The sequence below is a fragment of the Sinohyriopsis cumingii genome, chromosome 19 (genome assembly GCF_028554795.1).
Source record: "Sinohyriopsis cumingii isolate HCF-2022 chromosome 19, ASM2855479v2, whole genome shotgun sequence".
Lineage (NCBI taxonomy): Eukaryota > Metazoa > Mollusca > Bivalvia > Unionida > Unionidae > Sinohyriopsis > Sinohyriopsis cumingii.
In genome coordinates, this window is record NC_142979.1 from 70792127 (window position 1) to 70936305 (window position 144179).

Below are 144179 nucleotides of genomic sequence, written 5' to 3' on the forward strand. Positions count from 1 at the left end.
GTACAAGTTAAACAATGGGGTGGAGAGGTGTGGGTGGCAAGAAGTATGAACAAGAAGCAATTCCGCTTAGAGTTCAAACCAAACCAACGTACAAAGTTGGAGGTGAGTTTTAATAGTACTTAAAAAATACAGTCGTGTCTACCACAGATACCCATTTCACAACTAAATTTGGATAATAGCAGGCATTTCTGCTGAATTGCAAAAGTCGATGATGTTATGGATGTACTGGAGAAATGCACTACTGATGCAACATCAGGATAAACCTTTTTTGTTAAGTCTTTTTGGTTTCGTTTTTTTTTTTTATATAAACACATACTAACTAGCCACACCCATTTACCTTCGTTTATTATTACCTTTAATTTGTACTAGTCCAAAATTTGCTCATGTGACTCGTCGAAGCATCGTTTTAGTTACCAAAGATTCAGTGCAATTTGGGTGATTATCGACATCATTTCAGTAATTTGATATTGTTCCTAATTAATAAACCCTGTATAAAAATACACTTGGATCCATGTTCCTTGGCAGCAATATATTTTACTTGTATTTACGTCAACCGCTTAAAAACGGTAATTCGATTAAAATGTACCAAATTTGCAACTAAACTGATAAACAGTATTCGCTCGACATTCGGGTACAGTTTGCAGTATTTGTCATGTCAAGTGCATTGAAATAATGTACTGCACCAAATAAAATCTGCATTAACTAGAAAATAAAACACAGAAGACCATCTGATGACGACAATATGTAAGTGAATACACTGTTTTCGTCACTTCCCTCCGTCCATTTGGTAATATTTAATGTAAACTCGTCAGATCAGGAAATCAGCATTCCTTAGTATATATGTTAAGCTGCTGGTTATGGAATTGGGCATCACGTGGTTTGTAGAGCCTGCATAACATTTTGCCACGATTAGGGACCATGGTTTTAATGTAACGAGATGTAATGGTCCTCATTTAAATATATGCACGAGAGAGAGAGAGAGAGAGAGAGAGAGAGAGAGAGAGAGAGAGAATATACTGGAATAAATATGTTTCAATAAATTTTTGAGTTAATACATGTGTGTGTGTGTGTGTGTGTGTGTGTGTGTGTGTGTGTGATAGAGAGAGAGAGAAATTATAATTTATGATCGCTGTCACCCTTAACTTACGTAGACAACCTTGAAGCATATATTGATAATTAAAGTGTGTAGAGTCTGTATTTTTCAAAGTGTGACATTTATCTTCAACTTTAAATTATTTATTTGTCAAAATGTGGAAATACGATTGATTCCGCTCTTTATTCGAAATCACTCAGTCTGCAGTAAGTAGTTCGTATTGTATTTAGCAAGAATGTATATATTAAATTGCGCTATTAACCTGCTAATAGTGTGCTTTTGTTAATTTCTTATTATCTATTGTCGAGTTTGGTTATAAGGTCATATACGAAATATAATAGACGGAAAGTCGAATGAGTGTGTATTACTGCAATAACATTCGCAACGACCTTATAATTAAAAGGAATGGTAAACCAGACGTACTAGGGATTTACGACATTAAGTACGGAGTAAAGAAAGTTCTACAAGGGACACCCGTTTAAGGCCGTGAAAAAAAGTCACGTTATTAACAATCAGTGCAATTAGATATAGCCTCTTTCGGTAACCTGATTATCTGCCCTTTCTTTTCGAGCTCTTTAGTTATGGATGTTCCGCGAGAAGCATTTCTGGTATGTATTGCCGATGCTTGACATTCACTCATTCCAAAACAGAACGAAGTGAATGAAATTATATTTCGCGTCAAGGGCAAACTTTCCCATTAAACGCCATGACTAAATGCGTGATAAAGTAATTAATGAATACTTGTTAGGCAAAATGGATAAAATCTTATATTAATAGTTATGTGGATGACCTATGAAGATACTTGCAACTGAAAGTTTTTAAAAAATGCAGAAGATAATTTAGGAATAATACAATAATGTACACATATTTCCTTGGCAAATTAACAACAGTAACAACATAAACATATAAAAACAAAAAACTAATTAAAGTCAAACTGAATGCTGACAGTAGCATACCATTTAAGTAAGTCAAGTATGGACCTTCAATAATGACGATGTTCTATTTTATGCAAAACGCTTAGAATTGGCGCCTGGTGATGAAATCACTCTGTTAACCTCCCTTAATCAAACAAAACATTAAAAAATAAAATGAATAATTTCCACTGCGTACTTTATTTCCAATTATTGTAGCCGAAACTTCGGCAATGAGCATTATTACATGTGACAGTTTCCATTTGCTTACGACGTCTTCGCTAAAACGAGGCTGAGCCATTATTGGCAATATACAATTCACCATTGATAGAAATGATTTGTTCAGCGTTCAAGTTAAACAAGGGAAGAAGAAGGTGTGCATAAGAAGAAATTCCGCTTAGATAAAGCTTTTCAAAAAGACGTACACAACTGGAGGGTATTTCATGTACAGCACATTCAATGGTATATACCGTGGATACCCATTCCAAACTAAATCTGCATAATAGTAGACATCTTAGCTGAACTGCAAAAAAAATGATATGATGTACATGTATGCACTGGGGAAACTTACAGCTACTGCAGTAACTGACTTGTCGACTGAAAGAATGTTATGTACCAAATTTTCATCTGCATTAACTTTAAATAATACATACAATTTTATCTCCTACTGAAAATATTTATGTGACCACACTTTTCATCACTTTCACTCGTAGTAAAAGGAATACGAAGTTATTGAGAACGACTCGTATACCGTTTATCTAAGTATTAGAATATATTGACCAAGATACAAACAGAAGAACTTGATCAAAATCCATTCGAAAGAAATCATAACACTTGTTTTAAGGGACACCGCAGGTTTATTCTCTTCGACGTTAAAACATTACCCTCGGCGCAATTAATGAAGTCAATCTGTCCAATCATATTTTCGTGTGTCGAATCTCTGGCAAAAATCAAGATTTTATGCATTTAACTCAGTGAGTCAAACTTGAGTAGCTGGTGTGTGATCACACTCTCCGAGATAAACTTAATTTGTTTTAAGGTATAGTGAAGGACTACAAAATGTCACAAATTTAGTTCCTACTGGTGATGGAGTGGGGCTGGTATTCGTTGTAAACGACGTGATTGTCTGATTATGTTTGTTTTTGTTTACCTGCCAGTTGTTCCTAATTCATCGTGATGCCAACACTAAGCAATCTGACACTATAAAGCGCTAATTAATGTGCAGCTGCCACGCTCAGTGGAATAGGAATGCTAACAAAATTGTCGCTCTCTATTGTTGTGTGTATTTGATTTAATTTTATTGCTTGTGTGTTAGTTTTAATTATTTAATTTTTATTTTTTTTAAAATTCCATTACATGTTATTGTAATGTAACTTTATTTACTGGAATAAAGTTCAGTTCTGACTGATTTTTTCATTTTCCAAAGTAAACAACTAATAATAAAATTTTTTTATCTAATGCTGACCTAGTTTCAGACTTTGATTCAGAACCAGTAAGAGTTGTAGTGGACAACTTTTATTTGTTTAATTGGTTCTCAGAGTAAGATTCATAAAGTGAAATCAAGGCCATAATTGGAGTACGTGACAAATAACCTGTGTTTATTGTTACAAACTCTGTTTTTCTTCCAGAGGATCGTCCCACATCCCGGCATATGTTTTGGGTTGTAGTTAGATTTATTATTAATGTTTTGAGAAGGAGTAGTCATTCTTACCTTAACACTTGCAAAGTTAGTGTTTTATGTTGTAACCAGTTTGGGGCTAATTATTTTATTGCTTCAAAATATTTGGATTTCAAGATCGTTTTCACTGGAAATGATCGTGCTCTAAATTAATTCTTGGGCAAAGACATTTATAAAAATGTATACAGAATTAAAAAACTGGAATATTATTATCTGTGATTCATCAAAGATATGTTGACACATCATTACGACGCTGACCACAACATACGTAGTCGCCTTCCATTTTGGATTTCATCGGGATTAGAACTTAGTTTCATTTAGAACATTTTATTACTAAGTCTCTTATTTTGTAATTCTTGGATTAATTTTGGATTTGATTGGTAAAATCGTAAGTTCTTTTGCTCACTTTTACCTTGTTTTTCTAGGGAAATAAATGATTTGTTAAATTTTACAAAGCTTGTTTTCTACACTATTATATTGTTACTTTTGTAAGAGCCTAAACACGTAACACTATACAAACGATGACATCGTCGATCACAGAAGAGCGGTTCTTTCGTTGATACTGACGGGTGGTAAGTCTACATTCTTATGGCTGACGATGACCAACGATATTGCTCAAAGGACCATAGTTGGGTTGCTCACATGACAAGTCGCAGCCTAGCAAGGAGTTTCAGCTCAAAGACATAAAACTGTATCGTTTGAAGATACAAGACGGTTAAACTCACAGATAAGAAACCTAATAGCATTTGAAACGTGTCTGAGGAATCTCTGCGACTAAACGGACATATACAACCATCCGAATAAGTCTTACTGGATTTTATTCAAAAACATGTTGCAAGTATTTATCTTCGTCTAATGTCATTCATGAGACGAGATCGAAGCGACACTAGATTACAAATATCTCAGTAAGATTAAACCACGTTGTATCCGATTTACTACTTTTCAGTGGATCATCACGGTTTATTCAGACAATCCTTGGTTGATATGCATTTTCGGGCTCGTTTGGTAGCACTTCCAGATGGTCTCGCTGCGTACAGATGTATCGCTATACTAATTTTAGACAAAACTCAGTTTTGGTAATGTATTGTTGGACGAATGATAATCATTGAAGTGCCGGTGAAAATATAGACTGCGACAATGCTGATTGCTACAATTGATTACACGTTATACAATAAAACAATTTATATCAACACATCATGGTCATCTAGACACAGGGTAAGATTAAAAGACAACAATCAGCAGCTGAAACGAAAAACATAGTAGTCAAGATTGCATTGTCGGCGTCGATGATCGCGGATGTTGCTAATAACGGTGCAGTATTTCTCGTTTTGGTTGCAATACCCGCATTAATTGTCTCTGCGATTGGAACATTAGCTGAAACGGCACTAACAAAGCGACCGGAGGCCGTTTGGAATCACCAAGGTAAAAAATGTTGCGGTCTCAGACTAACACCAAAACGCACGGAAAAGGAATCCGGCTCCAGATTGGTACGGCTTTGAAATAGTGTATCCTTATCATGTCCAACTTTGATATTATAACACAAGCACTAATAATAATAATAATAATAAATTTAGAGGGATTTTCATGCGGCATTAGCTATCTGATAGACCAAACGGCGTCGAGTCGAACAAGGAATAATAAATCTTGGTGCACAAGCCGAGTTGAATTTTTTTAAAAATTCGTATTAGCTACTATGCCAAAAGAATTTAGCAGATACATCCGTGAGTTGTATTCAGTTTTGGTGTTCATTGTTGCCCAATCAAACGCGCAACTATCTACCAATAAGGGAGAGGGAAACTCTTCCGATGCTAGACACGAATTCCCCATCACGGTTACCACTACACATAACTGTGTACATGTACACTTTAAAACGCACAGGTAATCAGTAAAATGTAGATATTTATGGAAGATGAATGCAACGGAAACCCGGATCCGATAGCGTATCTGACAATGATTTGTCTCGGTATGCAACAAAAGACGACCTCGCCGAATTCATGAATCGCAACTGGGTTGATCCTAGTGAAATTGTATTTCAAATGCGATTTGGATAGTTAAAACAAGCAACGTCAGCTTGACCGAAAATATCACACAAATATTGAGATTAACCGTGGGTGATCTTTGCGTGATCCATCAATATGGTAAGCTTAGGGACTCAATGGTGTCTCTGAAAACAACCTGTCACGAAATCATATTCGCGAAGTAAAATAGCAAACCCACTACCGGTGGCACAATGACCAGTGAACTTAGAATGAACAAAAAGAACTTGTAGTTGTTCTATCACCAGTCGGCGACGATGAAATGGCTACAAAGCTACACGTGGACATTATGGTATCATTCACCGACAATAAAAAAAAACTACAATTGGAGCTGAATACGACATAAATGTGCACACTTTCGCTCGAATGCTTCATAAGTTTTGGGAAATCGACAAGGCCGCAGAGGAACTTCTTTTTGAAAACGAGCCGTTGTCAAAATTACCCTCGCTGGTATTCATACGCAACTTGTTGATCTCGCTGGCGTTAGCGCGTCAGTTACAACGTTTATATCTGATACAGACGTAATTAAGTTGGATGTCATCTTATATCCGGACTGTTCTCGGAGGTTACCGCGGAGTTATAATGATACTTTTACTTCGACATAAACAACGCTCGTCGACATTGCCCGAGGAATCACGGACATTTCCAAGATAATTCAAGACATTGGAAAGATTATCGCGTGCAAACTTGTCGCCAATGCCGTGTTCAGTCAGTTCTAGATGGGCAACGTAGACACAACCAAATAAAGCCATCAGTCATATTGCAGTGATTATCAGAGTGTACAGGCTGTCATTATACAGAAGTGCAAAATTTAATATTTTTACAAGATATTGTTTGAGGCATTCGTCCTACAAATGCTCAGGAATTGTGTCTATGGTACTAAACACAGGCATCGAGCAAATATTAATAGAGGAGCCGTGAGATAACAAGTTTGACGCGACCGTGTATTGGTACTGCATTGAACTAGAATATAAAACTCAATTGACATCGTAGCGATACAATATAAACTTGTATGAGTGCGTGGATAAAGTCTCGCATATGAGTATTCAAATGCACTCAGGCAACTAATGATCGATCATTCAGCGAAGCAAATGAAAGTATCACAAACTCACATTCATCGTCAAGCGTACTTAAATTGCTGCCTACGCGTAAGTGATAATCCTGATGATCCCGATCCCAGTAACTATCGCGGTTGCAGTAACCAACGTGCTCAACATAGTTGCACGACAACTCGCTAATTGTGTTACTAAAATGCTACAAGAAAATAATGCTGCTTTTACCATGGCTGCCAACGCGAACGCAGTTACCACTAAAATGGATTTGGCCGTGCTCAGTGACGGTCATTTGTGCCGACTCTGAAAGTTTTGTGATAAGTGACATTTTCCATTGCGCGTGGTGTATGTATAACAGTTAAAAGTTTAGAAGTACCAATAAACTAGAATCATTTATAGTTAACGCATGAGACTGCTTACAGTCCAACCATAGTTAATATTAATGAATTACTATAATGACTGCAGAAATCATTTAGCGAGTTATTGTAAACACGATCTTGCCACCTTTTCGATATGTCCGCGATTAAAACTCTGTCAGAATTCGACGTTTCATTTCAGACCCCTATTACGGCACCGAACGTGCGCGATTTAGAATTCGTGTTGGCGCATCTACGAGTGTATGGCAGTTAGCCAAATATTCATTTAAAATCATTCGGAAGTTTAACGTCAATAATTTGCTCATGCTTGCGTGGATAACAAACCTGATGATACATAAGAATGGAACGTCGTTGATGTTCCAACTGGTGCGCATGCAATCTCGCTGACCAACGATGAATTTGAACGCGGCATTAAAACTATGACCGGAAAAGAATATAAGATCGCGATTACTGTCCACGAACCAACGTTTATCACCGCTATAGTGATTTCAAAGCCTGACAACTCTGAATGCATCGTCGTGTCGTCGATCATATCTGTGTGTAGTTGGACACAACCTGCTGATAATCGTATGGAAGAGCCCTGACATGAAACACGGATTGGCTCTGGATCGTGAAATATCACACGCCATAAGGGGATAAATGGACATCATTGATCTGAAGCAGAGCACCTTCAGACTTAGAAATATTTGAAGCAGCTCTAAGTAACTGAATTTAATAAAGATTTAAAATACACAATTGATGCACATACGCCTACCATTGGTGAACGTGAACTACTTTATCAGCAGTTGATCTGTGAATATACAAACTTAAATATCAAACGTTCTAATGCAACGAGAAATGGTAATTCACTCTTGCTGAACAAGTTTGCTGGTATAAGGACTACCAGGATTGTCAGGCGATGTTCTACTCTTGACCCGAATGATGCTGAAAAGTTAAGCTATATTCAAGTTTGTCCCCACTATGCACCATTCAAACATCCATACACAAATATGCGCAAATGTTGTGGTGTTTTCATAGACACCATTAAAATACCTACAATTCAGCACGTTGAAAAATCTTGAAGAAACTTCAGACTTACAATATAAAATTTAACACTTCTGAGAGCGCGCTGTATTTCGCATCTAGATGGATCATTTGTTTTTCGTCATATCAAGCCCTGAATCTTCAACAGCACTTCGACGACCATGGTTAATTTAGGGTTTGATGCCGTCTATTGCAGCTACCAGTCGTCGGAAGTAAAAGAAGCACAACAAAGGATATATCTTAAACATGTCATCGGATATGATATGCACCTCACCGGTGTACACGATTTCACAACCTAATTTTGTCACGTATCAGGTTGACCGACCAACATGCAAATCTTGATCTGCGTGCGGGAAATCTGACCGTGCTTCCAAACTCAGTTCACGCGCTGATCATTGGCACTGCTGCATCAGGAAAAACGCAACTGTTGCTGGATATCAAACAACCAACACAGAATTTAAAGAATGGATGCGTCATGTAGGTATACGGGAAATTTACTTGGTTTAAATAATCGACATGTAGACTGTTTGAATCTTATAATGACATACTTGCTGCGGCTAAAAAAGGAGAAATTACTCAAGTAAATGATCCGATGAAATGTTTCGTAGAAATCTTAAACGAAGCAAAAGATCATTTATCTAACCCTGACGTTGAGAAGGCAGAGGCAGCCAAATATGCAGAGGAATCTAACTAATAAAAACTCTGATGTCACTAGTTTAGGCTCGAATAAACAGTAACTCAAAAAAGAGTGAAAACAACAAGCTTTGAAAAATATACAATAATTTATTTCCCTGGAAAAATTCTGTAAATGTGAAAAAATATGAACTTACGGTTTTATAAAATCAAATCCAAAAATACTCCAAGAATATTACAAAAATAAAATTTTAGTAGTCCTAATAACAAAATGTTCTATTGATTTTACTTTCGAATCCCGACGAGGAATCCAAGATGGAAGACGACGACCTATGCCGCAATCCGTAGTGTTGAAGTCTACGGTTCCTTGTAGAAACAAGAATTATCACTCAGGTTTCTGATAGCTGAATATTGTTTTAAAAAAAAAACTGCCCTTGTTCCACAATATTACATGAGCACACGTATTTTCCAGAAAAATAACAGAATTAATCCTTTTGAATCCAAGTAATTTGAAATAACTCCAAACCAAGTAATATGAAATAACTCCAAACAGCATAACACACAACTAACAGTTTAACGGCCCATCTTCTACTGAGATTAATTCTCCAAAACATGGGTTATATGGTCTTTCTAAAACGTAAACAAGGAGTCACGTGATCAACTCCCGGAACGATATAGAAGCAAGTACTTGTTAAAGATCAAGCTTACCCAGGGAAACCCTGAAGAAGACCAATCATTGTACTCTAAAAAATATTTAACAAAGTGTTTACATCCTAAAGACAAAGTCCCATCATGACCCTGGAAACAACCAATCATTTTAAAATAAAACATAACTTGTTTACGAAGGTTGCTACAAATTCTGAAACAAGGTCAGGATTTATAAACTAACAGCCAAAGTCAAACTATTTTCTGAGAAAGGTATCATCTCTAGTGAATAAATTTACATTACAATATCATGTAAAGAATATTTTTTAAAAAATTGAAAAATAACAAACAATTGAATTGAAATATATATATATATATATATATATATATATATATATATATATATATATATATATATATATAATCAGATATAACTAATCAAAATATACATAACAAAAGCAATTAAATATCCGCACCCTCTCCTATACCTACACAGCAAAAAATAAAAGAAACACGTGCAACTATACACCGAATTAAGCGGATGTCACCCGAGAAAACTCCGGAAGCAAAGCAACGTTAATAGGAGAAACAACAACAGAAATAAAAATTTCTTAATTGTTACACACGTTTACCCCAACAATTTTTAAAAAACATCCAAAGCGTGTAGCTCTTTTTCGAATACCGTAAGATCACGAAAGAATGGGCAGTTGGATAAAGTGTTTTGTATATTTAATTTAATTGTTTGTATGATGTTTTAATTTTTTATTTCATTACATGTTCTTGAAATGTAATATGGTTTACTGGACTTGATTTGTTTTAGATTTAAGTTCAGTTCTGTTTCACCTGACTTTTTTATTTCATCGATAAACACCTAATAATAGAAACACTGTATCTAGTTTCTGGCCTTGATTCAGAGCTAGTGACAGTTTTGGTAAACAACTCTAAGACTGTTGCATATTTTTAATTCTTTCTCAGAGTAAGAATTATTAAATTAAGTCAAAGCCATACCTGTACGACGTGACAATTGTCACATAACAAACTTCTATTCCTTCTGGAAGGATGAACTCTTGACCCCCATCGACCTGTTTTGTGTTTTAGCTAGTCATTTAGTCAGACGTGTCTTAACACTTAAAAAAGTCAAGTAGTTTTATGTTTGATATTGTGTCAAGCTAGGGCTACGTTTTAATTTTCTTCCAATTAACTGAATTTGAAGAGATTCTTTTCCCCGGAAATACTTAAGTGCTCCAACACAATTTTTGACAAAGGCATTCACTGAAATTTATAAGGAATTCAAAGCTGAAATAATATTTTCTGTGAGTCTGCAACAAACTGTTGACATAACAACACTTCGCAGGTTACAACAGACGTCACAGACTTCCATTTTGGATTTAATTGGGATTCGAACTCAGTTTCATTCAGGACTTTGTATTACTAGGACTTTTTTTTAATTCTCGGATTATTTTCGGATTTGATTCGTAAAACCGTAAGTTCTTTTTTCTCATTTTTCACTTGAAATTCTAAGGAAATAAATTATTTGTTAAATTTTAAAAAGTTTGTTGTCTTCACTCGTTTCTATTTTTTTGTAAGAGCCTAGACTCGTAAGAATAGCAACAAAGAGCTCCCCAATTTCGCACACAAAAAGAATATGATAAATAAACAAATAAGAAGGCAGTACCAGTAACAGCCTAAACATATCGAAGGCATTGCTTGATTGTGTAACAATAACTAGATAGTTGATCGATTAGAAATATCCCTGCGATCAGTTCATGTGATAACATGGCCGTTGAAGTTAATAATGAGAGCACATCGATTTGTAGCAGTTGCTGACCAATGACTGATAGAACAAACATATCGTGCTTTGATGAATGAACTTGTTGAAAACATCAATTACGATAACGATGATGAGTTTTGAGGCGATCGGAACGCAGCGTGTTTTGAGAGAAATATATGCTGCAATGCAACCGATTGTTGTAAATACAGATCATAACTTTACCTTGATGATCACAATGTCGTAATAAAACTAGAACTTGAAGTTATTTTGTTCTGCACCAGTTACCTCTGTTTTGTGGTCTGCGTCTTCCATGAGACTGTAATTCTCTCACTTTTACCTGTCTTCCCCCTTGTGGATCAAGACGACCCAGAGAAAATATTGAAGATACAACTGTACATTATTCGCACCCTTTTACAGTTTGTAATCAACAAAAAGTAAAATTATAAGTGCAGGATTCATATAGATTTTTCTTCCATGTTAGGCTTTTCTAGACAATGAAGGGACACATGTACACGCCTTCAAAGGCAATGATACGATGCTGATGCCCAAGTGAGATTTGTCAACAACGGACTCAATGCATTGTTGAACAATGTACATTATTCCATCGATAGATAGGACATCGAATCAATTCTTGACACCGTCACTTTGTATAGTGAGAAAAATGTCAACGATACAATTAGGCGTGTTGCTGGTGTCCCTAATGATAAACTTGAGTTGTCAGCATACACTTTGCGGATGCCTCTTCAAACACCTTCACTGTCTTCAAAATCGTGTTTGTTATCGTTCATGCAATGTTGCGTGGGAAATAAGTACCCAACAGGGTCTTTCCGAACCTAGGCATGTTCGTGGGGTTTCCAAATATGGAACGGGAAATTAAACAATATACTTGTGCTATAATTAGTTAAACCATTGAATTAAATGAAGTTCCTATGCGGCTGAACTTTAATCAGTAACCTTGTGAAGAAATTTTACTTAATTATTCAGACAATCCAACTGCACCTGCATATTAAAATATGTGGTCTTACACAGACCAACTTCAAAATATTGATACTGGCTTGCACATTTCCCAAAACGACCTTCGTATCTTATACTCGATTTACTATTTTCTATTTGAAAACCTGGAGTTGTTCAGATAATCAGTTGCCGATCTTTAATTTCGAGCAAGTGAGGGTAGGCCTGCTGACCATCCAGACGTCCCTATACTAATTCTAGATGGTTATATATGTATTTCTCTAATTCCTTATGATATGACTGTAGTTGCATAGTGCGAGTGACCGAATGAGGGTCCTTGATGCGTGTCTGGAATATTCAAAGATTTATAATTTACTCAGATTCATAGTTGAACATGCCACTTCTTTAAAAAAACAATGTCCTACCAAGAAGTGAAAGTCGGCCTTAGCAACAAAAAGCTCGGAAAAATTTAAAACGCAATAGCAAACAATTGTGTCGTTGCATTGTTGTTTTCGTTAGCAAAATTGACCTGATTTGTCCCAGTGTTGCATCCATACAGAATAACACCTCAGTTGTAACAAAATTATCCACAAAAGAAAGACGTTATACAATTGCAAAAGACCGGTAGAATATTTTCATTCCTTGCAGCGATTCCAGAATTGATAACAGCGGCTCCAGAGGCTTAAAAAGTTGCCGCGTTAGGGGCTATCGGAACTGCATCTATGAAGCCGCGAATACCATCAGGAAGGTGTCATTGATAACCCGGTACAACAGGCAGAAGGCTACGCCTTTAACAAATCTTGATTTATTCTTAAAGGCAAAATCAGTCCAGCATTTTCGTGGTATCTTTATGCAAAATTAATTTATTGATTTTGTATTAAAGTACGCTTAATATTGTACAACATGTATTATGTCATTCATTACTAAGAAGCGGATGCGGATTTTAGCTGGTATGCCCTCAAAGCGGATTTGACTGAGTTTATATACAAAGTTCTTCTAGTGTTGAACCTGGTGATCAAGTTTTCTAGATCAAGCTGGAAACTTACAGGACACACGGTACTAATTCAACTCCAATAGTAAACATATGGAAACACCATCATATTCAAAATTCAATAACTTAAAGTTGCTGGGTGCTGATGATGAGACCTATAATTCTCCATTCACATCTAACCTTGGTGCAAGCTTATGTGTGGAGAACACCATATGAGCCGCGGCATTTTGTTTACATACATGTGCATGAAACACATGTTATTGATTCTGCACCAAATTAATCAGGTGCTACTTTCATTATTGAGTACTCCTGAGTCAAGCCTGTAAGAATGCTAAAATTGCATCAGTAGAAATTTGTCTATATTTTTATTAAAATTACATATAGGATAAACTCTCAAAATATATTTTTACTAAAATTTTAATTTTCATTATTAACCAATTATGGACCACCAAACTCGTAAATACTCTATTATTTCTTCACCCATTTCTAGACTGGTTCACAGTTCTTCCGTATAATTAGTACCGTGTGTCCTACAAATGTCTAACGTAGACATTCAAAATGTATATGTCCGGAAGTGAGGTCATTTCGCAAAGAACCTGGCTGAGATCGTTGAAAGTGGGGAATCAGAGGCTCGGGTGTGTCAGTTGCATTAATCAATTAGTATGCTGATATTTTCTATGATGGGATGAAACAATACGTTAATGAAAAGTGTAACAGTATGAATTTTACAGATACTTGTAGTTTTCAGGTGTCATTGTGACACAGCAATATTAAACTAATGTATGTGATTTGGCACGGAATTAATTTCATGACATGCGTAACGATACGGTACAGTAATGCGTCTATTTGTACATGATAGATTCTTAATTAACTGTGTAATCAAACTGGCAAAGAGTATGTGAATTAGTCATGCGTAGAAAAAAATGCCCAGGATCGAATTGTTGTAGAAGCAGCATTTGTACATGCCAAAATATGCGTCGTAAGTTAAAACGTTGCAGATATATATTTGAAAGGAAAGTAGAAAGAAATTGAATTTTTACATAATACAAAATGGGCGTGTGTTGATTGCAGCATTCGAATAAACCTAAAATCCGACTGGATAAGTAACGGCTTGGATTGAGTTTCCATGAAAAGTTTCGGGTTTAGTAAATATCCTACACCACAAAATTAGTCAAAATTTCTGCGGAAGGCTTTACGTCTTGACACAGATAAAAGTAGAGAGCATTTAAACTTTGAAGCAAAAGGTAAAGAGACGATTATGCCAAGTGTTAGGCGAGGGAATCTCGAAAGCATAGGTATGGAGTCTAAGTCTCATGCTGTTTTTCTTTGATATGAGTCTGAAGATAATTTTTTTGAATTTATTTGTCCTGATTTAATGATTTTTTTTCTTTGACAAGAGTCTTTAATATAATTATTTGATTAATCTGTCCTGAATTGTATATGACTCTTGTATCGTATGCATGTCATATCTAATTTTCTTGATTGGAGTCTTGAGATTATTGTTTGAATTTCTTTGTATATAGGTCATATGAATCAATATGCTAGGAATTGATTGATATTAGTTATCTACGATATTTTTGCTGATGAATTATGTGTTAAGACAAGAAGTAAAGTTGTTTAATTCGTTTGGATAACTAAGATGTCCATTCTCTTAACGTCTCAATCGGTTGAATTTGCATTGGAGCAACAATGGATTCTATTTATTGTCAATCGTGTGTGTGTGTGTGTGTGTGTGTGTGTGTGTGTGTGTGTGTGTGTTAAACATTACTCAAGAATCGGATTAATAGTTCACACTGCATAGACAATAAACAAGTCTAGACTATGCGTTCTATCAATTAGCAATGGTATCTGGATATGTTAAGGATATACATGCAATTCCTTTACGATGTAATGAAAAACTCGTATTTAAACAAATCGTTGTATAGCATGCACAAATTATTTGTTGAAACTATGTTAGCAGTTAGCGTCTGTTTGTAATACGATATGTCTAAACTCTGAAGGGAACGCAAGATGGAATGATAGCTCATTCCACGGAGTTATGAAGAACAGGAATCTAGTTTGAGTTACCTTGTTCGAAGAGTGAAAACCAGAAGAAACAGTATTGTTGACATAAACCGACAATCCACGTGATTTATGTGGGTAACCAGCAATCAGACAATGCTGTTCAGACATACTGGCAATTAAATTAGAACGTTCATCTAATTTTGATGCAATCTGTCAAAAATACTATAGATTGCATTTTTATAACTTCTGATAAGTATTTTCTAATAGAACTGGATCCTTCAAGTGTCATGTGCAATTTTATTTTGTTCGTCTAATTAATTATTTTGTTATATTCTGTATACGTTTGCTGGTGTTGTTCATTATATAGCTCTGCTTAGATCTCTATTTGTTAAGTCCACTTAATTTCATATTTTTATTATATTATTTTGGCTGGGCAATGATACAGAGGTTGATCATCATGTATACATCGACAGCCACCAACCACCAACCCATAACAAACATATCACAAATGTGCCATCACCACTTTAAAAAATTACACCATACGTTGGAAATTTGACCAGCGAAGAAAAGAGGAATCAAGTGGGGACGAAACGAGAGGTCGACTTATTGTCCCTAATCTGAGTGTGCTTGATGAACCTAAATCTAACATTTTAAAGGCGCAAAGTATGGATCGTATTTATTTATGTATCTTGCTATTATGGCAGATAGTCAATTAACGGTATTGATAAATAATCAACGTGGTCGCGACTAATAATGCATAACAAACCTGACAACGGTGTTCCTAAACTTATATATATATATATATATATATATATATATATATATATATATATATATATATATATATATATATATATATGTATTGAAAACTTGATTTATCATTACTTATGAGTAATGGATTTTGACGCGGTAATGAAATAGATGTTATAGCATTAGCACGTGAAACACTTAAACGTGGAATTCATCACCAGGTATGAAAACACTCAGGGATCGTGTCTACAAAAACGAAGTGGAATTCACCCCTGCATCCACCCTGGTTATGCTTTCCAATGAATATAGTACAACAACATAGTCTGTGTTGTGACAGAAAAGATCTCCACTGTTATTCAGCCAGTACACACTATTTTGAGTAATAGTTACTGGTCAATGATCATTCAATGGTGTAATCGATATATTGTTCAATGAAAAGAGTGCAAGAAAGCCAGAAATCACCCAGAAATTAGAATCGACTGAAACTGAAATGTTATTTTCTGTGATTGTATGACAGTTGTACCAGTAAAAAGGGTAATGGGTTAGAAGGGCATGTACGTTTTGTACAACTGAAATGTTATTTTCTGTGATTGTATGACAGTTGTACCAGTAAAAAGGGTAATGGGTTAGAAGGGCATGTACGTTTTGTACCTGATCGACGTCGGCCTGTCAATCAATTGTTCTAAACAATTCACAATTACATGATTTATAGAACTATGATGGACCCTCAATGTCACCGACGCGAATAGTCGAAGAGGAAATGAAACTGCAAGATAAAATGACCGAAAGGATCAAGCTACTCGTAAAATACAAATGTTCATTATTATGGGTATGGCTGGAATCACCGCAACTTCAACCGTCATAGGTGCAAGAATCGGAATTGTTGTTGGGGCTATGTTGATAATAACATGTTTTGCGGGTGATTCTGGTAAAACAATCTCGATACGGTTACATTCGCGACTACGCCTCTATTCAGAATTGCTTGCAGTGACACAAAGTAGTCTCTTCACGATTACAAATTGTATGCGGTGGCTACCGAGGATAAAATAGCTGACATCGCCAAGGTCGAGAGCATTGGAGGAAATGGAAAATCACCGACAACTCCGAGCGCATATAAAGAACTGCGTAGTTGAATTACAGACAATCATAGTCGAGTAAAAGATCTCTCTTTCTAAGACACTTACGGCTGTTTACTGCCACTTCATTTTCGTAGATTATTTGGTCCGTTGATTTTTGGATTATATGTGTGTTTTATGATAAAAAGAGGAACCGTCATGTCGCATTGTAAGCAAAGAGTGTAGCAGGATCAAAAATACAAAAGCCCCATTATCACTACCCCCTTTACCCCTTCTCTTGTGATAGTGTGTGTTTGTATATAAGGGTATACCACCTTCCTTGTGTGATGATATATTTGTAGACAATTTATTCTATACTGAGAGCACATTTTCACAAATGTTTTAAGTTCTTGTTACCGTTGCATACAACCGAAGTATTTTCAAATATATGCATCTTGACGTTTTGATTACACAAAAAATAAAATTCATATTAGCTGTAACATTCAGTAGAATAAAAAACTTATTTCGTAAAGACTATAAACTTAATTTATAGCTTTACCTCCAATTTATGTTTTGTGAGGAATGTTTTCCAACAATCTTGTTATCCACGCCTTTCTCTCTTACCGGTGTTCGCGTCTTTTAGAAGAGGTTGAGCTGGGATCTAACCACATATTTTGCGTCTTCCCTTCTTTGTCTAAACCAAACATGATATGAATTAAGACTCCAGCATGACTCCACATCAAATGAAGGAACGTACCTGGTTTTCAGATAGACGAGTTCTCACATTCTTGCAACCAATTATTCGCTTGATTCTGATCGCAATTGTTTTTCTTTAAATTTTACCCAACACCTACTCCTGGTAACAACACGTTTTATTTACTGGCGTTATACTAGGGGTAGAACAAATCAAATTACTGGTGAGGGTACAAAGAATTCGCGAAGTTGTATAGACTGACTATGCGTCTGAACCAAATCAAATCAAATGACCGTATCTATAAGTAATACACACATGTCAACATGAGTGAAAGAATGTTGCCGACAATTTATGCAGGTTTATTTTTTCATTATCACAGTGACCTTCGCTCTCGTGGAATATGATCAGCCTTGCGTGAACAAATCTTCAGATCTACCCCTGATAAAGAATAACACATGTGTAATATTACCCAGGTTTGTGTTAATTACGTGACAACATACGTGACGCCTGATATTACAGATTTGTTTACTGAAACACAGAACACGATACCGTTGTACTTAGTCTGGTGCGATATATATATATATATATATATATATATATATATATATATATATATATATATATATATATATATATATATCCAGAAACGTAAATGCAGTGCTAGATTATGTACATACATATAGTTATACTGTGTACATGTATGCGTATCTCGTTTGAGGTATAAAACGAGTCGCATATATGGCTTTATTGAATTTCCGAGGTGGATGGGTGGATGTTGGTTTCCAGAAGTAATTTTTTCCATCTCATAGATGCACAATTAATAGTATGATAATAGTATGCTTTGACTTCATGCCTTTGCATATTTTGTCTTCAGCGAATAAGGGTCACAAACCAGTCGGCATGTATACCTTTGGTGTTTGTCAGACCATGAAGTTGAAATTAGCAATCAAACTTCCATTAAATTCTATGAATGGGATATTTATGTACAGCTTCAGAGGTGCCGATATTCTCCTCCTGTTTCAAGGTATTCGAGAGTAGCCAAATAATAAATGTAGGAGACGAAATTTAACATTCTGCACAACTTCTTACATAAACTCTCTTAGCGAAATCTGTACACTTTTGAATAACACTCTCTGACCGTATACACTCATCAGTTAATTGGTATAATCTGTTTTTAATATTGTTGCCCTTGTTAACATCGACTTATCATATGAATAACCACAATAGTTGATTATTTTGGGTCGGTGATGTGTTGGCGTTCATTTACATTTCTCTTTGTGGGTGCAGTTTTGATCACTTGAGTCATTAATTAAACTGTTTACTTATACGTTGCATATCGTATGGAGATTCAAAAGATATAAGTTCTGCTCTACAACTAATTGAATAATCTTCGTAAAGAGGTTAATAATAATAATAATAATAATAATAATAATAATAATAATAATAATAATTAATAATAATTTTTTAAAAATATAAAAAATAATAAAATAATAAAATAAATAAATTACTACTACTAATAATAATAATAATATTATTATTATCATCATTACTATTATTATTATTATTATTATTATTATTATTAAATGTTATTCACTGTTTGAATTCCAATGTCCCCTGAAATTAAGAATTATTTTTCCCCCGGATGGTTATAGGAAATTATGGTAATTGAATATTCCAAAAGCTTCCCTCGAAATAAACATTCACATAGGAAATAGCTGTGATATTACGGCAAAAATGATTTAGGGTACTCGCAGTTCTCGTGTTTATTGAAAGCAAACGATCACTGAAGTAAACATTTTTTTAATAAAGGTATTCGACCCCAAAGACCACTGAGGTAAACACTGATTTCATTAAACGTATTCAACTCAAAAGACAACTGATGTAAACATTTATTTTTATTAAAAGCATTTACCCCCAAAAGAACACTGCGGTAAACGTGTACTTTTATTAGAAAAACAATTTGTAGAACTGCTTGCTTGATTAAGGAATCTATATGCGCAAATAAAATTTACAAGATATATTGATTGTGTTGCAAGCAGTTCTACAAAGTAAGTTAAACATGGAGATGTTACCAAATGCAAACTTTATATTTCCGTATCATACATTTTTCATTAATTTCGAATCTTTGTTGCTTGTATTGTAATGACAGTAGAAATTAAATGATTATGTTAGCCATTGATAATTGGAACCATTTTGGTTTTGGGATGTTTTGATGCAAACTGTGATGAACCGAAGAGTATTTGTGTACCGCAAAGTCAGACAGGGCCTGAAGCAGGGGTCTCAAACTCAAACCACCCTGAGGGCCGCATGAGGGCATTTCCGATGGCCCAAGAGCCGCACCACCTTTTTGTATCTCTCGTGACACCTTGTTACTGGATACGGGTTGGCAGCAGGCATGTGGCCCGCAGGCCGAGTGATTGAGACCCATGGCCTAAATAATCTGATTGTGACAAGATGACTTAGCAGAAAACAACAATAATCTGATACTGATGTTTGGTGTATACAGTGACATTCAAACATCTAGAGGTAAACTATAAACTAGTATCTCCTTGACAACATAAGCAGTTACTAAACTGCTTATAATAACTCGGATTTGAATGTTCCTGTCTGCTCCACACAACAGGAAATAATATATTCATTAGTCCTAATAGGTTTTCAGACAAAGAGCAAGTGTTAAGAAATTTAGACAATACAGTATGGCAAACTAATATATTAAAAAGCTAGTAACCAATACCATTAAACTTTATAAAGACTAATGTGTTTCTAAGTGACTACTTTCATCTATATAATGATTAAGACACAAATTTGACCAACGCTCTCTCTCTCTCTCTCTCTCTCTCTCTCTCTCAGTAACTATGTTATAGATAATACATACCAAAGGTTGGAAACTTGCTTCGTATAAAGAAACGAAAATAATAGGTTATATAGATAATAAATACCATTAGCTGCAAACTAACTTTGGATGAAAAAACGAAAATAAGTGATGACCTATGAAACAAGCAATACCACAGACGTAAACATCTACGTGTGTTATGTTGATAACTAATCTTATTATAACGTTACAGATACGTGTACTGTTATGGACTGGTACTTATTTAACAGTAATCGCTCTTTAACTTCAGTTAAGGACTGGTACTCATTTAACAGTACATGTCTCTTTAACTTCTGTTAAGGACTGGTACTCATTTAATAGTACACGTCTCTTTAACTTTTGTTAAGGACTGGTACTCATCTATTTGGCTTCCAAGTTGTATTTTGTTTATATTGCAAGGGTTCTGTCAAATTTTTGGGGATCAATAAACATCTGATACTAGTGTCAGCAGAGGTTTTACCGGAAAAGGTTTACTTCTTGTCATTTTTAAATATTTCAGATCTCAGCTAACGGTGATCATTTGTAATATAGGACAGTATATAAAGCAGTAAAGGTTCAGAAACGAATATGATACATTTTAGCCTCATGGTGAATCAACTGTTATCTCTTAATATAACGCAGCAAGTGCTTCTGTAAGGCTGTAGGAGCTAAAAAGACGAGATGCGAACGAAAAAGATAATTTTGTACATACGAATGTAGACCTGGATCCATGCATATTTCTGTACATGAAGCAATACGTTCGCCGTTAATGCCGTACACATTCTTCTAGATGACAATGATCTGATCCATGTCAGGCATGTCAGTAAATCTATATACTGATTGCATCGATAGTAAGGTAATCTATTTTACACTCACGTGACTATATTACTTGATATAAAGGTAAGTTAATTATTGTAACACATGATCAGTTGCCTGGCTTTTCTAAGCATTTATTCCAAGAAAAGTGCTACGAAAGGTATCATCCTATAGAACTGTCATAATAGAATTATTTACCACATTCATTCAAACTTTACCAATAATGTGTACAACAGGTTTGGTCATCGCAAGCGCAACCTGAAAAGAAAATCGAGGGATACGGTCCTATTTTTTCCTGGGGCTAATCTATCTAGAAAATGTCTGGAAGTAGAGATACATTGGATTAATTGAAGGTTATTTATTGCTAATCAATGAAGACGTAAAACTCATGTGACACATATTTAAAGACACACTTATCTATTAAAACTAAGCGAATAGTTTTGATCTTTTAACAGATTATTTGCAAGAAACTAATTTATACAAATAAAAAAGCATTTGAAAAATACATTCATATTATCCAAGTGGTCTTCGTAGTTATGTTTAGATTATACTGGTACCGTTGATCAGGTTTTATGAAGTGTAAATATTACTGAAATACATTCGCTGCAATATGAAAGTTCGATATGCTGGTATGGATATAGTTTTCTTCCGATCAATTCAGCAGTTTCTTATTATAAGAAGTTGACCGTTAAATGCATTCGTACCTGCATGGTTCATTCCAGAAGGATTTGTTTAAAATATGGTTTACACGTATTTTGGTATATGCTGTACGCAATAGAATACAACGATATATGCACATCTTCAATTATGTAGTTCCCCTCTCTCCCAATTCCAGTTTTCAAATTATGAGAAGATCCTCGGAGTTCTGTCAAGACCGCACTTCGTATTAATGATTACAAAAATGTTGAAATCTCTGAGGCCGTTGGTTCAAATATTACAAAGAACTTGGCGCAATTTACGTAATCCGGAACTATACCAACGACACCAAATCCAAATCATCGCAAGTCTACACTGGAAGAGTAAAACCAGTCAATGCTGTCAATTGATCCATTTTCAATAAATAACATTGTATATTCATTATACATTTTGTTTGCAAAGAAATGATGATTCGACATGCCAAAACTGGCAATCGATAATAACAACTCATATAAATATGTATATCAAGGCATTTATACAACCGAATTAGAACCGGAATAATACCTCTCATGTGGATTATTATGTTTTCTGAGGAAGTTACTTGCTATATTTAGATCACTGGTTCCCAAACTTTTTAGAGCCAACGCCCCTTTGGCTCAAGAAACGGGGACCCCCAACGCCCCCATCTACATCTATTCCTATATTATATGATGTAACGTTTCATTTTAATTTAATCACATAGGCCTATTAGTATAGTCACATAGTGGTTATGAGGACAAGTAAGGAATGACATAACTAATATACCGGGAAAATGAATGATTAACTGTTTTTAAACTCTGAGGAGTAACACAATTATTCCAAATCAAATTTTAAAAACATATTGTTTTAATAATCATGAATTCTAATTGAAAGTCGGAAAGTAATGTAAGAAGCTACAAGAGATTATATATTATACTTGATTCCTGGAACCCAAGTACTTAATCAATTCTTCATCTTAAGTTCCTAACAGTTCAGTAGTTGTTTAATGTGACGGATGGGCTTGATGACGTGAGATTATTGCCCCAATGTCCGGTTTAAAGTCACTTAACCCGCGTCGCAAATCACCAGAGTTAACAATTTGGAGTCGATTTCTTTGCTTGGATAGAAGGTGGGCGACCACACTAAAGCCACGTTCTGCCAGATACGATGATGGAAATGCAACAAGAAGCTTCTTAACCACAGACCATAACGCTGGAAAGCGGGTGGAAATGTCCTTCTGTAACCAAAACTCTTGGTACGATTTCTTACACTTAAAGTTTGATTTCAGCTCAATGTCATTTTGTAGCTCAATTACTTCTTCCTCCATTACTCCAACTTGCTCAATATCTGAGAATGGATTTATCACCCAATCTGGAATTTCCAATGATAGAAGATCCTGATATCGCTCAGACATATCTTTATTCAGCATATCCAAATGATCGCAATACACACGCAGATCATAATCTTGTATTTCTCCTTTATCTTTCAGCTCAGACAGGGTTGGAAATTGATATAGGTCCCGACGGCCCATATTGCGCTGGAATAGAAGTAACTTTGACATAAACGTAGAGATAACAGACTTGGCTTTAATAAGAGTCACCTCATTTCCTTGCAACTGCAGATTAATCTCATTGAATTTTGAAAATATTTCTGTTAAATAAGCAACATCGTGCTTAATTTTTTGAGTTCCACACTGAGACAGGGTTCCCGGTCTTGAAAAAACTCCACAACAGTCTCAAAAAGGTCGTAAAAGCGCCTCAGGCAGTTGCCTTTGGAGAGCCAACGAACTTCAGTATGAAATAACAAACATTTAAAATCTTCATCATTTTCAACACAGAGTTGTGGAATAGTCGATCTTTGAGAGCGTGACCTTTAATCTTATTCACTGCAGTAATCACAGTTTGTAATTACTTGTGCAGGCGATCACTAAGGTTTTTTGCAACCAGATGCTGGCGATGAATGACACAATGAATAGAAAATAAATTTGGCACCTTTGTTTTCAGGAAAGCAAGAAACCTACGGTGGCGTCCAGTCATCGATGGTGCTCCGTCAGTTGCACAACCAAGTATATTTGTCAGTGGAATTCCCTTTTCTGTGAAGAATTTATCAACAACTTGATATATTGACTCCCCTTTAGTGTCTGCTTCCAGCTCCCTTGCAAATAACAATTTATGAGCCAAACTTTCATCTTTAATAAAGCGCACATAAGCTAGAAGCAGAGATTCATTCCCTGACATACACTGAAAAGAGAGACAGGTAGGCATAACAGGATTGCGAAAAATAATAAGTATTGTGAAGTATGCCGGAAAAATAATGTTTAATGGTGGAAGAAAGGTTGCGTTTTCACAGTGTTTGTCCAGCTCTTGATATTTAAAGAAAGAAAAACGTTAATTAAGTTTATGATCTCTATCCATCTGAAAATATATATTTTTTGTACCCCTCACGAGTCATAGTAATTTAGGAATTATACGAATCATTCTTCCTATATCAATGCAGCTTTGCGTTGTAGACAATCTTTGATACCTCAGACGAATGGTAAATATTATACTTAGGGGTATTGAGAACTTTAAATTCTTTTGCACCTATTATAGGACGTTATGTATGTATGTATGTATGTATACTCATGATGAACACCATACATTATTACTCACATTATATTTACTTGTACTGTATTTTGTAATATGGGCCGGTGTGATTATTATTATTCAGTACTAAGAAAAATATGTATCTGATTATTATTTAAAAATCAATACATACCTGCCTAAATTGTACCGCTCCGATGGCCTAGTGTTTAGAGCGTCCGCCTCGGATGCGTGAGGTCGCGGATTCGATACCTGGCCGAGTCATAACAAAGACTTACAAAAACGGCTGCCTCGCTTGGCGCTCAGCGTTAAGAGGTTAGTGTTATAAATGGTCGGCCTGGTGTCGGGATAATGTGACTGGGTGGGACATCATGCTACATGTCTGCGGCGTGATGCCCCAGTGCTAGACATTACTATAAACTGTCACACTGCAGACATCGTAGAGATATGACTGAAACATTGTTAAAGCTACGATAAAAATCCAAATCACACACCCCCCCCCCTAAATTACCTTTGAGGATACAAGTCAAGATTTCTTCCGAGTTCACAGTATACACGGTCTTCATAAGTGGATAGTTATACATGTAGCTGATGGAAACACCATGGTTTGCTGCACAATTCAAATTTGAAACACACACACAACGCAAAACTGGGTTGTGTACGTTAGAAATTAAGTCCTTGATCATGCATTGTTCAGTTCACCGTTAATGCCTGGTGTCGGGATAATGTACACATTCTTCTGAATAACGATCTGATCTATGTCAGGTATGTCAATAAATCTATATACCGATTTTAACTAGGAGCAAGGTAATCTATATCGTCAATGTAATCAACGGTAAACGCTCGTGATGAAGTAAAATCGAAGCAAATGTGACATTTGTACGGAGAGTATACATTCTAAAATTCAGGTTTGCATCAAAATTCCAATTCCCAAGTTTGAAGGATTAATTAATTCATTATAAAAGTTTGATGAATGGATAAATCATCAGATCGACGTAAACGCCAATTATATTTTGAACACATACGGTGTGTGTCATTTGCAGTTGGTATCAAGCCTGATCAAACGTTTGTTAACACGATTCTTTTAATGAGGCACGTGTGTGCATATGCATATGTTTACTGAATGGTAAACGAAATAATGCGTACATACATGACTGTATTACCGAGAACTTATTTGTACCTTTTCTATAATACCAACAGCGGTTTCCATTTAAACGTAAATAAGAGATTAGGTTTATCAAATACCTAAATTATCTCAACCAGTAAATTGTTTGCAAGCACGCATACACGAAGTCTCTCTCTCTCTCTCGCGCGCGCATCCATGTTCAACTCAACAACCTAATCTCTGGGCAAATGTTACAGATCTACGTGTTTTCATGCCATTTGAAAAAAAATAAAACAAACAATATGATGATCGTTATAGATGACACTATTATATTCAAGTTCCTATTTGTAAGTAAAGTGTGGTTTGTATGAAAACTGACCGAAACGTACACAAGGGCACTATGACGAAAGAACATCTGTAAATAAACATCTGTAAAAGGTTAGACTTGATCACATGATGTAAACACTCGTATTGCTGAATTACATGTGCAACCAAAGGCATTCATTGTTGGTTCTATATCAATGCCGCACAGTACAAGAATAAGCGTGAGGTTCCGAAGTTGTTCTAGATCCCTATGGCACTGGAAGGACCCTCTCATTGTGGTACTTTTACCTCTGCTTCTCCTTCCATTACCACTGGTTGATGACTCAAAGGTTAGTGTTTCGTATATTTATATACAAAGAAAAAGTGTTAAGGCCGTGCTTAGATGTCTGTCTATTTGTGTGGCATGTTTCTAGCAAGGGACCGACCTTGTAGTTTTTGTGACGGGGGGGGGGGGGGGAAGGTGTGTGTAATGCTTTTTGTATTAAAAAAAATCAAACGAATATGGCACCCTAAACAGCTAGAAAAAGAAATGTTGCTCCGCCCTGTAGAAAAATGAAGTATTTAGATCCATTACATTAGTGGGGAAATAATTGTCTTACGTTGAAAAAAAAAGAAATATCCCTAGTTCGAAAGCAAATTAAACGTCGTACCCTTCGTAGAGTTGGCAAAATGCCAGATACAGCCTATGAACAGCTGCAGTGACTGACTTCCTGTTGTGCTGTAAGACGCCAAAAAATTCACTTAATATTTATCATCAATTTGCGAAACATTTATGCTAAATAAGTATTGAAGTCTGTCGCATATTTACAAGATTTCATTTTGTGTGTAAATGATATACCGTTGACTTCTTAAAATATTGGCACAATCATTACACTCAAATTATTTTGGACAACCAAAGATAGAGGTCAATAATTGTTTTATGGTAACAACAAAATGTAACCAAATTTTTATATAAAAAAAATCTTACTTTGATGGCCTTTTCAAAATTCATACAAATGATATTGATCTGTCAACAAATATGGCTGCCATTACCAAAATAGACATTTTAACAACTTCGTCTAAAAATTAAACATTCACCTTTCAATTATTGGACAAATAATGATAATAACTTGGATGAAGGTACAGATATAGAAAACCTTGAACTATTTATAAAATATAGAACCAACAGCATTCAGAGATTTCTTCAGAAAGCATCTTACTAATCCAGATCTTGCCTTTGTTAGATGTCATCCAGATGAGTGATCTCTGGCCCACTTGGGCCTCTAGTCAGTATACTGGTATTATGCCACTTCACCATTTTTTTAAAAGTACTGAAGGTGATTACTTACACTCAAATTATTTTGGAAAAAATAAAGTTAAGATGACAATGTTCCGCGTATTTGTTGTGGACATTTGTTCCAGTGATCTGACTGGCGTATATAACGTGAAGAAAAGAGTCTACGGACTTGATACTGTGATTACATGGGCAGACCTCACCAGTTTTCAGATTTTAACTACAATTGATTTGAACTTGGCCAGCATGATGGTCTATATTAGTCTTTACAATAAAGAGAACTACGCATTTAATATCTGGCACAAATTTAGGCAGATACTAATTACAATTTGTATTCACCGGATTTAGATGATATGTTTTTAGTTTGACAATTGTTGAGGAGTACGGAGAGAGAGAGAGAGAGAGAGAGAGAGATCAAACTGAAACTGAAGTCTGATATAGATTTTCGTACACAAGATTGTAATTAGTTAATTAAATTTCAGGCTCTGAAAACAAAATAATATCTACTTATTGGAATATCAACTTTGTTAAGATTAAAGGTTTTTGTTTTGAACGTTTGCCTGTGTTTTTTGTGACAACACTTGACTCACTACCTCTTATTTCGTTATGTTTGTTTTGTTTTGTTTATGCGCAATATAGCTAAGTCTAGCAAAGATAAATTTGTACATATTGTACGGGCAGAAATGTCCATGCGTCAGTCACCTACTGTTGAATTATTATTTTGCATTCTTATTAACAATTGGCTTCACATCGATTGTTAGCGAACTGACATTAAGGACTACTAAATGTTAGGATACAGCTGTAACATTCCATATGGAAAGCAAATCAAATGCTACACATAAACAATACAGACAACAATGTACAAGGTTTGATCATCTGGAAATAATAACCTATTATCGTAGTATAACTGTACACAATCAATGCATTCCAAGCGGCCGAGTGGTCCAAAGCGCTCGCCGGTACCGATTCCTGCCAACCCACCTCTGTGTACGTGGATTCGAGTCTCGGCTCGGCCAGTGTGGGCATGTAAGAAAGCTGCAACTAGCTTCCCGTGGGTCGGTGCTTTTTAACGGGATTTTCCCAGTTACTTTCTCCACCAGCTATACTGTCCGCTATATATAGCCTATCTTGCGCTGAGAAACACCAAAACAACATTGGTAAACCGAATGCACTGTAAGGCACAGTGTACATCCAATACATTCCTACACGTTGTCTAAATGTGCAATTACATTAATTAATGAATACAAGTGTAACACAGTGAGGTACAGGTATGGATTTATGTTTGATAAAACAAACCTCCTGCAACAGCTCAACACGCTGAATTTCTGTAAGATTCTGGCCTGAACATATACTTGAAATCTTCTCTATAAATACGATAATTTGTCTTTATTTAGACCATATCGGATATGTTTGAACACACGACATTATTGTAACATACATATACATCATATCTAACACTAATTTCATACTCCGGCATACGAAAATCACTTGCAACATATGAACGATTGATTGGTTCTAACAACTTCAAACATTTCCCTTCGTAAACCATCGATTTGGTAACTCGGCAGCCTATTGATTCAGGACCGATCCTAGGGCAAGGCTAACGAGGCAATCGCCTTTCGCTCAGCGCTTGCTGCCTTGGACCCCGCAAATCCTAGGGCAAGGCTAACGAGGCAGTCGCCTTTCGCTCAGCGCTTGCTGTCTTGGACCCCGCAAATCCTAGGCCAGTGCATGTATCGACTGACTATCTCTTTTCTCCTACGCCACCCGATTATGGTTTCATTCTGGTGCCCCAACATATTCCCACCATGATACACATTTTCTGTCGATTTTTGACACCTGTGCCAATTCTTGCAGAAATAATATTTCATTATTTGTTGTTTTGTTTTTCACGGTGAGGGTATGTGGAGGGGAGGGGAGTTTTTTCATATATGATCTTTTCTCCTTCAGAATATTATATATGTATATCCAAAAACACTGCTGATATTATTCGATGAATCTTTCCAGTTGTCTACGACTTGATTTATATTAATTAATATAAATATATTATTTTCTCTGAATGAACGTGTTGTTTGGTGTGTGTGTGTGTGTGTGTGTGTGTGTGTGTGTGTGTGTTTAACGTAGCTTTTAAAAAAAAAGTCAGTCATATCGCTACGATGTCTACATTGTGGTAGTTTATAGTGATGTCTAGCACTGGGGCATCATGCCGCAGACATGTAGCATCATATCCTACCTATTTATTATGGAAGGGGATTTATACGATGTATTTCCTATTCTTCATTGATGCATTATTGTAAATGGCTGCTTGCAAGTGCTACATTCATAATTCTAGTCATGAATGTTCTATTCTTCATTGTTGCAAGTTGTAAATGGCTGATTGAAAGTGCCTAGATCTATTTTCCTTCTGCATCCTTGTATCTTGTAATTTGCCAACTAGCAGCAGAGAGGGTGAACAGACCATAGAATTCCGACAAAATAAATAAAAACAAACAAATAAATCATCTCGTAGAAAGGTCCAGATTTTACAAATGAACTTTCCTTGAGATGTTTATTTTTGCAATGACCGATTGTGCTAATAAAACCTCAGTTTGAAATAGTAGCTGAAAAAAATAAAGTACTCTACGTGTTTATTTATTTCTTGTTTATTTTTTTGACGACCAACGTTGGTAGGTACCCTCTCTGCTGCTCCCCCTGTTACCCAAATATTTTATCAATACCCACACGATATCTTGTTCTTGGATCATGTAAATTTATTGTTATAAATCCATGCGGGGTAGCTTGCGCTCGTGAGAAGAAATTTTTGAATTTAATTATATCCATGTCACCACCACACCAGGTTTGATGAATATTTCGCAACGTGTGTGTGTCTACGCCATTAAACACAACTAAAATGTTGCAGTTGTCTCTGATCACTTTTGGTATTTGTGTATATCGTTGAGTAACATAGATCACGTCTGTATTTTTGTGTCTACCTCGGGAAAATATTCTGGCTGGATTTGATTGTTTATCTAGCATCACATCGTCGTATACAACTAAATTATTAATAAATCCGTCTATGGAATCTACGGATGGTGCTTCATCAATATCGGTTATAAACTCTATAACATCATTATCCTCATCCAGTAATCGCGCGTTTTCATTGAAATCTTTAAGTACATCATAACATCGTTGATCATCAACGGATGGTGCTACTAAATATAATTTATCCCATTTCAACCATCTCATTATCAGATTAAGTAATAATTGCGTCTTACCCGATCCAGATGGTCCTATGATAATCATTCTGATGGAGTTCGTTAGCGCAGGATGATGTTTAACAGGTTCTCGTTTTCTTGTCGCTGAGAAATCAATTATATCCATATATATTATAACATGAATTTATATTGTTTACGCTGTAAAGTTAAAACTCCAACTATTGATTTAGCTACAGTTACAACAAAAAATAAAAAAATAGCGTACGGTGGAAAATGTTCTATATGCGGTAGAAAGAAATTTTCGTTTTTACCTAATAAGCGCGGTGGTGATATTGCTAATTTGATGTCAAAGTTTCCAGGTGCTCCATGGGCTAAATACAGCGGGGAAAAACATCTACCAGGATATAATTATTGCGGTCCTGGTACCAGACTTGATATCAGGCTCGATGATCAAGATCAACCAAAACCAGGCGAGGAACCAATAAACGCTATAGATCGAGCTTGTCATGCTCATGATGTAGCTTATAAAAGTCAAAATCTACAAGATAGGCATATTGCAGATGTAAAATTAATTCATTCATTAAATTCTATAAAAAATAAAAATATTAGAGAATCATTAGCTAATTGGTTAGTAAGATCCTCGATGAAAGGTAAATTAGCGATTGGGGCTGGTAATTAATAATGGAATCAATTTATTATTCACCGAGAGGATACTGGAGAGGCAAAGCAGCAATTGGTAAACTTGCTGATGCAGCATCGGTTAAACATTCTACTGCTAAAACGTGGTTATCTAAACAAGCAATATGGCAAATTTATCTACCACGTCCTAAACACATTCAGTACTCGTATTTCGATGTCAGTGTTCCTAATGAAGTTCATCAAGCTGATATTCTGTTTTTACCGCATGATACTGTACGTGGAAAAACGTACAAATACGCGCTAACCGTAGTTGATGTTGCAAGTAGATATAAAGAAGCAGAGCCGCTATCGGCGAAAACATCATCTGAAGTAGCTGATGCGTTTGAACGAATTTATCAACGAGGTGGTCTACGATGGCCGCAGCTACTACAGGTTGATCCTGGTAAGGAATTTCTTGGTCCAGTATCATCGTTGATGAAACAACATAATACCAAAATACGACGAGGTCATACTGCAATTCACCGTGATCAAGCAATTGTTGAGCGATTTAATCGAACACTTGCTGAACGGTTATTTGGATATCAATACGCGAGGGAATTTATTCAGGATAAGAGATCTCGTGAATGGGTTGCAAGATTACCAATCGTGATAGCTGCATTAAATAATGAAATCACACGAACAACCAACATGAAACCCATTAGCGCGGTCACAAAAAAAATATACCAACACAACGGAAAGATGCTGGAAAACAAAAAATATTAGGTGATGTCACAGTCAGATATTTATATGAGCCTGGTGAACTTGAAGGTGGTAGCGCGAGAGCAACTGATCCTATTTGGAGTGTTACCACACACAAAATATCTACCGTGACAAGATCCACTGGAAGAAATGTAGGCGTTTCCAGACCTGCAATCTACAGATTAGATTCTGCTGCTCCTCAACGTGGATTTACACGTGAACAACTACAAATAATTCCCGCGGATACACAACTACCGCCGCGATCACTCCGGTGATTTCGATCACTTAACTAGCACCCAAGGCGCTTGCACCCCGACGTCGATTACACTCAAGACAGGTTAACATGGTATTTTCTCGTGTATGACCGCGACTATTATCTTTTCTATCTACGGTAAATTGTCTTGAATCATTACTCGAATATCGCCATAACATTATACAATTACAACTTGCGCAATGATTGTTCTGCTGCTGTTTTAACTCAATAATAAATTCAACATCAAGATCAAAGTCACGTTTATTTTTTTTGTCAGATTGTTTGTATCCGATTAATTTTTTTCTTATTATATCATCATCGATGATGTTAAATTTATCAACGATTTCAGGAATTATAATTCTACGTAATTGAGATATATTTCTGACCCTCGATACCGCTAAATAAACTAAATTTGACCACTCGATGCGATCGTCTATAATCCAGATTCGTGTATCAGAAATAGTTAATCCCTGAGACGAGTGGATTGTCATAGCGTATCCCAACACCCATGGAGATTTGTCAGCGCGTAATGCATCTTCGACCACACTGATATCAACGGCGACAATATCATTTAATACGAGAATCTGTTTCCTTGACTCTGTCAAGGGTCCTGGAATATCAACATTAATATTCTGTTTTCGTGTATCTGATGGTCTATAACACAACGGTACGGGTAGTTCTGAATATTGTTCTTTATGTAGCTGAAATAACTGTTGTTGTAAAGCGTCTCTGATTATTTTTCTACTTGCTACGATCAAATCGGTGGGTCTCCATGAGTTCAAAAAATCACTCATTGATGTCTCTGAGATCACTCCACGTAATATTTCGCACTGAATTTTGTTTGATTGTAATCTGATTAATTTTTTAAACTCTTTCAAATTTGCATCAAGAGCTCTATGATCATCATCTATTTCTTCGTAATAATCAACGAAATTTTTTAACCAGTCATGTGGAGATGGTCCAACAAAAGGCGGAGGTTGACCATGATCGCCACACATTATTATGGCGGTATTTTTCGTCAACAACCAATCAAGAAACGTTTTTAATGTATCTAATGACACCGTGCATATCTCATCCCAAATAATTATTTTAGGTATATATTTTTCCCCCATCCGTTGAGGAGTCCATGTATCCCCGCGCCATCGGAAGAAACTATGATACGTGCACGATTGTACCTGCCGCTGTTTCATCTCACGTGCAAGTCTATGTGTGGGTGTCAGCACGATTATATCTGAATTTCTAAAAACATTAATCGTTCGAGTTGTTTTGCCGCATCCACCAGGTCCATTGAGATATACTGTCTTATATCTGGTTATTGGATCACTCAACGATGGTGCCTTCGACATTTCTGATATTTTATTACCCTCACGATAAACATCTCTCACTGGAACATCTGCTGATTCTGCATAATTGTGTAATAGTTCCTTTTTTATTCTCCACGAACCCCATCGTTCATCATTACTTGTAAATTTCATAACAGATTCTAAATATTTACTTGAAATATAAAACGAATCTGTTGCGACTCTGACTGCGGTCTCAGGAAATCTATTAATCATCGATAATAAATTTATAGAAACATAAGCCAACATGGAAGATCTTAGATGAGTATATTGCGGGGATACGTCATTTATGTAACTAACGATCGTACCTAATTTTGTTCCGTCGGATAAATAAACACTCTCTCGATTTACAAATGTATTTTTCGCCGTTGTATCAGCGATTATAAAATCGTACTCGGCGTCATCTAGAATTAATCGTGCGTGATGTCTTTTATAATCATATGCACCACCTTGAGTAAATTTACCTATAATTTTTCTACCGAGATCTTTTGCGGTTTTGAGTTTAATCTCGAGAATTTTAGGAATATCATCTTCGGAAACATCCTTAAACTCGCTGATAACTTCAGAATCTGACATGGGCAACCAAACTTTGGTCTGTGCATGATATGATATAATTGCCTCACTGACCACCAACGATGTCAGTATCGCACAATCTAGCATATATCGCAACAAAACTATAGGTGCCCAACGTTTTTCACAAAAATGTCTGCCAAACCAAACATAACAAATCTTGTGAAGATTTTCGTTAAACTCGAACGACTCAATACAGGCGAATCCAGTCAGATCAAAATCAGGTAATGGTCCATTAATTGCCACTCGCGTCATCTCGTTTGTAGGGTGACCAAATCTTTCAAAGTACGTAGAACAATCTCCGTATCCCAGAAAACTTCCTGGATAACATGCAACCATATCAATCGAAATAACATCATTGTAATTGTATTTGGTATTCCATAATCCGCCATGTCCATATTCGACGCAACTTGCGCGTACGTCCTCGAGTAAATCAAATCGTGTTGGTTTCCATGAATTTCGTTCTCTGGCGAAATGAGCCGCAACAGATGGAACGGTAAAACAATTAGTTAGTAATTTGTCAGTATTTTCCGCGTGTTTGCACTGTAAAAACGTCGCAAGATTTTTCATCTCGTCATGGAGGGATTCTGTGCGATATATTTCACCGTTCGGTTTGACAAACTGATCAAATTCACCCTCCTCATTACTTTTGAATAACCATACCGATACAGGATCGGTTTTACTTATTTCGTTAATAAAATCAAACATATCTGTGGGGTAAAATCTAACAGTTCGATCACGTGGAAATATTGTTACTGCGTTAGTCCATGCGTGCGCGTTATGATCGATAATATTTATTGGAGCTCCCTTCGATTTATATTTCGACTGGTACAGTACTTCTCCCGTTATTGTTGCTACGGTTATTGGAAATTTTAATATTTTTCCTAACTCAGCAACATCTTTTATTGTAGCACCAGTATCCCTAACTGAATCAGCCCACGAGTTTATTTTTTCACGCCTTAAATCGGTTAATCCATTTCCACGCATCGCGTTTGTAAAGTGTTCTATTACTCGTTCAGCCACACAATTTAGCCTTGACAAGGTCAAGGATGATAATTTCATCGGCGCTAGTTTATCAACGTTGGGTTTTTTATTTATCTCATAAATTCCATAAATAACTGCTGTTACAGGATACGCTCGCTCATAATACGGTTTATCAATACCAGTCAATAGACCCGGTCTGGAATTTTTACTTAATATGATAGTTTTATTATTACCAAGGACAGGATCATATTTGTCACGGATAATCCAACTACCTGTTTCTGTTAGTACAATAAATTTTACTCTGAAGAAATATTTTTGATTGCCCTCGTATTCAGCGATGTAGTTAATGATAGTTGCCGCTCGCTTGTCGTTCATTGTGGCGTCCGTGACAAAGTCAGTGTCCTTGACTCCGTTAAGGCGTATAATCTTGAACGTTGACCATGTATGAGATGCACCATCCGTGTAAAATTCTTTCTTAGCGTCATGAATTTTCGAGATCAAACTTTTATTTTTCGGATCAACCAGATCTCGTACTGGCAAGTCAGAAGATAATCTGTCAAGGTTGAATTTATACTTAACAGGCCTAGTTTGGGATAATCTCTCAAACTCGTTCATATAATTAAAACAAATATTTAAATAAAGAAAATTATATATATATATATATACAATGTCCCAATGTAGATGGTTGATGATCGGCTCAGTAAATCGATGCAACAAATCCTGTAGAAAGGAATTTTGTTGGATGCACTCACAAAACATACGACGAGGAAGTCTAGGACCAATACCATGTCTACGGTGTGGTATTGGAGTACGTGGAAAGACAGAATTATGTGGAAAGTGTGGCGGGAAACGGTTCAGAGAGCTCAAAAGATATTATGACAAAAAAAATAATAGCGGTGAAAAGCTATAAAATCCGTGAAGGATTATATATCAAGATTTCAGACAAACAATGATTTAAACATATAATATTATTATAATGGAGCAAAATATATTTGTCCCACATCCTGTCATAACAAACTATGAATCAAATATTAATGGTATCATCAGACACCGCAAGTTAAAAAAACAAGTTGGTAATGTTTCTAATACTGGCTATCTTAGATTTGTAGTTGGAAAGAAAAATTATCATTGTCATCGTTTCACATACGAGTGTCACAAGGGTTTGATCAATGACGGTCTTGTTATTGATCATATTGATGGAAATCCTCAAAACAATAATTTATCCAACCTTCGTGTTGTCACTCGAAGCGTGAACTCTGCATGTGGTAATACAGGAAGATGTAAGACAATCGGAAAGAGGGCGGTAATTTCTACAAACATAGAAACCGGTGAAGAAATTATGTTTCAGTCTATGAACGCTGCTGCGACATATTTTGATATTGACTCGCGTGTGGTAAAATACGTCGCAGATAATATAACCAGATCTACTTTCTCGAAAAAATATAAACAGAAAATTACATTTCAGTATCAATAACTATCATCACCACATTATTAACTATCATCACCACATTATTAACTATCATCACCACATTATTAACTATCATCACCACATTGAATTAATTTTTTTAATTTATGTCACAGTAGGTCCTCCATACACTACTGAATTTTTGATTTAAGGGGAGATTACTTTGTAATATATAGTTTTCTTCGTAGATGGTTGGTTTTTTATGATCGTAATTAGTCAGTTTAACTAATTACATCGTATAGTGCCGACGAACCTAACTCATTAGACTCATAAGTATTATTTATGGTTTTTAAATATTTTCCCATCATACAAAAGATAATATTATTGATCCGTAGGAAGCTGTGTGTAAACAGAAACCGTTACTCATTGTAATTGACCTGCAGTTGTGTGTTCACTGAACTTACAATTCTGGAAAGTTCTTTGACTGGTGCATTAATGCTACTGTTATTATTGATTTTCGGTCTGCTACAAATACAGAAACTATTATTCAGAAACTGTTATAAATACAGAAACTGTTATAAATACAGAAACTGTTAAATACAGAAACTGTTATTATTCAGAAACTATTATAAATACAGAAACCGCTACAAATACAGAAACTGTTAAATACAGAAACCGTTATTATTCAGAAACTGTTATAAATACAGAAACTGTTAAATACAGAAACCGTTATTATTCAGAAACCGCTGTTTACTGTAAATATTGGTTCCTTAGCTATATAGCTAGCTATATATTAACTTCCGAAACATATGTTCGTAACAATGTTTGATAGCTCGATCAGTATGGTATTGGACTGTGGCGCTCGCGGTCCAGGATCGAATCCCCATGGCTGACAATTTGTCGGTGGTGCGCATAATTGCGATTTTTATAATAGTGGGGGGAACCGCAATAACCCCTCCGCTCAGCAAATTCACAAACCACAATATTGACTTGTGGTTGATACATATTTTCGTATCACCCACTGGATTAATTATTGTGGGTGTGATTTTGCTGAGCGTATATGTTTGTACTGTCCTTAGTTAAGTTATATGTTTGTACTTCATTCATAATCTGAGCTCGCTAATACACTCGATAGGGGCTCTTCATTCATTGTATATAACCATTTCATTGTATGTATATCCTCTAAACTTTGTAGATTGCGGTGGCAAGCTACGAGTTTAATGAGGACTGTGCTGTCCTTAGTTAGTGCCGTATTCATAATCTGAGCTCGCTAATACACTCGATAGGGGCTCTTCATTCATTGTATGTATATCCTCTAAGCTTGGTAGATTGCGGTGGCAAGCTACGAGTTTAATGAGGACTGTGCTGTCCTTAGTTAGTTATATGTTATGTGTATACCTCTAAACTTTGTAGATTGCGGTGGCAAGCTACGAGTTTATGAGGGTTGTGCCGTCCTCCCTCTTGGGCCTCTAGACCGTTGTTTGGCGGGCTAGGGGCTCTCGTAGAGGGAATAATTTGCCTAATGAACTTGGTAGATTGCGGTGGCAAGCTACAGGTTCTTGGCTGTGCTGTCCCTGAAACATCCCGACGAACTCGCTAATACACTCGATAGGTGTTCTAGGGATATTTTTTTTATTTTAAAGATTTATATATTATATAATGAACCATGAAAATATCAATGATGTAATTGTCGCTATTAAAAAATTAAAAAAAGATGGAATTAATATATCTGATGAACTTAATCCTGAAAAAATAGTTTCTGACTTTGAGATTTTACAAGAACGTAAAACCATGGGGACACACACACTATCATCTGAATACAGTCTCATGAAACGGATTCAATCGGCAATGTTTCAGTCGCTAGCTACCGTAGAAGATGATCATGTGAAGGAGTTCGTTCCTCTTTCTACCGCCGTAGAAAGAATTAAGTCGTTATTATCCCACGAGTATGAGGCAAAGAAAACGATTAGTACTCGCATAAGACTATTAAGAAAAATAATGTTAGATCGTGAAACGATCCAGAGTAACTTCGTTACTGGTGAAACGATCCAGAGTAACTTCGTTACTGATGAAACGATCCAGCGTAGTAATTTTGAAGATGACTGAGATCTTATTATTTCTGAATTTGATGGGTTAGTAATTTGTTTTTTTTTTTACTGAAATTTAACAAATTTGTACAATTTCTTAATTTTACAAATTATTTATTTCTAAATTAATTTATTTATTTACTGAATTAATTTATTTTTTTTTACTAAAATCAAGAAAATGCACAAATTACTTGATTTTGACGGGGTAGTTGGTAGTCAAAATCAAAGAAAAATGCACGAATTACTTGATTTCTGACGGGGTAGTTGGTAGTCAAAATCAGGAAAATTGAGCAATTTCGTTGTATTTTAGTAAAAAAATATAAAAATCTCAGTAAATAAATAAATAAAATTAATTTATAATAAATAAAATTTGTTAGGAACAATTTGACAAGGTTAGAACTTTCTTGATTTTGACGGGGTAGTTGGTAGTCAAAATCAAGTAGTTCGTGCATTTTTATGTTTCTGAGGGGGTAGTTGGTAGTCAAAATCAAGTAGTTCGTGCATTTTTATGTTTCTGAGGGGGTAGTTGGTAGTCAAAATCAAGTAATTTGTACAATTTCAGTAAAATTAATAAATATTATTTTTTTTTAAGTTGATCGAATTTGATTCTGATCTCTGTTACTAACTGTTAAGAAATCCTCGTGTGTAAAAACCTTCCTCCACATGAAGATCTACGATAAAGTCTTACGACGGAAGTCCTTACGACAAAAGTCCTAGGACTTTACATACAGATTTATTACAAGCTCTTCTTCACGTATGTCAATCAAGCGATTAAGGTGGTCTGTGAGCTTAAAATTGATTCGTGTTAACATATTATTGTGACACCGCAAATACACGGGATTAGTTGGTTCTTGCACGATTAAATTTCCAGGGGGAACTTGTGGTGTGAACGTGTATAGGATGTATCCTTGTTGAGCCTGATTTGATCTTCCGAGATCTATTTGATAGCTGCCATCGATTACGTCACAAACCAGATTGACCGCGACCGTCGATGTTATATTAACGATCCGCGGGGATACGTGTCTTCCGCCGCCATGTGGATCATTATCATGTCTGAGAACAGTTGGATATGGTGCTAGTTTTTTCCACGCATCGAGTATTTTAGGAAAAAACTCATCAATGACATCATTGACAGATTTTCTTAATTTATCCGGATTATAATCAGGAAACTTAAACGTTACAATGTCAGCTTCGGGTATTTTGTACTTGGCTGCGAAGGATTTTTTATAATCGCTTGATGACTTAAGAACCATATCTCTAATTCTGTTATAGATAACTTCAGAAGAATTAACTATATAATTTAAAACTTCTATGTACCTAATAATATTATCGCGCGCGGATGTTGAATCAAATAAATACTCTTGAAAACTATCACGTAAATTATTTACCTGTATTTCATGGTCTAAGTTTATTGAAGCAAATATAGAATCAATATTCAAAGCAATAACACGTTCATTAAGATTATACAAAAGAGCTCTAGGATCATATACAGGTGTTCCCCCCCTCCATCCTGGTTTTACTTCTATGTAATCTAGCCATTCTGAATTCATTTTAATATCATGACGAAGACTGGTCTTTGACGTAAAATCATCCCGAGTTGGTTCTGGTGGTCCTTTATGCACCGGGGGAATTTCAGGCCATCCTAGCACTGATCTGATTGAAGATTGATAAATATCAACGGCATAATCAGGCGAGTTTATTTCAACCGTCGAGGACAACGTCGGCTCATGAACGTTTATTGATATTTTTGATTCCTTTCCCGTTATTGATTTTATTCTGCGCGCAAATTCCTCACTGATCTCTTCAATCTGGTAACTGCCAGTTGGTATTCCAACAACAACCCAGTCAGGTGTTCCATCGGGTTTGTTCTTGTTAGCAAATACGAGCGAATTATTTGCTGGTGTACCATGAAACGATTTTGATCTGATATTTGGCCAGCTGTAATATACTCGTAATTGAGCTAACGCTATTTCTTTTACTGGAATTGCAGTAGGAAAATTAACACTAAATTCAGGATTAGTTGAACTTACCGAGATCATCGTTATCTTTGGCGGAGTTGTGTTGGTCACGATCTGCTGGAGTAATTCTGTCATTATTGATACTTGTATCTTTAATACCTTCGTCGTATATTTTGGTCATCATTGAAAATTCGAAATCAGATATAATTCCATCACTGAGACTCGCTGATAACAACGAGGATAATTTCGAGTATGCTACCGTCGCTGTATGTAATTTTATTTTGTAATCGGATAATTTTTCGTTCGTGCAAGTACATATTTTTTTTGTGATGATACCAAGCACACCTGCAATAGTTGTTGCTGCTGAAATACAAATAGTTACAGCTACTGGTGCCATCGTTGTCAACGCTGATAATATTACACCGGTTCCAGCAACAACAGCGGATACTGAATAAACAATCACATCAACGATAACCAATCGTCGTCGATATTTTTTTACTTTTACTGTATATTGATCGACTTGATCTTTTAGCGTCGCCTGCCATTCACGCGCTTGATTGTATCTGTATTGCGCACCGTCCATATATATTTTTATACAAACAATTGAGGTGTTTCAGCTACAAATTCCAAACACCACCAGTAAGATGTTGCGGTTAATTTCTTATCATCTGCTTCCAGAATAAATATTTCTTCGGTTCCGCTATTTAATACAACAGATACAACCCCGGAAAACCTGTCGGTGGAATAACGCCATGGAAACGTTGTAAATATTTCAAATTTTGCAGCACTAAACACATATAGCCTGTACACGCCAGTGACTGTTGCGGTATATTTGATATTTTTATTCTGCGTTGACCATGTTGCAAATCCCGATGATACCGTGCATACGATGTTTGTGATATGCCCGGGAGTTATTTCAGCTGGAATTTTAATCAGATTGGTTTTACTGATAATCTCAGGAATTCCCGCTACGATGTCTAGTTGTGTTCGTTTGATCGTGTCTAGGTTACTTTTGATATCAACGAGTTTTATGTTGACGACAGGCGGAGCGCCGAAGAATTCTTCTGTGGTTTTTTGATGGTTTCTGCGAAATCTTGCAAAAGCGCCCGCGTGAACGTCATACTCAGCCCGTAACGTGGATAATTTACCATCCACGTTGTCAACGTATTTTTTTGTTGCTGCGTCTTCGTCAGATGTTGGATCTCTTAAAACTACTATTTTATTTCCGTTCATGTTAAGTTCACCCGTCATTGTGTCACCGGTGTTTCTCACGCGATTAGCAACACTTTTTGTAATTTCATTTCTAATTGTTGCAAACGATATACTTGAATCTCTGATTTTGCCGCTATCAGTAAACACGGGAATATTATCCGTAACTGCACCAAGTACTCGTCGAACTATATCATTCCATTTGATATTGCTGGTTTTTAGTTTACCATATCGATCTTGAAAAATAACAACTTCATCTGGGTCAACTCCAGCAAGGTTCATAATATCAGCGAGGTCATCCTTAGTCGCATACTTTGACAGATCAACGTCGGATTTTATTTTCTTACCAGTAGAAGATCTTCCGTAAATATCAACCATTATATAAGATCCGTTGTTTAAAATGCTTTACGCGCAACATATCGGTTGCTTGTATAATCGTGCACGACTTTATGTGGCGGCTTGGATGATTTTGATATAGCGTCGAGTACATTAATTACTTCACGGCCGCATATTGGCGGATCTGTCATTGTTTGTGTGGGTAGCGTTGAATACCAAACTTTATAACCGCTAGTTGTTGCGTGGAGTGGTGCGACATACTTGATAAATTCAACAGGTGGAGCTAACCCGTACGAGTCAAAATAAACAATTCCACGCGGATCAATCGCGTATGATACCCAATGAGTACCAGGTCCGGAACGTTTGTCAAGATTAATAATACCTGTTTCTAGTTTGTTTGGTTGTTTCGGTAATTGATCTCGCATAAAAACACCTCTAAAGGCAGATATTTTTAATTTTTTAGCAGCATCAAGTAAATCAAAATTTGATGATGGAACGTTTAACGAAATGACCCTGGAAGCCTTAGGCCTCTCCCCCAACGAGATCCCGGTAATCTTAGACCGCGTCCCTTTTTTTTGTTATATCGTCCACCAGTAGCTTTTTCGAAAATTTTTTTACCCGCCGCTCCAGCAGCACCTAACGCAACTGCTTTTGCTACGGCTGGAGCAGCCGCAGCTAGTAATGCCGGAATGGCCGCAAGAAATGGGAATATACCACCCGTTTTAACCATGTCTTTGATGGCGCTCGGGGAGAGATGGAATTGAACTCCAGTTTTTGATTCTAGGGCTTTATTGAAATGTTTAATCTGATTATTTGTCAACGATAATTTGTTTGGACCACCACCAATCTGATCTCGTTTTAGTGATATTTTAGTTCCGCATTTGTTGGCGGTTTTTGATTGAAGCTTTTTTACCTGACCCGGGGTCAGAGTAACATTAACATGACCATACGACATTTTTATATAAAATATATTTTTCTAAATAACACGATTAAAGATTTTCCACCGGTGCATCAACGACCCTCATTCGACCACTGCCACCTTCAAGTAACATGGCTTTGTCGCTAAGTATGACCGCGATCGCTCTGTAGAAGCCGGGAACAACTGGTGGACCGGGTATATCAGGAGGAGGGTTAGTAACATGGGCTCGAAAGTGTATATCAACAACAGATTGTTTGGATAAATCAAGATGTTCTAGTGAAAAATAATAAATCGGATATAGACCTGTAAAATCTAGTTGTGATATTTGCAACCCGGTATCTATATTTTGATCACGTCCCATGAATGACATTAAACGATGATATGCGCGCGCTACATGATTTTGAACAAAATTTTGTTGTATATCCTCGGCTGGTTCTTGATGTCCATTTATCCGTAAGGAAACTTCATTAACTCCAAGGTTGTCAAATATCATATGTGAACGTTCTTGATTATTCGTCCGAGCATTATCTTGTAATGCAATAAAAATATGTCGTGGTGCAGAAACACCCTGTTGTGATGCTATATGCCATGTAAATAAACCATTAATATTGCTTTGAGCAGCATCTGTGGTTACTGTTAACCATGATAGCAATGATTTACCGCCTTGATCCATAAAAGATAGTAATTTTTGTTCCTCAGTAATAGATGGAGTCATTACTGGCATCCACAATGAAAGTTTTGATATATTTACTTTACCCTCGGCAACACCAGCACCTCGCCAGATTGCATCATTATCATCACCTTTTCTTACGAGCACAATTGTGTGTTTAGCTCCAAAGATGACTTTTCTAACATTTCTGCAAAATCCAAAGATGTGAGATAATGGAATTGCACACGAAAAATTTCTATCATTTCCCGACAGCGCCGCCCGGCGTGTTGCAAATCCCAGGTTGTAAGTCGCATTAACGCTTTTTATAATATCATAATTAGCACCTGGTCTGTCTGCGTGCTCAAAATCAGCCGTTTGTGGATCAACTGCAGTAGCTCGTGTTACTAGTACTTTGGTATACTGAACATGATCAGCGTTGTTGGTAATATCCTTAGCAAACATCATTGTTGGACCAGCTGATCTTGTAAAGTCGTCAGAATATCTCGCCAGACCAATTATTGTTGTAGCAACATCAACATCCTTCTGAACTGATTCAATATTTTTTCCATCAATCATGTATGTGGCGCTATCAAACAACGCCATGATCCCGTTGTTGACAAAACCAACACGTAAATTAGCAGCATATGCCGTATTAGCTACAACATTCGTTACAAGTCTACCTTCTACTTCAATAAACGCCTCAGCGGGCAAGAAATATCTACTTGTATCATGAACCTGTAATTCGATTCTCCCTCGCTGATTTGGTAGTCTTGCGTCATAGGAATAAAATTGATAATCACGTACTGACTCGCACTTAAGGACAGGTGCCTCCATATCAAATGCTGGGTCTGATTCGCGCCTGAACATTTTTATTATAGTTACCATTTTTCCAAATGATAATCATCGTCGACGAAGACCGCTTCCTGCTATTAAATTTGCTGTTATATTTTTTTCTGCTTCTTCAGATATCGCCGCTAGTTTTTGATTTGCAGCCTGATTTATTATTTTACTAACATCTGCAGGCATCACCTCAGTACTTGCCAGTTTCACCGGTGATTGTTGTTTTCGTCGCAATAATCGTGATAATCTTTCTTTGATCGCCGAGAACGCCTTACCAGCAACATTGACAATTGCACCAGGAGCTTTATCACGAACAATATCAATAGCCTTCATCGATAATTGTTTTGCAACAGGTGCTACTTTGGGAGCTATCCTCGTGAATAATCCCCGAATGACATCACCAAGTCCATTTCCGTAAATTGCTTCATAGATTGGTAATCGTGAGTTTACCGCTCTAACCTGTGTGGGTTTACGATGATTATCATGCACAATCATCTTATTTTATTTACCATTTATCTAACAACTAGTCATCAACGAGCTCATCAATAAGTTCTCGGTAAACGCCAATATCCATGATACCACCTTGAAATAGTCGCCGACAAATATCAGCTGCTTCATTGGTTATTTCTGGTGAATTATTTCCAGCTCGTTTTCCTCCTATGAGAACTTCTAACCGTGACACATCATTGAGGATATTATCAGGACAAATAAAATTATTTCCCAGACCACTGCCAGTAGCTCCTTCTTCTTCTGATTTCTTAAATAGTCTTAAGGGTGATCTTTTCTTAAATAGTCTTGAGGGTGATACTTCTTCTTCTTCCTCACTTATTGTTCTGAGAGATTTTGGTTCTTTTTGTGCAAGATACATGTCTATTTTTCTGCGATAATCATTATATACCTCATCACTAGAGTAAACTCTATCTTTATTGTAATATATACGATATATCCATTTATACCAGATTTCAGGATCACTAATACGAGCGGAACTATGTTCAGGTCTTAAAAGTTCTTCTTTTTTATTAAAACTTTCTACTGCAAGTTTTGATAACGTATTAATATCCTCAATTTCTTTTATGAACTTGATACCCGCACTAGTAAATTTATTGCTCAGCATAATCATTCTTCCTTCTTCTGATTTTGTTGATTCACGATCTTTCATATCACCTATCTCAGCACGAAGTTGTCCAATTTCTTCAAGTATTTCCTCACCAACAGGTGGAGGCTGAGCCGCAGCTATTTTCCCGGCTATGCCAGTTGGAAGATCTCGTAAAATCTTCTTTGCCTGTTTAGTTCTTCTTGCTATTTTTTCAGCCTGAGCCGCAGTTTGTTTTGATACCGGAAGAAGATCTTCTTTGATGACAGTTGTAACTTGTTCAGTAGCTGCAGTGACGGGCTTAAACAGTTTTTTAGTGTCCTCTTCATACTCAACTTTTGCTTCTTGCTGCGCTTGTAGATTTTTTCTAAATGAGTCTCTGACAGGAAGAAATTTTTTAATTGTTTCTAATCGTTCTCGTGCTGTTCTTGCAGTATGAGATTCTGGATGTATCATTTTATTATAACATAATAATTTAATTAATATCAGCAGAAGAGGAGCAGCAGAGAGGGTACCTACCAACGTTGGTCGTCAAAAAAATAAACAAGAAATAAATAAATACGTAGAGTACTTTATTTTTTTCAGCTACTATTTCAAACTGAGGTTTTATTAGCACAATCGGTCATTGCAAAAATAAACATCTCAAGGAAAGTTCATTTGTAAAATCTGGACCTTTCTACGAGATGATTTATTTGTTTGTTTTTATTTATTTTGTCGGAATTCTATGGTCTGTTCACCCTCTCTGCTGCTCAACTACTGAATTGGTTCTTTAGTTTGTCGTATGGCAAATGCTGCGTCAGTTATTACAAGTTTTGTATATACTGTTTATAAACTTTACAATTACATCATTCCAGCTGCTGTTTTCATACAGATTTGTCCTTGCAACAATGTAAATACTAAGTTTTATCAGTATCGTCTTTGCTGTCCAACTCGTGTCGCCATCTGTTGTCATAATGGTATACTAGAGATTAGCACGGAGCTCTAAATTTCTAAAGTGTTTCCTTTACCAGAAATAATGACTGCTCCCTTACGGAGCTTTACGACATTCATTTTGTATCGATAACTCGTTCACTCCCTTTTTTAAGGTGTACGTTAGCAACACAGTTTTAATCATCTCTAAAACCATATGCTTTCTCGAAGATCTAGGTGATTAGCACCTTACGAAAACAGAAACGCATATACTACAGCAGGGTGGTCCATCTTTTTCAACCCTAGCTTTTACGCACTGACTTCACCGTTTAAGGAATCTACTTCTTAGTGATATCTCTCATTACTTTGGAAACATTGGTTATTTTAGTAAGGATCAGAAATGACAATATATTCCCTCGTACGCTTCTTAACGAGCTTTCATCAGACGAACCCTGGTTGTAAGGATTGTATTGTACGTACCCAGTTTGACGCACCTCACAGACGTCTATCTTTTCCTGTGATACTCTTGTACATAAGCTCCCGCGGAAAATGTTATTTTTTAGAGCAACATCAATAGCCCATTTAAAAAAGTTTATAGATAAAATGACATTAAAAAATATTAAGCATTCCTTAAAGGTGTTCTTATTCTTATCACGACTATCAATTTGGAGCATATTTTGCCGCTAAAACCGAAATAATCAAACTGTAAAATCATGATCGTATCATGATAGAAATATTTACTTGCGATTATAAAGATTAGATTTAGTGTACAATTGTTTTCCAATACTTAATTTGCATTGTTAATGTACAGAACCTCAACTTTTGAATGTATTTTTAAAAAAATAAAAAAATACCAGCTTTAAAACTTGTCTGTACAAGTGGAAATAATCAGAGACAAAAGATGTTACATGAGATTTTACTTTTATTAATTGTAATTCTTACCATTATCAGACCAACAATAATTTGGTTCAAGAATTTTTTAAAATATAAATATAGCACCCTTGGGTTCTAATTATTCAGCTCTTTGTCACATTAAAGATTTAAACAAACGCTTTAATGAATTTTTGAAATATGAATGTAGTGACGCATGATTCTGACTTGTTAATTGTGCTGCTCCTTGCAATATGAGAGTTGTTTAGTGAATTATCTATGATCCAAGAAAGAGAGAGAAAGAAAGAGAGAGAGAGAATTAACCAAAAACTGCATGTTTCATTAAGTCATTGTAATTGTATACATGTATCCTGGGTTGATGAGTGTGTTTTGGGACAGTCTTCAGCAAGTATCGACAAAAGAACAAACTCTACTGATCTTACTCGATAATTATACAGGGTAGAATTTTACAGATCACTGTCTTTTTATTTGGTTTTCTATATAATTGCCTACGTGTATCCTTGGTAGTTGCGGGTGTTTTGGGACAGTCTTTTGCTGTTTGAGGGTAGTCATGGGGTCTTTCATTTGGTGATAAATACCAGTATGGGGGGCGGGGGTCTCTCCTGATCTTACTCGGTATTTATACGATGCAGGATTTTACTGATCACTGTCCTTTTTAAGGTTTGATTCAATATAATGGTACACATGTATAATGGTAAGAGTGTTTTCGGACAGTCTTGAGCTAGCCCCATTACTTTCAGGGTGACAGATAGAACAGTTAAACTGTTGGATGTATAATTCATGCATAAGTTGTTGGAAATAATCAAACATAAAATTTGCTGAACAGATTTGGGGAGGCAAGTAAGTGTTAAAAACATTGCCTAAACTTTAAGAATAGTTTTTGCTTTAATATTCTTCAAAGGAGTAGACTATGGAAATCTTGAGGACGCATATATTATGGTCAACAAGTATTGGTTGCTTGACTTGGTATTAGGTAAAGAACCGACAGTCTACCATTTTTCTGTTAAATGGCTTGTCAAATGGTCAAATGCAGGAATAGGTTGCAGATGTGCCTTAGATATCTTGTGATTGCGATTTCCTACCATTTGGCAAGTGTGAGAAGATCTATAGTATCTATAAACATCACTTTTCATTTTCGGCAAAAACAAATGTTTCAGGATCTTGTGGTGAGTCTTATTGACACCAAAAATGACCAGCTCAAAGAGTTTTATGGGCTAGACTATGCATTTCCTGTATATATGACTTAGGAACAACAATTTGATTGCTCACTGACCACTCATCACAGCAGGTACATCAGGTGTCTCCATTTTCTCTTAATGACCCCATGTTTCACAAAATAACAAACTGGTACTTGTGTGGCTTTAATTTATAAAACCCAGTCTTGTGTCTTCTCTGAGGAATAGTACTTGGGGGCCTATAACTCAAATTAAAATGATTTGCATGTTCTTAAAGCAGCTGTTACTTTCTTCCCCGATATTTTACAACATACGTATGAATCTCACTCTCTTTTTCTCTCTCTCTCTCTCTGCTAAGTGATTAAGACATTTAAGTTATGGAATGTACCTTATCCATTGTTCCAAGGCACATACATTAGGGATAAGAGGCCAAATTTACAATTTCATCTCAGGTTCATAAATATAATAGTTTTGTGAAGGTCATAGTATCAGAAATAACAAATTAGCAAATAAATATAATCCTTTTCATGGTGTTTTGATTTTAGCAAGTGCAAACAACTTGTTTTTATTGCCCACAAAATAAATTCTCCAAAAAAGTGAGCATTTTTGTACCGTGTATATATTGAATACAGATCCAGTAATGGAATGTTTTTGGGGATTAATTCTTGAAACAGACACTAGGGAATATAACCTGACTGTTCTCGAGTCCTAATTTACAAATGTATGTGGTACATAAAAGGTAATGTGTCTTGGCCAATCCAGAACTTAGTTTTAATTCCTCAGAATTTGCAATGATGAGTGTATGCCCAATCCAAAAGCCAGATTGTGTGAAAGGCTTGTCTTCATTCATGTTTTATTCATGTAAAAGTGAAAAACAAAAGGGATTGGCAAGTAAATCTATAAGAACAATGGAACAAGACAATCCAGGTATTTGTTCCTTATAATTGTCTACATATATGATAATTTTTGTTTCAGACTAATTCATCTAACAATATTGTGTTTATGAATGCCGGTTTGAATTAAACTTTTTTTCTCTTATATTTTCATATGAAAAATTAAAGATAGGACTGTATATTGTTTTTATTTATTTGTTTTGCTTTATTGCATAGTTGTATTGTGGTGACATTTTTGTGTCATGACAGTATTAACTGATATTGTAAACAGGATAAAATAATGATAAAATCACAGGCAGATGAAGATGTTTATATGGGGTGGTGGATGCACCAACAGCCCGAGCTGTGACTAGCCTTAAAAACTCTACAAGATTTTTAGAAACTTATGTGTGGGGGGGGGGTATCTTATTTTTCTAACAGAAAACAATCACATCTGTAGAAGATACATGTAAAACTTTGTATTAATCTTTATAACTACTACATTAATTTCATATCCAAATGTATTAATCAATTAAGTACTGTACTGTAACAGTAATAATACAAACAAATTGAGCTGGTTACTGGTAGCGGTAGCAATGTTATTTATATTCAATATATTATATTTTTATAATTGCTACCCAAGGAGTCTGTTGTTTTATCAGTGAGATACCATACACTCAGTCATCTTATCTGTACTATAAATATCGCTTCATATATGGATGAATATTTTTTTAAATAAAAAATTGTAGTTTCCAGTTTGATATCTGTCGAAGTAAAACATCTCATAATTGTATGGAAGTGTTCTTTATGTTTATATATAGAAAATATATTTCATACTCTTCGAATGTCTTTTCTTATTTAATGAAATAAGTTCATATTTTTGAAGCATATATGCTTTGTATGTGACGCCCTTTGTTTCAAGTCATTTGCCTCTTGCTGTTGCATTGGAATTGGAGATTTAAAATGAAATTGGAGATATGACATACTTGTCACAGACAGTGACAATACTTGCTGGCTATTGCATAATCATCCATGTCATACATATATAAGAATTCTGTATAATTTGACTATTTCCCCCCTCCATAATTTATATTATCCTGAGACCAGACCGACCAGTCCAAACACTAACCTCTTAATGCTGAGCGCCAAGCGAGGCAGCTAGTAGTACTATTTTTATAGGTCTTATTTATGACTCGGACGGGGTTCGATCGGTTTAATTTATTGTTGTTGTTGTTGTTGATGGTGATGATGATTATGATGATGATGATGATGAAGATATAGTTGTCGTTATTGATATTGTTGTTTATAAAATCGCGACTAATAATTCGTAATTAAACACAAGTAAGAATAAACCATTGATCTTTTACCGAAAAGTTAGCAATCTAAGTTATGCATAAATGAGATTATATTGTGTTCATTTGCTTTCGAGACCACATAACATCTGAAACATGTTCCAGAACTGACCTCTCTCTGTACGTACCAATAGGTGTCTTTATACCTTTATTCCTGTCTTAATGGTCGATCAAGTGATGGATGTTTTAAAATCCATACAGCACGCACTTTCTCATATATATATATATATATATATATATATATATATATATATATATATATATATATATATGTGTGTGTGTGTGTGTGTGTGTGTGTGTGTGTGTGTGTGAATAACAGGAGGAAGTCTGCTTACAAGAGATTGAATGTAGAAGTAAGAAAATAAGAAACAAAGGTAATTTTTTTGTATAATAAAAATTCTTTAAACTGGTAAAATTCGTGACTATTTTGTGCCACCGTCAGCCAAACAATGGTACGTAAGAAAAAAATCAAAGGAGTTATTCAAAAAAATATTTTGACCTATATTCAGGTTAGGGACAAGAGACGGGAATCATGCGTGGCGAAATGAGTAGCACTTGTAAGCAGCCATTGACAATAATGCATAAAGGAACATTAGAAAATACATGCATAGTTGAGTACGCCATTAAGGTCATATCTTCAAGGTCAAAGACTGTTTTTATTCTGGTTGTTTATTTTGGCTTCGGGTTTCTTGTGTTACTTTTTACGGCTTTCTTCGCTTTTCATTTAATGACCTTTCGATGTTTGTGTCATGGAGCTTGATTACATTCATGTCTGCCCCAGTAACTTTACAGCCCTGTATTAAAAGCCATATTGTAACTGAAATTTTCTGATCTCAACATAGTATGCGGACGACAAAGAGTCACTGAATTTTTTCTTCTTCTGATTTCGAAATAGCACTTTCACAATATTTTTTGTTTACTGGATTTATATACTTTTTCTCTTGACAGCTACACATCATGCGAATATAATTGAAGGATAAGTATATTTAAAGTAATTAATGAAACCCCAGTCAATATTACCACACAAGCACATCTTATGTTCCCATATCGCAAGAGTAAATGAATTCCTATGCCAAAACGACAATGTACATTCTCTCTCTCTCTCTCTCTCTCTCTCTCTCACACACACACACACACACACACACACACACACCTGGATACAACAGTGTGCCAAACCCAATAAGCAAACCAAAATCCACGTATATGTAAAGTAACTCCAACTCATGGAAATAGCCCTCACATGGTATTAACATCTCGAAGACAATTTACCACAAACTTTCTCTCCCTCGTATACCTTCAGCATGTGGTCTAAGTGATTCGAGCGTCCGCCTCGGATGCGGTAGGTCGCGGGTTCGAACCCCGGCCGAGTCATACCTAAAACTTGTTAAAAATATAGTACTAGCGTCTGGCAAAATATGTGCAGTATCAGTACTCTTGAGTCGCGGTAGCTAACGTGGTAGAGCTTCAGACTCGAAATTGAAGTGTCGCAGGTTCGATACCCGCCAAATCCGAGCTCACATGTTCTGGGTATATCACAGCCAACAATCTGATGCAGTTAAAACCAACAAACAAAACGTTTTTTCTTTCGCAGCCGCTAGATGGAATTGTGTTGTTTTTGTTAGTTACATGGGACTGGAATACTTCATGCTCAGATGTCGATTATTAGTTAGGGCATCCTCGGATGTGGTAGGTTGCGGGTTCGAACACCGGCCGAGTCCTACCTAAATCTTATAAAATAGTTCTAGGACTCACGGTACTAATTCATTTCCCATAGTAAACCTATGCAAACCCCATGCTATTAAAATTTCAATAACTTAAACTTTTTCAGTGCTCATGATCAAACCTATATTTATCAGTATAGATGAAACCTGGATGTCAGCTTCTCTGTAGAGGAAAGGATATGAGCCGCGGCATTTTCTGGACCTGCATGTGTTTGAAACATGTGCTTTCAATTCCGCACCAAAGAGTCATGTGCTAATTTTAGTAACGATTGTTCTAAACTGAAGACTGTAAAAGGACTGAAATTCCATCAGTAAAACAATGTCTCTGAAAAAAATCACTTACAACTAGGATAATCTCTCAAACGGTTCTTTTTCCTACAACATATCTTACATTATTAGCCAATCCTGGTCAGCCAAACCAATATATACTCTATGTTAGGTTCACCCATTTCCAGGCTGGTTCCCATTTTTCCATACCATTAGTACCGTGTGTCCACTAACAGCTGCCTCACCTGGCGCTCAGCATTAAGAGTTTAGTGATAGGACTGGTCGACATGGCGTCAGGATAATGTGACTGGGTGGGACGTGGTGCTTCATGTCTGCGGCATGATACCCCGGTGCTAAATATCACTATAAACTGCCACACTGCAGCCATCGTAGTGATATGACTGGAAAGGTGTTAAAGCTACGTTAAAAATCCAAATCACACACACACACACACACACACACACACATACTCTCTATTATACTGTTGCTGCAGACAAATACAATTAATGATCTCGTTAACTATACTTCTTTAATGATCTATTGTCTGATGATTGACTTGCTGCGATTGATTTGTCTAAAACAACAGTTTGTATGTGAGTGCGTACAAAAAGTCGTTGTTTGGGTCTAGTGCCATATTTCAGCGCATAATGGTCCATACATATGACGGTCAGTATAACCGGTGGACACAAAGAATCCGGGGAAACGCTAGTATCAAATAATGACGTTTGTTTATCATCAGACATGAAAACTGCCGGCACTAGATCATTAAAAAGAGAATCGAGAAATATATCTTTAGACCACATTAGAGAAGTTGACGAACTAAAGGAAGCGATTGCTGCTTGAAAAATAGGACTTTGTCATTCACATCAGGTTTGACAACAACTGTTATCAACAACATCCCCTACATCGCGTAGAAGAAACAGTACCCATCTGTATATGATCATATTATCCAGAGTTAAGAATATCGTACACCAGGTGTTGACAGTGAGCCCAACCCAGTAAAGCCATTGCAATATCCACGTACATCTATGTAACTCGACCTTTTGGAAATAGTCCTTACGTAGTATTGACGCATCCTTAGTACAGTAGAAAACATACACCCGAAAACAATTTACGTCAGACTTTATCTTATTTTTACCTTTAACATAATAGTCAGAGTCTGGCAGTCTATGTGCAGTACTAGCAGTAGTAATTCTCTCGTTCATTGTGTCGCGGTAGGGCGTCGGACTCTTTACACAAGTGTCGTGGCTTCAGTACCCGCCCAGGCCAAACAGAGTTAATATTTTACAGGCATGTTACAACAATAAATTAAAGATAACGTCATAACCAATAAACAAAATATTGTCTCCATCGCAGGCGCTAGACGGAACATTGCTGTTTGGTTGTTACTTACTTATTAAATATTATTATTAGTGGCAGAAACAATGATCCTGATATTGAGCTTTACGCCTCTAATGATCTAACACAGGACGCATAGCAGTAATGTGTCTAAAACACACACACACACACACACGCACACACAAATATACATACACACATACGCACACACACACACACATACGTACACACATACACACACACACACACACACACACACACACACACACACACACACATATATATATATATATATATATATATATATATATATATATATATATATATATATATATATATATATATATATATATATATATCCTGAACAATAAAAATTGCAGTCACTGGAAGGTCGTTATACTTTCATTTTTTCTTAAATTCATTGATAAATACATGGGTACTAATCTGGAAAGCCTGTATTGAAAGTAAGTTTAATCATTTTTATTCACGCTGCTTACATTAAACTCAATAGTAGATGCTTTCGCTGTCATGTAATCAATATGACACAATAATTAGTTTATTTGCGGAGGCTTGATAATATTCGGATTTTCAAGGTAGTCGACGCTACTATGTTTACTTATATTCTAAACTGCATTAAAAGAGCAGTCTGTGTCGTTTCTGATTTGATTCATTGCTGTAAAATTATGTTTTTCTTATTTCGTAATACTACCAACCTGATCTGACATTTGCATTTTAAAAATGCTGGTATGTATGTATGTATGTATGTATGTATGTATGTATGCGTGTGTATGATTATGGTTTACGGCACATAATCACGATCTTGTCTTCATTGTTTGTAGGCAAAGGTAGGAAGTAAAACATACTATAAGCATAAGTCTTGTGCAAATGGTAAAGAAGACAATCCCACCTCAATAATGATTTGAAGAAAAACAAACAAAGAAATGAATACTTATGTACCATAGGGCAAACGATAGCAATAATATAAAACAAAGATAGGTGCTAAACAAGGTTTAAATGTTTCTTTACAAACTGTATCTTCCAAAAAATAAAGCCAATGAACTTTTCATACCATACCAAATAGGTCTCCCCCGTTCTTACATAAGGAAGTGGGCGCATCAGGCCTTTTCTTCAAAAATGGTCCAGCATTGAGGGAGATTGTCGTTTTTAAATGTGGCAGATAGTTGATACTAGTCTGATAAATCACCCCCACAAATCTGTGTTGATACTCATGTACGATTGTGTGGGTCTGATTTCACCTGTTCATTAAAATGTGCAATGTTGCTGCATGAAAATCATTCCGGAACAAACCCGCGTACACTTTAGACACATACCGGTAATTGGTAACAGCCATATCAAACGCGATATTCAAAATGGCCACATGATAGATGGTTGTGCTATTCCATGTGGATTTACAAGTCACCCAATATATGATTTGCTTAGGAAATGTAATCTGTATGTCACCAAAAGAACCCTTCAGCCGAAGGTAGATGCACAGCCACGAGAAATACCGGTAAATGTATATGTACACCAATGTGTACAGCCAAATTTGAATGCAGATAATTGCAGCTTTTAATGAATATGTGATATCAGTCCCTTTCCCGAAAACCTATATCATCACGAGTGAATGGCTGATTTATCGGCCTAAGTTGATACAACCGTCATAGATTTGTTTTTCGGTGTTATGTATGCTTGATAACACGGATATAACGGCACTTTTAAAATGGTTCTTTGATGTTTCTTTTTTTGCCAGTCTTCGAGGTAGTTAGTAATTGCAGTCCAGAAATTTATGAAAACTACCATGGTCAGCAAAGGATTGCGAGTGTAGACGTGCAGGGTAGCCATCATTGGAGCTCTTTAGAAGCACTTTGCGTTCTCCATTTTACCGGCATGTTCCAACGTACTAATTCACTTAACTGTTACCTTTATTGTAGGTATCCAAAGGGGCATATGTAGTAATCCTTATGGGGACATATTGGCTTCTAGAGGTTATGCCAATCGCCGTGACCTCACTGATTCCCATCTTCTTGTTTCCAGTTCTTGGAATTATGCCAGCAAGGGAAGTGTGTTTTAACTATGCTGAGGTAGGCATCTCTTTAACAACTTTAACGCTCGATATTAATTTCCAGATTTTAAACTTTCCTTAGGTATAAACATACTATGGTTGACCGCATGGTTTTAATGTCTGAAATTTCAAAATATTCACATAAACAGTTAGTCTAACACATTTTAAAAAATGTGTCAGCAAAATATTATTCAGTGTTTATTCCTAAAATTATGTTTTCCTATTGAAATTTAGCATTTAATACAAACTTATGAATACAAGTGGCGTTTCATTGTCTTTATGTTTAATAAAACATTCTACTGATTCAAATGCACTCACATTATAAAATAAGCTAACTTAATAGAACTGAAGACTACGTGTTATGACAAGAAGATTTTATAAGGAAGGCAACCTTTTAATTTTCTGCAAAATATAATCTTAATTTCTTACGGACAGGATACCGTATTGCTATTTCTGGGAAGTCTAATTGTTGCTACTGCAGTTGAGAAATGCAATCTACACAGGCGGATAGCGCTCAGAGCTTTGACACTCGTAGGCCCGGAGCCCAGATGGTAAGTGTGATTTAAATAAATGGGAAAGCTTTATTCTCCAGTCTGAACTAAATATACGTGCGTATAAAACATGATTATTGTCATTGATCGTCTCATATTTTCACCTAGATGTTAATATTATACTTTTATTTAAACGTTCGTGATCTAAATAAAAGGCTCGATTACTATATCAATGCATGTGCCATCTTGTACCAATGTTTCCTGTAAGTCTTGCTATATAATTGCAATGGAATGAAACCAGGTTGGATTGGATTTAGCGAATACACTCAATACATGTTGATGGATAGGATTCTCATTTATAAATATAAATCAATGATGAACAAATTTTTGAGGCCATTGCTCACATGTTTGCTTCCGCCTCTCATAAACAAAACCGTAAAAACAAAACCCCCATACACTAATCATAAGTTAAACAACGGATATAGCAAAATGGTTTCATTTTTCAGTAGATACGATTAAAAGATAGACTTTCAACAGACTGTATATCAAAGAATATGATACATGCATTGAGGATATCAACATATATGATTGATACATGGATATATTAACATATGTGATCAATATTTTGCGTTATCAACATAGATGATTGATATATCAACGTATGTGATCAGTGTATGGGATTATTAACAAAAAAAGATAGATGTATTCAACACCAGGTTTTACGGAATATTAGATTTATGATCACTGATTGCGGAATGACCTCAAAAAGAAGCCATATAAATATGTACAGGTGTCCAGTACTATCAGGAACGATTGTAATATTTGTTGTACCTCCATTTGAGCTTCAAGTTTATGTACTAATTGACCCTCTAATGTCCATGATTGTCCATCATTACTATGCATTTGACCAGTGTATTTGCATTACAGGCACCTTTAACAACCTCTTGAGACATTGATTATTGGTACAGAACCTGTTTTTGATCACCGCGTTAATCGAATTGCTAAATTGAGGTACATTTCGTGTTTGAATACATCGACACTGCTTTGCAGGATGTAATGGCGTTTTCCTCATTTCTAGACTCATTACGTTACACAATGAGTTACAGTAATGTTTTCTGTATAACATCGCAACAGATTCACTCTCTTGTTTCATCTCGCATCTTTGAAATATCTTCCCTGTATATGCTCTGCTCTGACCATTGAAGCTGACATGTAATTTATGAATGTGTTTACACTTTTTGTCACAGATAATTGAACATGTAGTTCATCTTGTGTTGCTTGGCGCTTTCCAGATGGCTTCATTTCTAATGTACAACACTGTTTCGGAATATTATTTAGAGTGGACAATTTAACTATCATGCATTGTTTATGAATGAGCAAGTCATTCCATTGTAATATATCTGATTTTTAATTCTAAAATGGTACGTTTAGTTTGCCTATTTCATCACAGTTAGGAACGAAACTACGTGAAGACCTCTTTCACTCAAAATATCTCTTTGCATACGTCTTGCCAGCTGTAATTTGGACGAAATTCTTTCTTATTATTCACAGGGTCTCTTCGGGGATGGATATAATTTGGATTGCATTGCTTTACGTTCAGAATCGGTACATGCAAAGCGTTACATGTAAAATAATAACAGTATGTAAATTCATTTTTGTGTGATTAAATTATGAGAAATAACTATCCATTATTCGGAGTCACCGTCATGCAGATCAACCTACACATGTTTGGTGTTAGTCAGCCTTAGGACATTGTATTTTACGGAAACCTTCCTCGTTGCCAGTACTTGGGTGCTAATAGGTTGAGTTTATTTCTTTATTTTGCATGTTCTCTCAGAAAATATGTTCGGTTGCTTTTGTGAGACCCTCTGTCCATTTTCCTCGCTTGTTACACCCTTGTTATGAGGGATATTCTTTGGTTTGAAATGAACCGTATTTTTCTATAACAATTTTAGATTTTCCTATTTATTTCTGGCATTTTTTAAACTGTAATATGACTGTAGTTTATGATTTTAGTTTCGAAGTGTGACATCAGTGTTTGTTTTGTTGGAATAGCGCTTGAACTTTGTTAACGTTTCTTGAAACGCAACAGCCATATGTCGCCATTATATAACTATTGATTATTATGAAATAGTGTGCTTTTGAATATCGTTCACATTAATACAATGCATGCTTGGCATCTGCTGATGTCAGCACATAAGAATGTGAAACGTGATATTTGATCAATATGTCGGGCCACTAATTATTTCACAGCCTGAAAAGCATTATATTCGTGGGAGAATAATAATAGAGTAGTAAATGTGGGAGAATAACAGAGTAGTAAATGTGGGGGAATGATAATAGAGTAGTAAATGTAGGGGAATAATAATAGAGTAGTAAATGTGGGGGGAATAATAGAGTAGTAAATGTGGGGGAATAATAATAGAGCAGTAAATGTAGGGGAATAATAATAGAGTAGTAAATGTGGGGGGAATAATAATAGAGGAGGAAATGTGGGGGAATAATAATAGATTAGTAAATGTAGGGGAATAATAATAGAGTAGTAAATGTAGGGGAATAATAATAGAGTAGTAAATGTGGGAGAATAATAATAGAGTAGTAAATGTGGGGGGAATAATAATAGAGTAGTAAATGTGGGGGGAATAATAGACTAGTAAATGTGGGGGAATAATAATAGAGTAGTAAATGTGGGGGAATAATAATAGATTAGTAAATGTAGGGGAATAATAATAGAGTAGTAAATGTAGGGGAATAATAATAGAGTAGTAAATGTGGGAGAATAATAATAGAGTAGTAAATGTGAGGGAATAATAATAGGGTAGCAAATGTAGGGGAATAATAATAGAGTAGGAAATGTTTGGGAATATTAATAGAGTACTAAATGTGGGAGAATAAGAATAGAGTAGTAAATGTGGGGGGATAATAATAGAGTAGTAAATATGGGGGAATAATAATGGAGTAGTAAATGTGGGGGAATAATGATAGAGTAGTAAATGTAGGGGAATAATAATAGAGTAGCAAATGTAGGGGAATAATAATAGAGTAGGAAATGTTTGGGAATAACAAATGAGTGGTAAATGTGGGGGAATAATAATAGAGTAGTAAATATGGGGGAATAATACTAGAGTAGCAAATGTGGGGGAATAATAATAGAGTAGTAAATGTGGGGGAATAATAATAGAGTGGTAAATATGGGGGAATAATAATAGAGTGGTAAATGTGGGAGAATAAGAATAGAGTGGTAAATGTGGGGGGATAATACTAGAGTGGTAAATATGGGGGAATAATACTAGAGTAGTAAATGTAGGGGAATAATAATAGAGTAGTAAATGTAGGGGAATAATAATAGAGTAGTAAATGTAGGGGAATAATAATAGAGTAGGAAATGTTTGGGAATAATTATAGAGTACTAAATGTGGGAGAATAAGAATAGAGTGGTAAATGTGGGGGAATAATAATAGAGTAGTAAATGTAGGGGAATAATAATAGAGTAGCAAATGTAGGGGAATAATAATAGAGTAGGAAATGTTTGGAATAATAACAGAGTAGTAAATGTGGGGGAATAATAATAGAGTAGTAAATGTGGGGGAATAATAATAGAGTAGTAAATGTGGGGGAATAATAATAGAGTAGCAAATGTAGGGGAATAATAAAAGAGTAGTAAATGTTTTGGAATAACAATAGAGTGGTAAATGTGGGGGAATAATAATAGAGTAGTAAATGTGGGGGAATAATAATAGAGTAGTAAATGTGGGGGAATAATAATAGAGTAGCAAATGTAGGGGAATAATAATAGAGTAGTAAATGTGGGGGAATAATAATAGAGTAGTAAATGTAGGGGAATAATAATCGAGTAGCAAATGTAGGGGAATAATAATAGAGTAGGAAATGTTTTGGAATAACAATAGAGTAGTAATTGTGGGGGGGGGGAATAATAATAGAGTAGTAAATGTGATGGAATAATAATAGAGTAGTAAATGTTAGGGAATAATAATAGAGTAGTAAATGTGGGGGAATAATAATAGAGTAGTAAATGTGGGGGGAATAATAATAGAGTAGTAAATGTGGGGGAATAATAATAGAGTAGGAAATGTGGGGGGAATAATAATAGAGTAGTAAATGTAGGGGAATAATAATAGAGTAGTAAATGTGGGGGGAATAATAATAGAGTAGTAAATGTGGGGGAATAATAATAGAGTAGTAAATGTTGGCTACCTGTTTGCTAGTAAGATGATATTTTCCTTCATTAAAGATTTCATAACATAACTTTCAAAATATATGCTATAGCTGACAATACATTACTCGCTGTTATTTTGGATAGCTTTATTATAATTTCCTGCTTACACAATATTATCTAAATCCTTTGTCCGAGACTATGTCATTAGGTGCACACCAGGGGTCGCTTTTTAACAGGTCAAGTCTCAAACAATCACAAGGAATACCTGTTTTTCAAGGCTGAAAACAGTATGTATGTATGTATGTATGTATGTATGTACGTACGTACGTACGTATGTAATGTGCGTGCGTGCGTGTATGCATGCATCTATCTTTAATGAGTCTTTTTCAAAGGCAAATACAAAACATACACAAAACAAACAAATAAAACAGAAAAACGCTTATATTTGAAAAACATTGCATGGCTGTTTTTGCAGGAAATAAACCTTGAACTTCATTACATTTCAACTTGTTTATTTCAACTTATTGCTGATACTGTAAAATATTTGTATTCTATATACAATATTCTATGCAAATATTTTAGAGTATCAGCAACAAGTTGAAACGTATTAAAGTTAAACCCGGCCGAGTCATACCAAAGACTTCTAAAAATGGTACTAACAGCTGCATCGCCTGGCGCCAGCATTAAGAGGGTAGTGTTAGGACTGGTCGGCCTGGTGTCAAGATAATGTGACTTGGTGGGACATCGTGCAACTTGTATGTGGCATCATGTCCCAGTGCAAAACATCACTATAAACTGCCACACTGCAGGCATCGTAGCGACTGATATATTATTAAAGCTACGTTAAGAAATCCAGAAATCCATATCATTATATATATATTCTAGATAGGTAAGGAGATAGATAGATAGATAGATAGATAGATAGATACATAGATAGATGCGTGTGTGCATCTATGGTTCGTTTCAGCGTCACTGTTTGATTAGTGAGAAAGTATAATGTAGTGGACCTTTTTGTAGTAATTCATTGTAGACACGGTAGAAAATGTAAATAATCATAGAAAAATAGTACCATAAATCTAATAGCGTTTTGAAGCTACATTTTTCTGTCAAATTTTGTACCTGCAGGTGAGATTAAAGTTATTGTTCTAATGGACCTTGTATTGATCATAACCGTACATTACCAGTGCCTATGTGAACAGTTAGATTTGCACTATAGGCACATTTAACAACTTCCTGAGATACGTGGAATTGGCCATAGGCGCAGATCAGTCTTTGGTTTCTACATTTACTTAGTAGTACTTAGTTTGTGTTTGATTTTCTACTTGAACGAAACAGCATTTACATGCCAGATTGAAAGGTGTTTTCCTAGATCCTAAATTCAAAGTGGTATTGTACATTATTTCATCACATTGAATGGCAATATTGTTTTCTGTGCTTCGTTGCAAGAAATTCACTTTTCTTATTTCATCTCTGACCTTTGCCGTATCTTTCCTGTATGTACTCCTCTGACTGGACATGTCATGAATGTCTTCATATTGTTTTGTAACCGAGAATCTAACATTTATTTATACGTTATGTTGCACGGTGATTTTGAAATGGCTTATTGTGTGATTTACAATAATATTTATTAAGTTCATAGCCTATTGTTATGTTGCACGGTGATGTTGAAATGGCTTATTGTGTGATTTACAATAATATTTATTAAGTTCATAGCCTATAGTTTCTGAAGGAGCTACATATTCCATAATATCATGTCTGAACTGTAACACTTAAATTGTTACATTTTGTATTTCTTTTTATTAGAGTTAGGAACTGCCGGAATAACCCTCCCTCTCAGAAGCAATGATCCATGTGTACATGTCTTGCCAACTTATTTTTTATTCAACTCTTCTTATTATTCATAGTTCTTTATAACAGTTTTTGATTACATTCGTTTGTTTCATGAATCAGTACATGTAAACGTTGGTCTTGCTCACTGGCATGCATATCAATCATTAAGTGTTTGGAGTTAGTCTGTCTTAAGAATTTGTACTTGATAAACACTGACTCTTTCTCAGTGCCAGGGTGTTAACTCTTGCGTGTTTTGCTTTTCTTTCTGTTTAACAATTCTTTCATTTTGGTGCTTTTTGACAGCACTCTTCTACGTTAAACTCACTTGTTACGTCTTCGTTATAAGAAATATGATCTGGTTTGAAATGGAAATGTCTCCTATCAAACAACGTATGGTTTTCTTCGTTACTTTGATCATTTAAGCAGTGCAGTATGGGTGTAGTTAAAATTATGACAGCACTATCTGTTTTGTACTCATGTAATTTTAGTCTGCAATGTTTGTGTCAAGGGGAATTAATATCATCGGACTGTCTGGCTAGGTCTACTTCTGGCCTATGGTTGCCGACCACTGAATTCATATATTACTTATGTGACAAGTGATGCAACGCAAACTGAACCTCGTACCTGACAAAACACTTCTTTGTAAAAGATTTAAGACAGCAATAACTATAATTAGGGACAATTAAGGCTTTCAAAATATGATCAATTTTACACCAGATATTCACAAATAAAGTGGGCTGTGCTATTTGATACCTCTTATTTGATAATGCCCACAGGTCCATATGTCAAACATGGATATCTGAACAGCAGCCGTATAAGAAATTAAGAAAAGAATAAACAAACATGATACAAATTATTACAACTACTGCATTTATTATCTTCCTTGTATCATTAATGTATGAGCGTTATTATAATCGCTTGAAGTGCATCAGTCATTCTTTTCATCTGTCTAAGTATATGTTATTATCATTTAGCTTGTTTAGGATTCCGCCCGTGAGTCGAGGTAAATGAGATGGTAGAGCGTCGGGCTCTAAATCTATAGGTTACGGATTCGTAACCTGCCCAGGCCAGCCCTGGTTTGCTGCCTATGTGTGTCCTTAGGAAAGGCACGTGACTCCCAGTTATGCGGCATGCTACATTAAATAATGTTAACATTGCCGTTAAAATCCACAGAACAAACAATCTAAACATTGAATACCACCGAAGTTAATACCGTATTTACTCTTTTATGAGATTAGTCCAACTGCAAACTGCACAGACTCATATCAGCCGTTGCATAATGCACCGGCAGATCTGGGTCTGTACAGTTTGTTTGGAGTAATCAGTAAAGCATAGACCCTGATCGTCAGGTACATTATACTACAGCAGATCATGATCTTTGTTATTTTCAGTTTCACTCGACGTATAGGCAAATCTAAACGGTATAGTGCACACTTGATGTTCACGGATGTCAATACACAAAAATGTAAAACAATATGATGTTGGATATAGGTACTGGACCAATAATTATTTGACAGAGAGTTTAAATATATGGAATTGTACCCATTGAACAGCGAAGACATTGGGAGATGTAGATATCGAATAGTTAAGGGATTTGGAGCTGTATCCATTGAATAGCGAACGGATTTGGAGATGTATCCATGGAATAGTGAAGGGATTTGGAGATGTACCCTTTGAACAGTGAAAGGATTTGGAGATGTATCAGTTGAATAGTGAAGGGAATCGGAGATGTACCCATTGCATAGAGGAGGGATGAGGAGATGTACCCATTGAATAGTTAAGAGATTTGGGGATGTACCCATTGAATAGTGAAGGGATTTGGAGATGTACCCATTGAATAGTGAAGTGATTCGGAGATGTACCCATTGAATAGCGAATGGATTTGGATATGTACCAGTTGAATAGTGAATGGATTTGGATCTGTAACCATTTAATACCGAAGGGATTTGGAGATGTACCCTTTGAATAGTGAACTGATGTGGATATGTATCTTTTAAATAGTGAAGGGAATGGGAGATGTACCCATTGAATAGATAAGGGATTAGGTGATGTACCCATTGAATAGTTAAGAAATTTGGGGATAAACCCATTTGCTAGTGTAGGAATTTGGAGACGTACACATTGGGTAGTGAAGGGATTAAGAGATATACCCACTGAATAGTGGAGGGATTTGTAGATGTACCATTGGATAGTTAAGGGATTGTGGAGATGTGTCCATTGGCTAGTGAAAGGATTTGGATATCCAACACATCTGGCAGTGAAGGGATTTGATATGTTCCGGTATTAATTTCATAAACTTTTATTTGTGTACTATAGTTGACAATACAGTATTTTCTTTTATCTGGGTACTCAATATTTAATTTCATACTCACAGTAGCATTTCATTTCATGCTCACGATAGCATTTCGTTTCATACTCACGATAGCATTTAATTTAATACTCACAGTAGCATTTCATTTCATGCCTACAATATCATTTAATTTCATACTCACGATATCATTTCATTTCATACTCACAGCAGCATTTCATTTCATACTCACACTAGCATTTAATTTCATACGATATCATTTCATACTCACAGTAGCATTTCATTTACTACTCATGATAGCATTTCTATTCATATTCACCATAGCATTTCATTTCATACTTACGACAGCATTTCATTTCATACCTATACTATCATTTCATTACATACTCACAGTAGCGTTTCATTTCATACTCACGATAGAATAACATTTAATACTCACGATATCATTTCATTTCATACTCACGATAACATTTCATTTCATACTCAGATAGCATTTCATTTCATACTCACGATATCAATTAATTTCATACTCACAATAGTATTTCATTTCGTACTCACTGTAGTATTTCATTTCATACAGTAGCATTTCATTTCATACGGTAGCATTTTATTTCATACTTTCAATATCATTTCATTTCATACTCACGATAGCAATTAATTTCATATTCATAATAGCATATAATAATAATAATAATAATGAGGACTTTGTATAGTGCCTAATCTTTAGAAGCTCTAAGCGCTTTACAACATTAGACAACACCTATAACATAAAAAACATATAATGATATGATTACAAAAAGGAAACACAATGAAATTTGAAAATATAAAAAATATATGCTGAAAATATTTACGGTTGGAAACATTATTAGGTCTTTAAGTTTGTTGTTGCAGTCGAAATAAGTGAGTTTTGAGAGCCCTCTTGAATGTGATCACTGTGTCTTTGTGTCTAAGTTCACTGGGCAATTCATTCCACGTTGCTGGGCCCTGATATGCAAAAGAACTTTGTCCACATGACTTCGTTTTCTTAGTGGGAATAATGAGTATACGATTGTCAGAAGAGGAGCGTAAGTATCTTTTTGGTGTGTACACATGGGTGAGGTCGGAAAGGTATGTTGGACTAGAGTCCGTCAGTGAAACGTAGCACAGAAAACAAATTTTGTGTTTGGTTCTGGATTGAATGGATAGCCAGTGTAGGGTACAGAGCAGCGGGGAGGTGTGCTCTGATCTTGGTACTCTAAGTATGATCCAAGCAGCTGTGTTTTGAACTTTTTGAAGTTTCTGGAGTAGATATTGAGATGAACCAGACAGAATTGAGTTACAAAAGTCCAGTCTTGAATGCACTGATGATTACACACGTGTTTTAAGGGCATCAACTGAAAGATATTTGCGAATGGAGCTGATGCGTCTCAGCTCAAGATATGCAGCCTTGCATATGTTCATGACATGTTTTTGCAGTGTGAGAGTACTATCCAGAGTAACACCTAGGTTTCGTACTGACTGTGTGAATTTAATGTTGGTGTTGCTGATATTTATTGTTTGAGTTAAAGGATGTGAATGAGAAAGTGATTGAATGGGATCACTGTGTCTTTGTGTCTGAGTTCAGTGATCAGAATGGCCTCAGTTTTATCATCATTTATCTGCAGTTTGTTACATGTCATCCATGATTTTGCACGTCAGAAATGCACCTCTCTACACCTTGGATGGTAGCATCAGCTTCAGTTGGGTAGCTAGATTTGTATATTTGGGTGTCATCAGCGTACAATTGGTACGACCCTGGATGATGATCTATGACACTTGAGAGCGGCTGAGTGTATAGAATGAAGAGAACAGGTCCACGAACAGACGCCTGTGGAACGCCACAAGATAGATTAACTGGGCTGGAGTGTATTCCATTTGCAGACACAAGTTGTGTCCTGTTGACCAAGTAGGACTTTAACCACAGTAAGGCTGTATCATGAATGCCAAATACATGCTGGAAATGGTGAAGTAATATAGCATGGTCTATGGTGTCAAATGCTGCAGACAAATCAAGGAGGGTGAGGACTAATCATTCCGCTATCCAAAGCAGATATAATGTAATTAACTAATCTTCGAAGAGTAGTTTCAGAACTGTGGCAAGGGCGATATGCAGATTGTAAATTGGTAAAAAGACTGTTTGAATTCAGATGAGATACAAGCTAGGATAGAACAGCCTTTTCTAAGATTTTTTAAATGAATGGGAGATTAGAAACTGGGCGGTAGTTCTTTAAATAGTTATGGTCTAGTGTTGGTTTCTTCAGCAGAGGCTTTACAATGGCAGTTTTGAAAAATGATGGGAATTCCCCGGGTTTGAGAGAGGCATTAGTTATTAATACTAATCAGTTAGTGAAGGCAGTACTGGATCTAAGCACTCAAATCAGCAGTGACGTTGGAATTGGATCAAGTTCACATGACTTTGGTGCACTCTTCATCAGGATTGTACGTACGAAATCCATAGAGACAGTTTCAAATGCTGCTAATGGTTGCCGCTGAAATTCTGTATCCCAACTGTATGGTGACGACGAATCAATTGAAATTGTGTTGTCAAGCATATCTCTAATGGTTTGTACTTTGTCACGGAAAAACTTTGCAAACAGGTCCGGAAGGTCGACTGGAGAGAAGGTAGTTGGAAGTGGTGTACATTTGTTCATTGACATTAGCTTGTTAGTAATCTTGAAGAGCTCTTTGCAGCTGGAACTTTCCATGATCTTAGTACTGTAGTGGACTGATTTCGCTGCATGGACTATATTTGTGACATTCTTCTTAGCGGCTTCATAGATTTGCTTATGAATAGTGAATCTGGTGGAAAGCCAAGGCCTATCAGCTTTACGGCGGTCTCTTTTAGCAGTGCGAAGCCGGTACCTAACACTCATGGAGGACACCTTTGAAGTGATACTCTACACTTGCTATCTGGGACATGTTTGTCGAGCAATGAACGCAGGCAGTTACTGAGTTGTTCTGCGGTAGGAGGTAAGCAAGTTGTTATTTTTGCTTGGATGTGACGCATTAGTTTGGTTATATTTATCATACGGAGGTTTCTCTTAGTAGATGATAAAGGTGGAGGGTTAGGGGCTGATACGTCAAGATGGCATATAATGCAGAGGTGATCTGATGCAAGTTCATGGGATACCAGGGAGGACCGTAGAATGTTATCACCAGGTCTATGAAGAATCCAGTCTAAAAAGTGACCATGTTTATGGGTGGATTGGTTAACCGACTGTTTGAGGTTGAAAACATTAATGGAATATATGAGTTTTGATGCGTTTGGATTTCGGGGACAGTCAAAGTGAAAGTTGAAATCTCCAAGAAAAATCAGGTTGCCATCTATCAAATTTCCATATTTCCAGGAGATTCGGAAACTGCTCCAAAAAGTGAGATTCGGTCAACTTGTTTTTTCTACTATGAAGAGGGTGTATAGGCAGAACAAATGGACTGACCTTTGATCCAGTGTGAGTGTGGTTTGGACTAGTTCAAACGATGTGTGATATAAATATGAACTAATGGTTTGAAGTTACGTTATGAGGTGCAGACCAAGAGATCTTTTTGCAATAGACTCAAACGGATCGGCACCGAATATATTCTTTGAAGGCTGAAAGAAATCAATAATTGTAATGAACAGAAGCATGTGCTGTATTTTACGACTATCCAATGCAGAAATTATTGTTATTTTCTACTACATTAACATTTAGTTATATGAAAAATAAATAAGTGGTCCGATCATTTAATGCAAGCAGATAATCCGCATTCGGAGCGACAACCTCTCAAATAACCCAAGTGTAGTCTTAAAAACATTTAAGTCCCCGAAATTAGGACACAGTACATCTTGCTAGTTCAGGTCACTGCGAAGTATTAGTTATTCTTTTGTACAATGTGTTTTATATTTGATTCTAAGGGAGATAATCTTTTTCGTTCAAAGTTTATAATGATTTCATCTGGAAGAATACTGTTCGGTAAACCTTTCCATTAATATATATATATATATATATATATATATATATATATATATATATATATATATATATATATATATATATATTAAGGTGTCACATTTTGAATTGGCGAGCACTCAATTGTGTATTTTCTGCAATGCAGAACAGAAGAGAAATTTTCTAGCACAAATTTCTGTTCAAGCTCGTTATTATCTTGCATTTTCTGTTAAATTCCAGGTGAACTACAAGTAGAATTTGTTTATCTGGTTTGACATTCCACAAACTTGTTTCTGGTAGATTTTAAATGTTTCTTAGCAGGAATTATTTATACATTTTCATGCTGGAAATAATTGCACATTTAGCCTTGTTTTCATGATAGATTCCAGCATTTTAGGTGTATTTGACCTATAATTTAATTCACGCCGGGTATTTCACACAAAATCACGCATGGAATACTGCTTTAGTCGGGATGGATTGTTTCTTTCGGGGTAGACTTTTGATAACATCAAAGGAGAGGAAAGAAATGGTGGTACTTTATAGATATGCGACCCGTAACCAAGTAATAATGCATTAGTCCCGCCGGAAAATTTCGCTGGGGGGAACGTTTGATGACACAACATGGGAAGAAAATGTTGATATTTTATAGGTACGTAACCCTTAAGTAACCTATGAAAACCAATGGTTAATTGATGAACATTACGCTTTCTTTAACTGGTGTAAGAGTTCAGCTGTATTTACCATACTCACTTCAATATCGATACGATCATTGATTAACTCGATATAAAAGAGTAGATTACGATGATTGCGGTTCTCTGCCATACGATCGAATTGGATCGCTCAGACTATTACAGTTACTTTTCATTCGAAATCAATTTGAAAGGTAAATCTTATTATTTGACGCCATTATATCAACGTTCGTTAAATTCATTTATTTTTTTATTGCGTTACTGTCATGTGGCGTCATGACATCATATCGGTATAGTCATTTCTTTTACTATGACTTGCGTGAAATAACGCGTCATGGAAGTGCATAAGAATGAGCATAAAGTGTGCTGGAGTTCGAGCGTGACTCAAGCCATGCCACTTAACTACCCCACATTGACTGATTTTCGTAGGTATCAGTTTTTGTTGTGTCGTGTAACACATTTATGGGGGAACTTTTCGCAGATTGAAGGAGTCCTGTTGTATCAGTGACCGCTCCGGTAGCCTAGTGGTTAGAGCTTCCGCCTCGGATGCGGGAGGTCGCGGGTTCGAACCCTGGCCGAGTCATACCAAAGACTTACAGAAATGATACTAACAGTTGCCTCGCTCTGCGGTATGATACGCCAGTGCTATACATCACTATAAACTGTCACACTGCAGACATCCATGAGATATGACAGAAATATTGTTAAAGCTACGTTAAAAATCTAAATCACAATGTTGTATCTGCAGATGGAGTTTTTGTATAGAGTTTCGAGCATCAAACTAAAATAAGTACCCGACTAAAGATATTCATTAGGATATTGCTTTAAATCTGACCTGTTCCGATTGTAATAAATATTATGCATATAGTTGACTATTCTGAATAATTTAAGTATCGTACGATATCATTTCAGTACGGTGACACATCATATAAGCATTTTAACATACCATTTCAGTATTGGTACATATCATTTCGTTATTGTGACATATCATTTCAGTTTTGTGACATCATTTCAGGATTGTGACATATCATGTCAGTATGTATTGTCACATATCACTTCAGGTTGCTACTTGGTATCATGTCGCCATGTTGGTTCCTATCCATGTGGATGAGTAACACTGCCACAGCCGCCATGATGTTACCAATTCTAAACGCCATTCTGAAGCAGATAAGAGATGTTACATTGCCAGGTAGTGTCCTATTTACTATTTGCTGAGCATAAATATGCTGCATAAACATAACAATAAGAAACTTCTGGGGGACATAGTTTATGTATGTTCTGGATAAATTTAAACACACACACACACACACACATGTTATTGCGTTACTGTCATGTCGCGTCATGACATCATATCGGTATGGTCATTTCTTTTACTATCACGTGTAATGAAGTAAATTTTTCAGTAAATTTTATATTCATATAGAATTCGATTTTTCTCAAGGTATTGACAGTGGAAAACATGATTTTATGATTGCAATAACTGCAGTAAATGGTGTACGCATTTCCCTTACAAGTATCAAAACCATTTAAAGAAAAATAATCCATTCACAGAAATGACGAAAATAATGTGAAACATCCCAAAATGTCATGGATTCCCTAATCGTCATTTAAATCGTAAGCAAAACTTACCCAAAGATTTTGTTGCTTAAGGAGGGTGAGTGTTAAAAATTTGTGAAAGTTCTGCTAATTGATATGTTATTACTCCAATGTTCATTGAATTCTCATAGCTGCTAAACCAGGAACGTTGAAATACATATTACGCATGCTTACGAATGGAATACATGATGCAATATAATGTTGCACTTCATTAAAAACCTGTCTCAGTCCAACACGTTAATGTAAACTGTGCTGAGTGAATGCACTCAGAATTACTTCATTCTGTGCTAAAGTTGTTTTATTCCTAAAATCCAACAGTCAGAAAGGGAAATGATGGAGGATCAAACTACGTTTATTCTAACGTGAGAATGAACTCTTATTTTAAGAAGGGGGTCCCCGAGTGGCCGAGTGGTATAAAGCGCTCACCGTTACGGATCACCTCTGTCTGCGTGTGTTCGAAATTCGGGTTCTGCCAATGTGGTTATGTGAAAAACCTCGCCAATAGCTTCTCGTGGGTCTGTGGTTCTTTCCAGGGTTTTCCCGGGTTCTTCCGCCACCACTGATACTGCCCGCCATGTATGGCCTATCTTGTGCTGAAAATGGCGTTAAACCCTACAATAATGCTTTTAGGAAATAGGTACATTACAGCATGGCGTTATAATCAATAGGTCCCATCTAAGGGACCTAAATGTTTCGAACACTAGGTTATGATCAATAGGCCCCATCTAAGGGACCTAAATGTTTCGAACATTAAGTTATAATCAATAGGTCCCATCTAAGGGACCTAAATGTTTCGAACATTAAGTTATAATCAATAGGTCCCATCTAAGGGACCTAAATGTTTCGAACACAGTTATAATCAATAGGTCCCATCTAAGGGACCTACATGTTTCGAACACTACGTTATAATTAATAGGTCCCATCTAAGGGATCTAAATGTTTCGAACACTACGTTATAATCAATAGGTCCCATCTAAGGGACCTAAATGTTTCGAACACTACGTTATAATTCTTTAAATGTACCATAAATGTAACTTATTTTTGACAGAAATTTTTAGGAATGCCTTAGTATTTGTCTAAAAAATCACAGTAGAAGACGCCATGACATAATATAGGAGCCACATATTGATAATATCGTACTGTGAAAAGAAAATAATGTACCGTGTTCTGATATCTTTTTATGTTCGAATATGGCATTACGTTCGACACAGAAACACACACACACACACACACACACACACACACAGAGTTATTTCATTTAAATTCAAATTGTGGATCTTTAATATCTACATCAACGCAGTACAGGACATGAACACCCATGAATGTCACTATAAGTAAAGCTTGAATTAATTCTGGAGGTCGTAGTTTATGACTGCACGACATCCAGTGTGGTTTGATGGGGTAAAATAAACAGCGTAATTTAAATAATGACAGAGTCATTTCATCTGATTTTGACGTAATAAATCTGACATCCTTTACGATCAAAACCCCTAATTCTGTCCCCGACGATGGCCTTTTGCAACAAATGGTCAAACAAGAATGACCCGGCTGTTTACCGACAATAGAGAACAGATTTGCTTGTATTACATTTGAAATGTCTAAGGTTTAACATGTTATGTTGAAGATTACAAAATGACAGGAATTATAAAATGAATGTGAGGAAGTCAGAGTTAACTCAATAGAACAAATACATGAAATGGATATTTTACATCTGACAACTTATTTGCAGTTGATATGAGAGCATTAAGATATTTTTAATACTATACGTTGTTACTTTATACCCCTTGACTAATAAATGATTTCATGCTTTTGCTAAATTTGATTTTGTTTCTAATACTGAATCATCAGATATAGTTCCTAGATTGATGTTCACACGAGCGTCTTGCACGTTACAGTACTTTCGGTGAATTCAATTTCTGCTGTCGAGTAGTCGATGCGATATTTTGTAAATGTCATGCTGTCTGTAAGTCACGTTACAACGACAGCTGAAAGTTTTTAGGTACTTGTTTCTGTCTAATATGAAAGTAATACACGTTTTTAAGACAAACGAAATAACAATACAAATATGAGTTGGTGAGGTTGACCGGGCACGAAGATTCTTTTCTCATTTGGCAATTTGCTGAAAACATTCTGGAACATAAATTTGTCCTTCAGAAATTCAAGAACCATCTGAAAATAAATCCAACCAGATGTATTAAATGGCAGATATTGTGACATTTCGTTTTATTAAATTATTTCGCTAAACAAAGAACTAATTACTTAAATACATGTAGTGTTTCTAGATGTGGAATAACATAGTTATGGCGCCAGACAATCTCTCTAAGAAGAATTCTTCATATTAATGAACAAACCATTTTTTTATAAACATGAAAAACAACATCCGTAAAAAAGTAATAATAAATATATGCGTTTGTTTTCAAGGATATAAAATAGGTTTTTAACAAGTAAATACAAAAATTTGATGCTAGCCATTTTATAAAAGGACTCTTAATGTTAACAAAACCCATTTGTGGATGATGCACAGCTTGAGAGAAGTGGCACATTGGTGTCTTCTATTACAGAAGTATATAGTGATGGCGTGATGATGTTAATGCTAATTTACTTAGGTAATGTTGGCCTTTATAATGGCATAAAGTACAATATAGAGATTTTCGACACAAGTCATTCCCCCAGAAAGATGAGATATTTGCATTCCGCAAATTAGTAAAAAAAAATAAAATGCCCCTGTTCTTCTCAAAAATGAATTGTGACGTCTTAATAGTCAAGTTTTTTTAAAATAGATTTTACAAAAAAGTTACATTTTTTTAATTCTCAAAGATGATCGGAAGAAGCGTAAATTGATTAAACAAAATGCATTGTCTCAAAGAATCTGAAATTAATCAGATAAAATTGCTATTTTTAAACATAAGTAACTAAGAACCACGAGATAAACATCATCACTGTGAGTAAGATGTATTAGTTGTATAACATAAGAACACTTCCATATGGCTACTGTACCAGCATGTAATTAAACGCGAATTCCAACCTCATTTAACAGATTTTTTTAGTCTTTTTACGTTTTGATGCTATCTCCCCTCCCATAACCACAGGCATCACGTCGTTTATGCTCGAATACATCTTCCGTCCACTTCTTATTGTCACGCTGGTCCCTTATAATTTGATTATACAGATGCATTATCACCCTCAAAACTATTATTTAATTCTGCCACTGAATACTAACTTGATTGGGTACAGTTTCCTTTTTGCATACACCAATTCCAATTAAAATCAATGGATTAGTGCTCAGGTAAACATTGGCGACTCTTGCCAATACTTCCTTTATCAACAGGGTATATCACAAACACAATGCCGTCTTTAAAAGCCATCGCCTATTTGTAAGTCACGTGGTACACAGCGGTTAGACAGATGATGAATTGAGAATCAAATAATTACTTTAGTCATTGTTTTTATATCAAATATTGTATAAGTATTGTTTTTCCACAACTAGAAACATTACATGTATTTATGTAATCGGTTCCTTTCGAATGCATTTGTGTATTCTTATATTACTTGTTTATGCTGGAATAAACAGCAACACAGGAAAGAGTGAAAACAACAAGCTTTGAACATAATACGAAATAATTTATTTCCTTGGCAAAATACTGTAAAAATGAAAAATTAATAACTTACGGTTTCAAGAATCAAATCCAAAAATAATCCAAGCAAAATCCATGAATAAAATTTTGGAAGTCCTAATAATAAAATGTTCTTATGAATTCAAGTTTGAGTCCCGACGAAGACTCCAAGATGGAAGGCGATGACTTATGATGCATCCTGTTCAATGTTGTTGTCTACAGTTCCTCGTAGAAACACAAAAAATAATCATCAGGTTTCGGAAAACCAAATAAAATGTTTAAGAAATTTCTTTGTTCAAGAATTCTGTATGAGCACTCAAAATATTTCTAGAGAAACGAATTAATCTTTTAGAATCCAAATAATTCGAAAATATATTAAAATGTAATTCCCAAAATGACACAAAAAACGCCTTTACGTCTCGGTGTTTAGAAGCCCCACTGAGATTATTTCTCTAAAAAGTGAATTTTACGCAAAACAGATGCCCGGATAAGGGTCACGTGATCTTGTTTACATAAAAAACAAATTACATAGCCCCTGTATGTCCTTGATAACAACCATTTTACTCCGATAATAAAAGATGTTTACTTCACCAAAAACTATTTACAAGTCGAGGGTCACGTATCCAACGCAGCCTCGATCTCAGCCTTATTATTCCCACAACAAAAAAAAAAAAAATTAAAAATGACTTGTTCACGTGACTGTTGCTAATTTTGAATTAAGGTCGGGAACCAGGTCAGCGTTATGTTTACAAAAATGAACAGTCAAGGTCAAACTATTTTCTGGAAAAAGTATGAGTTCCTGGTAAACATAATATAATGAAATTAAAAAATAGAAAGATTGTAAAACTTACAAACAATTAAATAAGATATAAATTAAATCAAATATCCATAACAGTATCAGAGAAAAATCTGTTGGTATCCAAAACGATGTTATTGTTATCTTTCCATCTTGAGGCTTATTATATAGTTAATAGGCGACCTTGTAAATATCTCAGGTAGATCATTGTGTTGCAAATTGGTGGTGTTATACTTATTTCTATTTACATTTCGTCTTCCTTCATGTTATTTGATTATTTATGACATTCATATTATGCCTGTCACGCTTACTAAAATACCACAATATGAAATCTTATATTGTAATGTATCATACATTTATGTGAATGGGAACTTTTGAAGTAATATACATTTGATATGCTGGCTTTTAATGCTTACCAGGGTATATCTAAGACAATAAATCACATAACTGTAATGTGATACGTAGGTATATACATTATTGAACTTTTGTTGTCTTAGCGCTTACATGAAAATTATTATCGCGTATACTTACCAAATCAAGCCAGAAAATATCGTGATATGCATTCTAATTATGTGCATTACTGAGATACGTGAATCTTTGATTGTTATAGAAGTGTTGAACCATTGCTTCGATCGGTCCCCATAAGAATAAAACATGATCTTGTATAGCCATTGTTTAGATTATGTGTTCGTACACAGTACTGGACGTCCTTTTTGGCTCGTTTATGGTGAATCAAGTGTGGCATTCGGTAAGGTATCATTAGCTGTGATATCAAGTGTCATCACCCTAGTTATATATCGGTGAAAGCAAAGAAATCCGTTCCATTATGTATCATTAAATAATCTAAATGAATCGCATCATACTGGAAGGAGATATATTCAAGTTCTAAGTGCAATATTGTTTGCAATGATTTTCGTGTTTATTTAAATTTTGAATGCTTCCATATGTTTACCGATGCCATTCTGGTGGGATGAATACTAAGCCATATAGAATGGTCGTATTATCTATTCCAATTTTACCTGACTCTGTATGCGTTGGTAACGTTTAATCCAACTCAAATAAAGATTCCTCGTACATCTTATTATTTTTGTGAATTCGCCAATAATACCCTATACTACATCAATAGAATGATATTACTTTATTCCCTGTCAACATGTTATTTGGTATCAGTTTTGAATTCTCTATTCACATTTAATGTATGTATATAATAGTCCTTTACAGCTCCTCTGCACACAAAACAATATAGATGTGTAGTGTCAACAAAAGTTAATGTTGATTAACATTGTATACACGTAATATCACATTGGAAAACATTTATAGAAAGTAGAGACTATAGCAAGAAAACTAATAGTGATCGGAACTAGTAGTATTTTTGCTTGTTTTTATTTGGTTGTTTTGTATTTTGTTTTGATTTTTTTTTGATCGAAGAAAATTTACAGAAGCGTGCGTTTCAAAATTAAATAAACCGCTTCAGCTTTGAATCCTAACTTTATAGAGTTGTACTTGCTGATCAATCACGTATTAATTTCTTTATTATTCTTATCTTCAGTCATCTCATTTCGGACTTTGTTCGTCTACATATCAATATTTAACAACGTCCAAGACCTATATTTAATTTTGTCGTTGATTTAGAGGAATATTTGCTTTCTCAGTTCTATGTAAATATTGTAAAAAGCATCAAAACGTTATATTTTCTGCAATGAATTGGATATTTTTATTCATTTATAGCATCAGTAGGATTAGTCAAACAGATGTCCTATCACCGAATCCTTCGTTGGGCCTTTAGCTTTCTTTTTGTCTGTGAGACATTAATGTCGCAGTGAGTTTAAGCTTTTCGCGACAATTAATATCATTTGGTGTAGCAATAATCATGTAAGCCGCTCCAAAACCTCTTTCTACTCCCGGTGTTTGCCTCCTCCAAAATAGTTCAGCTCTTCGTCTTTCTTACTTAATTTGTTCCTGACTACATTTGTAATCTCCGTGTATATCTTGTACCCCTGGTTACTATAGAATTCTTCGTCATTCTTTTCATCTCTTATAGCCTAAGACAACGTATCATCAATATTGTTTACTAATGGCACGGGTCAGTACCTCATTGTATTTTTAAACTTTGCTCTATATCATGCTTTTATGTACTCTATTCACCAAATCACATGAATGCTGCACGAAGTTTAGAATACAAAACGTACAGCTTGTAGTTTATCTCTCTCTAATATAAAATAAATTGCTCCTTTGACATTCGTGTTTGTAAAACGTTAGATTTGAAGCAGACTTATCAAGCTGTTTTTTTTTTTTTTTTGATGGATCAGCAATGTAAGATTTCCTTCGCTTGATGTTCAACTGTCAAATGTAAAGTACTCATTTTTACGGCTTGCGGTATTTGATTTCCTAATTATTGTATCCTGTGTATTCCACATATTATCAACTAGTGAAATATAGACTGGTCGAGTGAAATTTGACATATCAGTTTATGGCATCAATAAATTCCATGTATGTTCGTGAACTTGTCCACTTTATCAATACGTTTTATTTCCCTAAATTATATCGTAAATTACTATAACAGCTGAATTAATCGCTCCATGGTAAATGGTGTTAGTTACATTGTTTCTCTAACTTGCCATTTATTACTTTGAAATTTCAGAAAATTTCTGGAATTGAGTTTGATATTCATTTGTTAAAGTAATTCATTTAAATGTTGTTGTTTATTTGGGGGGGGCGGGTCTATTTTTGGAATTTAGTCAACTTTGTTGTACATTAGCGCAACAACGCAAAATTATTCAGACACACAACCAGCTGTATTTTATTTTACTACGTCTTTAAACATAACTGAATTTTATTTTGGTTTGGAAATTTCAGACTTCACTAAACATTGATCCAAATATCACCCAACATCAATCTCTGCTTAAATTATTCTTCTTATGTGATCTGCCATCAGTGGCGATTTTGTCAGCCATTACAATTTTCTTTGGCTTGGCCTGGCTATGGTAAATTTCTTTTCTTTAAATGAAATTAAATATCTGGAAATAAATCCTCTTATAACTTCGTCCGACATTTTTTTGCTCGCCAAAATTGAAGCACTTATATTGCTGGGACATTTTCCGTCCGTACATACCTATGTTCGTCTGTACATCTCGCCGTCAGTTACCTTTCTGTTTCTGTAGTTCAAGACCATGGAGTTTTTCCAAATTGTATTATGCGCTGCAAATAGGATATGAACGAATCTTATTGATTTGGGGATGAAAGAGTCAAAATCAAGGACAGTGTTGCAGTAACAAGAAAAACGGATTTCTGCACAATAACAAAGTCCTTTATTACAGACCAAAATGAAACCTTGCCAGTGACATTAGCTTTGAATATGGTAGTGACTTAACAGTTTTGGTGTCAAAAGGTGAAAGGTTAAGATGACAGTAACTTAAACATGAAAGCTAGTTTCCAAGTTATAGCGTTTACATTGCTAACAACACTTAAACTTTCTCAACGGCTTGCAGTTGGAGAAAAAAAATCATTTGGAGTTTGAGGCTGTTACAAGTCAATGGTTAAGATCACTGTGGTTGTAAACTTAACATACTTTATTTATAAACAAAACATTATTTCTTGACAACGTACTTTATCAAAAGTTTGGGAATGACTTACACGTGAGGTCGCGTGTACACATTTTTTTTTTTAAAATGGTATCTCGGCCATGCTAGGATCAGCTAAATGACAGTATGATATGCCGCATTATCAACCGTCTCCAGTCATACCAAAGACTTATAAAAATGTTACTAGCACCTGCCTCGCTAAAATGACACATTATTAAGATGTTAATTTCAGGACTGGTGTCAGGATAAGGTGAATTAATGGGATATGATGCCTCGTGTCTGCGGATAGATGCCCCAGTGCTAGACATCACTATAAACTGCAGATATAATAGCGATATGACTGAAAAGACGTTATGTTAAAAATCCAAATCGTAGCAATACCACTGAAAAATTATTAAAAGCTACTTTAAAACTGAAGATCACACACACACACACACACACACTCTTTCAGTACATTTAGAGTTGCATTTCTCATGTTTTCAACGTATTTTTAATGTTAATCTTCGCATGTTGAATTAAATGTGCTTAGGTTACAGCGCTACACACAATCATAAAAGTTCGTCTATTTATTTCTTCACACAATAATATGCAAATGATCTTTAAATTTCTAGCTTCTTGTTTAATGCAGTGTTACAGGTTTGAGATATTGTTTCTTTCTTTTTAGTCTTCTGTGACTGGTTTTCTTGTCTTCCCACTATAGTATTATTTTTTGCATCCTTTACGTTTCAGTAGTAAGCTTCACTACTGGGTATGATCTCTTATGAGTGCAGTAATTAAAGTAGTGCAATGGTTGATAATTTCCAAACATCCAGCACTTAATTTTAGACTTTGTGCCGTTTTGATGTAGCCATCATATAATGCATAATTGAGTAGTAAGATGAGTGTCTAGGGAAATATCATTAATTGTACTACTCAGTCCCTCTTAAACATAATCTGTCATGCAAGGCCCAAGAACCACGAATCCATTAAGATGGAACCACACGTACATTTAACCACATATATAAGTATGTAAATAGGTATCAAAGTGTATATTTTAATTCCAAATAGTCCGCAGACTGGTAAATTTTGTCATAAAACATATTGTTTGTTATGTCATTATTCATTCGCCTTTCACAGTTGAACCTATAAAAGAGTTCCGATAAAGGTCTTTCGTCAGTCAAGAATCTAAATATGCATATTTTAATCTTGTATATCCGATAGACACAGAGGAAGCACACCATTCCGGTGAAGATGGAAATGAAGATGACACCGAAGCGGAAATGACGACAGACCTCAATGGAATATCAGTGGAAAGAATACCACTGAGGTAAGTGAAAAAAATTTAACAATGAGTTTACAGTGAAACATGCTCGAAATATCACCTCTATTTAGCAATCACCTGACTTTAGCAATCACTTTTGTGCTTCCTTACAAAATATTACTTTAGAAATGAACTGTTATGAAGCAGTCACCTTTTCGTGACCCCTTTGTTCAAATTACTGCAGAAATAAAAATATTAAACACTCACCTTGTCAATGTCCGCTAAGTCCCAAATTACGCTAGAAATCAGCCTTGATCAAGTAGCCATACTTTGAAAGAGGCAACTATTGTACTTTTCAGGTGACTGATTCGATAACCGTAAACTGTACATTGGCCATATAAAGGCCTAGAATAATATTCATCACATATGTATTTTTTCTCTCAAGATAATGGCAAACAAATGCCACATCCAACTGTTGTACGTATTTGTATTATATCACATTGCCCTCTCTTGAAGGTTTTGATGATCATGGAAGAAAGAGAGAGACAGAGAGAGAGAGAGAGAGAGCGAGAAAGAGAGACATATTCATCTTATTAAGCAGCTGTCTCATCTCTCTCTCTCTCTCTCTCTCTCTCGTGTGTGTGTGTCCATGAATACAGATGATAAGAAAGGTGTTTTTGTTAGATATTTTTCTTCCATCCAGCAATAATATTTTTATGAGTATTTGTTTTCGTGATTTTGAAGAAACCAAAAGTCTGGAATGCTTCTGTTTGTAGGAGTCCTTTAAGCCTCACTGTGTTCATCAAGTCTATATTTTCGTAAATTACTTAAAACTAAAAAATGAATGCTCCTGAAGGAATTCACTGTAAACCTGATCCTCCTGACATTAAAACCACTCTTATTAGTCCCCTCCAGCTACTAGTACTAAAGTCACTCCCATTAGTACCCTCCAGCTACTGGCAATAAAGTCACTCCCATTAGTACCCTCCAGCTACTGGCATTAAAGTCACTCCCATTAGTACCCTCCAGCTACTGGCACTAAAGTCACTCCCATTAGTACCCTCCAGCTACTGGTATTAAAGTCACTCACATTAGTACCCTCCAACTACTTGCATTAAAGTCACTCCCATTAGTACCCTCCAACTACTGACATTAAAGTCACTCCCATTAGTACCCTCCAGCTCCTGGTATTAAAGTCACTCTCATTAGTCCCTTCCAGCTACTGGCATTAAAGTCACTCCATTAGTACCGTCCAGCTACTGGCATTATAGTCACTCAGTTAGTACCCTCTAGCTACTGGCATTAAAGTCATTCCATTAGTACCCTCCAGCTACTGGCAATAAAGTCACTCCATTAGTACCCTCCAGCTACTGGCAATAAAGTCACTCCATTAGTACCCTCCAGCTACTGGCAATAAAGTCACTCCATTAGTACCCTCCAACTACTGACATTAAAGTCACTCCATTAGTACCCTCCAGCTACTGGCATTAAAGTCATTCCATTAGTACCCTCCAGCTACTGGCAATAAAGTCACTCCATTAGTACCCTCCAACTACTGACATTAAAGTGTCTCCATTAGTACCCTCCAGCTACTGGCATTAAAGTCACTCCATTAGTACCCTCCAACTACTGGCAATAAAGTCACTCCATTAGTACCCTCCAGCTACTGACATTAAAGTCACTCCATTAGTACCCTCCAACTACTGACATTAAAGTCACTCCATTAGTACCCTCCAGCTACTGGCATTAAAGTCATTCCATTAGTACCCTCCAGCTACTGGCAATAAAGTCACTCCATTAGTACCCTCCAACTACTGACATTAAAGTGTCTCCATTAGTACCCTCCAGCTACTGGCATTAAAGTCACTCCATTAGTACCCTCCAACTACTGGCAATAAAGTCACTCCATTAGTACCCTCCAACTACTGGCAATAAAGTCACTCCATTAGTACCCTCCAGCTACTGGCATTAAAGTCATTCCATTAGTACCCTCCAGCTACTGGCAATAAAGTCACTCCATTAGTACCCTCCAGCTACTGGCAATAAAGTCACTCCATTAGTACCCTCCAGCTACTGGCAATAAAGTCACTCCATTAGTACCCTCCAACTACTGACATTAAAGAGTCTACATTAGTACCCTCCAGCTACTGGCAATAAAGTCACTCCATTAGTACCCTCCAGCTACTGGCATTAAAGTCATTCCATTAGTACCCTCCAGTTACTGGCAATAAAGTCACTCCATTAGTACCCTCCAGCTACTGGCATGAAAGTCACACTCATTGCAACACTCAAGCTCCAGGCATCAACTTTAGTGTAATCGCATTAGTAACCTACAACATCTGGTACTGATGCCACTCTCATTAAACTCTGACAATATTTGCAATTACAAACAATGTAGTATAGTTTATTATAATTTATTGACCATGAATCCATTTTTCTTATTATGTCTACATAACCATTGTGACTTGTGAACTGATATATATGCAAATTATTACAACCCATTTAAACTAGCAAAACATTTTGATGCCTTGATTTAAATTTTTCAGTTGTTTCTTTGTTGAAGTCATGGAAATTTGTTGTTTTTATATAACCAATTTAGTTAAGTACTTCAAAGTTCTAATGTATTTAACTCTATACTTACAGTTACTATAATTTTGTATTATGTTTCAGGAGCAAAGCACAGAATGAAAAGGAAACTACAGAGTATGCACTGAAAAATAGAGCTGATAAGGAAAGGGATTTTCACGAGTTAGCTAAGATCTTTGCGCTGAGTATATCGTATGCAGCTAATGCTGGTGGTATAGCCACACTGACTGGTACTCCTCCTAATATCATTTTAAAAGGACATATCGACAAGTAAGTCAGCAAAATACTGGCAATAAAATGTAAATGTGACCTTCTTTCATGTTTCCCCAAACAATCAAACGGTAAGGAGAACTTAATTGTATTTTGACCCAAACAAAACTGAGTCTCTATGAAAATATAACCAGAACATCGCATGTCCTTTCAAAGTTTTGAAACATTGCACATAATATTTATTTTTTTAAGTTTAGTGATACTGTTGTAAAAGTACTGGAGAGAAAATTACAGTATATATTTCTGTATAAGTCGAGTTTATGTTGGGTTTTCTTCTGCTAAATAGGCTTACAAACTGCTAAACCCCAGATGGTGAGGGGGAGAGGGAGCATGATTTGTGAAATAAACACTGAAGAATCGAGATGTTGAATACAAATCATTTTGATACTGAATGACACTGCATTATCATTCTCTTTGTTTTAAACTATTATTGATGTTATTTCACTCAAGGAAGCATATTTCAGAAGTTTGTAAGTCAACCTTGCCCCTAATTTCAACTGTACTTGCCAATATTTGAGTTCCCTGATGTCCCTAAATAGTAATATTTGTGTATAAATGCACAAGTCCTGCTTACATATGTCTGAAATTGCATTGATTAACGATCTTACGTGTCAGTGGTTGCGGAAAATAGAGGTGCTTTTTAGTGTCTTTTTTTCAAACGTTGTGATAATTCACAATAACCTAGATCTTCACTGGTTTTACTTTTTGGTTTGATTTTTATGTAGATCGTTTTTAAACACAAACTATTCATCTCTAAGAGTTTTTATTTTTTCAAATAGATTGTACAGGAGCTATAATTTAGACCCTGGTTTAACGTTTTCCAATTGGCTGATCTTCGGACTACCTACCTCATCTTTTGTGTTCCTGATGACTTGGCTTTGGTTGCAGCTTTGGTACCTCAGGAAACGGTATGCAGCTGTTCTTTCAAGACAGACAGAAATGTAGATAGGAAGGAAAAGACAATTTGATAACTTTTGTACATAAATAAATTTACACGTTTATGAATTGATATGCATATATCGAATTATCGGTGTTTTTGCCAACACACACACACACATATATATATGTATGCATGTGTGAGTGTGTGTAATATGTATAGTATGTACGCTGTATCAATGATATACCACAAGATATATAAATATTTCATTAGAAGGAAATGAGGCTTGCCGAGTTTAATTTTAATGAAATATTTATCTGACGAGTGGTATATCATTGATAAGGCATACATACTATACATATACATGTTTATTTTGTTTATATCACATACAAATACACATACATGAAGTTGCACTTTGAATGGAGTTAATATATGCTCCTGATTATTGTGTATTGACCGAGTGAATGAACTCCTCACATCCCTGTGAGTATGCCTGCTATAAAATAAAGTTCTATGATTTTTCTTCTTGCTCACAATCACATATGCAAATTGAGAAGTTGATTGTTTCCTTTTTGAGTTTCTATTTTTATTCACATTTAGTAAATCAGTATAAGACACACTCATGTTTTAAACATGAACTACGGTTTTTATGAAGAAAGCTGTGCACTACAAACACTGTTAGCTTCTTGTACACTGAACCTGAACTGTAAGGCATTCACGTACTGGCGTATGGAAACTAGCATGGAGTAGAAACTAACCGAAATGACGAACCAACAAGAGGTAATTAAAATATTTTAATATATTAACAGTTCATCTAAGTCATTATTTTGCCTTAATGAATATTTATATAGACTACAAAATTCTCTCTCTCTCTCTCAGTGGCGTCACTAGGGTTAGTGTCACCCAATGCAGTACCTCATGGTGTCATCCCCATGGACCGCCTTCCTGCACAAAAATTAATTTTTTTTATAGCCAGTCAGTTTGTTGTTACCCCCTTCGATGGTGTAGCCCATTGCATTTGTCTCTCTCTCTCTTTCTCTCTCTCTTAGTGGCGTCACTAGGGTTAGTGTCACATAGTGCAGTAACTATGTCATCCCCATTGACCTCCATCCTGCACAAAAATTCAAATTTTTGTATACACAGCCAGTTTAGTGTTACCCCTTCTGATGGTGTTACCCGGTGTGGTCCGCACTTCACTAATGACGTCACTGCTCTCTTTCTCTCTCTCTCTCTTCCTTGGACTGTTTGACTAAACTTTACCATCATTCAAAGGTCCAGAGGCTTTGTCGTACAACACAAGCAAAAATTCCTAACGCTCGCATTTAATGCATTTTCTCACGTATCTGGCTATGATAATCTGCAGAGAGAGAGAGAGGATGGGATGGTGGCGATTATTTGGACATTTTTATATTTAATAATTAATAGATTTAAGAATCAACAACAATAAAGTATTAAATACGCTACAGTATGTCTGCCTCGTAAGCTCGTAACCGACAAATTTAACATATAGGCCTAGTGTCGACTGGCATTGCAACTATGTATCATTGATGTTATGAACACTAGATATATCCCAAAGAAAGCGTAAACATACTGCTACGATGAACCAGATTATTGTATGCTACTCGGTACAAGTTCAGTTTTAATGTTTTCATCCATCGCCATGTTTTTCTCACTCCAGAGTTTCGCTTCTTTTTTGTCCATTATGCACGAGAGGGGAGAGGGGTGTGTGGAAAAAAGGATTCCGATGAAATTGTGTACCATTTTAATATCATTTAGGAAACAGGGACTACTAATATTTGTTATAGTATTTTCATCTGTCATTTATGATTAATGAATGAGTAGAAATTCTTCATTGATCTATAAGCCTGCAGTTGAAAGAATGTTGATATATTCATATTAATGTCAACACTTTAAATGCTATGTTTCTTTAATATATATATATATATATATATATATATATACATATACATACATACACACACACACATATATATATATATATATATATATATATATATATATATATATATGAGAGAGAGAGAAAAATATATTACAACTCACGCTAGAGTAAGTCATAAGTCATACAAACTGGCCAAGTGCTTTCTAGGTGTACGGATAAGCTGTACGTGATATATTCAGATTTTTATCATTGATTTATTGCCATATGCTTGTTTCGATTCGTTAAAATAATCAAAATGCTTTGATGTAAGCAATATATATTTTATATTCCAGACTATCGCAAAAAGAAGCTTAGTTCGTTAGTACATTCATGCCTCATATAAATATTGTTTTAGTTGTTTCCTTTTTTTGCTAAACAAAATGAATAAACCATCTGTACACTTTACACCATTACATGCATTTGTAGGCTTTATTTCCTTCTAGATTTTTATGCTGCATAAAAGACAATCGTTCGTGGGATGCAGTGAAGAAACATTTGAGGATGGAATATACCAGTTTAGGGAGCATGACGTAATTTGTGTTTGTTTGTTTCTTTGTTTGTTTAACATATACATGAGGATAGTGGTAGATATACTAAAAATAATGACTTCTTTTACAGACGCTATAGGCAGACAAATCCTATGGAAAATCCTATTAAGATAGTCATATGATAATGATATCTGTGGTGCCCCCCCCCCCAACACACATATGCCCCCTTCACTCACCTCACACACACTGTTTGCATTTCTAAGTACTTACTTTGATCCAATATTTTATTTACTTCAGTATAAACAATATCTGGATTGAAACAAAAATTTGTTTAGTATTCTAAATTAAGAGAAATTGATACCGAACCAGATAAAAAGAAAAAATCTTTATTCTGCATGTCTCGTGCAACCATAAAAATTGATAATCCAGATAACTGCTGTTAATCATGTCCATTAAAATCTTCTAGGAATAAATAATGACAGATCTGAGTGGTCGTGACACTTATTTCCGGTTTAATAATCTGATGATATTTGATATAATTAAAGATATCCGAAGATTTAAAATTAACTATTATCATACAATTGGCAGGTAGAGGGTGTGATGCATCTCCCACATTTCGTTATGTGTGGTGGCTATAGTTTGTAGATACGTGATTTTCATTCCACCACCAACATTTAATGATCATGAGACTTTAAATTGAGACGAAATCCATATTGTATAAACACGAAACAATCATTCTTCTTCTTCTTCTAATTAGTTTTATTATTATTATTATTGATACTCTTTTCTCCTATTAAGATTTGCAGAGGTTGTCGTTGCCGTGTGCTTCATTCTTCTTGCTGTTCTTTGGATCACAAGAGACCCACAGTTCATCGATGGATGGGGAGTTTTGTTTCCAAAAGGGTACAGCATAATTATTACTTTCTTCTTAATCTCCCGTCACCAGCTTCTTCTGCTGCATCTTTTTTCTGTAGCAGAAGTAGTAATAGCAGTAATAATATTATATGTAGTAGTAGTACTAGTAGTAGTAGTAAATATTTATCGATGGTCTGTTTTCTGTTATTTCTTTGCAAGCGTATTTTATGGCCAGATGGAGGTATTTTTCTAAGTGATTACAAGTGTGTATCGTCTTTGATATTCGTGATATCCAGATTGCTGCATGAAATTACCTATATAAAATGCCATTTACCTTGACATGTTTAAGTTGGTATAGTAGCCTAAATTAAATAAAGTTTCTTGTGATTAATAAAGCACCAGAATATAAAAAGGAAAACATTATATTTTGTTGGCATTTCTGCAATCTCATTAACAGTTTTAATTGTCCAACATAAACAAAATCAAGATTGTTTAGTTTTGAAGATGACAGGCCATCAAATAAAATATTGTTACCAAATTTGGAAATATCCAGGACGCAAGTGCTCTCTCTCTGGCGATTGACTTCCTTTCAAAATTCAAGTACTTTGTTACATCATGACAATTTTTTTGTTTCATCATGACAGTTTTGTGAAGGATTCGACTCCTGCCATTTTTATATCCGTCATCATGTTTCTACTACCAGCTTATCCTCCACATTGGTTCTGCTGCTGTCAGGCGAAAAAGGATAAAGATGCTAAACTTCCTGGTATATTTCACTCATACTGGAAAACTCGCATGTTATAACTTGAAGAAAAAAAATAAATTTCTACCATTACCAATTATAAACTGGTTTATGACAAAAGACACCTTGCATGCCAATTGTCTATACACAGCTATTTTATTCAGGCTATTTTGGATCTGTATAGTATTGACATGGAATCAAGAACATGTACAACATTAAGAGTTGTATGCATTAAGTTTTCGTACATCAGTTAAGTAAATTGTACGATCACACATTTGGTATATCAATAAAAATGACAACGAAATATTGTCGAGAAACTACTTCAACATGACCTAAACTTATAAGTTTAATATAAAGTGATATTTAATAACAATATGACTCTAGTTCATTTGCAAATAGTCATGAACCTCCACAACATTGTATCATTTCCAATTATTATTTGAAAATTGTTTGCCCTAATTAATAAAAATTGCAGTGTTACCGAGTTAATTAAAGTTTTAAGACTTGTGCAAATTAGCACCATGAAAACAATCTTCTCGTCTTCATTATTGACAACATGTTATTTTGTCATCTGTTTCTTACAATAACGGAAATGAAACATTTTTCAGTAGCTACAACGCAGAAGAAACTGTTCCCTCAGGAAGGTTTCACACCACTGTTAACTTGGAAAATTGTAAATGAGGAAATAGCGTGGGATGTTGTGCTTTTAATGGGTGGCGGATTCGCTTTGGCGGACGGATGCACTGTAGGTATACAAACTTTATATATATATATATATATATATATATATATATATATATATATAAAATCCATGATTGTATCATGAGTATGCCACATATATATTAAAAATGCTCAGATATCCATAATAAAGTTTGACAGATTAACTTTAACTATTTTGTGAGCTTTGGGCGCCATTTTTGTTGACGACATGTTTTGCTTTTTAGACGGAGAGAATGTGATGAAGTTTTATCATCAAGAACTTATAAGACAATCACAAGTCAAAATTATGTAACAGTTATGGCAGTGAAGTTATGATATATCTGATAGATATTATCATATTATACATTGTAAGTTTGAGAGCATACACACCAATGATGGACTTTTAAACTTCCAGCTCATTAAATTAAGGCGATCGATAAATATATATTCTTTCTTTCAAAACAAAAATGTATCGTACCTCCTCCTACTCCCTTTGCCTTAGCATTTGTATGGTGGCCGCGATGACAGTAACCGAAACGAGATGAAATTCTGCTATATTATATAATATGTAATTGCTGTCTACCAATTTATTTTCTGTTACAGAAATCCGGGTTATCTGACTGGATTGGTACCAAGCTCGAAGTACTGGGAACACTGTCTCCTTGGGTTATCTCTCTTATTCTAGCGTTTGTAGTTGCCACGGTCACCAATATTACCAGCAATTGTGCAACAGCAACTATATTCCTGCCAATCGCAGCCAATCTGGTTTGTATATTAATTAGCTAACAACAAATGTAAATTTATCCATTTCTTTTTCAGACAGTTGAGATTGATGTGTTTATGTTATTAAGGTGGTCTATTTCATACAGTGGTGATATTGGTCACGAAGAACTGCAATGATACACAATGACAATATTGCTGCAAAATGTTCCACAATGATATAATTTTGTCGCCATTTTCATATGCCTATACACCAGAATCAAATTAGTTTTAAATACAATTAGCTTAATTGACACATGCCTGTCAAGCGAGACTTTTATACCCTAATTTCTAAGAATAATACTTGTACCAAACTTACCTATTTTCAACTGGAACAGTCTCTCAAGGCCAACAAATAGGTGCAAATATTGTTTTATTACAGAGAAAGATATGCACTACCAACTGGGATTGGAACCCAGATTTTGTGAATGTTAGCTATACGCTCCAGCACTTACACTTATTGTTTTGTCTTCGCACTCCTTTTGGGAGGCACGTCTTCATGACTCTTTCAAGAGCAATGATCTTGTTCAACTCAGAGTGAAAGACCATCACAACCAATTGGTCTGGAAATGGGAGATCCTAACCCTGCTATCAAATGTAACAAAACTAGAACCCAAAATTTCTGATGGCTAGCCAGTCGGTTCACTACCTAAGCTATCCAAACTGATGACCTAAATGACGACTTGTGACATACTGTGACAGTTCTTTCCTAATTATAGATCCAAACTCTCAGTGAGTAGCATGTTTTCAATAGGAGAGAACAAGCTAAAGGTCATCTCGTTATCAGCAACAGAGAGGGCGAGCAGACTTTTGCTGAAACGTTATTTTGAAAACTAAGTCCTCATATGAAATTTTTTTAAAAAATACGGTCACTAACGCTAAACCGAAGCCTCTAACTTTACTGAGAGTTTCTCTAATTGGGTTATTTTATTTTTTTACTTTATCGTTGTCATTAGTGTTTCTTAAAAGGTATGCATGGTTTTGTTTACCCACCGGACGTTTCATTGAGGTCGTGCCCTCTCTTCTGTTACAGATTTTGTTAAATTATAATGCTTGCATCAGCGTATACCATCATGGAGTTTTCTGTTTTATCAGATATAATTTTATTTTAGATATAAAATAATCAGAATAGAATGTCTTCTGATGATTGTGTTGACGATTTGTATTTGGTTCTGGTGTGACATTAACCCTTTACCTCATACAAGTGTCTTTGGATGCTTCTACTCCATTCGCATGGAAGCGCCTTTTGACGCCTCTATAAGATTCGCATGGAAGCGCCTTTTGACGCCTGCTGTAAACATCAGCCATTTTGAGCTAGTTTTTGTAGCGCCACCTTCGGGGAAAACCCCCCAATTAGATACTACATTCATTTCTGCGAATGACAATTACGTCAGATCACGTGGTCGCTATTCATGCACTGGTCGATATCTGCTATTTAAAGTAACTGGGTCGTAATCTCCAGTCTCCAAAATGGCAGCCACTGATTTCATTCAGTACGTACGAAGTTTTCATGATTAGAATAACAACCACGAAAGATTCAATAAATTAGGTGAAGTCTCTGATATTGATGTAGGCAGCAATTAGTTTTTATAAATTATCAAATTCAGATGACTTAGTGATGTAGACGCACACGAAAACCTTGTAAATTCCGAGTATCGGAAATGGCAGCTACGGTTGGTCACGCAGCCTCACTGACATGACGGTGAATGAGTTCTCTCTCGATTTTGAAGCACATAAAAAAATTATTCTGTGAAAAATAATTACACAGCTATAACAATCGGACTTTACTCTTAAATTTTTCCACATATAATATATGTGTACCAAAAATGTAAAATGGTTAAAATTGATGTTAAATGTAACATACACTACATTGCTTAACAGTTCACAGGCAGGATTTCATTCAGTACTTACGAAGTTTTCACGATTAGAATCACAACCACGAAAGATTCAGTAACTTAGGTAAAGGCTCTGATATTTATGTAAGCAGCAATTAGTTTTTATTGATTATCAAATTCAGATGATTTAGTGATGTAGACGCAGACGAAAAACATGTAAATTTCTAGTATGGGAAATGGCAGCATCAGTCGGTCAAGCGGCCTCACTGACATTACGGTGAACAAGTTCTCTCTTTATTTTAAAGCACATAAAATATTCTCCCGTGAAAAATAATTACACAGCTATAACAATCGGACTTTACTCTTATATTTTTCCACATATAATATATGTGTGCCAAAAATGTAAAATGGTTAAAATTGCTGTTAAACGTAACACCTCTACATTGCTTAACAAATCACAGGCATGCCTATGGGTATGCGGTCGGCTAGGTAACAGGTGTTCTATTTATAGCGTGCTGCACTTTGTCACTATGCTCTATGAGGTAAAGGGTTAAAAGGACCTTTTGTAGGTAAGCACGTTACAACTATGTTTTAATCTAACAAATAAACAAATCAAGAAATTCATATCGATGAATCTTACTGCTGTTACTCTCAGAATTCCAAAAGGAACGGTTAATAGATTAAATGACGGTCGTGAAATTTACCAAACAAAGGATTTTGTTGTTGTTGTGAGGTTTCATGCCATTTTTCATCACACATTAGGCTCTGCATGGTGGCCAGTATAACTGGTGAAGGAAGAACCCAGGAAAACCCCGGGAAGAACCACCAATCTACGAGAAGCTACTGGCAAGCTTTCTCACATACCCACACTGGCCGAATCCTAGACTCGAATCTATGCAGACAGAGATGAGATGGCAGTGATCCGTACCAGAGAGCGCTTCAGACCACTCGGCCACTCTAGGTCTCACCAAACAAAGGAGGAATCATATTGGGTATTTTTTTATGATTATGATGAAAACCTGGAATATTGGTTATCTGATCCTTTTGTCGATGTGTATGATCATGCGGCGAAAAATCTTTCAGAAAAAAGTAAAATAAAGTTAGATACAATGGTTAATTTATCATTCTGATGCTTCTATCATTTTTGGGAAAATGTCCAGAATCACACACACACACATATATATACAGTGTGACCCCGCTATAGCACGGTAGTTGGGAGCCATAAAACCTGACCATGTTATATACCGAACCGTGTTATATGCAACCAAGTCAGTTAGCTGAAGAATATGTACCCCCCAAAAAAAACAAATTGTGTGTGTGTGTGTGTGTGTGTAATAAATGCGGGCAGTAAAATATGTGCTTCGTTGGCATAATATGTTTACTTTTTTTAGAGAACCATGAATTGGTACATATACATGAATCCTAATTATATATAAATGTCTAATGTATAGCAGGAATAGAGTATCAACACTGTGTACTCACCTGCGAACTGCATCATATACATTGAATCCATAATACAAGTGATTCCATCGAAAATATGCACACACAGCTTTAAAATATTAATTAATTTTGTAACAGGTCATATTGGTCTGAATTCAGTGGAAAAACATAGCACAATCACGTAACAAACGATGAAGCACATTTACTTTAAAGTACATTTCATGTCGTAAAAATTAGTTTGCATTCTAAGCCGCCGTTGGCGTAAACTTTTTCCCTACAAAAAGGAAACTTTCACAGCACAATTAACATGTTCCAGTCACGTTGTAAAATGCAAAAATCCATCAGATTCCATCACTTTTATTTAAGTTTGGTACTGACTTTCTTTGAAGAAAAGTTCTTTGCTGTTATTGAAAGATTGTAGTTGGCTTTCTTTGATGAAGGGTGCATGCGCTATTGAAGTCACTGCTTTTTTTGTTGTTTTGTTTTGTTGTTACATTTGTGGTAGTAACGTGATGCTGCCTTCAACGCATGCATCTGAAAATTAACAAAGGTCAATGGTTGATAGAGACGCAGGTGTTTTGATGACAGGGATTATTACAGAAAACGTGAGCGTTCTGAAGGATTTAATTTTCTGAGTGAAACGAAGAGGAATTTTACTTACCATCCACATAGAAATGTCAGTCTTTGCAAATATATTAATTAGTAGCGAGCAACCAAAAAGCCGATGAAAGATAGATTACGAGACAATGCCTTGTCCGGTTGATCTCCGTTACCAGAAATGTCAACAACAAAAAAGCGGATATTTCACAACATATAGAACTCATGCTAGATGTTAGGATAAATGGATTATGATATATAGCAATGCACTGTTTAGATGGTTTGTCAGTATGGACAAAGAATTTGTTTATGTGACAATAGATAAGTTTCAGTGCATGGGGCATCTGAATTTCTGCACTCTATACCAATGGTATATAAAAGTTTAAACAGCCAACAATGTCACCAACAAATAAAAAAAAGCCACATGATATGTTTTGCAGCCAATAAGGAAAAACAATCCAAGTTTGTGACATTGGCAAAGACCGGCCCGTACGAAATTTTCCACATGGAATGGATATGGAATCCATACGTACTTTTACAGAAATATCCATATGGACATTTCTGTTCTATAGTTGAAGCACTCTTATGGATTTCAGTGTATCCATATGGAAATGTTATGGACTCCGTACGTACTCCGTATGGAAAATCTCATGGAATATGCTAACTAGTCCATGAGATCTGTAGGTTGTCCGAATGGAATAAAATTAAAATTCCATATGGAATTTGGCAATAATCCATATGGAATTTGTGAATAATCCGTATGGAATTTGTGAATAGTCCATATGGAATTGACAAATATACCATATGGAATTTGTAAATGGTACATATGGAATTTGTAAATAGTTCAAATGGAATTTAGTAATAGTTCATTCCATAGCAAAATTTCGAGGCCTACTTAAGGCGATTTCAAACGGGTTTTTTTAAGCACTTTGTCTCAACCATAAAAAAATCTGCTTCAGTTTCTATTAAACTGCCTAATGATTCTCAGACATTATTGGGAATCAATGATGAATATTCACCTCAATTTTTAAAATGGATCATAAATTTTGACAGACATTGTCAAATAAGATTTAGGCTTTTCTTGTCCTCATTTTCTTTCTCACATACAAAGCCTAATCCATGATGGCATCACTTAGGTCTTTTTCATTTCAATGAAAAGTCTGGTGAGATTTCACAAATATTTGACTAAAACATTTGTGAGATTTCACAACAATTTTGATCATTATATAGTATTTTACTGAAGTTTCAGAGGTTTTTCATACATTTCAGAAGGTTTCAGATCAATAATGAATATGACGTAAACAGGACTTTACTAACCAAGGTGATATTAAATTTGCATGATTTTTTTTATACAGATGTTGTAATTATATGACATCCAGGGATCGTCCTGGGCTTCGCCAATGTCGCAAATTGCGATTTTTTTTCCTTATTGGCGACAAAAATATCCCATCTGGCGATTTTTTTGGCGACATACTTTTTGGTTATTTAATTTGTACATACAATCATGGATTTGGACTGAATAAATTTAAAGCCAGAACGAAAGGAAGCCATAAATTTGACTAAGCAATGCATTGGAATCAATCTGTTACACAAACGATCCTTTGTTCTTATTGACAACCCTATCTTTACAGTGCATTGTTACATCATAATCTGCCTATGCTGACATCTGGGCTGAGTACTGTATGTTGCGATACAGTCAATCATGCTACCGCATTATACCTACAACTGACCGACTTATGAAGACGCGAATAGAACAGATATAATTAATTGTATGGCTAATCATTCTGTTTTTTTTTTTATACATATACCAATACAATAGTTTTGCTGAACCTTCATAGAAAACTGATAACCTTTGAAGTACCGACTACTGTGTATAAATACAAAGCAAATGGAAAAAATCTCAATCACAATTACATCTGTCGCCAGTGCAGCATTTTACTCATTGATCTTTTTCTTTTGTCATCAGTCCCGTGTTACGGCTGCAGAGACTTAAACTCCGCAACAAGAAATAGCATAAAAAAAAAAAAAAACCCAGTTTTGCATAATTAATAATAATTATTTATTTCTCAAAATACAGGAGTGAAAGAATCCCTAAATTGGGTGTGAATTTACGCTTATATATACGGTCCAATATTGCCAGGTGTTGACTCGTGTAAGTTTCATTCGTGGGAATGGAGATCCTATTTTTCTTGTCGAGAAAATTTATACAGCATTCAGTGATCATTCTTGGGATTTAGGAAGCTACAAGCTTTGTGAAGCTAGCCATAAGGGGGGGGGGGGCTGCTGAGAGACTACTGGTGTCACCTGTCAGCACTGAGGACTGTGAACGTGGATTCAGTAAGATGAACCTCATAAAAACTGACATCAGAAATAAGCTCTGCATCTCATCTCTCGAGAATTTAATGAGAATCAGCATGTACAGATGTGAAAAATTAGACTTTGAAACTGCATTCATCAAGTGGGCAGCCCTAAAATCGCGACGGATCTTCATGTAACACTTTGTAACATTTTGTTAATGCTTGTTGTAATTAAAGTATTAACTAATCCATCTTTTGTAATTTTCATTGCCTGTCACATTAATAGACTAAATTAACACTTGGAAAAATGTACACTACTTTTTTTGGCGACACTTTTTGAAAATTGGCGACAAAATATTGAGGTTGGCGATTATTTTGGCGACAGCTTTTTGAAAGCCAGGACCATCCCTGGACATCCAAGGCTAGAGATATGGGAGTTAATAATAGTATAGTAATAAAAATAATAATAAAAATGACTTTATTAGAGAAGGTAACTTAATTACAGAACTAATCTACCTTGAGGCCTTCTATCTGTTATGTACAATATTTACAGTATATACAACATGTGAAGAATCTGGCTTGACATTAAATAATTGATTTTAAAAATCAAAGTATCAAGCCTGGAATACATACACAGGCATCTGTGAACACATAAACATATATAAAATAATAATCTCCATTTAAAAATTCGACTGTGAAAATAATGCAAAATTACAGAAAAGCATCCGTTTGAGACGTGAAAAGAAGAAATTCTAAAAGCCTGCCATGTCACTTGCACTGCAACTTGATTTTTGATTAATGATACTGTTGTGGTCTTTTGAATTAGTCCTTGTTCCATAAGCAGCCCTGACAAACGTTTATCATGATATAAGTACTCATATTTTACAATGAATTCCAACACACCTAGAATATTTTGATAATATACACAATAATACCTCACGATATTGAACGATGATTCTACGTGTAGGCCAAGAAAATTCCGCAAAGATATGACGATCTTTGATAGACATGGGTATTTCGCAAGAATTCCCACCAGTGATCTATACGTTGTCCTCCTTAAATTCATCCTGAAGTTAATCAGTTTTGAGTTATCGAAATCAACCTGGTTCAATTCCTTGTCCTATTTAGCACGTTAGCCGGTACTGTAGAGCTGTTTATGGCACAAAAAGCAAAATGCTAGTCCTGGCGTTCAGTTTTCATACAGACTGACTAATTTACGCTCCCATCGACTTTGCATTCAAGCTATTCTCTTTGCCGCACATTTTTTAAAATGGTTATTCAAACTCGTATCCGACTCGAATCGCCATGTATAGCATTCCCGTCAGTTTCCGTTAGGCAACGATTCATTGGGCAAATACAAAATTTTGACCAATCAGAAAGCTCTTTACAACGATCATCCTTTAAATAATAAACGGAACAAATACTTATTAGAAAGCACGTTGCAGAATGGGACCGGATAGAGCGTCATTTAAAAAAAGTTTCGGAGACGATATTAAAAAAAGGGTCCGTATCGAGGAAAATCAGATTCAGGTCAGGAGAAAAGCGAAATTCTGATTCAAAACAGAAACAAGAAAACTTGTTAGAGGGCAGTTAAATCCAGTTTAAGTTTTAAAAAATACAACAACAATAACAAAATTTGATAAAGAAATATAATACAGAAAGATGTGGAAAGAAGTTATTGTTTTCAAAATAAACAATACAATTACAGCTATCAGAAACAGGGACTATAAATGCTGCTGAAAATCAGTCAAATTATACAAGAAACAAAAATAAATTTTATATCTTATTGATAATTTTTTACTAAAACGTCAGTGATATTACAATCACAAAATATCACTATATTTTTAGAATTTTTGACATACTCTCAGTGAAATTTCAATAACAAAATTTCACTGATATTTTCAGAAATTTTGGTAAAATCTCCTAAAATACTATAATTTTAGTGAAAAAGGACCTTTAAGTGAATGTCAAGAAATGTTCATTGATTTTGCTGAAATTTAAGTCACATTTTCACAAGGGTATGATTTTTGTAGAGCATATTTTAATAGGAAGCCAACAAAATTACTTTTCAGAATAAACATTAGATCAAGCCCAAAATCCACCCTGCACCAAATTTTCTAAGTCCAAAGATTCATCTATGCTTGTACTACCAGATATTAATTTTCTGATCATGTTTACATTTTCCCTACTTTTTTGGTGATAACGTTGTTTTTAAACATCTTTGGAAATAAATTAAAGAAAACTGACATACATCTGTTTCTTCAAATTTATATGAGTATATAGTCATCCTTCCACATCAGCTACACTGACATAAACATGTGCTCTAACTCTCACCAATATTTCTATTTCAATCAGATAGTTTAGGTTTTTAATTCTTCAGAGAGTATTTTCCATTATGTTATAATACATGAGCCTGCTTTCCATATGGAAAAAGGTGCTTATGGATTAAAGTTGCAGCTTTATTCCATATGGAATTTTCACTTGCTGTGAAGTACTTATGGAATTGATATGGAATAAATTGTCTGATTCCATACGTTTTTCAGTCCATATCTCTTCCATATGGATTCCATAAGTACTCCATATGGAATCCATGAGAAATTTCTGTACGGGCATAGTATGCGATCCTAGAATAAACTTTTTATGCGATTTTTTCTTCTTCTTACTTTTAAGAAGAAAAAAATTACTTTTTCGTGTACGAGAAAACTACTTTTTTGTGCATGAGAAAACTACTTTTCATGTATGAGAAAAATACATATAAAATTGCAGGAGCCAGGCCACGATCATTTTGTATTATTCATATGCGATCTCTTCCCCAAAATGATAAGCAACTTTTTACATTTTTGTCGTACTTTTTAAGAATTTTTTTTGTGCACAAGAAAAATACATGTATATGAAATTTCGGAAGCACACCAAGACCCCATTAAATCCGAATTCGCGTTTTAAAATGGAGCGTGCTATAGCGGGGTCACACTGTGTGTATATATATATATATATATATATATATATATATATATATATATATATATATATATATATATATACAGAGAAACTGGACGTTTCCCCAAAAATGAAATGGTCAATATAAAATAGATACTTGATACTTCTATCATCGACCAAGAAAAATTTCATCTATCAACTTCACCAGATAAAAAAAGTTATTTTCATTTTGAAGATGACCAGATAATTTGCTTTCACGATATTTAAAAAATTCCTCAATCATTGGAGGGTTTTCTTTTCCTTTTCTAGCGTAATAATCAACCAATGATCTATATCTACTTCCTCCACAATTTGTACAAAGTTGACATTTTCCACATATTCCTTTCTTGTATTTTATTCAAGGTTTAAGTCCTGTAGAATGTTTCTTTCTTAATTGTACCATATGTGGTCCCAAAAAATCACCATAACAGTTTTTGCCACATAATTATGTTGATCCTTGTAAGAGCCATCTACATTTGTTTGTGGCTGATATGGGAGTTGGTATATTATATATTTTCCTTTATTTTTAATTCAGATTATATCAAAAATATGCTTAAAAAATAGACTTAAACTTCAATTAGACATTAGATATATTAATAATGAACCGATATTCAGAAACAAACATTATGCAGATGCATATTTGCGATCTTATGTGTGATATTATTCCAACTGATTGTCCATTGAGAGATGATACAGTTGATTATATATATACTGAATATTTAAATATAAAACAGATGATGATAATGATGGTTTTAATGCTTGTCTTGGACCAAATTCAGATGACGTATAAATAAGGTGTTTGAAAACACACCTAATTGAAGTTTAAATCTATTTTTTAAGCCTGGAATATTGGTTATCTGCTGCTTGATCATTTAAGATCCTTTTAAAGCATTTGTTTGCAAAAGAGATTCTTGATAATTAGGATTAATTTTCATATATGCAAATATCTGAGGCCATTAAGCTAGTTGTAAGGCGTCTGTTATGGCAGGTACTGATCTATTACACGTATTGTACACACTGAGGTGATAAATCACCAATGATAAATTTCATATTTAGCTCCAATATTGCACACCATTCGAATTTAAACTTATCTGTAAACTTTCTGTCCATCTGTTTTTCTGTCTCTATCTCAAACACACAGACACACACACGATGCAGACTGATGTACATGCATGAACAACAAACTTTACCATCTTGAAATCTGTCACTCTTAACTTCCCTACTGCATGTATATGTTATCTGCCAGTAATATGTTAGTCCCAAATAACAATAGTGTTATTCTTTTTTCAGGCTCTTCGTCTGCAGATAAATCCAATGTACCTAATGATACCAGTTGCTGTCTCATCCTCGTTTGCATACCTACTTCCGGTTGGAACTCCCCCTAATGCCATAGTGTTCTCCAGCGGATACCTTCAAATCAAAGACATGGTAAGGTTAACAAAGCAGTCTACTAGTCACCTTTTCTGACATTATTCAGATTCAGTTTAGCATGCCTGAATGATTCCTAGCCTAAAATGTATAATTAAACATAGAACATCTTGAAAACTAATGTAAAAATTTCAAGTAACATCTACATGTACATAAACCCTACTTTCAGCGGCTTTCTGGAGACATTTTGTGTTCATTTTATTCTTTTTGTAAAACAAGAAAGAAAGCAAATATAAATATGTGTTCTCTCTTTCTGTGTATTATTAATATTAGACAAATTTAGTCTAAGACATTATTGTATACATATTTGATAGCATACTTTGGATGAAATGGAAGACATAAAATACATCAGCCACATTGTTCTTTTTTTAGAAAAATATGCTTAACGTCATTCAAAATTACATATTAATTATTTTATAATTCTATATTTATGCTTTTGCAGGTGAAAATAGGCATCATTGTCAATGTTCTGGCGGTGCTGATCCTTGTTCTGATGAGTTGTACATTAGCTGTGGCAGCCTACGGCCTGGACAGTTTTCCACTTGCCTTCCAGGGACAAACCAACACCACACTGAATGTGACCACTATTGTGTCCAATATTTCTCTCAGTAATTCCTATATTGGATAACATATACATGCAGTAGGGAAGTTGAGAGTGATGGATTTCAGTTGTTTCCAAATGGAAGACATCGATCTTCATATATTTTGAAAATTGTACTTTTAAACAAATATAGTAGAGTACTCAAGAGTATTGTTGCATACGACATTTGTATTCAGAATCGGTGGTGAGAATGTTAATGACTACCCAGAGATTGTGCTTGTATTGCAATTGAATATAAAATTACTTGAGACTATAATTGAATACAAGATTACTTTAGAAGAAGTGAAGACAGTTAAGCTTCATTATCCTGTTTTAATTGCAAATCATTCCTTGTGAAATTATCAGAATTGGTGATGGAAACTGGTAACTTTTGTTGAACATTTAGACTGGTTTCTGCTCCTTCCATAAAGTCCACCTCTTTTATGGCAACACCGGTATGTTTGAAAGGAAGCCCGTAGATTTTGTATTATCGTAATCGGAGATTATATCCGAATCCGTGTTATTAAGTTCAGATTGTAGCAATTGGTAAAACAAAACTAAGTTAAATCCAAGAGATCGCAATGGTACAGACACTCTCTGGAAGGATTAAGTTATGACTGACATAGAAAATGGAAGGCAGAGCAGTATTATTTATAAAAAGTGGTAGAGATTCTGTCTTGTGGATATGTGTTCATGAAACGAGAAGTAATAACTTTCATGATGTTGACATTTACACAATCTAAGACATAGGTAACAGTACAGGCTGCAAATCTATGTAGCATACTGACATATTGCTATTTCATATGTGTCAAATCGATGTCTTGGTTCGCTGTTTCAAAACTTGTGTTCTTGTACAAGTCTTACTAAAACATAACGACACGAGCAATCCTACAATTTGATTATCCTGTTAAGCGAAATAAAAGATTGAGTGGTGATTCCTATTTAGTGATGTTTACAAAATAACGAGATTTCAAGGGACTTTTTTTTACCAACAATTCCTGGTGGATCCTTCAAGATGCACTTAACTTTTGTTTAGCATGTTTAAAAGTGCATCATCATCTGAATTGGATACCTTGACGGAATCAAGTGACAGTGACGTTTTATAATATAACATCCCACAAAAATGACATTTTGGTATGTTTTTCAGTCTTTATGATTTTAGTCAGGTTATGATCTATTTGTGTTGCTTGAAGATGTTTTGTCGAAGGCATTTATTTAGTCGAAAATAGCATATTACTTGATGACAACAACCATTCAAGGACGCTGCATATGTTATGATCATATTGCATTATTATTTGTCTAACTACTTCATTTGAAGAATGAGCATATCATTGAGGTATGGGAGCAATAAAGTATATTTTTTCACGTTACTCGTATATCGTTTTATTTCTGTTGCTGTCTGCTTTGTACTTACGGAGTACATCACCAGGTGCTTGCTACAGACCTGAGATTTTAACTACAGACAAAATAAAATCCGGTCCTCGACAGAATCATTCGAAAATTATAATGTCTCTTAACAACAATATTTGCTAACACTTCATTGGCATAATTATTGTACTTTCGAAACTGGCTCTGTTCTATCGTAGCATAATCTATATGTACCTTTAAGTTCCATGTCCCTCAAATCTCAACAAACACATTCATTGAACAATTAGTGAAAGAGAAAAGATACCTTTCTATTTTCCCTAGAAGATAAGACTTTGCTGTTTACAAAACTTAGACTAACTTATTTTGCGAGTGAAAATATTAAAACGTTGAATTTCTTCTAGGAAACTCACACCAGTTATTTATCTTAGCCAATCAAGATTAATTTTATCAAAGTGCCGAAAATTAATTTTCCAGCATTGAGTAACACCTTAAATTTCCGTGCTTTTTAATAAATCGTTCCTTGAAGGTCTCATTGCATGATTTTCTGTCCATTATCGAATGTGCCCAAATTAAAAATCAATCACGCTCCAAGCCATGGACAGTAAATCCATCACATACTAACTATTTGACGGGGTACCAAGACCCATTCGTCAATTTAATGTGTTTAGTGTCACATTGATCCTGCAAAATTCACTCAGTTATTTGGCCATATCATATTACAGCATTCACACTTTACAGTATATATATACAGTGTGTATATATATATATATATATATATATATATATATATATATATATATATATATATATATATAATATATATATATATATATATATATATATATATATATATGCAATAAACTTACAACAAACAGTGCGAAACTAGTATATAGCTAGCCTGAACGCTTTAATCTTTTTTAGTGAGTCTTTTCAAAGGCGAATACAAAACATAGACAAGACAAACAAATAAAACAGAAAAACAGTTATGTTTGCAAAATTTTACATCACTTTCTACAGAAATTCAATGTTTTAACTCTATTATGTGTCAACTAGTTTATTTCAGCTTGTTGCTGATACTGGAAAATATTTGTATTGACCTAGAAATTGATGAGCCATAACGACATCTGTTATTTTATGTAAATTTATGTAAGCGCAGATTATATCCTGGATATTTCATTGTTATAGTAGTCATCGGCTATTAAGCAAATTTAGTGAATTATTTAAAAGAAAATGTATTGATTGCAAAATATATAAATAAATTAGTTGACACATAACAGAGTTAAAAGGTTGAATTCCTGTAGAAACAGCCATGTAAAATTTTCGCAAACATAACCATTTTTCTGTTTTATTTGTTTGTCTTGTCTGTGTTTTGTATTTGTCTTTGAAAAAGACTCATTAAGAGAGTCGAAAGAAATCAGGCTATCCAGATACTAGTTTCACACTGTTCGCTGTCAGTTTATTGCATTTATCTTAATCAATCTCTACCACAAGTAATCCCTTACTGGATCCAGTACACTTGAAATAATTGATTTTCGCCATATGAGTTGTATTCTTCCTTTTATATATATCTATATATATATATATATATATATATATATATATATATATATATATATATATATACACATACATACAGCAGCAGAGAGGGTAAACTGGCCTTTTGCTGGAAAGTTATTTTGAAAACTAAGACCTCATACGAAAAAAATAAAAATATAAGGTCACTAGCGCCATAAATTCCGCGTCAATGATTAATTTTTTATCTGTGAAGTCTATGATAACCCTCCGCAATTGAGATATTTTGCTAACTCTAGGCATTGCGAGGTAAACTAAATTCGATCATTTGATACGATCATCGACGATCCAGACACTTTTATCAGAGATGGTTAATCCTTGTGATGAATTAATCGTCGTTTCGTATGCTAGCGTCCATAGAGTTTTGTCCTTGATTATTGCGCTCTCAGCAAAATTGACATGAACTAAAACAATATCATTTAATAAAAGATTTGTTTTTTTCTGACGATCATGGTATATCAACGTCGATAGTCTGTCGTCGCGTATCAGCCGGTCGACAACACAATGGTACGGGAAGATTTGAAAAATTTTCTTCATGTAACAGAAATAATTATTGTTGAAGTGTATCTACTTGCAACTATCAAATAATTTGGTCTCTATAAATTCCAAAAATTATTAGGCGTTTCTGAAATTATATCACCCATTATTTCACACTAAAATTTATTCGGTTGTAGTCTGACTAATTTCTTAACCTCTCTTAATTCTGGATCAAGGTTATTTCTTCATAATAATCCACAATGTTTTTCAATCGTTCGTGTGGAAACAATCCAACAAAACAGCAGTATTTTTTGTCAACCAATCAAGAAATATTTTTAATGTTTCTAATGACACTGTACATATTTCATCCCAAACGATAATCTTTGGAATGTATATTTCTCCCATTCGTTCAGAAGTCCATTTATCTCCCTTTTGTCGAAATAATTTGTGATAAGTACATGGTTTAATATTTCTTTCCCTCATTTCTCTTGCGAGTCTGTGTATAGGGGTTAAAACGACCATACCAAAATTCCGAAATAGTTTAATCACAGGAGTTGTTTTACCAGAAAATCCAGCTTTTTTGAGATAAACTGTTTTATATCTAGCTATGGAATCATACACTGACGGTGCAGATGACAATTTTGATATTTGATTTTTTGTAATAAATATATCTGATTTTAACGTTGGCGGATTCAAAATAATCGAATATATTTTTGTTTTATTCTCCATTCACTTATGATGCATAAGTGCCAATATTCAATTTTTCCAACAATCCTGAAGTTTTTGCATTGATATAAAACGAATCCGTAGCGCATCTGACAGCAAGCTTAGAAACTCTATCAACGATAATAGATTCATCGAAACGTACGAGAGCTTTGAAGATCTTAAATGAGTAAACTGCGGTGACTCACCATCAATATAACCGACAATCGTTCCTAATTTAGTTCCGTCCGATAAGTTAACATTACTTCGACTTATAAACGTATTTTGTTTCCTTGTATCAGCAATTTTAAAATCCAACTCAGCATCGTCTATAATCAATCTTGTACAATGTTGTTTATGATCATAATATCCTCCTTGGATAAATTTACCTATTATTTTTCTGCCTAGATCTTTTGCGATTATATTTTCGTAATCGGTTATATCAGGAATTTCATCATCAGAATATTTCTTTTGTTGTGATAATCAAACTTCTTTCTGCGGACGATATGATATAATTGCTTCACTTAATGTGAATAATATCATTATTTTTACATATACTGATGGTGCCCACATGTTTTCTGAAAAATGTGTGCCAAACCAAACATAACAAATCGGATGAAGATTTGCAGCACATTTAAATGACTCGATACAAGCGAATCCAGTCAAGTCAAAATCCGGTAAGGGTCCGTTTATCGATACTCTGGCCTTCTCTTGTTTCTGATGAGCAAATCGCTCATAATACTTACAGCATTCTCCCATTCCAAGAAAACGTCCGGGATAACATTCAACCTTATCAACCAAGATAACAACTTCATGATCGTAATTACTAGTACATAATCCACCGTGTCCGTATTCGACAGAACTCGATATTATATCATTGAGAAAATCAAACGGAATTGGTTTCCACGAATTTTTCTTTCTAGCAAAATGAGCGATTCTGTGCGATAAATATATCCATTAGGTCGTACATACTGATCATAGTTTCCATCATCAGAACTTTGAAATAACCATACTGATACAGGATCGTTTTTACTTATTTCGTTAATAAAATCAAATATATCATCGTTATACAAATGTAACAGTTCGATTTTGTGGAAATATTGTTACTGCATCAGTCCACGCATGCGCATTATGATAATAATTTCAATCGAAGCTCCTTTTGATTTATATTTTGATTCGTGCAAATTCTCTCTGGCTATCGTTTTTATAATTATCGGAAATTTTAGTTTCTTTCCTAGCTCAGTGACATCTTTGACAGATGCTCCGGTATCCACGAGTCGAAATGGTAAAATTTTCCGTTATTCGTTCGGCTAAAACAATTAGCCTTGAAAATTTAATTGGTTTTAAGTTATTAACGCTGGGTTTATCATTTATCGGACATAAGGCATATATAACTGCGGTTACAGGATACGCTCGTTCATAATACAGTTTGGCAATACCAGTCAACATTACTGGTTTGCAATTTTTACTCAGTATGGCAATTTTATCACCATGAAGAACAGAATCATGTTTGTCACTGATAATCCAAGTATTATTGTCTGTTTCTACTAATACAATAAATTTTACTTTAAAAAGATATTTTTGATTGTCGAGATAATTAATGATCGTTGCCGCTCGTTTGTCGTTCATCGTAGCATCGACACCTTTCGTGATCCTTATGATTTTGAATGTTGACCATACATGAGATGCACCATCTTTTTGAAAGTTATTCTTGATGTCATGAATTTTATTAATCAAGGTTTTATTCGTCGTATCAACCAGAGCTTTTATCGGTAAGTCAAGGGATATTCTGTCAAGATTAAATTTATCTTTAGAAGGCTTAATCGTAGATAATCTCTCAAATTTATCCATATTATAATTAAGGCAAATATTTAAATGGAAATATTATAATTTGTAATGCATAATGTACATGTAATGTACATGTGTTCCGTCATGTATATGTATAATGATTCAAACAACGTATAAATGCAAGGGGCTAATGATAGGTTTTACGACTACTTGTAATAAAGCCTTCTTAAACGAATTTATGCGGACTTCATTCACAGAGCGTTCGTAATGGAAGTCTAGGAAAAGAACCATGTTTGCAGTGTGGTGTTGGAGTTAGAGAAGAAACGCGCTCGTGTGTGAAATGTGGTGGTAAAAAATTACAGTGAACTGATCAGATATTATGATGAAATATAACAACGACAATAATGATAAGGTCATAAAAAGTGCAGAAGATTATCTAGCAAGATTATCAAAGTAATAAGTTAGACAAATAAGCAATTAAACAAATAATAGTATATATAATGGAGCAAAATGAGTTTGTCAAACTTCCAATCATCAAGAATTAATAAGCACATTGTGATGGTTTACTCAGGCACTGTCGACTAAAAATACCATTAGGTTCTGTCATTAATACTGGTCATCTCAAATTCAATACAGGGAAAATCACTAATCATACAATATATTTTTGTGTTGAGTATCATATCAAGAGAGAACAGTTTTTCATAATTCTGAGATTTCTATTGGCTTTTTATTTATAGGTAACTCCACAAATTACTATAATAATAATGCTTCTGAGAGTTTCCTCAGTCATAAAATATGCGAGATAGAATACATTTTCTTTCTTTTGATACCTCTAAAACATTTCAGCATTTTTAAAGAGAGATAACTCTTGTCTCTTTGGCAGAATGATTTAGTTGTTACTCACCTTTTGATTCCAATATATCTTTCTCTGTAGATCGTAATTCATTTTGAAATCGTAATTAATTAATTAATTAACCATATATATATCATAATTAATATCAGTAAAGTAACATAATTGTATAATAGTTCAAATTTGCAGAAGGATAATTTATGGTTTCTAACTTACAAACAAAATCAAAACAGAAAAACATACGGTTATATGTACAATACAACAATGCTATTTTTAGATCTGTGACACAGAAAAATATATATACAATTATTTAATACAGTGTTCTGGAAATAGAAAATAATCCACGCTGTAATTTTACTCAGTACTGTATGCAGTAACCCAGTATTGGTAACTTTGCAATAATTTCTGAAACGTATACCTGTAAAGTGTGTCCGTAGATCATTGATAAAGCACAGGACTCTGATACTCGAGGTCTGGCGATCGAAATCCGTGACTGACAATTGTCGATGGTTGCGATTGCCATTTTTCATTAATAAGTTTGGGTCCTTGTCTCAGTAATTGGTCGAAATTCAACAGAAAAAACATACCCTCCCTTTTTGCACTCTCTCGGGGTTGATTATTATTGTGCAAATAGATGTTGAACGTAGAGAAGGCTCTCGTGTATGTTTTGTGCCGTCCTTAAAACAAAAGTTATATGTATTTGTGTCGTTCTTAGAATTAAGTCATAGAATTAAGATTATATATTGTGCGGTCCTTAGAATTAAGATTGTATTTATCTAAAAAGATAACTAGACAAATCTTAGTTTAGCAATTCTCACTAGAAAAACGTCACTTTGACTATTCTCATTAGACAATCCTCACTTTTGGTCATTCTCACTAGCCAAATCTTAAGTTGGTTATTCCTACTAGAAAATATCAATTTGGCTAGTCTTACTAGAAAAATATCAGTTTGGCTATTCTCACTAGACAAACGTCAATTTGGCTATTCTCACTAGTCAACGTCAATTTGACGCCCTTAGAATTACGTATATATACGCTGTAACTATGCTTCTATATGTATTTGTGTCGTCCTCAAAACACAAATTATATGTTGTGCCGTCCTGAAAAAAAAAAATTAAATGTTGTGTCGTCCTCAACAACGGTCAATGATGACCTAATATATAATACAACGAATTTTGAAAATATTAATGCTATTATGTCTGCAATTAAAAAAATTAAAACATAACGGCATAAAAATTCAAGTTAAACATGAAATATTTTTTGTTTATTTCATTACAAAATCATAAATTTGAAGGTGGTTATACACTATAACCGAATATCGATTAAGACCTTCCAGCAAATTATGTTACAATCTTTATCAACAGTGAAAGATACAGAAGTGGAGAAATTTGTTCCGCTTTCGATCGCGATTGAAAACATTAGATCAAAGTTAACTAACGAATATGAAACAAAAAAGATTATCAATACACTCGTAAGGCAACTGAAAAAAGGTTATATCAGATCGTGAAAGCGAAAATGCTGTCATTTATGAAAGTGATTATAGTAACATCGTCACTAGTGTTGAAAATGAAAGTTATGACTAGTGATAGTGAAAGGTGAAAGTTAATTTTATTCTGATTGTAATATTTCTTTTTTCTTTTCCGATATTTTAGTGAAATTTAGTCGATTTGTCTGTAAAAATCTACAATTTCACTGATTTTTGAAGGGTGAAAACCCCAGCGATTCTCTAACTGATTTATCGATGAATTGTTAAATTCTCCTTTTTCTGCTTAAAAAACTAAAATCAGTTATAATTTAGCTTAAAAAGACATCATTTTGTGCTGTTTTTATGAACATATATCGATTTATCGAAAAATAATTTAGAGAATCGCTGAGGTTTTCACCCAGTCCAATTATAAACTTTGACAAATTTTCATTATTTTTTTTAGTAGCATATACCCAATCAAATTATAAAATCTGACTGTTTTTCATTATTTATCTCAAATCTGAGCGAGAATCAGCAAAAAAAATTATAAAATTTTTTGTAACTTTTTCTATCTTTTTTGGATAACATTCCCATCAATTTAGCGAAATCAGATTTTTTATTCAGAATTAGACTATTTTTTAAATTGATCAAATTTAATGCAGGAATGTGCATAATTCAGAATCTGATCACTGTCACACGTGATCATAGAAATATATTCTCGTCGCAGTTGATTTAATTCTTCCTGCTTCAATAAAAAGTCTTTGTTGCCGTATTCATCAATAACTATATCAACACTAAATTATTCTATGTTGAATGGAGACTGTGTCATTATTGTTCTGATGGTGTTTACAAGTATCTTCTCCTTGTCGTGTATGAAAACTCTCACATGTTGGTACATTATATAATATACCTCTTGGTAAAATAATTATCTGTAAAACGCTATCGAAAAATATCTCATTAAGATTTCACACAGATTTATATTTGTAAATTCACCTCGCAAGTCAATTAAATGTCCGTAGTGGTAACTAAGTTTTAAATTCATTCTTGATAATAACAGATTATCACAACTTAGATGAACGGATTGATTGGTTTCAAATATCCAGGAGGTACTTGCGGAGTAAATGTATATAAAGTATATCCTTGCTGAGCTTGATTCGATGTTTCAAGACCTATATGATAACTGCCATCAATTACATCGCATACAAGATTGACTGCTATATTTGAAGTTATATTAACGATTTCTGGTGAAATATGACGGCCTTGACCATACGGATTATTATTATGTCTTAGAATAGATGCTGGTGGGGTTATTTGTCTCCATGTCTCGAGTACTTTGGGAAAACTTTCGTTATTAATATCGTTAAGTTTTGTGTTTAAATCATCGGTTTCAAATCCTGGTAGTACAAATTTTAAGAAATTCGCTTCAGCTATTTTATAGTGATTAATAAATGACTGTCTGTTACTTGTTATTTTTATCTTCTATATCATAAGTACTAGCATTTATTATCTCAATAGTAACTCGATTAGCAAATTCAAGATCTGATATAATTTTTTTTATTAAATGATGGATCGTTTCAGTAATTTTCTTTCTTAGATCGTTATTAGGATACTCCAGAACATAATTTTTAAATAAATGTGCTAATGGAACATAATAATATACTCATTTTTAATTTTATCAGGGAATGATCTGAAATCTCTTTCATAAACAATATGATCGGAAATTTTTCATCAAAATCTATTATTGAAAGCGGTGTTTTAGGACGTATTCTACCATCAGAACGATTAATGCTATGGTCTGTATAATGACGTACCGATATCGATCTCGATATTCTGGAGTTGTTATAAAAAATTTCTCATTTGTTAGAAATTCATTTAACTTCGGATCTAGTGGTCCATGATACTCGGGTGGAATTTCAGGCCAACCTAAAACAGATCTAACTGATGAATGATAAATATCTACAACGTAATCTGGAGAATATATTTCAATTGCAGCCGATAATGTTGGTTCGTGAACTGTTATAGCTATTTTTGCTTTTCGTCCGAATATAAATTTTATTCTGTGCTGAAATTCATCATCGATTTGTTCAATCTAATTACGTCTTGTATGAATAGAAACAACTAACCAGTCGGGGGTTCCACCTGGTTTATTTTTATTTGCAAACAGAAGCGAACTATTCGTATGTAATCCACCAAATTATTTTGATCTAATATTTGGCCAACTGCGATACACTCGTATATGTGCAAGCACCATTTCTTTCACTGGAATTGCAGTTGGAAAGTTAACACTAAATTCAGGATTTCTTGAGCTTACCAATATCATTGTTGTTTTTGACGGAGTTGTGTTCGTTACGATTTGTTGAAGTAGCTCACCTGACGACGTCAGTGGAGTTGACATTATTATTTAAATTCTCAATTTCTAAGTCAATCTCAGTCATAGCTTCTTTGTAAATTTTGATCATATCCGTGAACTCACAATCTGATATTTTTCCAACACTAAGACTTGTTGATAATAACGAGGATAGTTTTGAGCTTGCTAACGTCGCTGTGTATAATTTTTTTATATAGTCATGCAATTTTGAATTTGTGCACGTACATAGTTTTTTTTGCAATGATATTAAGAATACCAGCAATCGTTGTTGCAGCTGAAACACAAATTGTTACAACTGCTGGTGATGTAATTATTATTGTTGATAATAATACAATGGTTCCAGCAATAACACCATACGCTGAATAAACAATTATCCCAACAATAACTACACGTCTGCGATATTTCTTTACTTTTACTAAATCAACAATGATTTTTAATTGTGTTTGCCATTCACGTGCTTGATTGTATCTAAATCGTTGAACGTTGATCGGAATCCTCATTGTATTTTAATTAGGTGGAATTTAGCTAATAATTCAAGGCACCGATAATAAATCAAGCCGAGTCTTTTCTTCAGGTTCCACAGTAAATGTTACCTCGTCATTTTTAGATCCAGGAGATCCAGTCAGTGGATAACGCCTTGAAATCGTGGTAGATATTATAAATGTTACAACACCAAGTACTGAGAACCTGTATATACCGGTAGCCTCAGCGCGATGTTTAATATATTTATTGACATTGTGACCATAAAGCTGTGTCAGAGGTTACTGTATATACCAGGTTCATAATCTGCTTGTGGGGAATTTAATCAGTTCAATTTTTTTTTTAACGATATCAGGAATTCCACTTACAACATCTTCTATTGTTTTTCTAATATCAGTGATATTACTCTATGCTAACGAAACTAGCTCTGAAAATGATTTTGGATCTCTGATAACACCTAATCGCTTATTAATCGTTTCAATGTCTGATATAGCTATCTTAATACCGCCGAGTTCTGGCTTAATATCAAGGATTTTTACGTCAACAATTAACGAATTTCCAAAGAATTCCTCTGCTATTTCATTAATTTAACTAAACTTTCTACAAGATTTAAAAACACATGGGAGTGTCATACTCAACTCGTAGCCTGGCTAATTTAGCATCTGCTGTGTCTCCATATATTTTTGTTGCAGTATTTTCATCAGATGTTGGATCTCTTAAAACAACTACTTTGTTCACGTTCATGCTGAGTTCACCTGTCATTGTATCGTCGGTTGTCCGCAAACGCTTAGCAATACTTTTTGCAATTTCATCTCTAATAGCTGGAATTGATATATTTGAGTCTCTGATTCTACCGCCGTCAGTAAATATTGGAATATTATCCGTAGTAGCACCGATAACTCTACGAACTATGTCATTCCATTTAATATTACTAGTCCGTGTTTATCCTGAAAAATAACAATTTCAATCTCGATCAACTCTATAGAGGTTCATAATATCGGCAAGTTCATCTTTAGTTGCGTATTTTGACAAATCAATGTCATCTTTTATTTCTTGATTCCAGTGATAACACTAAATATCAACCATTATATTTTAAGACTCGGTTTTCTCGTGCACGACTTTATGAGGTGCTAATGTTGATGAAGATAAAGCATTGAGTGCAGCAATTACTTCACGACCACATATCGGTGGATCTGTCCTTGTTTGTGTTGGTAATGTTGAATACCAGACTGGAATATATTTTATTGTGTTTCTATATTTTAAAAATTCAATTGGTGGTGCCAACCCATACGAATCAAAATAAACAATTCCGGGTGGATCAATTGCGTATGCAAACACAGAGAGTTCCTTGAACAGATCTGTTATCAAGATTAATAATTCATGTTTCAAAATTATTTGGTTGTTTTGGTAATCACGCATAAAACACCTCTGAGCTTTTTTCTTACATTTAATATTTATCAGCATCGAGTAAATCTAAATTTGACAGAGGCAGAATTAGCGAAGTGCTCGTGGAAGTCTCAGACCTTTTCCTTACCGATAAGGGGTTCTCGGTAATTTTAGACCACTTCTCTTTTTATATCCTTTTCTTGTTATTTTATCAACAAGCATACTACTAACCTTTCCGGCAGTACTGCTTAAAACACCAAGTGCAGATGTTTTTGCAATGGCTGGGGCTTCAGCAGCTAATAAACCTGGTCTTTAATGGAACTCGGAGAAAGATGAAGTTGAACTCCGGTTTTTGATTACAAAGACTTATTAAAATGTTTATGCTGAGTCTTGGTTAATGATAATTTGTTTGTACCACCACTATAAATTTGATATTTGTAGTGATATTTTTGTTCCGCATTCCTTCCAAGTTTTGGTTGTAATGTTTGCACCTGACCGAAAGGAAGAGTGACATTTACGTGACTGGATGACATTTTTATAATATGATAAGTGATTTAATTACACGTTTTCTACTGGTGTGTTAACAACTCGCATTCGTCCACCAAAACCTTCGAGTAACATTGCTTTATCGCTGAGTATTTCAGCAATTGTTCCATAATTAACACCAGCATCTGGATTTACGCGAGCTAGAAAATCTGTATCAGCGACAGATTGTCTAAATAAATCAAGAAACTCCAACGAAAAGTAATAAATTGGATATAATTTTGTAAAATGTAACTGTGATATTTGCAAACCAGTATCTATATTTTGATCACGTCCCATAAATGTCGTTAACCGATGATATGCATGCGCTACATACTTTTGATCAAAATTTATTAATATATCTTCTGATGGTTCTTGATGTCCATTTATTTTTAAAGTAACTTCAGAAACATAAGTTTATCAAATATCATTGGACTAAGTTCTCGAGACTTTAATAGTGCAACATCTAGAAGAGCAATGAAAATATGCCTTGGTGCAGAAACACCTTGTTGTGATGCTATATGTCATGTTAATATACCATTGACATCACTTTGAACACTATCTGTAGTAACTGTCAACCATGATAACAATGATTTACCACCTGAATCCATAAAAGAAAGTAACTTTTGTTCTTCAGCGAGAGATGGGGTCATTACCGGCATCCACAACGAAAGCTTAAATAATATTACTTTGCCAGCAGCAACAGCAGCGCCACCTACGCGCCAGATAGCATCGTTATCATTACCCTTTCTTACAAGTACAATTGTATGCTTGGTTCAAAGAATAACCGATCTGACAGTTCTGCAAAATCCAAAGACTTGGGACAGTGAAATTGCATATGAAAATCTTCTACGATTAACTTTTAACATTAATTGACTTGCTCCAAAACATAATTTGTAATTTGGATTACCGTCAATAATCATGGTTTCTGCATTAACATCAGCAGCAACAGTTGCACGGTCTTTTGGTCGCTTTATAACATACGGTCTGCCATCAGAGTGGTCAGCATTATCCTTGGTAAACATCACTGACGGACCAGCTAATCTTGTATAATCATTTGAATATCTTGCTAGACCAAATATCGTTGTAGCAACTTCAACATTATCCTGAACTTTTTTAAATTATCTTCCATCAATCATGTATACAGCACTTCTGAATAACGCCATGATACCATTATTAATTAACAAAACCAACTATGATATCAGCTCCGTATTCTGTATGAGCGACGACTCTGTCATAAGTTCTTCTACTTCATTAAATGCTTCAGCGGGTAAAAAATATATACTTCTATTTTGAACTGGTAATTCGATTTGTCCACGCTGATTTGGTTGTCGTGCTTCGTAAGAATAATATTGATAATCGCGTGTGGATTAATCTTTAAGAATTGGTGCGTCTATGTCGAGCGCTGGATCGGATATACGTTTAAACATTCTATTATATTTATCATCTTTTACAACCAAGACCACTTCCTGCAATTAAATTTGCAGTCATATTTCTTTATGTTTTGCCAACTATGATAGTTTTGTATTTGAAGCTCGATTTATTATTTTACTGACATTTGCAGGCATAACTTCAGTACTGGGTAATTGTACTGGTTGTGGTTTATGTCTAATTAATCGTGCAAGTCTATCCTTGATTGTCGAGAACGCTTTACCGGCAAGATTACCGAGGGCGCCGATGCCTTTATCACTAACAAAATCAATAGTTTTCATTCCCAGTTGTTTTGCAATCGGTATTGCTTTTGGGGCTATCCTTCTAAATAGACCTTGAACAACATCACCGATTCCATCTAATTAAGTTACTTTAGACGTTGGTAATCGCGAATTTATTAGTCTAACCAGAATTGAGCAGTGTGTATAATCATTTTATTTATTACTTATTTATCTAATTACTGTGATAATCATCAGCAATTTCATCAATGAGAAACCGATAAACGTTGATATCCATAAAACTACCAGTAAATAACCTTCGACAAATATCAGATATTTCATTAATTATTTCCGGCGAATTATTTCCAGCACGTTTTCCTCCAATCAGAATTTCTCATCTATCTACGTCAGAAAGAATATTGCTAGGACAAGCAATAAGAAAACCACTTCCAGTAGCCAAGGAAGGATATTCAGGATCATAAAATTCTTCTTCTTTCGCTGATAGTGATTCAAGTACATCTTAATCTTTTTTGTCTTTTTACTTCACGCTTAAAATCAAGAAAATGTGAGTCATTATGGAATATACATCTTTAGCCCAATCATCTTCACTCTTCCAAGAATCAATATATCTAAGTTTTGCATATTTTTTCCGTTTGGCGGTACCACCGCGAGGCAACTTTTACTAATTCATTATATCTTTAATCACTGATATCGTTAAAACCTTTAGATGTAAATTTCTTTTAATATCAATTATTTTTAACTGTTGTCGTTCTGCTTGTTGATGCGGTGGAGGAAGTTGATAGGAATGTTCTTGCTGAGGAAGTTGTGGTGGGGAAGGATTTTTTTGAGAAGGTTGTTACCTTGTATTATCATAAAGTCTTTTTAGGTCACCAACAAAACTTCTATATTTTAGATCATCATCTCTAGCTTGTTTTTTTTGTTGTAATATATACGATATACCCACTTAACGAAAGTATCATCGTTGACAGTGGCATATTTAGGTTTCAAAAATTACTTTTATTAAAATGACCATCAAGTGTCAGCCTAGGCAAATCTTTCTCTTTAATTTCTTCAAGTTGTTCAATAACACTTTCCCTACATATTTTAATCAGCGCAACATTCTCTTTTTCTACTTTAGTTTTGGGTGCAAGATCTTTTATTTTACTAATGCCTTCAAGTAGTTCCTCACCTTTGTCAGGAGGAGGAGGATGATGAGCAGCAACTATTACAGCTGGAAGTTCTTTTAAAAGTTTTTTGTTTTCTTAGTGTATTTAGCAGTCTGTTCTAACGTTGGACGAAGATTTCAGTAACTGCTGCAGCTTTTTCAGTTGTTTCTGTAATGGGTGTAAATACCTGTTTTTATCTTCGGCAAATTCTACCTGAGATTATTGATGTTCTTGAAGTTTTCGACTAATAGAATCACGAACAGGAAGAAATTCTTTGATTGCTTCTAATCTTTCTCGAGCTAATCTAGCTGTATAAGACTCAGCACCAGGTGCCATTATTGATATAATAATGATTTAATTACAGCAGCAGAGAGGGTGCGACCTCAGTGAAACGTCTGGCGGGTAAACGAAAACACGAGTACAAATTTCAACAAAAAAAAAACGACAAGACAAAGTAACAAAAAACTACACAAATTAGAGAAACTCTCGATAAGTTAGAGACTGCGGTTTAGCCTTATTGACCTTATTTTCTTTCATTTCGTAAGAATCTTTTATTTTAAGCAAATGACGTTTCAGCAAAAGGTCTGTTCACCCTCTCTAATGCTGCATCATACGGTCAATTCTAATGGTACTACATATTAGTCAACTGCAATTTTCTAATAGTGAATCAATTACCTTATCTGTCTTAATATGTAGTATCAGGATGGCCTGTTTTGAAACCATGCCTACGTATTAGAGTTCCCCATCCCATGAAACCCTGACTAGTGCTTCCCGCGGACTTAAGAAGCCACATTCCCAGGCGGATGCACACATCTGTAAAACATCACATTGGGGGAAATGTTATGGGGAAATAGAAGGGGTTCTGGACTGAAGAGTCCTGATAGGTAAGCATTTGTCCCGACCGCTCATTATGATACTACTTAATTAGGAAAAAAGCGCCGGTTTAAATTTCCTAACATCTACTTTAGCAGCAGAGAGACTGAGCCCACCAACTATTTCGTTCAACAGGACCATCTATCGAAAACTTTTCTGATAGAAGGTCTTATTTCACAAAAATGAACCCTCTATTCAGAAAACTATGATAACTAAATCCTCTTTTCTGGCTAGAAGGGTTATTTCGACAAAGATAACTCACTATAAAAAATATTTCTTCGGGGTGGTGTCGACGAAACAATTGAGGGCTCAGTCTCTCTGCTTCTAGCGATGTAAATATTTTAGGATTTCTAGTTAAAAATTGTATCCAACCCAACTCGATACCGTGTCCGAGGATCATGTAAATTTATCGTTACAAATCCGTATGGTTTTCGTTGAGCATGACTAAAGAAATTTCTGAATTTATTAAAGTCCATGTCACCACCGCACCAAGTTCGATGAATATTTTGTAACGTGTGTGCGTCAACTCCGTTAAACACTGCAAGAATGTTACAGTTATCTCTGATCACTTTCGGAATTTGTGTATACCGTTGAGTTACATAAATCACATCAACGTTTTTGTGCCTACCGCGGGAAAATATCCTGGCAGGATTTAATTGTTTATCCAACATGATGTCGTCATACACGACTAAATTATTAATACTCCCATCGATATCATCGATACTCGGTGCTTCATTGATATCGGTTATAAATTCAATAACATCTTCGTCGTTTATCGATTTTGCACTTTCGTTAAAATCTTTTAGCACTTGATAACATCGCTGATCGTCCACAGACGGGGCTATCAAATATAATTTATCCCACTTCATCCACTTCATTATCAAATTAAGTAACAACTGCGTCTTACCCGACCCAGATGGACCTATGATAATCATTCGGATTGAATTTAGTAGCACTGAGTTATGTTTGATTGGCTCTCGTCGCTTTGACGCAGAAAAGTCAGTGATCTCCATTAGATATATCATAAAATAAATATGAATTTATATTGTGTGAAATGTCGAGCACATACCCCAACTACGGATACAACAACAATTACAACAAAAAATACTCGACAAGCGCTTACATGCAAGTGTGAACGATGTGGCACAAAAAAATTTAGATTTATTAAAAAAAAAACCGGAGGTGATATCGCAGCCAAGTTAACAGCGCTGCCAGGGGCTCCGTGGGCTAAATATCCAGGAGAAAAACATCTTCCAGGATATAATTACTGTGGTCCAGGAACCCGACTTGATATCAGACTTGATGCTCAGGATCAGCCAAAACCAGGTGAGTATCCGATAAACGCTATTGATAAGGCGTGTCATGTTCATGATGCAGCTTACCGAAGCAAGGATTTACAACAGCGCCATCTCGCGGACGTGAAATTAATTCATGCGTTAAATGCCATCCCTGATAAATCTTTCAAGGAGAGGCTAGCATCCTGGTTGATAAAAACTGCAATGAAATCTAAACTTGTATTAGGCTCTGATAATTAATTATAATGGAGTCGATTTATTATTCCCCAAGCGGATACTGGAGAGGTAACGCAGCAATTAGTAAACTCGCTGAAGCAGCAAAAGTTACGGCGGTTACTGCCAAAAATTGGTTATCCCGACAGGCAATATGGCAAATTTATCTACCGCGTCCTAAACAAATTCACTTCGCGCATTTCGATGTTAGTGTACCAAATGAGGTTCATCAGGCTGATATATTATTTCTGCCACATGATACTATCCGAAGACGCACATACAAGTACGCGTTAACTAAAGTTGATGTTGCCAGTAGATACAAAGATGCGGAACCGTTAACAACTAAAACAGCATCTGAGGTTGCTTCTGCGTTTGAAAGAATTTATCGGCGAGGACCTCTACGATGGCCAAATTTATTACAAGTTGATCCTGGCAAAGAATTTCAAGGTGCAGTATCATCGTTGATGAAACAGCATAACGTCACCATACGACGAGGACACACTGAAATTCACCGTGATCAGGCAATTGTTGAGCGATTCAATAGAACACTTGCTGAGCGGTTATTTGGATATCAATACGCGAAGGAATTTATTCAGGATACGAGATCGCGCGAATGGGTTGCAAGATTACCAGGTGTGATAACTGCGCTAAATAATGAAATAACTCGAACAACCAACATGAAACCTGCCATTGCAGATTCACAATACTCGTGCAGCATCTCCGCTTTTATTCTCCACGAACTCCATTCATCTCCGCCGCAGAATTTCATTATATCGGTCAGTGATTCTGAATATTTTTTATCGATATAAAATGAATCTGTTGCAACTCTGACTGCGGTGTCAGGAAATCGATTTACCATCGATAACAAATTTATAGAAACATAAGCCAGCATTGAAGATCTCAAATGTGTGTATTGAGGCGATTCTCCGTCGATATAACTTACAATTGTGCCCAACTTTTTCCCGTCGGACAAGAACACATCCTCCCGATTACAAAATATGTCTCTGGCAACCGCGTCGGCGATTATAAAATCCAATTCAGCTTCATCGATAATCAACCGCGAGTGATGCATTTTATGATCAAATGCTGCACCCTGAGTAAATTTACCGATTATTCTTCGTCCAAGATCTTTCGCTGTACTTTCACTGTTTTTTAGTTTAATCTTGAGAATTTCAGGAGCTCCTTCGCGGATAGCATCAAGAGGAGTTTCTGGACGTGCTTGTGTCCATTCTTCGATAACTTCTTCGAGGGTAACACGCTCCTGTAACCAAACTGAGGTCTGCGGTTGATAACATATGATTGCTTCACTGTCGGTCAACGATACCAGTATTCCGCTGTCAAGCATATATCGCAATAACACTATTGGTACCCAGCGCTTTTCGACGAAGTGTCTGCCAAACCAAACATAACAAATCTGACGAAGTCCCGTCGCGAACACAAACGAAATCACACCAGCAAATCCTGTCAGGTCATCGTCGGGTAAACTGCCGTTTACGGCGACTCGTGTCATCGAGTTCGTGGGGTGTCCGAATCGCTTAAAGTATTCGCGGCACTCGCCGTTCCCGAGAAAGCTTCCTGGGTAGCAAGCAATCATATCCACGGAAATCATATCCCGGTAGTCATATCGGGTATTCCACAACCCCCCAGGACTATATTCGACACAACTTAACTGTATATCTGAAAGAAACTGACTTCGGGTTGGTCTCCACGAATTTCTTTCTCTGGCGGCGTGAGCGGCAACACTTGGAACTGTAAAACAATTAACCAATAACTGATCAGTGTTTTCGCTGGAAATGCTAGCATTTCTCACATATTGTTCAGCGAGTTTTTTCATTTGTTGTTGCAACGATTCTGTCCGGTATAATTCCCCGTTGGGTTTTACAAATTGATCATACTCGGAATCTTCGGAACTCCTAAATAACCACACTGACACAGGGTCGGTTTTACTCAGCGTGTAAATAGCATCAAATATATTCCCGCGATAAAATTTGACAACACGGTCTCGTGGAAATATTGTAACTGCATCAGTCCAGGCATGAGAGTTATGATCAATAATTTCAATCGGTGTTCCTGATTTTTTTATAATGCTTCGAATTATATAATATTTCTCCGGTTAGTGTTTTTACTGTTATTGAACATTTTAATTTACATGATAGCGCAGCAACATCATTTATTGTTGCCCCAGTATCTTTAACCGATTCACCCCATGATGTTATTTTTTCACGTCGCAAATCGGTTAAACCGTTTCCTCGTTTTGCGTTTTTAAAGTGTTCCATTACTCGCTCGGCTACACAATTCAGCGTTGAAAATCTCATCGGGGCGAGTTTATCAATTTTTGGTTTTTTTTACCGGATATATTCCATAAATGACTGCGGTTACAGGATACGCTCGAGCGTAATATGGTTTATCAATCCCGGTTAGCATTCCTGGTTTACAGCCACTACTTAACAGAATTGTCTTTCCGTTAGCAAGAACAGGGTCGAGTTTGTCACGGATAATCCATTCATCGGAATCTGTTTGCACAATAAATTTTATTCTCAAAAAATATTTCTTAACACGTCCATCAGCGAGCTAATCAATAATTGTTTTTGCTCGGGCATCAGTCATTGTAGCATCGATGATGACCTCATCACCGAAGAAGAGTTCGTCAATGATATTGACTGAGTCAACGTCGCGGATAATTTTAAATGACGACCATACATGAGATGCGCCGTCGTCGCGGAATTCTTTTTTACCCTCGTTGATAATATTAAACAGATCAGTTAGATACCGTCGTCGTGAGTCTTCGTTTAGCCTGTCAAGATCGAATCTCCCAGCGCCAAATAAACCCTTCATATTATATTTAAGACAAATATTTAAATACGAAATATTATATATACAAATGAACAACTGCAAGTGGTTAAAAGTTGGATCCGTTTCAGTTTGTGGTAAGCCCTGCAGGAAGGAATTCTGCGGTGAACACATACAAAGCATCAAACGAGGAAGCACAGGACCTATTCCCTGCCTGCGATGTGGCATTGGTGTCAGGGGTAAAACACAATTATGTGCGGGATGCGGAGGGAAACGATACCGTGAACTCAAGCGATATTACAATAAAAAAAAAATAACAGAGACGCGCTAAAATCCGAGAGTGATTATATAACTAGGTTTTCAGACAAATTATAAATTAGACAAATATATTATTATATAAATGAGCTAAGAATTTGTCCCACATCCCACAATCAAGAATTACGAAGCATCTCGCGAGGGAATAGTGAGACATCACAGATTGAAAAAACCAGTTGGTTATGTTAATAATGCTGGTTATTTAATACTTATTGTTGGAAAAAAAAACTCTTATTCACAGGGTTGTGTACGAGTGTTTCCGTGGAGAGATCAAAGACGGTCTTGTAATTGATCACATTGATGGTAATAAACTTAATAATAATTTATCCAATTTGAGAGTTGTGACGCAGAGCGAAAATTGTAGGGCTGGGAATACTGGGGGGAAAAGAGAGAGTCTAGGGCAGTTATATCTATAAATTTAAATACAAAAGAAGAAATAACATTCGCTCAATGACCTCAGCTGGCAAGTATTTCGGTATTTGTGCACCCTCAGTACGAAAGTCGCAGAAAAAATAACCAAATCAGCTCGGTCAAAAAAGTATAATAATCAGAGGATCATATTTTCTTATGTAGATAACTCTGCAACGACTGTGTGAAAATCCTTCGTCGTTGAAGTCAATTATTTCCCCGCTGTCACCTTGACAGTAGCGCTATAACACTCAACAGGTAACAGCAGACGATTTTCTGCACAAGGAAGTAAATAACTTCCTTTGACGCTATCAAGGTGACAGCGCAAGAATGATTTTATCTTCTGTATTTTATCAAGGCAAACGCGTATTTATCTTTTTTTTTGCAGACAATGTAGCTATTTTATTACACTTGTTCGGGTTTATGGTTCATCTGTAGTTTCCACACGATCATATTTAAGAAAATACGTTTTAAACAAATCACGCTGAGCTATTTCTGAACTTTCAGGTAACAGTCAGTTTATATACAATATCGTCCCGATACCATATTGGGGTTTCGAAACCCAACGAAGTTGCACAACTTTCTCCGTTATCGCCCCGTTCCGGGGTAATCTTTTACCCCAAAACGGAATTGATTTCAGGGGTGGGTGTGCAACTTTGTTGGACGTAGAATTATAACCCCGCATCGATGTTTGTACCGTCCTAACGATAAGTTAGAATTAAGTTATATGTTTGTACCGTCCTAGAATAAGTTATATATACAATTGTAAATACAACTGCTGTAAATAGCTTCTACTGCTGTAAATATGCTTCTACTGTAAATACAACTGCTGTAAATATGCTTCTACTGTAAATATTGTAAATACTATGTGTTTGTGCCGTCTTAAGATAAGTTAGAATTAAGTTATATGTTTGTGCCGTCTTAAGATAAGTTAGAATTAAGTACTAGGATAAGTTATTTGTTATGTGTTGTCCCCATATGAGCCTTGCTAGGATATCAAATGGTAAGCTAGGAGGTTCACAAATGGGGAATGTCTCGTCGTTCGCAAACACACCTTCTGGGCTTTCTAGACTGTTGTTTGGCAGTTTTGGAGCTCATATGGGGGTAGTGTTTCCGCTCCCTCCTGAGTTTGGTAGGTTATCATATTATAAGCTAGAAACTCAAAGGAGATGTGATGTTTTTTTATTTTAAATATATAAAAATATATATAAATATGAATCAAGAAAATATCAATAATGTGATTGATGCTATTAAAAAATTAGAAAAACAAGGATTTAATATATTACTAAATGTTGAAACTATTCTGTCTGATTTTGAATCATTATATGAAGCTAAATGTGCAGGGCGTTATATTCTTCCTGCTCAATATCGATTCATAAAGATGATCCAAAATAATTTGTATAAATCATTGGCCAGCGTAGCGGAGACACAAATAAATGAATTTGTTCCACTGTCTCGTGCAATCGAAAAGATCAGGCTGGCACTGGCAGCTGAGTATGAAACAAAGAAGATAATAAATAATCGGGTCCGGAAACTGAAACATTGTATGTCCGTTGATGAAATCAAGGATGACTTTGTCACGGATGACGAAGTCGTTCACGAGGAAGTAAATACCTCACCTTGATTGCATTTTACTTGGAAGTGAAATCCTTGACGCTGTCAAGGAAGTAAAAAAAAAGTAATATCTTTTTTTTACTGTGTAAATTATGCAACTGTCCGATTTCGTTGATTTTTATAGCAAATTACCCTATCAAATCAAGGAAAATGGACGATTTCGTTGATTTTCATAGCAAATTACCCTATCAAATCAAGGAAAATGGACGATTTCGTTTATTTTCATAGCAAAATACCGTTATGAATCAGCGAAATTGTCAGTGAAAAATCTTCGATTTTCAAAAAAATATATATGAAGTAAAATATTTTCAAAGGATTTTCACTGCACTATCTTATAAGATGATCCCGTGAAATGCACGAGTGAACATAATTGAAGATTTGGTCTGCGTCACAAGTAATCATCGTGATATTGTTTTCGCGGAATTGCTTCAGCTGAAAATCTGTCAGTAAAAAATCATCATTGCCGTACTTATCGATGATTATTTTAACATGACCCGGGAAATGATTTCCGGTAAATAATTTTCGGATGAATTCTTCAAGCGCGCGCTTGTCAACGATGGAACATTTCACGTGTTGATTCATTTGCTATGTTATTCGCGTTCATTTAATATAATTTATTACGACAGTGCTGTCGCTGATGGTGATGTCGCTGACAGTGCTATCATCGTCGTCGTTGTCACTGTCAATAAAATCACTGTCAGAGACATCTTCATCACTGACAACAAAATCACTGTCGTCGGAAATGTCAGAGACATCTTCGTCATCATCATACTTCTGGTAATTCGAAGATTTTTTGGACATTATTATGATATGATATTATTAATTGAAAGTCCTTGAAAAAATCGAAGATTTTTTACGACTTTACCAGCAAATTAATACTAATAGTTTCACCTCGTAGGTCCAAAATCTACCCTGCTGGTCAGTGACTTTAAAATTTATCCTTGTCAGCGTCGGGTTATGACACCGCAGAAATACTGGATTGATTGGCTCTTGTACAATCAAAAATCCAGGTGGTTCTTTAGGAGTAAATGAGTATAGTATAAACCCTTACTGGGCTTGATTCGATGTTGTTGTGTCTATGTTGTAACTGCCATCGATGACATCACATACAAGATTGACCGCGACGACATCAGTGATATTTACTACGCCTGGAGAAATATGCCGGCCATCGCTCGCTGTTGAATTGTCAACGCTGAGGATAACGGGTTGTGGTAATATTCGCTTGTTGTACGCGGCAAGAATATCCGGGAAGTATTCATCGATGACATCAGTGACGTGTTTTCGTAAGATGACCGGGAAAACGTATCCGGGAAACTTATAATTTGCAAGTTCAGCTTCGCTGATTTTAAGTTTATCTAATGCTTCTCGGAGAGCACGTAGATTTTTTTCGTTTTTTATTTTTTTCACAAGATATGTTAATTTAGGATCTTCATATCCATATCCATACCGATCAAAGTTCTCCTTCAGTCCTTTTACCTCTTCTTCATCTCTCTCTATTTCGGCTTTTTCGTGCTTGATCGCACCGACTATGCTTTCAACTACTCTGCTGTTCAAAGTGTTCATGTAATTCGCGATTTTATTTAATTTTTTGATTTCGCTGATGATATCATCACGGGAACCTGTTATATCAAAATTGCTCGCTGGAAGCGTTTTTAAAACCGTTTTGGATACCATGACGCCGGAGTTCCTGGGAGTCTGAGACCGCGGCCTGTTTTTTTATATCCTGATCCTGATTTTTTCGACATTGCTGCGGCCACGATCGGAGTTATTTGAGCACGGAGATTACTAAAGCCAGCCTTAGCTATTGCTGGTGCCAATGTAGCCATCTGTCTCATAAACGGGTGTGCTTCTGATAACGAAGAAAGCCGTTTAGAAGTCACTGTAGCACCAGGAGGTATAAACATTCCTCCACGTTTGTTATATCCTTTTCCGACTGCTTTCTTAAGTGCCATTCCTGCTGCGGTTCCAACTGCACCTAACGCTGCTGCCTTTGCTGCTGCGGCTGCTGCTGGTGCTAGTGTTGCGGCAAGTATTGGAATGAGTGGAAATATTCCACCGGACTTAACCATGTCACGGACAGCTGTGGCAGTAAAATCAAGTCTGATTCCCTTTCCTGCTGTTCTGGCTTTGTTGATTTGATTAAGCTGTGTTTGAGTAACCGATAATTTATTTTGACCACCACTAAGTTGTCCGTGTTTAAGTGTTATTGACGTTCCTGACGCTGATGCTTGCTTTGATTATAGTTTGTTGGTCTGACAGGGGTCAGAGCGACGTTCGCGTGATGATATGACATTTTATTTAATACGATGTTGATCTAATTGCATTGTTAAAACAATGTTACAAGTTTTCCACTGGTGCATCAATGACTCTCATTCGTCCACCAGCACCTTCAAGTAGCATTGCTTTATCAGAGAGCATGACCGCGATTGCTCTAACACCTCCAGGAATTGCTGGTGGACCAGCTACCGCACCAGGTACTCGAGCAAGGCTAACCCGAATAACTATATCAACGACAGATTTTCTGAATAAATCCAAATGTTCCAACGAAAAGTAATAGATCGGATACAACGTTGTAAAATCACGCTGGGATATCTGCAACCCAGTGTCAACGTTTTGATCACGCCCATCATAAGACATCAATCGATAATATGCCCGTGCAACATCATTTTGTTCAAAATTTAGTTTGATGTCCTCAGCGGGTTCTTGATGTCCGTTTATTCTTAATGAAATTTCAGTAACTCCAAGTGTGTCAAATACCATTGAATTTGCTTCCTGGTTATTTATTCTAGAATTTACCTGAAACGCGATAAATATATGTCGCGCTGCTGATATTCCCTGTTGTGATCCCAATTGCCACGTAAACGATCCAGGAGCGTTGATAGAAGTGCTATCTGTTGTCATTGCTAACCATGATAACAACGATTTTCCACCTTGATCCATAAAAGAAAGTAACCGTTGTTCTTCAGTGATTGATGGAGTCATTGTTGGCATCCACAGAGATAGTTTTCTTAACACTACTTGACCAGGATCAACTCCAGCAGCTCGCCATATTGCATCATTATCAGAGTTTTTTCTGACAAGCACTACTGTGTGTTTGGCATCTCTACAAAATCCAAAAATATGAGATAGTGGAATAGCACAGGAAAACTCTTCGTCGCCGTTCAGCATTGCTCGACGCGCGGCAAAACCCAAGTTGAAATTTTCGTTCATGGCTGCAACTGCATCCCCGGCCGCGTTCATCGTTACATTTCTATTTTCGGGATGATCAGATGTGTCCTTTACAAACATCATTATTGGACCAGCTGATCTTGTGTAATCATCAGAATATCTTGCAAGACCAAGTATTGTCGTGGCAACATCAACATTGTCCAAACATGACTCAATATCTTTTCCATCAATCGAGTATGTGGCTTTGCTAAATAACGCCATCACACCATTATTAACAAAACCAACACGATCGCCTATTCCATATCCAGTACCATCCGCTTTTAAGATTCTACCTGTGACTTCAATATAAGCTTCACAGGGTAGAAAATATCTACTTGTATCATGAATTTGAAACTCAATTCTTCCCTGCGCGTTAGGTGTTTTTGCATCATAAGAATAATATTGATAATCGCGCAAGGATTCATCCTTTCTGACTGGTTTATCCATATCAAATGCTACGTTGGATACGCGTTGAAACATCTTATTGTAATGTATTATTATCTAAAACGAAGACCACTCCCCGCTATTAAACTTGAAGCTATATTTTTTTCTATTTCTTTGGAAGGTATCAGTGACGCTAGTTTTTGATTTGCAGTTTCATTTATTATTTTGCTAACATTTGCAGGCATATCTGCAGTGCTTGGTAATTTTACCGGCGGAGGCTTTCTGCGTATTAATCGTGCTAGTCTGTCCTTGATCGCCGTGAACACTTTGCCGGCAGCATCACCGATTACACTAGAAGCTTTATCTCTAATAACATCAATAGCTTTTGACGATAATTGTTTTGCAATTGGTCCCGGCTTTGGAGCTATTCTTGTAAACAATCCTTGAATAACATTTCCAAGTCCATCTCCATAATATGCACTGTAAACAGGATATCGCGAATTTACCATTCTGACTCGTCGGGTCATATGATGAGAGTCATGTATGATCATTTTATCTAATTAGTTATTTCTCTAATCGACTTTCAGTCGCGGCGACTTTCAGTCGCTGTCCACGAGTTCATCAATAAGTTCTCGATAGATATGAGAATCCATGATGCCGCCGCGAAATAGTCGCTGACAGATATCAGCCGCTTCATTAATTATTTCCGGAGAGTTATTTCCGGCGCGCCTTCCTCCGATGAGAACTTCTAGCCGTGATACATCATTGATAATATTATCAGGGCAGGGAGTGAAACCAGACCCTAAACCTTTCCCGGATTTTTCATTATGGTTCAACGAAAAATTCATCAATAGTGATTTAATCCTTGGGGGGTGATTGTTCTCGTTGTTGTATATCTGCTAACTCTGCCAGTCTCTCATTAAATCTTATATAACCAGGATTGCTTGGATCAACGGGTAAATCATGTCTACCAAAATATACCGCACTTGCCCATTCCTCGAAGGTGTCAATTTTTTGTTTACGGTTTTTTCTTAAAATTTTTTCTCTGTTATCAAAATTATTAAAAGTAAAAGCGGGAAGAGACATAGTCTTTTCCATTTTATCAAGACCGAATCTCGTAAACAAACCTCGAGGAGTTCCTTGTTGGGTCTGCTGCAACGGAGAAGGAAGTCGATATAATTCTTTTGATTCTTTTTCTATTGGATCTATGACGACTTGCGGTTCAGCTATTTTTTTCGGAGTTGGTTTTTATATCGTTTTGTCTGTCGCATTTGGACATCAAATCGATCTGATCCTGACATATACTGTCTATAAAATACATCACTGGTATCTAACCGTTCGATACCCTGTTTTATTTTATAAATTCCATCTAGAAATTGTTGTTTAGATACCTTTTGATTAGGATCTTTTATAAACTTTTCTCGAGAGTGATAAGCCCTAGCAGCGTCAACACCAAAAGCAATTATTACCTGAAGAAGACTTTGTTGCGGTTTATCAGGATCAGGTTTTCCTACAATAGCGGTTTTTATTGTTTCAGTAGCTGATGTAATGGGTTTAAATAATTCTGTTGTACCTTCCATGAATTCAACTTTTGCTTGCTGTTGCGCTTGTAATTTTTCTCTGACACTATCACGGACAGGAATAAATTTTTTTATTGCTTCTAGTCGCTCTCGAGCTAGTCTAGCGGAATGTGCTACTCCAATGTTAGCCATTATTGTTAACTTAAATTTTTAATTCACAGCAGAAATCCTGAAGGATTAAAAATATTTACATTTTGAGCAGCAGAGAGACTGAGCCCTCAATTGTTTCGTCGACACCACCCCGAAGAAAATATTTTTTATAGTGAGTTATCTTTGTCGAAATAACCCTTCTAGCCAGAAAAGAGGATTTAGTTATCATAGTTTTCTGAATAGAGGGTTTATTTTTGTGAAATAAGACCTTCTATCAGAAAAGTTTTCGATAGATGGTCCTGTTGGACGAAATAGTTGGTGGGCTTAGTCTCTCTGCTGCTACTTTACGTGAATGAGGTTGTCATAAGTGATGAAACATGGATATACCTTTCTGAACCCTACTCAAGATAAACACTATAAATTAACGAGCAGAGACCTCAAATAGGACGTCGCAGTTTGACTGTAAATAAAACCATGTACACATTTTTTTATATGCAAGAGATCCGGATCCACGTTCCTCTGCCAGTCTCTGCTAGCGTCATTAGACATGATTTGAAATCCTGGTGGTAAAGCCTTTTGGTTGTACGATTGTTGTTTGTGATTGTTTTCGGTCGGACCCCTAGCACTATGTCAAAAACCAAGAAGCCAAAAAGAGGCTTGAGGTGACAAGTCATTTTCTAACTTATAACACGATTACACGTGGATTTCGTAGGCAATTCCACGGAATTTGTATGATTCATCTGAACAAAATATTTCCGTGAGAAATAGTTGTGCTATGTGAAAAGGTTAAACAAAGCGGTTGAGACAAAATATTATTTTATTGTAAAACTCTTTGAAATGTTGGTAAGCCGTGACTTTTTATCAAATACTACATTAAAGTTTATTGACAGATGTGTCCAACACTAAAAACGGGATGCATGTAGTACACCAAACGACTGAGCCAGTGGGATTAGTCGACGTTTCCTAAATTTCATCGATTTTAAGAAGAAGAAAAAAAATTTATAATTTTTTGTCTTTCTCTTACATAAGACAACTTAATCTTGGCAAGTATGTCGTATAAGAAATTATCTGATTAGTAGATATCATCGGAATTTTTCTACACTATAATCATTTCCTCCATACATATTTTGTATGAATCAATTACTAAAAAAAGTTTCAGTTTTCCATTACAAATGCATATAACTGAATGACTTGACTCTGAATTGATGCAATAAATTTCAGTCTCACGAAGCTTTCCAAACATAAAGACTAATGTCTTTATTAAAGTAACTAGCTAATAGTTGTATCGGTTGGGGCCTTGGTGGAGGGGGGGACACCAAATAATTGTGTTTCCTTTACATTTTTTCAGACTGAAATACGTTCAAGGCAGAAGGATGCACCACTACAATTCCTGAAACTTACCCAACCGCAACTTAACGAATATATGATGGCCGGGCGGACATAAGTAATACTACAGGACCCACCACTGTGGTAAGACGGTTCCAAAATGCAATAAACAGAGCCACGGCGCAGAAGTTTTAATTTGACGAAAATTATATCTGTTCATTGAAATGCATTAGCGCCTGAACTACAACATATTTTTATCCAGTGGTTGTAAACTAATATTGTTCGACAGTACGGGTCATATCAGTGCTTACAAACACATGTGAACTAATTTCCTCGTGGGGGCCATGAGTGGCCGAGTGGTCTAAAGCGCTCTTCGTTACGGATCACTGCCATCTCACCTCTGTCTGCGGCGGTTCGAGTCTAAGATTCAGCCAATGTGGGCATGTGAGAAAGCTTGCCAGTAGCTTCTCGTGGGTCGGTGGTTCTTTCCGGGGTTTTCCGGGTTCTTCCTCCACCATTAATACTGGCCGCCATGTATAGCCTATCGTGCTGAAAAATGGCGTTAAACCCCACAACAACAACTAATTTCCTCCTGTGTTTGGGGTCTTTGGTTGCTAATATGAAATACCTTTATGTCCTGTGTGAGACTCTGGATTGGCTTTTATAAGAGATATCGGTCTTTTCTTAAAATAAAACTAGTTTAAACAGGAATACACAAGTTACAACATCGACAAAGAAGTTCCCGTGAACTGACATCATGTATTTTTAGGATACGCTTTAATATGAATAATACGTTAAAGAACCTCCCATACTGTGTACTAGTTTTCATAACATGTCTGCAAAACGAGAATTTAGCTGTGTATATTTAGTGAAAAAGGAATATTGTATCTCCTTCACAAGACTTCGTCACATTTTTGTATTGAATGTAAATTACTTTGTACAATAAAATGTATATTCTTATTTAACTTGTACTGTTAAAGATGAAAGTGAACATTAGAAATCTAGCAGCGACCCAACTGGTCGATTGAGACTTACATTTTGCTTACCAGTTGATTATTCAAGCTGTCAAATAGAAACCTACACATTATTCAAGGTGCTTCCCAAGATGAAATGGACAGTGGTCGATTTTTTAGCTTAAACTTGGAAATATGATTGTATGTCTACTTCAAAGCGTGCCTATTTCACATCAATAACCAATTACATGTACTTTTCGCCTCTTCTGAAACATTTTTTGATGAATAAAAGCACTAATCAATTCACCGTGATATTTAGTGACACCAAGCTCGTGACATACGAAGATACAATCTTTATATTGTAATTTTTTATCACTGCAGTTTAGACACGAGCTTTTTATTCTAGCACAACGGGAACATATTGATGTGTTTTAATATTGGCATAGTACCACTTTTCGTTGTTACACTTAAAGAAACAATTCATTGTCTAACTGATTCTGAAGAGCAATTTCCAATTTTGGCTTTAATAATGCAAACATTTTTGTCCGTTTTCGGGAACAGGTCTATTTGATACGTGCCACAAAATGTTATGCTATACCAGTATTTGTAAACGTCCAATATCATATAGCTATGAAGTCAATGACAAAGTCACCCCTAATTTATGTGTGTAAGAGGAAGATTATGTTCTTGACTTTGCTAGGTAAATACAGAAATGTAGAATAATGCCTGATTGAGAAAAAGGGGAATCTATCTCATCATTCAGCACCTAATTATAAAGGAACACGTACATTGTACAGAGGATTTCTGCTGCCACAACAATAAATTAATGTAATAACATGATCGAATTTAGGATATCTTTATGTATTCTTGAAATATAATTGATGTTAGATGCTAACAATGCGCCAAATTTAGTGCACTCATATAGACTGGTACAAATTCAACTGCTCCGACCAGTCAGTCTTATGAAAGATTGTAATTGAGCCTGCCTGCAAAAGAAGCATCTAAGATGTGAAGCGGTTATATCAATTGTATTACTTACCTGTTTAATCACACCGCTCCGGTGGCCTAGTTTTTAGAGCGTCCGCCTCGGATGCGGGAGGTCGTGTGTTCGAACTCTGGCTGAGTCTTAACAAAGACTTATTAAAAATGGTACTAACAGCTACATCGCTAGGAGCTCAGCATTACAGGTTAGTGTTAGGACTGGTCTGCCTGGTGTCAGGACAATGGATCTGGGTGAGGCATCATGCTACATGTCTGCGGCATGATGCCCCAGTGCTAGAGATCACTATAAATTGCCACACTGCAGACATTGTAGTGATATGACTGAAAAATTGTCTAAGTTACGTTAAAAGACCATATCACATCACACCCATATAATCTATCATGGCTGATCTGGTGTTCGATGCAGATGTTCAGTCCGTATTTTCGAATTGCAAATCAAGACTATAACCATCTAGGTGTCATCTCCAATATAATTTTGATTGAGAGTCGACTGGATCCTATACTACTGTTCCATTTCGCTTATACCGTACATTTGCAAAGTAAAACCAGGGTCAACATCAATGGCGTCTTTTAAAAACACGAGGGGCATGTTGTGGGTATATTTTACATAAAATGTATTATAACAACACTCTTTGTTTCCATAATTATTAGCTAAGCATTGCATTTTCAATATGATTTCATTCCGTCATCAAACTTTGATATTTCAGGAAGAATTGGAGGTAAACATGCAATTCAAAACTGATCCGACCGAATAGTTATTTTTCCTTTACGTGGTATGTTTTCAAAAGTATATAACTAGCTTTTATTGCTATGCAAATTGGAGTCTAACTGACAGCAGAATTTCTTCCCTATACAATGATATAATCATTAGTCCCAGGGAATCTTTTAGTTCTTGTTCTTCTGCGCAAGGTTGTAACTCGGTCATTCTGTAGTACTACCATTATTAAAATTCATTGAAAACAAAATCGTTTAGCTCAGCATGTCGGTTTGCAGAGTAACAGGAAAAAAAATAGACTCACATAAGTAACAAACTAGCGAGGTTGAAGTGAATAGATTTATTTCTAGCGTTGTATTAACACCGTCCTAAAATGTCACACTGATAAAGAAACAAGTCAGTAAATGCTAGTGTAAAGCGCGCATAATGGGAATGGAAAGAAGTCAGGAACAATCACAGAAGTATTTATTGTATCCTGTTGGATATAATCACCTGGACTCGAGGTTGAAATTTGTTTTGTTGCTATATTGTCTATTCGTTTTATTTACTCAATAGTGAAATTTGCACCTTGTCCAAATTATAATAAGGCATAAGTTAATATAAAATACCTTAAAAAATGAATTCATTGTTTAGTTCTTGTCGTGTTATCCAACACTTCTTTGACGCCTGTAAAAATGGCTTAGCTGTCGACCTGAGCAGGCATCTACTACCATCCTCTCATTAAATACCAAATTACTATGTTTATAAACAATTACTGAAATCCATACTAGCAGATCCGTGTTACTCATACGATCACCCCAACATAAACACACAGTTTAACTGATTGGACCCGTAATAAATAGTATAAAAGACCTAACGGCACAATGTCAAACAGATAGATGTCTCCATGTGTTTTGAATGAAGGCTTCATTCTAGCTTTGAAAGATATTTTATCGGACAGAATTTCAGGTATATCCACCACTGCAGATTGTATATGCTAGTTTTTGTTAATTTTTTATATTATTTTTTACATTAGTTTATTATTGCCATCAATATACACATACAAATATCACAATTTCATGTTTCTGTCGCTGATAATGCTTTTTTATATCAGTTTAAACTTTCACACATGTAGCACTTAGTAATGAATTTAATACCATTTTTTTCATATATATAGGCTCTTCATTTTTGTACATGAGCACCGAACTATCAACTGTGTCTAAATCATAAATACCTTCAAAGATAAATTCAGGGTGAAAATGTTGCCATAGTTTATTAGGCGTTTCTTTGACAGGCTAGACTGTGACCAAAGCAAAGTGCAATAGATCACAGATTTTACTTCCGGGTCATCATCGATACATCATTATTCACTGTGCATTATCACAAAAATACACACAGACAGCCACACCATAATGCTCAAATTTTAAAGAATAAACAGTTACCTTTAAACAAATACCAAGAATGACAAAATCTACCTATTGTAGGGGTGTAGGGTCAGAGCGCATTCCCTATCGAAAAGTTCGAATTCGCCAACACCATTTGCTGTTGGCATGGGGTAGCAGCTTTCTAGCCGACCCAGCACATTTGAACGACCTTTCATCGAGATATACCTGCATGAAATCGATAGGAATGTAATTTATTTTCTCAGAAATTGCGATCATAGCATTCGTTATGTATTTAATCCGCTGATACACGAGACGAAAGTATATTGTTGCTAAACTTTGACCTGGATCTGATCATTTGTATTCTTGGTCACGTGACTACACAACTCTCGCAACCGACATCTCAGTGATATCAGAGATCTTACAGTCACGTGACATCAACAACAGACCATTTTTAGTGTTGCTGTAGGAAAACAAATCGAACATATAAATAAAAGTCATGTCATTTTGATAGAAAAATGAAAAACATAAACTTCTCAAAATATTTATGTGAAAACAACGACGAAAATCTGTAAATGTTGCAGAAATTGGAAAAAAACCAGATTCACTAAGAAGAGCACGTGTCAATGTGGTAGTCACGTGACACCAACACAAAAAAAAAATCGCTGACACCTGTTCGGTGCTTCTTGAAAATGGTTTTCTCCACCCTGCTGCGATACCGACAGGTTTCTGTTCGTTGTTCTCATAATAAATATGTTGAGAATTAATTGTGCATTAAATTTATTTACAAACATTAAGTGACTTCTACATAATATGTTCATAATCTATGTACAACAAATTGGGAAATTTGTTTAATGTCGATATCACGTGACTATATGACCTCTGATATCAATGACATGTAGGTTCCGAGATTTGTGTAGTCATGTGACTCGGAATGCAAATGATCAGATCTAGGTCAAATTTCAGCAACGATGTACTTTCGTCTCGTCTGTCAGCGGATTAAAGACATGACAACTGCTATGCTCACGATTTTGGGGAAAATAAATCATATTCCTATCGATTTCATGTAGGCATATCTCGATGAAAGGTCGTTTAAGTGTGCTGGGTCGGCTAGAAAGCGGCTACCCCATGCCGACACCATATGGTGTCGGCGAATTCGAACTTTTCGATAGGGAATGCGCTCTGATCCTACACCCCGACATAAATGTCCAAATATCAAAACTGGGGTGGCAAGGGTCAGAGGAAACTCGGACTAATATGGTACCAAAACCGCCGATATCTGTACGTGTACAAATGTTTACTCCTTGGCCTGGGGGTTCAATCCTCCTCTCATGTTACTTAAACCTTAAAGAAACCACATCAACTAGAGGCTACGATAACCTTTTCCCTCTTCACCTGTACTATCTGAGCATATCCAACTTATCATAAGAATCCAAACATGTTCTGCACACGTGAGAAAGATTAAATTGCAACTAAACCTGATGAAACAGTTTTACATTGAGATGGATTGAACAATCAAATTGTATGAAGGTAGTACTGCACATAAGTAGTGTTATACTTTCTCTTTTTGATATCAGATTGGACCAAATCTTTACATCACCGAATATATTTCAATCATTACATTTACACAATTAACAATGTCTGTAAAATATTGTATTTATTTTATAAGATTTCGTATAAACTTGATAAGAGGTCTTGTAGCTTTATCATAAATGACACAACCTTTAGTACATGTCATTAAAATTTATATATATGGTTACTTCGTATATTTGTAAATCTTATTAGTCAGGTTATTAATCAAGTTATATATATATATATATATATATATATATATATATATATATATATATATATATATATATAATACGTCCTATTATCACACGGCATCTGAACATTCCAAACAACTTCTACTCAGGCTTTTTTATAATAAGAAACATTTAATAATATACTTACAACGGCGTCCTTTTTTGCGTCATATCTGATACACAGTTGTTCGACGCAAGCTTGATGTTGAGAAAAAAAAAACAATCATCTAAAGGAAAAAAATTATACAGAGTGACAAAAATACCTTAGATTACCCCCATGACCCATTTTGACATAGGACCCTCTCTATCATAATATATGTGCCTTTAAAAACGGAAATAGCAGAAGGAAATTGAAGATCATTGGTGGAACGAAGCATTTGGAAGTTCCGTACATTCTCTCTTATATATTATCATAGAGAGGGTCCTATGTCAGGACGGGTCATGGGGGTAATCTAAGGTATTTTTGTCACTCTGTATGATTCTTTCCTTCAGATTATTGTTGTTGTTTTTTCTCAACATCAAGCTCGCGTCTAGACCAACAAGTTGCTCTCCCTCTTCTTTTTTTGACTGGCGGCGCAGTCAACAAAAAAAAAAAAAAAGTAGAGAACAACTTGTTAGTATAGCTCGCGTCGAGCACCTGTGATCTAATACGGCAGCATCTGAGCATTTCAGAGAACTGTTTTGAGTAAGTGTTGCATTTGAATGACCCGTATGTGAATATATACTCAAGAAATCCATCATGTAGCCGTCTAGTTTAAAAGTTGAAAGAAATATTTATGCCCTTGTTCAGACGACAAATAATAAATCTTTGTTTTCCCTTACATGTACACATTTAAGTATGTGCTCAAATCAGGTTCGTACCAGATCAAGATCCAATCCCGTTTTTGTTCTTTTTCGATAATAAAATAGTGCCTAACACAATGTCATCAAATCACTTGCTTCACAATGTGAACAATACCAGTACAATTGGTCACCGCTTCGACAAAAGATTTCCATCCGACTTGTGGGAGGACTATTATGGGTATATTGTCAACTTGTGAGTTTCGTTTCGGTGTGGGTTCTAAGATTTAGTAGCATCAAGACAAGTTGATGAACCCTGCCATTCGTTCACATTCATAACAGTTGCCATCTCATACCTGTGGCATACAATTTAAGCATACGGAGTTGGGGTGAACAACACATATGTAATGTAATATAATATAAGACTCTGTTATTAATGGTACATATAAAATCATAATCAAATTTATGAAGATTGAAAGATAATATTATATGTGTTATATTTACGAAATAGTTCCCATAATTGTTTTTAATTTGATACCATATTAACGACGGTCACTGTACTTCTCATTTCTAATAGAACTTTCTCTTTTGAGCGCCTCCCGTCAATGGCCACATCAACATAACTAGAGCTAATAGACGTACCAATTTTTAATTAACATAAGCACAGTCCCTTGATTCATTGGGAAACCAATGATAACACACTCCCAATTAACTGTGAACATAGTTGACAATATTTTATACGACGCAACAGGTGGTTAATCTCACTAATAGAGTAACTTGTTTATTTAATTTGCTTGTGATCCAAACTCAAAATTAATTAATTAATTATATCTGCACTCACAAAGTTGCACTATATGCATATTTGTGTATACAGCAACCCATATACGGTGTGCACATTATTCCACAATAGTTAATTACACGCTGCAATTTATTGCTTCCTTACATAAATTTGTAGGTTCTTAAATACGGGTCTTTATGGCAATGCAAGTTTGGAAGCAATCATGTTACCAACATGATGCGTTTATCGTCGCCAAGATCGCCTACTGGTTAATCACATTTCATACTGAATATTCAATGATGTCCCTGTACTGATCTCTTCCGTAGCCTGGCTTCTCGTGCAAATTGTTCCCCTCTTTAACATGCACCCCTCTGTAACATGCTCACTTCCGTACCCGGACCTCCCGTTACTTGAACATATGTAACCAGGCTTCCTATGTACACTGGCGTATGTTTTTGGTCTCGATAGGACCTGTCTAATAAAAACACAACCTACTATCAATATCAGTTAATTATTATTAATCAAGCTGGCCACCTCTAAAAAGTCTCAAACATTTTGGCTCTATCAGTGTAAGGTTTAAGTAAATTTCACAGTACAAAATCATTCTTACTGATACGTTTCAACGGGAGGTTACATTCAGCTGCAAATATATAATACGTTTATAAGAACATTTATACGATACCTTTAAAATGTATAAGATATGTTATCAACAATGCGGTGACTTCTAACCTATATGAGAGGTGTTATAAATACTATGCGATGAGTTATAAACTTTATGATACATGTTACAAACACTATGTAATGACTTCTAAAATTTATGAGAATTGTTATAAACACTGTCCGATGAGTCTATACACTTTGAGATATGTTATAAACACTGTCTAGTGACTTCTAAACTTCATGGGAATTGTTGTTACACTGTCGGATGAGTTATAAACTTTACGAGACATGTAATAAACACTATGTAATGACTTCAAAACTTCATAAGATATGTTGTAACCATTGTTCAATGAGGTATAAACTTTATGATATATTGTAATAAATTTAGAGTGTGCACATTGGGTTATAGCACCTCGTTTAAAGGAATTCTTAGATTTTTGTGATTACTTGTTTGATTATTGGAACTCGATCCAGTGGAAATATTCCTTAGTCCGAAATAATTAGCCTGTTACTAGAATAGGGATATACAAAGTAATATTTTAAACATAACCGCAATAATTGATTATTTACAAATTAAGGGGCAAAAAGCTGCTATGGTACTTTTTGAACAGGAAAAAGCCTTTGATAGAATTGAGCTCAATTATATACAAAAAGTCTTCGAAAAATTTGGATTCGGAGAACCTTTCCGAAAATGGATCAAAATACTATATAATAATATAACATCCAGAGTACAAAATAATGGAGCAATGACAGAACAATTTGACATAAAAAGATCCGTGCGGCAAAGATGGCCACTATCAATGCTATTATACGTAATAGCATTCGAAATGCTGAGCATTAGCATAAAACTAAACAAAGAAATTAAAGGTATATGCAGATGATTGCACCAACTTTTTAGATGATCCGAAATCCTCTGAGTACCTAATAAAGGAATATGGAAAATTTGGACAAGCTTCTGGATCTAAAATAAATCATGACAAAACGGAAATATTAGAGATAGGTAACTGGCGTGGTAGGCATTCAAGCATACCAGCCCATGTATTCAAAGATACTGTTAAAGCACTCGGGGTGTGCTTTGGCAAAAATGAAGAGAAGGATAACTGTAAAAAAATGGAAAGTGAGATAAAACGGAATATCGATATCTGGGCACTTACGCCGTTATGTTTAATGGAACGGGCCCAAGTGGCCAAAACATATATGTATGTAAATCTTAATTATATAATGAAGTCCACCAACATAAGTAATATAATATTGAATAACATAGATAAACTTATAATTAATTATATATGGGATTTTAAACTACATTATGTAATAAAAGAAACTTTGTACAAAGCAAGAGAATTGGGGGGAATAGGGATACCAAGTCCCATAATTTTAAAAATTACCAATATTTTAAATAGATTTAAACGACTGAATGACGAACCTAAATTACCATGGGAGGGGATCTATATATATATATATATATATATATATATATTGGTTTGGTTTCGTTTTGCAGAACAGGGAGGGGATATATAAAAATAATAAAGTAATGAAATTATTAGAAACACCCAGGAAGTTTAAAAGTATAAAAAATTTATTAATGAAATATAGGGATAAAAAAGAATTTTGGGACCTGGACGAAAAACTCTCATATAAATGGATTCGGAATGACATAACCAAAAATATACAATGTAAAGTTGAACGGGAGAATTTATACGTTAACTGGAAAAAGGCATGGGGGCACTGGTCACAATTAGGATCTTTAAAAATACAAAGCCTCGCCTTCAAATACATGCATGATGCGTGGTTGACAGGAGGGGTTGCAGCGAGACGGCATATGGTCAGAGCACCGCCAAAATGTCCGCTGTGTAAAATAGGCACTTTTAATAAAAAACATGTAATTTTAAATTGTAGGGAAACACAGAATTGATGAAATTAATATAAACAATAATTTTAAACCACAATGTCTACTATATCTTGATGGTGATTTTAGCAAACCAACCTTATACAAAATTTCAAGTTTTATTGTCATTAATATTAAAAAGTGTGGCCCAATTAAATTTTAACTTAGGAAATACCTCAAGAAGGAAAGTACAGATAATGAATCCATGGGGCTATGTCACATGGCGCTACGCGAAGTGAACAGGCCCATGGAAGAATCTGGAAAGGAACCCTCTTGAAAATAATCTAAACCGAATATCTATCCTTTCTGTCTCTAACTTCAACAAATATTCTTGTGAAATGAAATTTAAATTTAAATTTAAATTTATTTTAAACTTTAAAAAATGTATGCAAATAGAAGTTCGGATTGCAACTCAAATCAAGTTAAATTTAAATTTAATTTTTTTTTTTATATTTTTTTTTTACTATTGGACCAATTTAGGAATATTTATAATTAAAAGATAGACCAGCTCCATGGGGGAGAAGCATAATAATTAAAAAAAAAATGTGAACCCTCCCTGGAGCTCAGTCTAATTTTATTAAGAAAGGTGATTTAACACATTCATAAGAATCAATAAGATTCAAAAATTAATGGGACATCACCGTTCTTCCAAATTCATAAAAGTATAATAACGATCTTCCGTTGTATATAAACACGGAATATAATAGGAAAACCTATACACTACAAGAATTTGATCCAACAAGCTATCCCAACAAAAACACTATATAGCATACATAACCCATAACACAAACATATAACAAACATGGGATGTAGGAGACCCTAGCAAGGTCACAGGAAAAACGAACTAGGGGAAGTTAAACTGAGAGGATAAGTGAAATCACTCTCGGAGATACTCCCCTATAGATACACTAAGGATTGGAAAAATACCCGAACTCCTAATTCACGTTATAAAAACGATGAAATAATACATTGCAACAAATCTGGGGGAATACAAAAACACATAAACAATCAATGTAATTAGGATGGGGGGGGGGGCATCTGTCTGGTGCCCCCCCCCCCCAAAAAAAAAGTTACTAGAAGCAAACGTCAGAGAATGAAGTGTTAGTGAGTTTCCATGATGCTATGATTTACTTGTCGTAATTTCAGGTGGGAGCCACATGGGTGTCCCTGTCGTCCCATAGTCCCTATTAAAATATGGTGGTGTCCACTGGTTGTGTGACTGCATGTGCAGTATTTATGGTAGGAGACTGGTAAAATGTTTAATGGAATAAACAAGAAGAGACTGAGCAGATACCGCATATGTTGCCATGGTGGCAAATGTGATGCAGTTTTGTAGGCGAAATGTGGCTCGAAACTATGAATTGACTGGCCTAATGTGGCGTAGTAAAACTAGTTCCCTTTGTTAGGGGATAGTTGTATAGTTTTACGGCGTGAACTGCTGACGGTACAGAAAATTTATGAAGCGAAACCGTGCAGATGTGCGGTTGATAGACAATCAGTTAAGTTGTGTGTTTATGTTACAGTGATCATATGAGTAACACATATCTGCTAGTATCGGATTTCGGATGCGGGAGGTCGTGTGCTCGAACTCCGGCCGAGTCATAACAATGGGAACATTGGGCTTTCTAATTTGCAACAGAAGTTGAATAGAAGACTTTCGAAATTTTAGGTAAACTTATGTGTTCTAGCGGAATCGCACCAGGGTTTGACACCACTCGGTCAAAGCAAATACCACTGGTTTGTAACAATATGTTATAAACACTGTCCAATGAGTTATATACTTTATGAGATATGCTAAAAACATTGTCCAATGAGTTATAAACTGTATGAGATATGTTATAAACAGTGCCCAATGTGTTATAAACTTTAAGTGACATTCAATAAACATTGTGTGATGACTTATCAGCTTTAGAAGATACAGTAAAAATACAATGCGATTTTTGAAAAATGTATCAGATGTATTATAAACACTATGCCATGACAACATCCCTTCGAGATATGTTATAAACACTTAAAAAATATTTTATAAATTTTTACATGATTTTTTTTTCATAAATAATATTGGACATTTTATAATCCTACTCAAATTAAGCACCATTATTAGAGATGCTAATATATTTTTTATTGTACGTTGCAAGCTAAATCATTAGACTTATAAAATACAGTAGAAACCCAATAGTATTTCTTATCCATCAAATAAAATTAAGGTATCAATTATATCTTATATTTATCAATCAACTAGTATTTTTTTTTTTGGTGCTTAAAATACAATAGAACTGTCTTATTTAGCTTGTATCTTATAAACGTTTTAAGATATTTATTTATCCTTATTATATATATGTAGTAAATTTGATATGACATCTCTTTAAGAAATATATCACAGATCTTAAAAAGTATATATCTTCTGAAGTTTGACAGATGTTATATAACAGTGTACTAGCATGTACTTCCATGCAGCGAAATTAGCCCACTATACTACTAAGATCATGGAAAGTTCCAGCTGCAAAGAGCTCTTCGGGATTACTAACAAGCTAATGTCAAGGAACAGATCTACACCATATCCATCTACCTTCTCTCCAGTCGACCTTCCGGACATGTTTGCAAATTTCTTCCGTGAAAAAGTACAAACCATAAGAGATAAGCTTGACAGCACAATTTCAATTGACTCGTCGTCACCATACAGCTGGGAGACAGAATTTCAGCGGCAACCATTACCAGCATTTGAACCTGTCTCTATGGATTTTGTATGTACAATCCTGATGAAGAGTGCACCAAAGTCATGTGAACTTGATCCAAGTCCAACATCAATGTTGCTTGAGTGCTTAGATCCAGTATTGCTTTCACTAGCTGATGTTATTAATACATCTCTCTCATCCGGGGAATTCCCATCATTTTTCATAACTGCCATTGTAAAGACTCTGCTGAAGAAACCAACACTATACCATAACGATTTAAAGAACTACCGCCCAGTTTCTAATCTCTCATTCATATAAAAATCTTAGAAAAGGCTGTTCTATCCCAGCTTGTATCTCATCTAAAATTCAAACAGTCTTTTTAGCAATGTACAATCTGCATATCGCCCTTGCCACAGTACTGAAACTACTCTTCTAAAAGTAGTTAATGACATTCTTTCTGCGTTGGATAGCGGAAAGATTACATTCTCACCCTCCTTGATTTGTCTGCAGCATTTGACACAATAGACCATGCTATATTACTTCACCGTCTCCAGCATGTATTTGGCATTCATGATACAGCCATATTGTGGTTCAAGTCCTACTTGGTCAACAGGACACAAATTGTTTCTGCAAATGGAATACACTCCAGCCCAGTTGATCTATGTTGTGATGTTCCACAGGGGTCTGATCTTGGACCTGTTCTCTTCATTTTGTACACTCAGTCGATCTCAAGTGTCATAGATCATCATCCAGTGTCCCACCAATTGTACGCTGAAGACACCCACATATACAAATCTAGCCACCCAACTGAAGTTGATGCTACCATCCAAGATGTAGAGAGGTGCATTTCTGATGTAAAATCATAGATGACTTGTAACAAGCTGCAGATGAATGATGATAAAACTGAGGCCATTCTGATCACAACACAAAGACTTTCTCATTCACATACTTTACCTCAAACAATAAATATCAG

General features: G+C 35.4%; 1 protein-coding gene across 3 annotated transcripts; it reads left to right on the top strand.

Moving 5' to 3' along the window:
• Positions 1 to 26152: 26152 nt before the first annotated feature.
• On the top strand, positions 26153 to 102074 carry LOC149775926 (Na(+)/citrate cotransporter-like). 3 transcript variants are annotated; one of them, XM_089944230.1, is made up of 14 exons: positions 26153 to 26325; positions 55940 to 56089; positions 56506 to 56621; positions 70571 to 70698; positions 80297 to 80402; positions 83007 to 83192; positions 83972 to 84100; positions 86452 to 86538; positions 87295 to 87399; positions 87996 to 88117; positions 88705 to 88838; positions 89396 to 89557; positions 99987 to 100124; positions 100567 to 102074. In XM_089944230.1, exons 1-14 carry the CDS (start codon positions 26194 to 26196, stop codon positions 100750 to 100752), a joined length of 1881 nt encoding a protein of 626 aa, XP_089800356.1. In that variant the 5' UTR covers positions 26153 to 26193; the 3' UTR covers positions 100753 to 102074. The 3 variants fall into 3 exon arrangements, with proteins under 3 accessions (XP_089800356.1, XP_089800355.1, XP_089800357.1); XM_089944229.1 differs by having other exon boundaries at positions 26154 to 26325; positions 88702 to 88838; XM_089944231.1 differs by lacking the exon at positions 86452 to 86538 and having other exon boundaries at positions 26154 to 26325; positions 88702 to 88838.
• Positions 102075 to 144179: the final 42105 nt, after the last annotated feature.

Bases quoted from the DNA above. Each gene is read 5' to 3' on its own strand.
- LOC149775926 (XM_089944229.1), top strand. From the start codon at position 26,194: ATGCCGCACAGTACAAGAATAAGCGTGAGGTTCCGAAGTTGTTCTAGA. The intron at 70,699-80,296 runs GTAGTGTCCTAT...TATATCCGATAG, and splicing joins AAGAGATGTTACATTGCCAG to ACACAGAGGAAGCACACCAT. The intron at 89,558-99,986 runs GTTTGTATATTA...TTCTTTTTTCAG, and splicing joins TGCCAATCGCAGCCAATCTG to GCTCTTCGTCTGCAGATAAA.